The following is a 133,035-nucleotide window of genomic DNA, read 5'->3' as shown; positions in this document are numbered from 1 at the left end:
AACTTAATTAAATAAAAATATCTCAAAAACATATTTAAATTTTTTAACACGCCAAAATAATACGTCAAATATTTATTATGATTAAAATTAACTTGGGTAGGCACTGATTGGTAATTCGAAAGATTTTTTATTGATTTATTAATATATTTAAGCACTACCCGCTTGAAACTACACATCCTTTTTAGACAACTATAATTTTAAACTCCTCGAAAGATGAAATTCACAAGTACGTATTATAGAAACACATCAAATTATATAGAACCTACTTAAAATTACATTTAGATGGTAAATAATATTATGTAGGTACTTAAACTAAAATGATGAAACGCAATTAAATGACACGAAGACGCAGTGTATAGATAAAAAACAGCAATAAAAATATACATTTCCTTATTACGAATTTAAGCTATTATTTAAGTAATACATTTTAAATTTCCTAAATTTGATAATATCCAAAGTCACTTAGCATAAACGCCTTTTCGTGAAAAAGGCGTAAAAGCCATATCAAGACAATGTCATAAGTGCCATATCATAAATGTAAGTAGATGCGAATTTTTCAACTTGTTTTCTCGATCAAAAGAGAAAAACAAAAGAAAATTAACTTTAAATTAATATTACTGGTTATTAATATAATGTGTATGTGTAAGTGTAATAAATATTCTATAAATAAATTCAGGTTGATGTGGTGCCGTTGAGATGTTACAATTTACAATAATGTATAAAATGGACACCTACGAATGAAGACGATGTGACTTATTATTGAAAAAATAAATGCCATTTTGAATTGGAAGCGCTTACAAGGCGCTCCTTGATAATATTAATGCATAAAAATATTGATAGTGCACTATCTTTTTGAACTCTACACAGTTTTATCGAGTACATAAAAATGTCAAGAGGTTGCATCGCTTTGGAACCAAAGATTATTGATTTAATAAAATTTAATTTAGTTTCACAGATTAATTGTTGCGATAACTGTTAATTGACATGATTTCAGAATTAATAATTTTATACGTAACCTAAAAGGATAGCATTGATACGTTTTACTGGATTTTTAACTGGTATTATTATTTTATATGCAGCACGACAATATTCCCAGTGTTACGTCATCTTTTTCAGACAAATATTTTTCCGTTTTTCTCTCGACAAATAGCGATATTTCCAGTCACATGATTAGAGTCTAGACTCTAGTGAATATACTTTATATTTACTATAGTAGTTTTGAATTTATTCACCAATGCTATCTTTTTAGGCCTATCGTTAATGCCAAATGTTGTCTGTTTGATTTACAAAAGATGCAGGTTCTTTAGTATTATTATGTTAACCTACAGTGGAGTCCAGTTTTGTCAAAATAGGGTTTAGGTACATTCTTCAGTTCAAATTGTACAATGATAATGGTTGTAGCCTAGGCCTAGATGAGCCTTAAAATTAACAGAGTCGAATTTAATCTATCTGTAGGTACACATGTAAATAAAACACAATCTTTTAAAGTCATTTTACAAAACTGTATTATTTTTAATTAAAGTAAAAATCAAACTTAGAGAACACTAGAAAGTATTTTAAGCAATTGGGGGTTAAATGACAAGGGGTAAAATTACAGTTTTGTAAAATTCCTTTAAAAGACGTCTTACATTGTCACACGCATCGCACACATGACACAACACTAGGATTCCGCAGTCTTCAACCAAATTATCACATAGCGAAAGACACTACACTTAAATTGGCTCCAAGTGGGCTGACAGAAATAATTGATATTAATATTACTATACTGTACTATTACTGCGAAATGTAGACAAGTAGAAAATCAAATTTTTGACACACACCATGTGTTCTAAATTCAAAAACACAAATAAAAAAGATAGGGAATATAGATTGAAGATCGAACACTTGGAGCCATCACTAACACGCCGACGTTGCTATGAGCACCCACAACTGTCCACCACCATACCAGGTATAGTCCCATATATAATATTAAGGTCATGATCGAAATACAGCATGGAGATGCTGCTCATCCGTCTAGGAGCGCAGCAGGGTCCTCCGCTGCCTTGGGGGGCCGCTAGATGGACCAGGTGTGTGTGGGGATACTTCTGTAAGAAGCTGTAAGGGCATTCCCCACTGCAGTAGTTTGCGTCGTACAGCTTAGGGGCTATGATCCAGTCCCAACCAAACTCTTCGAAGTTAACCACGAGGGGATATCGGCAGCAACGCACCTCTTTTGTGTTTTCGGTGCAGTCCATGCCGATGTGCCGCCGCGTGCGCTTGTGCGAGTCATCCTTTAGACTTACTTCTATGTATGGCATCTGAAAATTTACCGTAAGTTATTAATTGACCTAAAAACTAAATTAGCGAGCTTAGAACTAAAGTGAATGATTTGATAAAAGTTTATTATCAGTTTACTTCAATGAAGTTTCTGCTATCTCAAAAAGATAAAAAAGTGAGTTGGGTCACTTTAGCTCTACCTTCACCAGCTTTATAAGGATAGTCGCCTGGGTTAAGCCACGGATACACTAGGGGACAAATAAAGCAACATGTTGCGGAACATGTTCCTCAACAACTACGTGGAATGTGCCGAGATACATGTCGCGGAACATTTTGTCAACCACACTTCTCGAGGCGGGAGCAAGCAACATGCCCCGCGTCACGTACAATGTTGTGGGTCATGTTGCGGGACACTATGCAACGTTGCAGCGTCACGTATATTTGGTGTTGCGCGTCATGTTACGGGACAAAATGTTCCCTAGTGTATCCGGGGCTTTAGAGTGCAGGACTACTATTCTATAGATCATGGGTTCGATACCAGCACAAGTTATACAAATATGCCTATGTATGTCTGTTTATATTAGTCAGAGGGTATTGTACAAGTAAGAAGATAATATTACGTACCTATTCACAAAAAAAGTTATGCATTTACGTTTATATCCATTCACTGGGGCCTAAAGTTTTGCTTATTTTTGGACTAAGTACAAAGCTGTGCAATAAGTATTGTGATACTTATTAATTTGTTTAAACTTTTAATTACTTCCCCTTGATAAATAATACTATTACCTACTATCTTAAAAACTCCAAATCTGTCTCGAACAGTCTAAATGATAAGGCATACTTAATTAATGAGCAATTATCTTGAAAACTTGATAACGAAATATTGTCACGTGATTGTAATTTTAGATTCTGATTTTCACGCGACCTCGGGGACCGATAAGTTAAAAATAGCAACCATATTATATATGAGAAAATATACAATAGATATAGCAAGTAATAACGTAGGTATAGCTACTATAAATACCTATAATATGGTAGAATACGGACGGTCCAAACAGTGAAATCTTATGTAGGTAGGTATAGTTGTTAATATTAATATGATTTTCAACAAGTTGGTTAATTCGATAGGTATTTTTAGATATTTTTAAGACGTGCCTATTAAGTTTTAAGCAATTACCAAACTTATCAAAGCTTGTAACGATAGCTTAAATAACGGATAGAACATAATTAAAATAAACTTGTGTTACCACCTAGATTCGAACCCAAGATCGTTTAGTCCGGTACGCCAAGCGAAAAGATGAACATAAAATACGAATGAAGTAAAACTTCATTTTAGTCTCTTATTAATTACCTAACCAAAAAGTCTATGAAAATGAATAAATGGTTTATACCTAAAAATGAATTTAATATCATTAATCTATTATTTATCTATCTACACATCAAACAGAGAACGGGCAGCAGCGCTCTCTGAAAACAATCAATCTTTTAAACTGCGATCTCCAACCCGCCTGCCAAGCGTAGGCATTATGGCAAAACCCGTAATGTAGGCTCATAGTCCAGCAGTGGACTGTAAAGGGCTGTTGATGATGATGATGATGATCTAAGTATTAATACTTCGACCGATTTTTAAAAGTACTTTCACTAATAGCAGATTTTATAAAGAGCAACATACAAAGCCATTTTTATCTCTAAAAATAATTGAAGTTCGACGCAAAAGCACTATCTGTGTACTTAGTTTATTGCGCACTAAGTATTTTATGACAGACCGTATTTAGTACTCCACGCGGACATAAAATGATAATGAATAATGAAAATTATACAAAAAAACTCAAAAAGCTAAAGAATTACAGGTCTAGCGAATACATATAAATCGTTTGATCCACGAAGACGCGCCCCACCATTCTTCCGCTAATGTTTGAGTGTTATCGGTACACGCTAAATTATCCATGAGTGCACACGCACACTACAATAATGATGCTCGGATTGCTCGGATCAAACTGGAACAACACCCCGCGCTTCCTTCGACCAAAAATTGGTGGGGCGCGTCTTCGTGGCCTAAGTCAGTACCTGAGTTGTAGGAGCGGCGTATGACGAGACAAAACATACAAGTCTAGTCTCACTGACGTCACAAAAACACCCTCACATACCTCACCACAGGCACTGACGCAATTAAGGTTCAACCAAACCAACGCGTGAAGCTTGCGATTACGATGGCGATCTGGGGGCAGTGTGAGTTTATATGAAACGTTTTCTATGTAAGTATATCGAGTGTGTCTAAAAAATCTATGAAGATTTTACGGAATACTTTCAAGAAAGTATCCGCTACGGACGCTGTAAAATCTGTCATACATTTAATGTAATTTTTTGACGCACTCGATATCGAATACGTTACGAATGTAAACTCACACTAAGGCTAGGCGCAGACCACCGATTTTTTGTCGGCCGATAGTTTAGTCGGGCTCTTAATCAGTATGGGCATGTATGGAAGTGCGCACATTACACCGATTTGATTTGGCCGATTCTTCATACAAATAAAAATCAGGCCCAACCCGCCCAACTATCGGCGAACTAAAAATCGATGGTCAGCGCCTAGGGTAAACCTGGATGTCATGTATGAGTTTATAGCGATGAGTTCATATCAACGCGTCATGTCATTGGTTGCGATCTATGCACGCGTGATCGCCATCGCCGACGCGAGCTGCACGCGTTGGTTTGGCCGAGCTTTATGACCAGCCGGACTAGGATGTGCAGCATGATAAAATCATATCGACGATTTTAGACGACAAATGAAAGGGCTTATCGTCCATAATCGATAAAATTTTATCAAGAGCGCCCTAGGCCTAATGTAGTAAATCAAAACTCACCAATGCATGATTAGATTCGGAGCTAGGATGCGGCACGACCAGGCTCATCCGATTCCTGGAGTCTTGTACTCTCACTACTACTGCTAAATACTCCCGGGGCAGCCTGAAGAACTCCGCCACCATGGTGGTGACGTTCACCTTCAACCACTTCCCGACTTTCAGGTCTTTTCTTGACATCTTCACTGAGTTGTCCGTGTAAGGCACGGATGCCTTGCTTCCTTGACTGTTTCTGGTTACCCTGCTCACTTGGATGTGTATCGTGAAGTGGTCTTCGCCCTCGAAGGTCGTGTTATGCCGAGGCTCTATCTCTTGAACGTGGATGTTCAGGACTGCCTCCTGAACCTCATTTTGCAGGACCTTGTTGGCGAACTTGAAGTTGATGATGCTTAGCCCCTTGAAATGGCTATGCCGACGCGTGTCTGCAAATAAATAATGTATTTATAAGAAATTTTCTCTCAATATTGCGGTATGTTTATCGAATTGCCAGTTAAATGGTTATTAAAAGATAACAAAATGTTTATAATTGAAATATTTTTATTAGTCCATTGTCTAATCAATTTTGGGGTCATTCTATCTGTAGTTTATATTTTGGTTTATTTATAGATTTGCTTTTAGTACAGTTTCTCAACGTTTCGTGGTACATACCTACATTATAATGACATACATTTCAATTCCTCCATCATCCACAGACAATTTCATACAACGTGCAAATTGTCTATGGCAATATAGAGCTCAAGAGCCGCCACTCTGGAGACCATACACCATAAACACCCTTCATCCATCCACAATCATACATTTTGAGAATGATAAAAGAATTGAAATGCATGTGGTTTAATGTTCCGGACAAGTTTTACAACATTTTTTTACACCAAATATTTACTTACCAAGGTATCTTACCTTACTATCTCAATACTACCTCACCCATTAGTTGACTGGTGGAGGACACCTAAGGGTTTAATTTTATGTGCACTAAAGAATAAATTAATTACTACATCTAGGAGTGTATAAGACTTCAGTGAATTTCTAAAAAAGGATATGAAGGGGTAGTCTTGATCACCAGTTATCGTTACAGGATCTGAAATAAAAGAAAAAATATATTTACAAAACACAATAACACGTTTCTTATTTTTAACCGACTTCAACAAAAGGACCTCCTCCTTCTCAATTCTGTTGGTATAATTTTTAAAAATACATAGGTACAAAGATCAAGTACACATTTCTTTTTAAAAATAATCTACGTTCTTTGTAAAATATCACTGGCACTTACGAAAATGTTAACAATTAAAAAAGTGAGTTTTATTATCATGTATTTAAAAAAGAACAACAAGAGCTCAAATGCACTAACGGCGTATTTAAAAAAATCACTTTGATTGTTTTAATCGGCACTTAAAACCTCGTAAGTGTATTAACCATAATGGCAAAAAACTTAGTTAAAGATAACATGCAGCACTGACTCAAAATAAATGACAAGTTCATACACAAAAGATAATGAAATTTAATGAAAAAAAAACGCTATCTATTCAATTGACGCTTTTTTTCGTTGTCTAAATTTGACCGTTATCAAGCGACCGCGGCGCGTGGATAAAAGCCACTATCTCCACTTTTTTCAATCACAAAACAAAAACTAAAATCGGTACAGATTCGCGAGTCGTCCGACCGCCGTATTAGAACTGGCGTTAGAGTACCAGCAGGTGTTAGTGAAAATGCTAAAAATAATAGTTCGTTCATCCAAAATGAGTCGGAGGTCGGAATTCGCTCACCTGAGCTATATACAGAAGCTCAATAAATCCTTTAGACACTCTGTTTGGATATCTGTCATCGACTGTTTACAATAAACCGGGCTTGTTTACTTAAAACATCTGTTTCGTATACCGTTGAAAGTTGTTGGTAAAAGTAAAATGGCGTTTATCTTTTTGACGTAATTATAAATAAATTTAATCGCCAAGCGAAATAATTTAATCGAAAAGCGCTCGAAATCGGGTCGACAGACACCCACTTGAGTCTACACATGTCGGGAAATATCTAGAATTTTCGAGTTTTATATTATTTTATTTATTTTTAGAGATACCTGGTTTATGCAGCATGCAGATTTAAAACCTGTCTAAGATCAAACGTTATAAATTATACGATTTATTAGTTAGTGGTTCACCACTCTGTACCTAAAAGTGCGGGTTCGAATTCCGGGTAGAGCAAATGTACAAGTAAATGTCAGTTAGTAGCTGGAAAAGCAGAGTTCTTCATGTCTGCTTTAATTAATTACTTTTATCGGATTTCGTGGTGCGAACTCTGCTTGGTTCGTGAGTTCTGGGTTCGATTCCCAGTTGTGACACTTAGGCTGAGTTGCACCACCTAACTTTAACCGTGACTATAACGATAACCGGTGCTTTTTGTGTGGAGTTTGACAGATTTTTGGCGTTTGTTATAGTAAAGTAAGGTCACGAGAAAAGCCTGGATGCGGGCAGCGCAGGACCGTGCATTGTGGAAAACCTTGAGGGAGGCCTTTGTCCAGCAGTGGACGTCATTTGGCTGAAAAGAACGAACTAACGAACGAAGATGGTGCAACTCAGCTAATGTTAAATCTGTTTCCAGTTAGGGCAATGCAGGGTTTAATTAATTCTAATGAAAAAGATTCCATGCATGTTAAGACGTCATTCCTACTGATCCATGTCAGACACATACGGTTAATTAAGTCTGACACTAGGGCTGTGTCTTCACTTGTTGACACCCACGCGATAAAAAGACTGCCTAAATCAGAGGTCCCCAAACTTTTAGGTCACAATGATGAGTTATTTCATTAGTAGAAAGCAAGGTTACTAGATCTTATTCTGTCCCAAGGACCTTCAATTGATATTTTTTCTTCTTTTTTGTTGTAAAAACGCTGCATAAAAGGCACCCACTGAAAATCAATGTCTTGGCAATTACATTGTCAAGATATTACTAAGTGGATGACCTTTTTTAGCAACTTTGTTAATTTTTTTTTGTGTATGTCTTTGTTGCCTGAGTTTGTTGCCAAAATAAAGTTCCTTTTTTTCTTTCTTCTTCTTTCTTTCTATATTTCAATTTCGATCGACTCCTGCCGGGCTGGAATGCGTGCCGTGATAAAATCTTATCGATGATTTTAGAAGATAAATGTATGGGCTTATCGCGTAAAATCGATAATATGGCGTGATAAACGCTTATCGCGGCGCGCATCCTAGGTCTAGGGAGGTCGATACACACCACTTTGGGCATCACTGGCCCAAATCAACGCGGGAGACGACACACGATGACGTTAGTCAACGATAAAATTACGTTAAACTCACAATTAAAGTTCCCAAAGTTATCACGGCTTATCAGAAGGAAATAATGAATGAATTGTGGAGAGGTCAGAAGCCAAAGTTGGGAGGTCTCCGCTAAAATTGATCAGATTAGGCCAGTTTAAGGAATGGACTAGTGTTGTCACTGGATATCGACAGTGAATTCTAAAAGTTCTTTGTATCCACAAGGAAATGAGTGCAACATTGACCAATATGTAATTTAAAGTTCTTTAAAAATATTTCAATGAAAAGTCGCCAAAGCCTGTTCAATGTTGATTGATTTGTTGCTATGAAACCAATAAAATAGCTGATCATGTGATTTCAAAGATGAGTAACTTTAGCTCATATAAAAAGAATGTTAATATATTATTGTTTGTGCCAATTTCGATCCTACATAGGTACTTACTACCTAACTATACTTACACCTTTACACGGTGGTGGTATTATGTATGTCTATCGATAATTTTGCCTATCTCTACCTACTTAATCGCTGTTGGTATTTATAGAGACTTTTACTGAGACATTCACGAATGCGAAGTAAAAATCAGACAAATTCGCATATTATCCTCCCACAAACTTATTAGGGTGAGTGCAGACTAGAGCATTTACTTGTAACAAAAACATACAAGTTTTATACAGAGTGAACACAAATTCAAAGAAATGTTACACACGACCTATGGCCTAATTCACGTATTTTGACGTTTAGAAGTCCTATTGAAAAACAGTTTTAAATCCGTATTCACAAGGGTCATTTCGTTAGAATGATTACTCGATTGAATCGCAACTCAGTGATTTGTTGTCGTTGAAGTTTTGTTACGTGAATAAGGCTACTGGTTGGCTACTTATTTTTTATTTTTGACGCATAACAAGGCAGGCCTTACCTAAGTATTTGACCGCAATCGCACCTGGTGCTTAAATGAGATGCAGTCTAGGATGGTACATATCTGCCTTGTAAGTGCCTATTCACTCTCACCTTGAAAAGGCTCGGATTATAAATAGTGTTAGGGAAAGACAGCACCAGGCAGCAAATTCCAGTCCCTAGCTGTTCGCATTATTAAAGAGTTACATTACATTGTGTTACTCTAGTCTACACGCACCCTAAGACTCAGACATGCCTCCACACGATTTTAGTATAGAATATACTTACATCAAAGGGAACAATGGTATCTTTAATGCTAAAATAATCAGTCTTGTTGTCTGTCATCAGACGCAGACATGACCTACACACTAATTAATTTGTATTTGAATGTTTATGTCTGTGCTGTGACGTGTTTTTTATGTACAGACTAAAGTTACTTTTTTGTTGGAAAATAGCTCTTAACACAAGTAGTTAAGGTGCATAACTTGAGGTGCTGTTCGTGCCTAAATTTCTACCTACTCTTGACTGGGTTGGACCATCTTACCTTTAACAAACGTCAAGAGTCGGTTAAACTCCATCCAAAAAACACTTCACATCACTTATATTAGTTATGATTAAAGTAAGGTGGTACAACTCAGCCTAAAAGTTTAATGTTGTGTGTAGTGAGGGTAGTTAAGAGACTAACTAGGCGCTATAACTTTTAAAGAAAAGCAAACGGTAAAAATTGGGTTTGTTCGTTTCAACCACAGGACGTCCACTGCTAGACTAATGCCCGTTTTCACCATCAATCCCTAATTTTTAAATGACCCCTATGGTAACACATAACAGGAATTTTGTTTTCAAAGGGGGTCACTTAGAAATTAGGGATTGATGGTGAAAACGGGCATAAGTCCTCCCCAAAGATTTTCACAACCAACGACCGGTCCTGCGCTGTCCACATCCAGGTGCTTCCCGCGACCTTATTAGATCGTCGATCCACCAAATTGAGTTGAAAGTTGGATAAGGGATGTTTAACAATATTATTTTATGTGTTAGTTATCGAAATTAAAAAAATATTCACCCGTATAACTTTAACCGCTGTTTTACCTTATTATAAAGAAAAATGTATAGCTCTACAATGAATTCCTTGAAGGTCTAAAACTAACAATGGACAAATGCAATCTATAAACCGAATTATTTCTCATCGCGTGATTCATGTTGCTTTGTAGTTCGATAGAACCCCGAGAATTCCTAGACTTGGTTCCTAGGCACAAAAAGCGACTAAAACTGTGGTATAATTTTCCCAAACTGATTCATGATTTCTCTCAAAAGTCGCTAATATAGCCCGACGGATTAGCAAGCTGGAGTGGAAATGGGCAGGGCATATAGTTAGTATGTACTCAGATCTGACGGCCGATGGGGTAACAAGGTTCTAGAGTGGAGGCCGCGTACCGGAAAACACAGCGTAGGACGTCCACCTACAAGGTGGACCGACGACATCATAAAGGTAGCAGGAAGGCGCTGTACGCAGGCCGCTACGAATCGATCAACATGGAAATCATTGGGGGAGGCCTACCTATAGCGGAAATGAAATCCGGTACTATAGCTGAAATGATGATGATGATGATTCATGATTTATTAAGCTCAATTGAACTAACAAGTTGAAATCACATTTTTATTCAGGTCTTTCTGAATTCTGTCAAACTTACTGCTCATTTTAATAATATTAAGTACTATTTATAAGAAAAGAAGTAAGTAATTTACAAAGTAAAAATACATTGACTGCGTGTCATTTGCTATAAGAAACCCATCATAAAATCACTTACAAAAAAAGTACTTTCATTGATTAGATTTTTTTAAATGACTCCGTGTAATCTATGCTCGCCAATGATATTATAGAACTATAGATATGTTACGTTCATAGAAATTACGATTTGAATCCGTGCCGAGCTATTCCAAATTGCACACATTGACAAATGTAACTGATAAGTGAAACAAAAGATACGAAATAGCACGCAAATGAAAGAGATAGCTATAGTTTTAACGATTTTGCACTAACTAATCTATGTCCGCAGCGCATGCATCCTTATCGCTCTAACGTCAAAACAAGATCGCTTTCTCTTTCTTAACTTGAACATGGCGCATGGCGTCTTGATTGTTTGCATAAATAATTGAAAATATAAATACTAAATAATTTTGCATAATCACATGTGGTAAGAGATCCCTTGTATTTTGTTTACTTTAGAGTCATAATTGGTACACTTTCGAAACACACACGATGGCATTTTTTATTTATTTTGGTAAGAACACAGGAACTTACGATGTGGTACGCACGCGATTGCGCACGACGCAGGCCACACGAAGACTAAACACAAGACGTCCCAATTGGGACGTATTTGAGTATTCACAGCGCGAGCGCTTATAACATATCTGCTTTTGTTTTTATATAATATCATTGATGCTCGCGTTTGGATTCGAATCCGCAACTACAGCTGACGTTAGTCTGACACGCTTACCACCAAGCCAGGTGGGCGTTGTAACGAAATGGCGAATAGATGAGTTGATAAAATATTGACGTCATCAGATTGTCTTGTCATACAAAATAGGAACAAAGTAGGAACGTCAATTACTAATAATTGATTGTAATCTATACTTCTATACTAATATTATAAATGCGAAAGTAACTCTGTCTGTCTGTCTTGCTTTCACGCCTAAACCACTGAACCGATTTTAATGTTTGGCATAGAGATAGTTTGAGTCCCGGGAAAGGACATTGGATAATTTTTATCCCAGTTTTTGAAACAGTTTTTCTGTGACAGACACAATTTTGTCTGTTATAAAAACGAAAGGTCACAGACTGACTCACTCGTCACGAAATCTCAGAAACTACAAGTGCTAGGAGTCTCAAATTTTGTATGGGGGTTCCTTTTACAACGTAGGTGCTCAATAAGACGGGATTTTACAAAATTCAACCCCTAAGGGGGTAAAACGGGATCCACGCGTACGAAGTCGCGGGCGGCTGCTAGTACCATAAAAGGCTGAGTTGTACCACCTTATTTTAACCGTGATTTTAACCATAATTGGTGTTTTTGTATGAAGTTGGACAGACTTTTGACGTTTGTTAAAGTTAAAGTAAGAGTGCAATCCACCCTTAGGCTCATTTGCACCATCTTATTTTAACCGTAACAATGACAATACTTAACTGGTGCTTTTGGTATGGAGTTTGTAAGACTTTTGACGTTTGTTAAAGTTAAAGTAAGAGTGCAATCCAGCCTTAATCTATACTAATATTATAAAGAGGAAATATTTGTACCTATTTTTGATGTTTGTATGTTTGTAATGAATAGGCTCAAAAACCACTGAACGGGTTTTGATGAAACTTTACAGTATTATTGTTCATAATCCAGAATAACATATAGGCTATAATTTATGACGATCTGTGACAAAAGAAATTTCACGCGTGCGAAGCCGCGGGCGGAAAGCTAGTCTATCATATTTTTTTAGAATGTTGCAGTTTATTCGAGAGACACGCGAATAATTAAGAACCTTCTATTTTACTCGTATAATTTTATGGAAACCTGTGGGCTGAGTGTGAGTTTATATCAAACGCGCTCACTAGTAAGCGCGTTTAAAAAATGTATGAAAATTTTAGTTTTTGAACGTTTCTCGCTATGGGCGCTGTACAATCCGTCATACATTTAATGTCATTTTTTGATGCGCTCACTAGTGAGCGCGTTTGATGAACACTCACACTAGGCCTGACTGGATATGACTTCTAGGCTATGTTGCTATGCTATTACTCTTGTAAAAGATTCTACTTTTGTATAAACCTTAGTTTGTAACAGCACATCAGACTGTAAATTTTTAAAATAACTTGAAAAAATCGAACTGCCTAAGCTGGGAATCGAACCCACGACCTTTCGCTTGCCGGGCGACTGCTCTTCCATCTGAGCTGAAGTCGTGGGTTCGATTCCCACCTTAAGCAGATCGATTTTTTCAAGTTATTTTTAAAATATTTACATGAAGAGGCGACTCTTAACGCCAGAAAATGAATAACTATAACTTTTAATGAAGAACTATAACTATATATTATGTTTTTTGTTGCGAAATCACACCTAGTTCAAGATTAAGATATCACTGTGTCAAGCTTGATGTCTGGTTTGTATAGAATTTTTAAATAATATCGTTTAGTTACTTACAAACTTTTCCACATGCAAAATGTTTTAACTCTATATTAGTAGAGATGTAATAGTATAATGTTAGAACAGATTGACACACATGCAGTAAGTATTAGTGCTTAAACTAAATAAAACTTGAAATAAGTACAGCTTGAATTAACTAAAAGCTTTTAAAAAGTGAGCAAAATGAGGCCGCTACCAACCGTGCGATGTGGAAGTCATTGGGGGAGGCCTATGTTCAGCAGTGGACGACTGGACGTCCTGTGGCTGAAATGATGATGATGAGCAAAATGTCATGGTAGAATTTTCTATAACTCTCCCATATTCTAAGTTATTCATATACCTACTTAATAATGAGTGCATTCGCCCCGTTACAGATTGCACATGTCTTAGCCAAAATCCTGTTTTCTCTACAAAAATGTGTTATTTATGCATGACTCTACAAACGCTTTAGTTATTTGTTATTTATCTTCAGAGATATTTATAATTTACTTGGAAATGCAGTCAAAACAAGACGATCTGACATTAAGGTAGGTACTTTATTATCAGTGTTTTATTATTAAATACAATAAGTATTGTAAATGCATATGAATTGTGTAATGTAAGCAAATATGTGAAGTTATTTAACCTTTTACATAAACTTCTAGTCAAAAAATATTAATTAAAATAAATCAAAATTAACAGTGACTTTCGATAAATTTCGTAATGGCTCTACAATTAATTAATATTTCATAAAAATAAATTAATAAATACTTCATACATACTTTAAAATTGATTGGTAATACTTAGTAGCGAAACTGCTGATGGAAAATACCTATTTAATTTTTGGCAATATGTCCGTTTAAGGAAAATTTTAATTTATATTAATTACAAAAAATACTAATGAGCTCTTTTTCGATAAGACTTTAGAGATAAGATTTTAATTGATAACTTATACAAATAAATTAATTTTATCAATAAAGAAAAACTTTTGAAAGTAAAAGGAATTCAAGTGACGTAAATCAAAAGAACTCAATATTTCTTTAAATAAAAAAGCAAAAATCAAAAAAGTACTAACCGCTGAAACGGAACGCGCCCAAACAAAGAAAGAAACCAACGTACAGAAAAAAAATCACAAATCACCGAAAACGAAACGACTTTTCAAACTGCTCTTCCCGGCGCAGTGCAAAATTCAAATTTTCGAATTCGCATTTCGAATTCGCGGATTGCATATTCGAAATTTCGGACGCGCGCGCTCCTTTACACCCAGTACCAAACTGATGGAGATACTCCGAGTCTGTGAAACAAACCGCGTGGGTTCACTCACAAGCAAATTGAATCATGTACTTACATTTTATTCCTTGATGCAAAATCGACTTTCACGCTACGGATTAAGATCCAAATTTTTCGGGAGTGCACCCTTATCTGTGAGTTTACCTTTTTAATTTTTCCAATTCGTTTAATTGTTATACGTATCGTGCATTGGCCAGTGCTTTTTGAAGTTTTTTTCTTAAAATGGACCTATTTGGTTATCAATATCATTTGGTGATAAGTTGACCGCAATTTTTGTAGCAACCTTGGCCTGAATTAAAAACTATTTTACAGACTCGACTGACTGAAGAACAGTTATTTGATGCGCGAAAAGTGTTGCTTTACAGAAAGACTTTCAATACAATCTCTTTTTTATTGCATTAACTAAAAACTGTATTCACTCTATCAGAATAAATTGTACCTAATGCATTTTGTTCCGATAAACTGGAGTAGTCGTTACCAAACCAGTTATATTAATAAAGACAAAGTAAAATATACTATCTTTATGTGTGCTACTGACATCGTACCTTAGAGGTTTTAATGATATTCTGATTTGTGTCGGGTGAGAATACATATGTATAGAACCATTTGGTAGAGTTTGAAGAAAAATGAAAAACTTACAAATTACTAATTTTCTCCATCAATTTTGTAGAAGCTTATCTTCAAGTTGTTGAAATTATCTTAATTAGTGATGAAAACATTGTTGAAACCCAATTATTGATGGTTTACTTTATTGATCATGCTAGAGTGAGCTTGATTTTCAGGCACATACACTGCTATGCTAATAAAAATTTTAGGAAAGCTCCCAAAAAAATACCAGGCACCTACGCACTCATTATGCAAATAAAGCATTGTCTTTGATGATGACGAATTTTATGAAAAGAAGGCTAAAAAACTGAGTTTCCTACCGTAGTTCGTCTCAACAATGATCCATATTACCTCAAAGCTAGTAGTAAGATGACGTCAAAAATATTCAAAATTCAAATTCAGAATAATTAAATTGTTTTTTTTTTTGCTGACAATAGTGACTGAGTTTCTTGCGCTGCTTCTTCTCAGCACTGGCCCATTTATTGTCCCGAAGCAGTGGTAGGGTTAATACTGGGACCATACTGGGACTTGTAAAAGTGCTTTTTAAAGCCTATTTGCAAAAATAAATGAGTTTTTGTGAGTTTTCTCTTTCACTTGTTTTACATGATTTAAATTTGGAATAGCTAAATTCTTTTTTTCTTTCACTTGTTTCAAACGAATTTTTTGACCACTGTAAATGTAACATCCCTGGGCCAATTCATCACGCATTGTATCATGGATCATTTGTGTCACACAACAGCGGGGTCATTCACTACTCTGAAGGTGCAGGACACGGCAATGACCTTTGAGATTCAGCACTAGAGATGATGATAATGATGACCGAGGGGGTTCGAGATGGGAGATATACTGTGGCAAAACTTTTGTAAGGGTTTGAGTTGATCTTACTTTCAATCTTAGGCAAGAATGTGTGATTTATGAATTATTAAATCGCACCCTTAGAATGAAAGTGACCGAATCCAAAAAATGCAATTTGTGGTAAATGAACAAGAAAGTCTTCAAAAAAGTGTAGTCTTGAATACATTTTACTATATCTCTTTCGTGTTCTGNGTAACATAGTGTATTTAAAATCGCGGCACCTATCCCACTGGGGCATGTATCCTGGAATTACCCTAATCTATACGCTTTTGCTATAATTATATTAATATGAGGTTCAAAGTATAAGAAAGATCTCTCACCTCGGTGACCCTCTTTAAGGATGTATCATAAAGTTTGTAGTCAAATTGTAGAACTTTTTTCTTCCTAGTAAAGGTTATAGTGTGACATTTGTCTACATTTAAATAAAGTCCATTACGAGAGCAATACTCACATAACCGTTTAAGATCACTTTGAAGCAATTCACAATCATTTCTAGATCTTATTGTAGAAAATATTTTCGTGTCATCCGCATAAAGTAATAACCTTGAATTTTGAAAATAATTGATTATGTCGTTAATAAAAATGTTAAAAAGCAATGGTCCGAGGGTATAGTTATAGTAAAGTAAGGTGGTAAAGGTCGCAGGAAGAGCCTGGATGCGGGCAGCACAGGACCGTGCATTGTGGAAAACCTTGAAGGAGGCCTTTGTCCAGCTGTGGACGTCATTTGTCTGAAAAGAACGAAAGAATGAACGAAGATGGTGCAACTAAGCTAGTGTTAAATCTGTTAGGGCAATGCAGAGTTTAATTATATTAATTCTAATGAAAAATATTCCATGCATGTTAAGACGTCATTCCTACTGAGCCATGTCAGACACATACGGTTAATTAAGTCTGACACTAGGGCTGTGTCTTCACTTGTTGACACCCACGCGATAAAAAGACTGCCTAAATCAATGGTCCCCAAACTTTTTGGTCACGCACTTTTTTTACCTCCTGATTAAAAGATTGAGTACTTCGTAAAAGAGAGTAAATTACACTCTCCCTGAGACTATGTATCATAAGTATTTATTTTTCGCACGGAACAAACATGGCCTTCACTGGTTGGGTTTAGATAGGCGTCAAGCTAGAAATCATGCATTAGTGGGAACGAGAGGTGGGAATAGTCGTGTAGAGAAACTACATATTACAATGTTTGTCCAAATGATGAGTAATTTCATTAGTATAAAGCAAGTCACTAGATCTCATTCTGTCCCAAGGACCTCAAATTTATTTTACATAGACCCCTATCGACTACTGGGATACCATGAAAATGAAAAAAAAATGAAAATGAAAATGTTTTATTTGATAAATAAAGTGGATTAGCAAGATATTTTGGTAACCATCCTTTTAAGTATAGGAATACCTGTAGTAGGAGGTTACCGCTCTTCCAAAAGTATTAACATACATTCTTAGTTATTGTGTTTGTGGACTTTGTGGTGTATTGAGTGAATTTGTACCATACCATAAGTTAGTTGTTCCTTCGGAATAGAGCAACAACCACGGGCTGTCAAACGAAACCAATTTTGTATGTCACTAGTGTCAGTGTCAGGATTATATCACTGTTTTATACAAAAAATCAATCACTGAACTAGACAACACGTTTCTAAAGCACTATTTTTTATAAACATCCACGATTTCAAAGACATAAAATCTGAAAATATATCAGAGTTCAAATTTTCAGCGTGCCTCTGAACTGTCAAATAGTTGCAAAAAACGGTTCTGTTTGACGTGACGGTGACGGCGTCACGCATCTCTTTATAACACACTAGCTTTCCGCCAGCGGCTTCGCCCGCGTGGACTCCGAAAAACCCAAATATTTTACGGAACCCTATTTTTTTTTTCAAAATAAAATATAGCCTATGTTACTCGTGGATAATGTAGCTATCGAATGGTGAAAGAATTTTTAAAAGCGGTCCAGTAGTTTTTGAACCTATTCATTACAACCAAACAAACAAACAAAGTTTTCCTCTTTATAATAATAGTGTAGATAGTGTTGCTACTAGTGACATCTCGCTCGCTCAGTTCTTTGTTGCTCCACTAGGTATAATAACTTTATGGGCTATACAGCGCACTTTGGGCATCACTGGCCCAAATCAACGCGGGAGACGATACACGATGACGTTAGTCAATGATAAAATTACGTTAAACTCACAATTAAAGTTCCCAAAGTTATCACGGCTTATCAGAAGGAAATAATGAATGAATTGTGGAGAGGTCAGAAGCCAAAGTTGGGAGGTCTCCGCTAAAATTGATCAGATTAGGCCAGTTTAAGGCATGGATAGTGTTGTCACTGGATATCGACAGTGAATTCCAAAAGTTCTTTGTATCCACAAGGAAATGAGTACAACATTGACCAATACGTAATTTAAAAGTTCTTTAAAAATATTTCAATGAAAAGTCGCCAAAGCCTGTTCAATGTTGATTAATAACGATATTTGTTGCTGTTAAACCAATAAAACAGCTGATCATGTAATTTCAAAGATGAGTAACTTTAGCTCATATAAAAAGAATGTCAATATATTGTTAGTGCCAATTTCAATCCTACATAGGTACTTACTACCTAACTATACACCCCTACACGGTGGTAGGTATTATGGATGTCTATCGATAATTTTGCTGCCTATCTCTACCTACTCAATCGCTGTTAGTATTTATAGAGACTTACTGAGACATTCACGAATGCGAAGTAAAAATCAGATAAATTCGCATAATATCCTCCCACAAACTTATTAGGGTACACTAGAGCATTTACTTGTAACAAAAACATACAAGTTTTATACAGAGTGAACACAAATTCAAAGAAATGTTACACACGACCTATGGCCTAATTCACGTATTTTGACGTTTAGAAGTCCTATTGAAAAACAGTTTTAAATCCGTATTCACAAGGGTCATTTCGATAGAATGATTACTCGATTGAATCGCAACTCAATGATTTGTTGTCGTTGAAGTTTTGTTACGTGAATAAGGCTACTGGTTGGCGTACTCCCTTCATTAGTTAAAACTTATTTTTTATTTTTGACGCATAACAAGGCAGGTAAGTATTTGACCGCAATCGCACCTGATGCTTAAATTAAGTGCTTATTCACTCACTCTCACCTTGAAAAGGCTCGGATTATAGTGTTCGGGAAAGATAGCACAAGGCAGCGAATTCCAGTCCCTAGCTGTTCGCATTATTAAAGAGTATCATTAGGTACATTGTGTTACTCTAGTCCAGGGTTTCCCAATTTTTTTTGCCAAGGAACCCTAATTGATTATACTTTTCCTAGCGGAACCCCCGTACTACTCCGCTCGCACGCCCTGCCCCACCCTTGTGCGTAAACAAGTCGGTGCCAGCGAACAACGTCGGTCATGAAACGTGGGATAATATTTTTTACGGAACCCTTCCGGCCTTCCACGGAACCCCAGGGTTCCGCGGACCACCATTCGGGAACCGCTGCTCTAGTCTACACGCACCCTAAGACTCAGACATGCCTCCACACGATTTTAGTATAGAATATGCTTACATCAAAAGGAACAATGGTATCTTTAATGCTAAAATAATCAGTCTTGTTGTCTGTCATCAGACGCAGACATGACCTACACACTAATTAATTTGTATTTGAATGTTTATGTCTGTGCTGTGACGTGTTTTTATGTACAGACTAAAGGTACATTTTTGTTGGAAAATAGCTCATTTATCAAGTAGTTAAGGTGCTTAACTTGAGGTGCCGTTTGTGCCTAAATTTCTACCTACTCTTGACTGGGTTGCACCATCTTACTTTAAGTTTAACAAACGTCAAAAGCGGTCAAACTCCATACAAAAACACCGGTTTATATGGTTATCGTTATGGATAAAGGAAGGTGGTGCAACTCAACCTAAAATTTTAATGTTGCGTAGAGACTAACTAGGCGCTATTAACTTTAAAAACGGAAACGGTAAAAATTTGATTTGTTCGTTTCAACCAAAGGACGTCCACTGCTAGTGTAATGGCTACTGCAAAACTAGGGATTGATGGTGAAAACGGGCTTAAGGCCTCCCCAAAGATTTCCACAACGACTGGTCCCTCGCTGCCCGCATCCAGGTGCTTCCACCAAATTGAATTGAAAGTTGGATGCCCTCATCCAACCTTCAACTCATTAGTTATCGAAATTGAAAAATTACATAGTCAACCGTGGAACTTTAAAACCGCTATTTTAACTTATTATAAAGAAAAATGTAGGTACGAGTATAGCTCGATAATTCTACATTGTCAAAGGTATATCAGAATTCCTTGGTAGGTGTCTAAAATAACAATAGACAAATGCAATCCATAATCCAAATTATTTCTCATCGCGTGATTCATGTTGCACTTTAATAGAGAATTCTTAAACCTACTTAACTCCCAGGCACAAAAAGTGGCTAAAACTGTGGTAATTTTCGCAAACTAATTCATGATTCATTAATCTCAATTGAAGTAGCAGGCTGAAATCACATTTTTATTCAGGTTTTTCTGAATTCTGTCAAACAGTAAGTTTTTTCATTTTAATAATATTACTATTAGAACAATAAGGAAAGAAGTAGGTAAAGCTTTTATTTACAAAGTAAAAAGACATTGGCTGCGTGTCATTTATTTACTATTGGAAACCTATCATAAAATCACTTACAAAAAAAAGTACTTTCATTGATTTGATTATTTTAAATGACTCCGTGCTCGCGTTTGGATTCGAATCCGCAACTCCAGCTGGCGTAAGTCTGACGCTTACCACCAAGCCAGGTGGGCGTTGTAACGAAATGGCGAATAGATGAGTTGATAAAATATTGACGTCATCAGTTTGTCTTGTCATACATCTTTGGGAAAACTATGAAAAGTAGGAACGTCAATTAATTGAATTGTAATCCTACTTCCTACTATAATATTATAAATGCGAAAGTTTGGATGTCTACATCCAGACATGTTGTTACTCTTTCACGCAAAAACTACTGAACGGATTTTGATAAAACTTTACAGTATTAATATTAATGTTTATAACCCAGATTAACATAAGTATAGGCTTTAATTTATGACGATCTGTGACAAACTAAATTTCACGCGGGTGTAGCCGCGGGCAAAAGCTAGTCTGTTATAAAAACGAAAGGTCACTGACTGACTCACTCATCACGAAATCTCAGAAACTACAAGTGTTAGGAGTCTCAAATTTTGCATGGGGGTTCCTTTTTGAACGTAGGTGCTCAATAAGACGAGATTTTACAAAATTCAACCCCTAAGGGGGTAAAACGGGATCCACGCGTGCGAAGTCGCGGGCGGCCGTTACTACCATAAAAGGCTGAGTTGCACCAAAGGTGGTGCAACTCAATAATTAAAATAAGGATTTTAACCGTGATTTTAACCATAATTGGTGTTTTTGTATGAAGTTGCACAGACTTCTGACGTTTGTTAAAGTTAAAGTAGAGTGCAATCCAGCCTTTTTTTTTTTTTTCGTCAGGAAATGCATGAAATTGCATACCCACTGGCCCGGGGGAACCAGTGGGTTATGTGAGGCTCTCCCTGCCAGATGGGCAGGGCCTACTCACTAAAACCTGACGGTGTCCTCCCGAAGTCTTGTATATGACTTCTAGGCTATGTTACTATGCCATTACTCTTGTAAAAGATTCTACTTTTACCCTTAGCTTGTAACAGAAGATCAGACTGTAAAATAACTTGAAAAAAATCGAACTGCCTAAGATGGGAATCGAACCCACGACCTTTCGCTTGCCGCGCGACTACTCTTCCATCTGAGCTGAAGTCGTGGCTTCGACTCCCCTTCGGCAATTCGACTTTCTTCAAGTTATTTTAAAAATATTTACATCAAGAGGCGACTCTTAACGCCAGAAATTTTTTATAACTATAACTATAAGTATTTTTGGTGCGAAATCACACCTAATTCAAGATTAAGATATCAGTGTCAAGCTTGATGTCTCGTTTGTATAGAATTTTTAAATAATATCGTTTAGTTTCTTACAAACTCTTCCACATGCACACACATCTTTTGACTCTATTATTAGTAGAGATGGAATAGTATAATGTTAGAACAGATTGACACACATGCAGTATTAGTATAGTATCTGAACTAAATAAAGCTTGAAATAAGTATCAGATTGAATGAACTTATCTTTAGCTTTTAAGTAGTGAGCAAAATGAGGTCGCTACCAACCGTGCGATGTGGAAGTCATTGGGGGAGGCCTATGTTCAGCAGTGGACGTCCTATGGCTGAAATGATGATGATGAGCAAAATGTCATAGTAGAATTTTCTATAACTCTCCCATATTCTAAGTTATTCATAAACCTGCCTAATAATGAGTGCATTCGCCCCGTTACAGATTGCACATGTCTTAGCCAAAATCCTGTTTTCTCTACAAAAATGTGTTATTTATGCATGACTCTACAAACGCTTTAGTTATTTGTTATTTATCTTCAGAGATATTTATAATTTACTTGGAAATGCAGTCAAAACAAGACGATCTGACATTAAGGTAGGTACTTTATTATCAGTGTTTTATTATTAAATACAATAAGTATTGTAAATGCGTGAATTGTGTAATGTAAGCAAATATGTGAAGTTAACCTTTTACATAAACAATTTAACTTCTAGTCAAAAAATATTAATTAAAATAAATCAAAATTAACAGTAACTTTCGATAAATTTCGTAATGGCTCTACAATTAATTTCGTATTTCACAAAAGTAAATGAATAAATACTTCATACATACTTTAAAATTGATTGGTAATACTTATTAGCGAAACTGGTGATGGAAAATACCTATTTTGGCAATATGTCCGTATAAGGAAAATGTTTATTTAGGATTAATTACAAAAAATACTAATGAGCTCTTTTTCGATAAGATTTTAGAGATAAGATTTTAATTGATAACTTATACATATAAATTAATATTATCAATAAAGAAAAACTATTGAAAGAAAAAGGCATTCAAGTAACGTGTGTCAAAAGCACTCCATTGTTTTTTTTAAATAAAAAAGCAAAAATCAAAAAAGTACTAACCGCTGAAACGGAGCGCGCCCAAACAAAGAAAGAAACCAACGTACAGAAAAAATATCACAAATCACCGAAAACGGAACGACTTTTCAAACTGCTCTTCCCGCCGCAGTGCAAAATTCAAATTTTCGAATTCGCATTTCGAATTCGCGGATTGCATATTCGAAATTTCGGACGCGCGCGCTCCTTTACACCCAGTACCAAACTGATGGAGATACTCCGAGTCTGTGAAACAAACCGCGTGGGTTCACTCACAAGCAAATTGAATCATGTACTTACATTTTATTCTTTGATGCAAAATCGACTTTCACGCTACGGATTAAGATCCAAATTTTTGGGGAGTGCACCCTTATCTGTGAGTTTACCTTTTTAATTTTGCCAATTCGTTTAATTGTTATACGTATCGTGCATTGGCCAGTGCTTTTTGAAGTTTTTTTCTTAAAATGGACCTATTTGGTTATCAATATCATTTGGTGATAAGTTGACCGCAATTTTTGTAGCAACCTTGGCCTGAATTAAAAACCAATTTACAGACTCGACTGACTGAAGAACAGTTATTTGATGCGTGAAAAGTGTTGCTTTACTGAAAAACTTTCAATACAATCTCTTTTTTATTGCATTAAATAAAAACTGCATTCACTCTATCAGAATAAATTGAAATGCATTTTGTTCCGATAAACTCGAGTAGTCAGTTGTACTTACTAAACCAGTTATATTAATAAAGACAAAGTAAATTATATTATCTTTATGTGTGCTACTAACATCGTACCTTTGAGGTTTTAATGAAATTCTGATTTGTGTCGGATGAAAATACAATACAAGTAAGTAACCGTTTTGGTAGAGTTAGAAGGCAAACAGTGATAACTTACAAATTACTATTTTTTGTGATCAATTTTGTAGAATCTGATAGAATAGAATCTACTTTTTAGACTTTTTAAAAATCAAATATAAAACTTCAAATTTTTGATTTACTTAATAATAGCTAGATTGTGCTTAATTTTTAGGCACATGCTATGCTAATAAAATTTTAGGAAAACTCCCGAAAAAAATACCAGGCACCTACGCACTCATGATGCAATAAAGCATTGTCCTTGATGATGACGAATTTTATGAAAAGGAGGCTAAAAAACTGAGTTTCCTACCGTAGTTCGTCTCAACATTGACCCATATTATCTCAAAGGTAAGTAGGATGACGTCAAAAATATTTAAAATTCAAATTCAGAATAATTAAATAGTTTTTTTTTTTTGCTGACAATAGTGACTGAGTTTCTTGCGCTGCTTCTTCTCAGCACTGGCCCATTTATTGTCCTGAAGCAGTGATAGGGTTAATACTGGGACTTGTAAAAGTGCTTTTTAAAACCTATTTACAAAAATAAATGAGATTTTGTGAGTTTTCTCTTTCACTTGTTTCAAACCAACTTTTTTCATGATTTAAATTTAGAATACTTATGCCCGTTTTCACCATCAATCCCTAATCTTTAAGTGACCACTATGGTAACAATTTGTTAACAAATAACAGGAATTTTGTTTACATAGGGGTCACTTAAAAATTAGGGATTGATGGTGAAAACGGGCATTAAATTCTTTTTTTCTTTCACTTGTTTCAAACGATCTTTTTGACCACCGTGAATGTAACATCCCTGGGCCAATTCATCACGCATTGTATCATGGATCATTTGTATCACACAACAGCGGGGTCATTCACTACTGAGAAGGTGCAGGACACGGCAATGACCTTTGAGATTCAGCACTAGAGATGATGTGATGATGACCGAGGGGGTTCGAGATGGGAGATATACTGTGGCAAAACTTTTGTAAGGGTTTGAGTTGATTTTACTTTCAATCTTAGGCAAGAATCTGTGATTTATGAATTATTAAATAAGCTTGCCTAAAACATACCTTGACACCTCGTAATCATGGATGGAAAAAGTATGAATTCGGATAAAATTAGGAATATAGCGTGTATGGGAGTAATATTGTGCTCATCATACCAGCACCTCACTACGAGTATGCTTGAACCAAGACTGAACTGTGGAGCAAAAAAAAGTTGCAGTTTCTCTTCAATTTTCATGCGAAATAGAAATGTATCGTAATCGTTATAATTTTGAATTTTTTTTTTTTTACTTTATTTTCATTATTTTCGGCTAGTGTCAGAATCATAAAACAAAATTTTAAATAACGCGTACCTTATTATATATTTTTTTGTTCTTCCTACTTAGTTTTATGAAGTTGCAATGCCAAATGGCCAGCTACTAAGTTGGATGAAAGGTTTAATTAACTAGTCAACCTCTTTATAATCTTTTAAAATCTGTGCCTTCGATTGATACACATTTTACTAGCATAATTTTCCTGTTAGGTACTCAACATTTGTTAGCTCTCTCAAATAAATAAACAAGTTATTTGCACAGGAACTAAACTACAAAACACCAATGTCATAGAAGGGTAAGTAGATTTACTATCAAAATTGTCCTGTTACGCAATTACTGGTCAGGGTTGGCAAAACCCATAGAAGAGACTAGAAAAAACTTAATTAATTTTATTTTTATTTTTGCAACAATTTTTCGTTTATGAAATTTTAGCGCATACTTCCGCATTTCTCCTACTTTAGGTTATTTTCCTTTACCTTTTTTACCTCTCTAAAAATTCAGTTTTTATTCATATTTTAATACCAAACTTGAGATGTGATTCCGTCATAGAAACGCATTGCTCGTGCGCACGCAAAAGTATAAAAGCTGTTCATCATACTATTAGAAGCGTCGAACGGACGCAATTAATCGACTGTAGGGGCATTTTTTCCATCAGTTCAAGTCTTAAAAAATAGGCAGAGTATTTTTTAAGTCAAAAAGTTACTATTAAGCATGAGGCAACTGGCCTCCCCAACCCTTTTGGAAATCGTGGGGAGTGTAGGTCAAATCTTCCCTTGTGAATTTGATAAATTAGAGAGAGTCCTCCTCCTCCAGTAGAGCATAGAAATATTATCAAAAAAGCCTACAAATATAATCTATTTTACCTAAGTACATGGTGGTTCACACCAAAAAGGTCTTCTAACCATTTAGATTTTTTTTAATCCACAAGAAGGTAGGTCTTGGCCTGCATCTTAGCTGATGGAAAGTATGATCAGACTGAAGGTGGAAGCGAACTTTACCCAGAAACCTCAATCATAGAGGAACTTAAAAAGTTTATTCGAATAAAACAGCTTGATATACTAACATTTTAACTTGATTTTGTTGGAAATAAGGTAAACTTCTAGTCATTGGACATGGATCTTAACCGTGTAGTTTAATACAATTAAAATAGCATTTCTATTTAAAAACTAAGAGAATGATGGAGATAAGGTTGTTAAGTTGCAATTTGCATTTGAAGTTTTATCCATTTAAGGGTTGTTTTGTCCAATGACTAGTAGCGTACCTACAATGACTGAAAGTTTACCTTATCATAAAGTAATTTCGTACTAAGAAAAAATATCATTTTATAAATCATTGTGTGAGTTTTGACAGCGCAAAATTTAACGATAGCCCTAACAAGCACCGTGATCAACATCACTCAAACCAAATTGTGTTTTGATAGAGCTTGTGGCACCTAGAGGGGCCTGTAGTAAGACGACCCTCTTCCTCCCACAACTGCGTTTCAAATATAGTTTAGAAACAATAGAACAATCTTTCTAACACACACACACTTGATTGATTCAGGCCTACTCGGAGGACCGACGATCTAGTGAAGGTCGCGGGAAGCACCTGGATGCGGGCAGCGCAGAACTTCGTCCATTCGTTTCAGCCGAAAGACGTCCACTGCTGGACAAAGGCCTCACCCAAGGATTTCCACAAAGAACTGTCATTGTGGAAATTAATGTAATTTGATTGAGTTGAAACGAACGAACGAATTCAATTTCTTCTTCATTACTAAACACTTACCCAATACTTAAAAAAAATTGATTAATCTTTGACTTTGAAGAAATTAGGGATAAAATTATTCTTTGGGATAGGACTTATGCTCCAAATAGTTCATGATTTGTTTAGGTTTAAAAACTATTATGTGGACGTTTAGGTACTTGGTGTATTCAAGGGTCACACTGAAGGTAAAATTGCACACCGTTCTTTTTCTTCATTTTCTTTTACGAATGACACCAGATTATTAATGACATAATATCCAGAAAATGATCTAGAAAGTTAGCTAAAGTATCTCCTTTTATGAATGGAGTTGAACTATTTGGTCGCAAACGAACCAAGAGCTCGATAACTGCGCGCACGCATTTGTCAAAAGAGAAATGACGTTTGGGAGTACAACGTCCCCGGTTGTGTCATTTGACCATTTGGAAGGTTTCTGACCTTTGGGGGAACTGACAATTCAATTGTTTGTTATCAAAATACTTCTCTAAGTGGTATGAAAAGTGCCTATAACTAAAGAACAAAGCAAGGAGAAATTAAATTAAAAAATAAGACGTATCTGAAGAAATAGATTAGAAAGTTTCATTTGAAAATCTTGATTTAGGCTTTGCTACAATTTTTCAGGAAGCTTTTGCTCATTTCGCATTAATCTTGGTCTGGCACAGGAAGTATTATAGCCTATGTCACTCACTAGAGTGCCATTTATTATCGATTTCGATTCGATAATTCGCATTTAGGTATCATAAGGACGAAACGAGGCGATAGGGAATTTTCTATATGACAACAACACTACAGTTACACAAATCTAATCTAACTTCTACACCAAGTCACTAAAACACATCCAAACGACCCAATAATCAGTACCTGTTTTTACCCAAAAACTTAATAGTTATTATCAACAAAGGTCATTCCCAATCACCCAATTTAAGGCAATCTTACATGTAAACCAGAAAATAGTATTTATTTCCTAAAAATCTATCAACAAAAGGTCAATCCTCTTTATAAATGTGCCCAGGGCCTCGCGTGTCCGAAACCAGATGACGCAGTACCTACTTCAAGACATCCACATGCAGCGGTGACTTTGTACTTTTCGGCACATCAACTTTAACCGCACAAAACCCAGGCCATACACACCCGAAAATCTCATCAACCTCTTCTAAAACCCGGGGAATATGGTCCAGAATTGCTTGGAAGGTCCTCCAGTGAGAGCAACAAGGAGTTGGCATATATACTGTTGTATGGCAGAATACAATATTGGATGTAATCACCTAATGTAGCCCGGTTTGGCATTCGCTGATGGGCCACTGTGAGACGCGATCTTTTTGTGCCCAAAATAAATGATTCGTACAACAAATTTAATTTTAGAGCTATATTTGGAGGCTGGCGATGGAAATAATTAAGAAGCAAGATAGAGTCAAAGAGTCGCAGACATTTCAGTTTCGGTTTTGGACCAAATGGTTTTGTAATTCACAGAGAATTAAAACATACTAATACATCCGTATTTTTTCTTTGTAAACAGCCTTTCCACACAGATTAACTAAGATTTTTTACCGCTTCAAACTTTTTTGGCGCCAATTTTGACGTGAAATAGTTTTCTTATTTTTTGAAGTTTTAGGTCGTGAACTCGTGGTCATAACACCGGCTAAAAATAATATGAGCAATAATGCTAGGCTGCATGGTTTATGATCTTAGCCTATACGACCCCAAACTTAGAATGGCGCGAAAAGATTTTTGGCGGGAAAGTGAAGTGTCGTTTGACAGCTTGGTTTTATTTTCTAAAATTGGGATTAGTCGAGTATTGAATGTAATTAAACACAAACACACTGGCTCTATGTGCAAATCACACGAAGCCACAACTGAAAAAGAAAGTGACAAGTGATGTGAAAAGATTGTTGCGCCCATTGATCCCGGAGTACTTGCATTTTTCCCAGTTCGCACTCCCAAGGTTGTTCTGCGCAGAGCGCGAAAGGGGCCATTCCCACGGGCTCCCGGATGCCGGCGTCACTACCAGCTTATCAGGGATCGTGTAGGGATGCGCCGCGCTCGAAGGATACTTTATCGATAAAGTTTTAATCACGATTTTTTTCCAACATTTAAAGTAGTTTTTTGGTGTCGATAAAATTTTATAAAGTACCTACACAATTTTTTTTAACTTTATGTTATGTTCAAAGTTATTTTCTGCGTCAGTTTAAAAGTAGCTAACGTTAATTATTTCATTTCATCTCAGAAGATTCATTGATCAAATTTTTTTAATTCTCATAAATGGCTCATTGTTGCTATTAAAGGTACTTAACTAGTTATACATATATGTAAGTAAGGTAAGGTTAGTAATTTGTGCAGTACAAAAATTACCAAATATTATTTTTAAGAAAAATGCACATTATTTTGTTCTTCAATTTAAAAAAAACACTACTTTTATATCTTATTACCTATAGTTTATCAAGCGAATGGATAAAGCCGATATCAAAACCAATTTCGCCTAGAAACAAGCCACACATTTTGCGATGCGCACGCGTCTCCAAAATGTCTGCGGTGACCGTCTGCCGATTGTCTGCGCGCTTAATATTCAACGCACGCGCTGGTTTAACAACGACATTTTGAATACGCCCCATGATTAATTTTACAGATTAATGACAGATTCAGATTGATTACTCTCATCTGCATAGCTTAGAATACAGACAGAAAAACCAGAATCCGACTTAATAATGTTATCTTCAGTACCTGATGGCTAAAAATAAAACTAAACAAGACAAAAAATTAAGGGGTGATACAGTAGAATTCAGTAGATGAAGGATAACTTAAGTAGTTATTATTTTAGTATCTTCTACTTTTTACAGCTAAACTTCTAACACCAAACGTTTAACTCTATTTATATTCACAATTTTAACCAAACATTCAATAAAACCATTAGAATTTGAAGTTTTCCATTTTAGAGAGCGATTACATTATTCATCTTAAGGAGTGTCTAGCAAAACCAACTACTTTACATTAAAAATGTGTTTAGACCTTATCTATTGTACTTTGCAGTTTGAACTAAAGGCTATCAACCTTATGACTCGTACGTAGCAGCATTATTAATAACTAGTCCACAAAAAGAAATGACATCATAGATATTTAAACTATAATTTCTAATCCAAAAATGGATCCATAAATCTTATACAGGATATTTCATTTGCATACGCCAAAACCACTTATATCGGATTGAAATTACACGCAAGGTGAATATAAATAAAACTACTGATAACATCTTAAACTCTGTCGTCAAGTGATATTAATAAATCAACGGCGTATAAACCTACCACAAAATTATAGATTTCTTCGAAAGACTGTGAACTTTAATGTCTAAAGCATAAGATCAGGCATTCATGACCTTGGCTTTGGGTGATGCTGCTCATCACATTTTAATATTATTCTTCTGCGGATACCAAACCCAAATCGCAATATTTTTTCGTTGTTAGTACATTTACAGTACGAATCTCCAGGCCAGGTTCCCAATGTCATTAGACAAAGAAGATTTTTTCAAATGCATTCTTTAAAAAAAACATATTTCGTTTATTTTAAATATTATCTGTGGTCTTACCTTCGTAATCTTATCGATACCCCGCACATCCCTACCCAAGATTAAGGTCATTCGCCCTCTCGACAAATCATTTTTAATTATGTGACCATACCAATCTTTTTGTTAGGACTAAACAATACGGTCCAGGAGCGGGAGAAGCGGGGTCATTGTCCTGGTTTCTTTCGCGGATATACAGCATGATGTCCTTAATAAATGGGTCACAAAATTTGAGTTCCCCAGCCCATATTAGGGTCAAGAAATTTGCCAAATTGATTTATATTGATGGTCTAATTTGGTCGTACGAATCGGTTCCGACTGGTGTAATCTTATTGCAATTTCTTGTGACATACTTACTTTTATTGACTGAAAATTACTTTATTCTTCATGTTACCGTACTGAAGATATTAAATATAACCATATTAGGAAGTAAGAACGGTTTTTCGAAGGAGCTTTAGTCGTCGGTTCATTGACAGGGATAAATAACTTATGAGAGAAATATTTTCAAACTTGTTACATAAACATTTGGCAACCAATAATTTCATTTATGTGACGTCCACTGCTGGGCTTTTAGGCAGGCTTTTCCTTCCCTAAAGAATAGCGATATGGCAAAGAATCTTGCAAGCAATAACTATTGTTTCAAATACTGTCTTTACACAGCCAATTTCGTCTCTACTAATTAGCAACCAACTATAGGTCTAGGTCTAGCTAGATTGCCGCTCCCATACCTCATGCGCTGACTGAGTTAAACTCTAAACGCAACTCTTATATTGGTTATTATTTCATTTCCAGATTGCACATAACTAGGGGGACGTATCCCGAAATCAATCGATAATCAAACCCCAAACAACCCAGCTGCCATGCCAACCGTCGAATACAGACCACCGTTGTCGTCAATGAATCCATAAATTTCAATAGCAACATAGAATATGCCCGCATAAGTGATCGAGCGGGGCCAAGGCTGGCGAAGGACAATGCGCTCGTCCGGTGCGCAGGAGCATGGGAGCGATCCTGGAACCGATAGAGAATGCTGATGTCATAGATAAAATAGACTAAAGGGAGCTAGAGAGTATTAATTTGTAATGACTTGGTTTTTAAAACTTATGTGAGACAGAGCATGAGGGCTATCCTGGAACCGGTAGAGATTGATGTCATAGACTGATAGATCAAAATGGACTAAAGGGTCGGGTCGGCCAGAGGTTACTAATTTGTGAATTTTGTGAAGACTTATTATAAAAAATATATATGTATATATAAGACGAGCTTTATATGTATATTATAGATTATAGATAGATAGAGCTGGGGGCGATCCTGGAACCGGTACAGATTGGGATCAAATGGATGAAAGGTAGGGTAAGCGAGTGCTAATTTCACTCTTGATAACTTATTTTAAAAAAGTAGCAAATACACAAAGATGTGCTCACATCTAAGAGAAACAGAGACCTATGTAAACGATCTTTTTTTTTAATACCTCTGCATTTTTTAATAATTGTAAGCTTAGATGTCCGTAGCGAACGAAACAAGGGCACTTTTTTGTACCTGAACTATTATTAGGACTTTTTACGTTCTCCTAACATTAGCTTTTTCCTGCAAAAATAACCTGTTAAGACAAAATAATCTTAATAAGGCTCTAATTTAAAACAACCATTACCCCCATTTAAAATGAAATGTAGAGCGTCAAATTAACCTATAAAACTGCCCTTAAATACAACTTAATAACTTTTTACTTACTTACTTTTTTTTCTTGCCAAAGTTACGAACACTTATACATAGAGTTCCACAGTCCAAGCGATTTATCGCCCACGACAACATCTCTACCGATTCCACATTACACACCAGCTGCAAGGGGCGAAGGAAGGAAGCTATTTGCGTTTTATAGAGGATGCGAGGGAAATTAGAGGTTAATGTGGGCCAGTAATATGTAGTGGGTGAGAAGTGGCACGGCAACTACAACCTACATTACTTATACAGGGTGTTCGTTAAATCTTTGGCATGATTTATGTCATCAAATGGCGACTTTCGAACCAAAGAAATGGTAACTAAAATATGATGAAAAATAGTGGTCAGTATTGGTGATTAATTTTATATTTCTAATTTTACATGAAGCGTGACTTTATTAAAATTAATTAGAAGATTACAGACATTAATTATGGTACAGTTTATTATAATTTATGCGAGTTGTAGGTACTTACTTAAATAATGATGAAAAATTAAATTCAAAATGCTTATTTGCACTTCACATTTATTCACAAACTAGCGGCCGCCCGCGACTTCGTACGCGTGGATCCCGTTTTACCCCCTTCATTTATCTTACGCGGTTTAGATTTTTTCATACAAATGTTCCCTATTTTTTTTCAAAATGAAATGTAGCCTATGTCAAATTGTAAGAATGTAGCATTCTATTGGTGAAAGAATTTTTTAAATCGGCCCAGCACTTTTTGAGCCTATTCATTACAAACATACAAAAATAGGTACAAATCTTTCCTCTTTATAATATTAAGTAGTGTAGATGTAGATAACCTGAAAGTGTTACATAGATACAGGTACATACAATGACATGTCTCTACGTGTTATGATCGAGTCAACTGGAATCGATGGATGATGATGATATGAATATGAATAAGTAGGACAATAGGTCTAAAGAGCGCTTTTGTCAGTTCACTCAGTCAGTTCCTGAGGTATGGGAGCGGCACGGGAGGGGTGGCATTGACATAATATAATATTAATATCCATAATAATATCCTTGGACATTTTACACTTCGTTTCTAGTCCCAAACTAAGCAAAGCTTGTACTATGGGTACTAGACAACGGATATAAACATACTTAAATACTTTTTTTTTGTAAATACATACTTATTATTAGAAAACACCCAGTCCAATACAAACAAATATGTTCACGCACACAAAATATGTTTGTACTGTGCGGGAATCGAACCCGCTACCTCCGGAATAGTAGTCCGTTTCGAACCACTACACCAAACGGCCGACTTAATATGACGTAACAGAGCACATAAATCGGAAAGAGATCTGAGGGCTTAGTGCGAGTTTACATCAAAGGTATAGTAAAAAAAAAATGACATTAAATGTATGACGGATTGTGCAGCGCCCCTAACGGATACTTTTAAGGACTAAAATCTTCATAGATTTTTTCACACGCTCACTAGTGACGACGTTTCATCATCATAATCATTTCAGCCATAGGACGTCCACTGCTGAACATAGGCCTCCCCTAATGCTTTTCACGTTCATCGATTGGTAGCGGCCTGCGTCCAGCGCCTCCCTGCTAGGTTTACGATGTCGTCGATCCACCTTGTAGGTGGAAAACGCAGCGTGGGACGACGTTTGATACCAAATAAATATTTTTTCTTGCTTTCCTTCCTCCTTTCTATCTTTCTTTCTAAACTCACACTAAGCCTTCTGAACTCTTGCTGACATTTGACTTTACTCCCCTACCTCGGACACTGACTGATGAGTTCAGTGCTATAGTTGTGTAGGAACAAACATTATCGCAAATTCCAGTTCATCATCATCATCAACAGCCCTTTACAGTCCACTGCTGGCTATGAGCCTCCTCCACTATAGTGGAGGGTTTTGCCATAATCTCCACGCTACACGCTAAACAGAGAATGGGCAGCAGCGCTCTCTGAAAAACATCAATCTTTTAAACTGCGATCTCCAAATTCCAGTTATGAGGGTGCAATTACAAGGTGTCCCTCAACCCACGTGGGGTCCAAATCAAGTGGGGATGTTCCCTGCGCGTACGCATGCGGGCGGGCGACCCCACACAGATTTCCGTTCGGTTTTAATAAATTAGAGGGTTTAGCAAAAATATATTAATGAAAAAAAAACAAAAAACCCGATTGCATAAAATAAACCGAAAAGATAGAAACAAGACTATAGGCTGGGTTACACCATCTTACTTTAACAAACCTCAAAAATCTGTCAAACTCTATACAAAGAGCACCGGTTAATGTTCCTGTTCCGGTTAAAATAAAGTGGTGAAACTCAGCCTTAGTGTTCACAAATGAAGTCATCTGGAGGAATCAATGACTAGTTCTTTTGTTGGTGATATGTATTTAATGCCTCCGACTGCATTTGTGAACACTAAATTGTCTTGTTTCTGGCGCAGTCGGGTAAAAAGCGTATGAATGATGATGGGTTCCTTCAGAGAATTATTTGGATTTGATAAGTTTTTGTAAGCTAATGAATATTTAGGAAATATTTGTTTGTTTATGTTTTATTTGTATATTGAATAAACTCTGAAAGTACTGGACCAATTTGAAAAATCCTTTCATCATCAGAACTCCAAATTATTTCTGATAAACCTAGGCGGTACGAAGTTCGCCGGGTCAACTAATGATTTTATAATATTACGAACGAACCCTTCCCATCCCCGGGACACTTAACCTCGTTTGATCGTTCATCCTATCAGCCAAATGGCGTCCACAGCTGGACAAAGGATTTCCACAAAGACAGGTACTGCGCTGCCCGTATCCAGCTTCCCGCGACCCTCACCAGATCATCTGTCCACTTAGTGGGACCAACTCAACCTCGATAAAAGGGTTTCTCTGCTTTCTTATTAATAAGCCTGTATGTACATTTATCGTTCAATTTCAGCATCCAATTTTACTTTATGGTTCCCGAAGCTATAAAACAAAATGTGTCCAAAACTGACAGACAGGCCATAAGTTCGGGACGCAAATAGATGCGCGCGCGCCGTGCGTCATCTCAGATGTCTGCTCACTGTCTGCTGAGAATACGTACAAAAAAAAACGGTTAACATGAAGCAATTATCGGCTAAGGGTTTAAAATGGCTTGTTCTATCGTGTGAGTTGTGATAGCTGTCGTCACAACCCTCATCGTCATCATTCACTCAGCCATATGACGTCCACTGCTGAACATAGGCCTCCCCCAATGCTTTCCATGTTGCCCGGTTGGTAGCGGCCTGGGTCCAGGGCTTAGTAGAACCTAGGCATCTTGAAAATAATCATTCTGGTGCCATCATTTAGATCAGGGTTTCCCAATTTTTTTTTGCCAAAGAACCCTAATTAATTATACTTTTCCTAGCGGAACCCCCGTACTACTCCGCCCGCACGCCCTGCCCCTCCCTTGTGCGTAAAAAAGTCGGTGCGAGCGAACAACGTCGGTCACGAAACGTGGGATAATATTTTTTACGGAACCCTTGCGGCCTTTCCACGGAACCCCAGGGTTCCGCGGACCACCATTCGGGAACCGCTGATTTAGATGATGTCGAACCAAGGCGAAAAGGTCATGTAGCCCACCCTCGTAGGACAAACCCCCTCCCGTTTCCCGAGTGAAGTTCTAGAGCGTACCTGAGGAACCGGGGCGCGGCACTAAAAAAGGTTTTCCCGAAATTGACAATTATTTTCTTTTGATGTCATCGTATATGGACCTCAAAACTAGAACTAAATAGAGTAGGTAATGTGCGTGTCACCGAAACGGTATCCACTCAGCATCATGCCGAGGTGTCGTAAGGGACACCACGACGCTGGTCTCCCGTGGATACTCGATGGGCAAGAGGCACTGCTATGACACAGTAAGACTACTTCGGTTGCAGTACAAGTAATATTATTATTATCATTTTTTGTTAACAATAAACTGTGACTGAAAAATGAAGACCCACCTAATTAATTGTAGTTTTCTCAATTTACTATTGCGAAGTTAATCTTAGCAGTTAACATCTGTAAATAAATCGTTATCTCAGTCGTTCTATTATTATTGCCAGATAAATCATCTTTGGACAGACAGACGCATGTATTTCAATCCGTATGGACAGACAGACGATAATAGTAATTAATTACAACATTTTGTGTTATTGTAATTCAATTTGTGCTTGTTCTGGTTATGATATAATAAATTGTTTTAGCGTTATTAGTATTTGTTTGTACAAAGTATGTGGGCACTTAATACAGGGTGTTAGTTTTAAAACTAAATTGGATATGACACATGCAGTAACTATATTAACGTTTTTATACTGTATCCTTAAAATTCCTTTTTAATTCATAACTATCTTTTAAAAATTATAACACCAATAAGTAAGCAAATTGTACTGATAACGGAAAGAGGGTTACAGTAACAAGAAAATTGTACTCGTAACCTAACTTCAACCGTAACTATTACGATAACCGGTGCTTTTTGTATGGAGTTTGACAGATTTTTGACGTTTGTTAAACATAAAGTAAGATATTGCAACCCAGCCTGTAGGTTAATCAAATTATAGAGGTCTGTAGAATGGGATGCAAACTTTTGATAAAGAGCTTTTTTATGTGCAAAAATGTAAATAAATATTAGCCACAGAGCTTAAGTAACAGTACTTATGTATGTACTCTTAAGTAAATAACCTTACTATACGTGCTCTTCCAATAATAATCTTGGCTGTTTACAACAGAAGTTCTAGATCTTTTTTGTGACTAAGTACATTAGCAGCCAAATGGTCGATCAATTCATTATGATTGGCCTTGCATTGAGCTGACCTACTGTCTGTTGCATTATTGCATTAAATATTAAATGGGCCAAAGTCATACACCGAAATTGGGCCACGGGATCGAATCGTGATTTCTCGATTGAGTTGGAACATCTTATGAAGGTCTATACAATACTAAAATAGATATTTACACCACTTACGAGTACATTAAGGTAGTTTTATAACACCTTTAGTCAGATTACTGTTTGGTTTATTTTATGGATTCGTGCGGATTGCACATTAAGTAAAAGTTTGTTCAATTAATCAGAATGAATGGTGTTCAATTCATGATATTTGATTTAACCTCCGCTCCAGTTGAGCTGAGTTTGAGTAAAGATACACTTTAATACTCAAACCATGAAAACTCATGCTGACTTCTTGAGAGACCTTAAAAAATGAGGTTGGACTGTCAATTTTGTTTCATTTGCATACTTACCTACACACTCAAGCATGTTCACAAACAATTCCACTAATTCGGTTAAGTTGTTTATCAAACTGAACCTGGAAGTGACATCAAGTGGTTATTTTCATAAAATTATTTCCAATAAGCATTTGACAGGTCAAAAACCATAATCCTCTTTTTGGCGCAGTCGGGTAAAAAGTATGAGAATGGATTGATAGTGTCATCGTCAACATCAACATCAACCAACATCATCAGGTCATTTACGCCCGTACCTATTCACAAACATTACTATGAGGTCTCACAGTGCGCGTAGACGCACAGGGTGACACACGAACCAATCAAGCGTTCGACTTGCTGCTTCACTTAAGTGATCTTAAAAAATAAAAATAAAAAATATAAATATCCTTGGACATTTTACACTGCGCTTCTAGTCCCAAACTAAGCAAAGCTTGTGCTATGGGTACTAGACAACGGATATAAACATACTTAAATACTTTTTTTTGTAAATACATACTTATTATACATAGAAAACAGCCAATCCAATACAAACAAATATGTTCATGCACACAAATGTTTGTACTGTGCGGGAATCGAACCCGCAACCTCCGGAATAGTAGTCCGTTTCGAACCACTACACCAAACAGCCGACAAATCTTAAGCAAGCATCGTTTGTAAATACGGCGTTAGTCCCCATTGCTGGAGCACAACCTTTTCTAAAACATAGGCAATTGATTGACATGCTTAGACACTGGGACTGGACTGGACAGACGCGTTGGTGTGTCAACTATCCTAACTCAAAGTGGTAGTAAACTAATTCGCACAACAAACCTTTTTCAGCCAAAAATAAAGACAAAAGACAACCGTCTCGAAGACATAAACGTTTTCCAGGGATACCAGTTATTCCCTGAGTAACTCACAATGAGTTACTGTTAGTGCGCCATAAACGTCACATCTGAGGTGCGCAGGCGTCGATGCGAGGCGTCACCGCTGTTGCGTCGTAAAATGGTTAAAATAAGGGTAGCTTAACATTTTATTCGTGTTTTATTGAATAAGTATAGAACTTTATAGTAGAAGCGATGTTTTGCGTTTATTATGTAAATTTTAGTCTCTCACTTGAGATAGGTTACTTATAATCGTTCGTTCGTTTCATCCAAATGACGTCCACTGCTGGACAAAGGCCTCCTCTAAGGTTTTCGACAATGCACGGTCCTGCGCTGCCCGCATCCAGGCTCTACTCGCGACCTTTACCAGATCGTCGGTCCACCTAGTAGGAGGCCTGCCCACGCTACGTCTTCCAGCCCGTAGTCGCCACTCGAGAACTTTTCTGCCCCAACGGCCATCGTCTCTCATTACGGCACATAGCTCGTAATGTAGTTACTTAGCTTTTATTCTCGCTAACTTGTGGGTTACCTATGTGGGGCTCTCCCTACGGCTCTACCATTTATTTATGTGGGGCACTAGCTACCACCAGCCTCCGGTAATTAGCTAGATTTAATTACTCGGTAAGCTAGATTTACCTACATACTTTCTATTGCCAACGCGAGCGAATCCGTTAGCGAAAGATAGTTAGGTATAAAGATTCCTAAATAGGTATAACGTCATGTTCGTCTAGACTAGACGTGAGCTGGCTGCGTAAGCGTATCTATTGAGCCCAGCTATCTATTATTTTGGTGAGGTAGGTGAGGAATCTGTTGTTTTTGTTTTTTATTTTGACAATTTACCAAATTGATCAACGCTACCGATCGCAACGCAACGCAACCGCTACCAATCGATCAATGTAGAAAGCATTGGGGGAGGCCTATGCTCAGCAGTGGACGTCCTATGGCTAAAATGATAATGATGATACCAAATTGAGTTCTGCAAGAGTTTTCATTACTACAAGAACTACCAAAAAAGCGATGAACAGTCTATCATTTATTCCCAATGAAATGGCCGTGTCACATAATAATGTAGGTACATACTTAAGGCTGAGGTGTAGCGTGAGGGCGTGTAGAGTCATGGCAACATAGTATTCATATTCATATTCATTTATTTGCTCACTAAGTGTAGGTACATAAGGTCTTATAACTAAATACAGTGCTTAAACCTTAGTAACCTAGTTGAGGTACCTAGTATACAGGGTGGAAACGTTAAGTGATCTCACTCAATTATTTCTAAACTATACAAAATATCGAAAAACTGGTTGCTGATCCTGAAAGTGCTTCACGAGCTCTTTCAAACGGTATCAATAATAGGTTACAGAGTTAACTGGATCTATCCGAAAATTAAAAGTAGCAGGAAGGAAAGATTAATGCAGGCCACTACCAACCGAGCAGTATGGAAATCGGTGGAGAAGGCCAATGTTCAGCAATGGACGCCCTGTGGCTGAAATGATGATGAGTCCGGGCTTTAAAAGGAGATTGAAACGCTTTCATACCATTTTGGGCCAAATGTAAAATGAACTGTTATTAGATATACCTACTTAGTTTAAAAAAACCAGGTCCGAATTTCGAGCTCGAAAGTCACGCGTATTGCCAAATTTAAGATGGCAACCCTACTTACCAATGTTTTACCTATTCCTCAGACCACCAAATCCTCAAGTTCATCGCTCGGCTGCACCGATGCATGCGCCGGCGCATTCCGATCACGTCACGTCTAGACGAGCATGTTGTATGCAAATGGCGATTGTCAGCGATTTTCGGCTATCCGATTTGTATTCGAGTGGGAATCGGTTAAGGGGAGGTGGTGAGATGGTTATCTGAGACCACCTAGTTATATTTAGGTGATTTATTTTATTACAATATCTTCTTCTTAGTCGGGCACTCTTGTCAGAGTGGTCATGGTTGCGCTGACGAGGTACACGGTGGGGTGTTCGGTATCATTTCCAAGGGTAGCTCTCCTGGCGATGTGCTTCCATTTCTGACGGTTAGAGGCGACGCGAGTACACTGGACCATGGTGGACTCGGTAGCCTTTTTGATGGCGTCTATCCAGCGGGTTGGCGACCACCGCATGTTCTCTTGCCTTCCACCTTTCAGTGATTTAGGAAAAGAAAACGCCCACTTTCTCAAAATCATTTAATACTTTGTAAATAAGCTTTTAAAAAACCCAACTTCGTAAAAATGAAGTAAAAAAAATAAAAACAAGACAAATTATTGTTTACAAATGCAGTCGGAGGCATCAATCAATGACTAATTCTTTTGTTGGTGATGTAATAATTTTATTTTAATCTTTTTAGTTAAATGACGTGCCGTTTTGTAAACTACTTAAAAAGCCCTTTATTTTGATAACCCACTCGATAAGTTTTGGAGAAAAATATTTTTTTAAAACATTATGGCGCCTAAAATCCTCCATTTTCATTTTTTTTTTCAACTTTAATATAGCCAGTGTCACTATCACGATTAAGACGAATCTAACGAAACCACTCCAGCTGCGTACGACGCGGGGTTCGAACCCGCGTTCCTTGGTTCTCTAATCAGCCAGTTGACCAGACGGTGTCGGAACACCGTTGGGTACAGGGTAATCGCTAAGGTAAATTTCCAATAATAAATTAAGTTTTAGAGAATTTTAGAGGTAAGGCCTTTAGCCTTCGAAAAGCAACTTCGCCTTAACATAATTATAGTCTAGGTTAGAACAATGAGGTATTCAATTGCATGCCTAATTTCAATATCCAGACAGTCTAGCCAAACCACAGACGGTCATCGTGGGACCTTGAACTGGTCAGCGCCACAAACTTCACTGACCCGGTGGCAGAAAGTGGAACTAAAAAAATTTGAGAATACAAAAAAAATACAAAATGTAGTTATTTCTCATGAGATGAGAACACATGACAGACATAGAGGATCAAGTATTTTGATCCCTTAGCACAGGGGGTGACAGGGGTCTCCAAACCACGGCCCGCGGGCCATATCCGGCCCGCCACTGCCATCAATCCGGCCCGCGACAGCTTAAGACTAAGCCTATGTTTGCATAGGTGGGCAGAAAAATTAAAATTGTTATGGCCCTTGCAACATACCGAAAAAAATATTATGGCCCCAAGGCTTCAAAGTTTGAAGACCCCTGCCTTAGCACCATAGCCCATAGGTCCTTCCTAGCTAGTATTATTTTATCTGTGGTCCTAGCGTTTAACTCATTCAGTCAGTGCCTGAGGTAAGCGAGTGGCACCCGAATCCAGTACCAGAAAAATTTGGTGTGTGTTTTACTTTTTCGGACTAAAAGAAAGATACCGTAAATAAAATAATAGACACAAATAAATACTTTTATTTTTATTGAACAGAAAATAACAACAATTTCAACTTAGCAAAGTCCTATCTTTTTCAATATGTCAATTAAAACATTAATTTAAATCACAATTTTGTTTTGTCTTGCTTAAATAAATAAAACTTAACTACCAAAGTTCACTTAGAGACATCGATAAACATTAATTAAGTAATAAGAAGTCTTAATAAAAATGATTCATTTGTAATACTTTGTAATTGCTTGTAAATCTCTTTTATTTATTTGTTTGATTATGCAGTGGACCATAACTTGTTGGTAGATGATACCTAAAACACTATTTTTATTTAAATTCAAAATTGTTCATTTTAGTATGCAGACAGGCCCTTTTCAAGGCACATATTACCTAAAGTCCCAAATAAGCTTGCATTACCTTTTGATAGGTAATTAATTTAGGTTTAATTTTGGCCTTTTTTAACCCCTTAAGATTATCTTCCTCCCCCAACCTTAAAAGCACCTTATTTTAGGCCTGAAAACCCAGTTTTCAATTGGCTAATGCCAATTTAATAACTTTGAAACCTACTTCAATATAAAAATTGGCGATTAAGTTTAATGACGTCATAACAAGCACACAAAAGTGACCTATTACCTATTTAAAGCTGTTAAAACACATGTAGAGCTAAATAAGTATGTGTGTTTACTGTTTATTGATATCAATCGATTGTATTTAATTAAGTTAGGCATAACTTTACTTTTATTAACCCTTCATTTGGCAAGACAAAAATTGTTTGATTTTTTCAATAAAATCTATTTAGACCTAATTGTTACTATCAAATAAAGTTAAGAAAAATAGTAAAAAAAATATTTGGTTGGTATTTTCGCGAAAAACGATTGTTGCTTATTTACCACATTGCCAAATAGGGGTACTTAAATACAACATTGAGATATATTAAAGAATTAATTTTTTTATATGAAAATCTTGAAAAAATCAATCTTATTTCACATTTTATGTATTAAGCTTTTTTTTTGGCCATTTTCGCAAAGTCGACAACGACCTTTTTCTCCAACATTTAATTTTGATAGATGACGTATGTCATCATACTTCACGATCAATATGCCGAGCCAAGGTTGGCTTTTTATTTTCTCTTTAGCTTCTGAAACTGGTATGTTACCGTTATCTGCTATAGTTGTTGACTTCAACGCAAGAAAAATGTGTTCATCATTTAAATCAGTTCAGTGGTATAAGTGTGAAGACAAACAACACAGAGACAGACAGCTAATTCTTCCTCTCTCCTAAAATGCTGTGCCCGACAGGGTCCATAATTGCATCAAAAGTAATTACTATACCATCTCTATAACATTATTCATGTAATACATGATTGATTTATTGTGTATTGACACTCTTTTGTATTAACAAAAAGCTAAACCTATTTTGTTAGCTGTTTGGCACTGTTGCTTCTAGGCAACATCGAGGTTCGGAAGCATGTCATGTATTAGGAAACACGGTTTCTACGCCAAATATTGCTTTATATGATTAGTTTGATTTATTATAAATTCAATTTAGACCAAACAAAAACAATTAGAGGTGATAAAATAGTACAAAATCATAAAACTTCCGTCTTTGTTATTCTCATTGCGCGTCATCTTGGCGTCTGACAGAAATATGGATATGAAATCACTCAAAACTCAGTCGACGACCGATTTACTAGTGTTTTGCTGAACTAAGCTTTGTAACAAAATCGAATGATTTGCACAAAACTTATTATTTGGTGCTGTAGAAATATTCAAAGTGGTTGTTGCTTAAAAGCATCACTGCCAAATGAAGGGTTAATGTCTCTAAATGCCTGAACATCTTAACTAAAAACTCTACAAAAACGTAGACCAATACACCACATTGAGTATGAAGAAAGAGAACGGAAAGAAGAAGCGAGAGAACCGATCGATGTATACAGCTGTCTCTCTCCCGTTGCAGAAGGTTTCGTACTGGGGTATGGAGGCTGATGTACTGGCTCTTGGGTCCACTGTGTTGGGGAATATGTGCTGGAAATAATAAAGTAAAGTCAGAATATTATCCTGGTGATATTACCTATTGAAGTGGCAATGGACAGGGCACATAGTATGCAGAACTGACGGCTTATGAGGCTTTATACTGGAAAGCGCAGCGTAGGACGTCAATCCACACGGTTGACCGATGACTTCATAAAGGTAGCAGGAAGGCGCTGGATGCAGACAGCTACCAACCGGCCATTATAGAAATCATTGGGGGAGGCCTTGTTCAGCAGAGGACGTCCTATGGCTGAAATGATGATGATGATGATGATGAATAATAAAGTAAAGTTTGAAAATTATTCAGTAGGGATGCCCAAGTATCGATAGTTTTACTTAATACTTAACTTGACCACAAAACTCAGTAATGATATCGATAAGACTATCCAGACAAACCTATCGAACACACTGCGCACCTCGTTGGACTGTGATTTCCCTCTGATTTACCCACGCACTTCCCTGCGTTCTGGTAAAGGTCGCGGGAAGAGCCTGGATGCGGCCAGCGCAGGACCGTTCATTGTGGAAAACCTTGGGGGAGGCCTTTGTCCAGCAGTGGACGTCATTTGGCTGAAACGAACGAACGAACTTCCCTGCGTTCGCCCCGTCCCGTGCCAGAGCAACGATGTGACGTCACGGTTGCCAGGTGCGCAGTTAACGGGTTGTAAGTGACAAAAATGTCCCAACTGGACGAAATACACAGTCGGAATCAGAAAAAAAATCTGCGTCGAATGATCCGGGACTTGTGTCTCTACGACGACAAAAATTTCACTTTGGCAATGAGTAAACTTATGGCAATGGCAATAGAACAACTTAATTTAACTGTCATGGTCCTGAGTATAGATTTTTGGAAGACCTGCAACCCTAAGGTTGAGCAACTCTGACAGCCGGTCAAGGCCCTTAGGCTGTTTTCCACCAGTGATGTGCGTTTACCGAGGCGACGTAAATGAAGCGATTCTATTGGTCCTACAAACACATCCCTCGCTACGCATCCTCGCACATCTCTGGTGGAAACGCGACCTTGGTTCAGATGCTAAGTACCAGCAGTTCTAACTTACTTTGAACGCGTCCAGATCCCTCGACAGGTCTTCATCGGAGTACCCCTTCATGGCCTTCGTAGCCACAGGCCCCATGTAGTTGTTGACGACCGCAAACTCGAAGAGTGAGAGAAACACGAAGACGGAGCAGGAGGACATCCACACGTCTATTGCTTTGACATAGGAAACTGGTGGTAGACTCTGCTGAGATTGCGTGTTCTGGGNGTTCTGTGTTGCTGGAGAAGAGAAAATAAGGTATTAGTTATAATAGGCGTACACCGTTGATTTTTCGTCGGCCGATAGTTTAGTCGGGCCGTTGATCAGTTTCAGTATGGGCATGTATGGGAGTGCGCACACTACGCCGATTCGATTTGGTCGATTCTTCGTACAATTTAAAATCGGGCACAACTATCGGCCAACTAAAAATCAACGGTGTGCGCCTACTCTTATAACCTACTGCTTTGTACTCTGGTTTTCCTTGTCAATATCGGTTTGTAGCAGAAAAAGTATTGAGTAAGTTAGCTTTTGGTACAATGTTTTCGAAAGTTAGGTTTTGTTTCGAAAGTTAGGTTTTCGGTAAGTTAGGTTTTGGTACAGTTAGGTTTGGGGCGGGGCACATAGCTCGAAGAGCTGATGGCCGCTGGGGCAGGAAAGTTCTTGAGTGGCGACCGCGAGCCGGAAGACGTAGCGTGGGCAGGCCTCCCACTAGATGAATCGGCGATCTGGTGAAGGTCGCGGGAGGTGCCTGGGTGCGAGCGGCGCAGGACCGGTCTTTGTGGAAATCCTTGGGGGAGGCCTTTGTCCAGCAGTGGACGTCTTTCGGCTGAAACGAACGAACGAACAGTTAGCTTTACGAATGTTAGCTAAAGTTATTTTTGTACCAGTTGTGCTTTTGAAAATTTAAGTTTTTTAAAGTTAGATTGTCGAAGATTAGATTTGGTTAACCGAAAACCTAACTTTTCGATAACCTAACTGTTCCAAAACTTGACTTTTTTATTTTCAAAAACATTTTATTCTATAGTTAGATAACTTTTATGATAAACTAGCTGACCCAGCGAACTTTGTTCCGCCTTAATGGCAATAAATAAGAAGACTTTTTTTTAATTTCGAACGGGATAAAAAGTATCCTATGTCCTTCTCCTGGCTCTAAACTACCTCCCTGACAATTTTCAGCTAAATCGGTTCAGCCGTTCTTGAGTTATAAGTGGTGTAACTAACACGACTTTCTTTTATATATACAGGGTGTTAGGTAAATGGGTATATGAGCCGACACTAGCCCATGTTATCATGGTCATATAAATGGTATGGTGAAGTCAGAAATTTGATATCATCATTTTAATTTTTTTACATTTCATACAAAATAAATTTTATTAAATCCGATTTGTATGAAAATTAAAATAATTAAAATGAAGATATCAATTTTCTAAATCCACCATACCATTTATATGACCATATTAACATGGGCTAGTGTCGGCTCATATACCCATTTACCTAACACCCTGTATAGATAACCTAATCTTTCAAAAACCCAATATCGCAAACATTTCTGAAATCTTTTAAAAATTAACATACGAAATTTAGAAGTACACTTTAAAACAATATTACCTAAAGTCAGTAACGAGGTGACGCCAAGCGTGACCCTCGCAGGGATGGCTTCGGGCTTGATCCAGAAAGAGATCCATGACATCACCACGATGAGTGCTGAGGGGATGTACGTGTGGAACAGGTGGTAGCCGAGGCGCCTGCGCAGGTTGAAGACGACCGCTAAGCAGGTGAAGTTACCTGCAAGGTGATTTTAAAGACTTACAGAACTATTCCCACCTCTCGTTCCCACCGCTTCAACTCCAGTGTAGCCAGGATCTACAGCTTGACCACCAATTAAAAACCCAACCAGTGAAGGTCAAGTTTGTCCCGAGGGAAAGTTAAACCGTCATTGGACCCGCAATGAATTTAATCAGAAGAACATAGGAGGAGTTCTATTTGAGATTTGAGATGAGATGAGACGATTTGCCTCAGATGGGAATTGAACTGACAACCTTTTGCTTTTAAGTGAACGCGTGATTAGCAAGCTGAAGTGCCAAATGAGCAGGGCACATAGCACCCAGAACTAATGGCCTGGTAGCATTGCTACCGTAGCAAGGTTCTGGAGTGGAAGCCTTGTGCGAAAAAACGCTGCGTGGGTCGTCCACCCACAAGGTGGACCGACGACCTCATAAAGGTAGCAGGACGGCGCTGGATGCAGGCCGCCATGATGATGATGAACGCGTGATCATGTAATCAGAGTCCTTTGTAAGACTGAGTTCAGGTTATAGAATTTTACGGCGGCGGCGGCGGCGCAGCAGCGGTGTTCACGCGGCGCGTATAAACAGTGTAGCGGCGCGGCGACGGCGCGGCGGCGGCGCGGTAGCGGCGTCGTGTGCAGGAGCCCTTACTTGTGTGTGTGCATGTACATGCACATTTTAACGATAGTGTAATGTCTATCAAAACTTTAGTAAAACGAAAGCTCACTCGCCTTCGTGAATTGCAACAAGCGATTTATCATAATTTATTCTTAGTGTTAGTGAAACCTGAAGTCGCCAACTTAGCCTTCACTGGTTAGATTTTTCTTGGAGGTAAATATTTAGAATTTAGATCCTGGCTACACAGGAGTGATGAAAAAAAAAGTAAAAGTCTATAGTTACCTGTAGAATATTCGATAGTGCAGTCCGAGGTGTAGTTGTTAGAAATGTCTAGTTGAGGAAGCTCAATGTCGGGATTCACCACCAGGGGGTCTGTCAGGTTCCAGATGAATACGAGGTCGTGGACCGTGTGGGACACTGGAATTTTGGAAAGATACATTTTAATTGAGTGTTTTACTTAGCATCATTAACAGTGATGAACATATAGAAATATTTTTAAGCAATATTAATGTTACTTTTTGTACTTACAGCTTTCAATCATCATGGAGCAGCTTTGTGTGTCGTGTGGATACGATTCAAACTTCATTGCGCAAGATAATACTAATGTTAACCTGAAAAAGAAAGAAGGAAAAAGTTAAGTTTGAATGGCTCTGTACTCGTATAAACCTCGAAACTGAAAATATCACTTGAAATAAACTTTATTCACTGAAAATCATTAAAGTTAACTGTAATAGGTACTTAGTTACATGCCCAATTTTGAAGCAACTGAGAGTTCCTTAACAGGACTGGTCTTTATGGAAATCTTTAGGGGAAGACATCGTCCAGCAGTCCTTTGACAGACATGATGATGAAGAATTTTTCATCATCATCTTTAAAATTACTCACTTTGACATATACAGCAAGGTCTTGTCATGGTACAGCCACAGATAATGGTTGGGGATGCTCATCTCATGAAAGGTGACCTTCTTGGCGTTCTTGAAGAAGCAGTCAGGCCTCCAGATGCTGTTCAGCCACTCCACGTCCAGGATCCGGTATTCTTCGTGCATGTTTTCTGGGAGACGGAGGCGGGGGTCTCTCCAGGATTGAGCGAGGAAGATGTCTGCTACGTAGGTCTGGAATAACGGTAAAATGGGTGATCAGATGGTAGGATAGTGAGTTTTTTTTTATAAACAATGAGGAAGCTCTTGGTCTGTATCTCACATGATAGTAAGTGACGATCAGGCCGAAGGTGGAAGCGAGCTTCACCCGGAATCCTCAACCACGGAGGAACTGGCTATCTTCAAATTACCTCTAACTGCCGGAACACAACAATGCTGTCAACATTGTTGTTATGGCGACAGGCTTAGGTAAGATGGTGGTAGCTAGCCAGGCGGACTTAGAACAAGCCCTACCACCAACCAAACCGAACAGAAAAATCTGCCCCGACTGGGAATCGAACCCGGGACCTCTGCGTCTGAAGCAGGTGGTCTTACCACTAGACCACAGAGGCGGTATTTAAAGCTAAGATGGGATCAAATTGATGTTTTGGTAAATGAATAATTTTAAACTTTCGCGTTCTTAGTATTTTAATTAATTTTACAATCACAATCTAACGGTAACTTTAATTACTTTAACCGATATTATTGGGTGGAGTTTGACAGATTTTGACGTTGGTTGAAGTTAGATGGTGCCACCCAGACTTAGTAGGAAATTTTGGATTAGGTATAGCCCTGTACTATTACTTATTCTGTGGTATAGCTTAGCTTATAGGTTAGTTTGTNTAAGGATATTTATTTATTTATTTATTATTTCTTATAATAAGCTTTCAAAAACTACGAAATTTAGAAGCCCTTCCACAGTGCAAAACAAAAGTGTGGCACTTTAAAACAATATCACCAATATTACCTAAAGTCAATAACGAGGTGACGCCAAGCGTGACCCTCGCAGGGATGGCTTCGGGCTTGATCCAGAAAGAGATCCATGACATCACCACGATGAGTGCTGAGGGGATGTACGTGTGGAACAGGTGGTAGCCGAGGCGCCTGCGCAGGTTGAAGACGACTGCTAAGCAGGTGAAGTTACCTGCAAGGTGATTTTAAAGACTTACAGAACTATTCCCACCTCTCGTTCCCACCGCTTCAACTCCAGTGTAGCCAGGATCTACAGCTTGACCACCAATTAAAAACCCAACCAGTGAAGGTCAAGTTTGTCCCGAGGGAAAGTTAAACCGTCATTGGACCCGCAATGAATTTAATCAGAAGAACATAGGAGGAGTTCTATTTGAGATTTGAGATGTGATGAGATGATTAGACCACCGACTTTTAGTTGGAGATGTAGAATCGTGTCCAACTATCGGCCAACTAAAAATCGGTGGTCTGCGCCTGGGCTAATACCTATGACAATTACATACTTCAGTTATCTTGAACGCACTGAGCTTAAGACTTTAGCCATGATACTTCTTGGTCTGAAGTCGCCAACTTAGCCTTTACTGATTGGGTTTTTCGAGAAGGAAAAGATGTGGATCCTGGCTACACAGAAGTGATTGAAAAATGATGTAAAGTCCATAGTTTCCTTGCCTGTAGAATATTCGATTGTGCAGTCCGAGGTGTAGTTGTTAGAAATGTCTAGTTGAGGAAGCTCGATGTCGGGGTTCACCACCAGGGGGTCTGTCAGGTTCCAGATGAACACCAGGTCGTGGACCGTGTGGGACACTGGAATTTTTAAAGCAAATATTATAACTGAGTGTTTTACTTAGCATCATTCATAGTGATAGACATATAAGAAATATTTTTAAGCAATATTAATATTACTTTTTGTACTTACAGCTTTCAATCATCATGGAGCAGCTTTGTGTGTCGTGTGGATACGATTCGAATTTCATTGCGCAAGATAATACTAATGTTAACCTGAAAAAGAAAGAAGGAAAAAGTTAAGTTTGCATGGCTCTGTACTCGTATAAACCTCGAAACTGAAATATCACTTGAAATAAACTTTATTCACTGAAAATCATTAAAGTTAACTGTAATAGTTACATTCCCAATTTTGAAGCAACTGAGAGTTCCTTAACAGGACCGGTCTTTATGGAAATCTTTAGGGGAAGACATCGTCCAGCAGTCCTTTGACAGACATGATGATGAAGAATTTTTCATCATCATCTTTAAAATTACTCACTTTGACATATACAGCAAGGTTTTGTCATGGTACAGCCATAGATAATGGTTGGGGATGCTCATCTCATGGAAGGTGACCTTCTTGGCGTTCTTGAAGAAGCAGTCAGGCCTCCAGATGCTGTTCAGCCATTCCACGTCCAGGATCCGGTATTCTTCGTGCATGTTCTCCGGGAGACGAAGACGGGGGTCCCGCCAGGATTGGGCGAGGAAGATGTCTGCTACGTAGGTCTGGAAAACCAGGAAAAGGTGATCAAGTAGTAGGGTTTGTTCGTAGCTAGGTACGAATAGGACGGTATTGAATACTACATCAATTTATTGACTGTGTTGGTAATAGCACAGGTAATAATTCAGGTTAGTCCAGTAATAAAAATCATTGGCCAACCGACTTTGAGAATCTTAGTATTTGAATATAGTTAGCTTAGGTATATTAGTTAGTGAATTTTATTATTATCTACAAAGATGTGAAACACTGAAACACACGTTGGGCGCCACTATGCCGTGGTAGGTTGTAAAAGGCCCGTATTCACAAACATTAATATGAGGTCTCACAGTATGCGTGGACGCACAGGGTTACACACGAACCAATCACAGAGCTCTATACGCTGTGCGTTCGATTTTCTGCTTCACTTAAGCAAGCATCGTTTGTGAATACGAGCGTAAGACACATAGTAGAAAATCACTTCTTAGTTATTAGGTAAGTACATTTGGCTAGAATATTGATTCTGTGCTTTGGAAAAGCACTGTGAGAGTTGTACCTTTGCCGTGTAAAAAAAAACCGGCCAAGTGCGAGTCGGACTCGCGCACCGAGGGTTCCGTACAAACCTGCAAGGTTTACAAAGTTCGTTCATTACGACAATCGAGTCATAACTATGGTATTTTTATTGCAAAACTAGCTGACCCGGCGAACTTCGTACCGCCTTAGCGTAGAGATTTTCTTTATATTTTTTTCCGTAAAAACCTTGTGCAGAGTATTAGAAAACTACAAAAAAAAAATCAGCCAAATCGGTCAAGCCGTTTTCATGTTATGTCGTGACAACGGAAAACGGGTTTCATTTTTATATATATAGATGAAATTCATAACATTACAATGGGGAAAGTAACTACTTAAAAGGAGAATGCCCAAAAGTGGTATCGCTCGAAATCTAATTGTACATTGAGGGTACCACATCGTAAATTCCTTTCTTCATTTGTAATGATTTGCGAAAGTAGTAAGAAATTGTAAAACCTCCGGAATAAAATCCGATTTTAATAAAAAGTATTGTATAGCCTGACCAGGAACATAAAAACCCTGGCATAGAGGCGCGTCAATTGCATTTGATAGTGCAACACTGAGTACAGTCGTACCTGTGTTAAATTAATAGGCTAAATTTATGTATCAGGATTCAGGATTACGGGCTAATTTGATATTTTCATAAATAAACGAAAAAATATTATTAAAGGTAACCTGGTTTAAATAAATTAAATGAAATCATCAATCGAGCTAGTAGGATTTATTTTATTATTCATCAATAATCANTTAATCACACGTTGGGCGCCACTATGCCGTGGTATAAGTGGTTTGAAAATGAAATTGGGATGATTCTCAGACACATAAACAATCAATTAAATATTACATTACTTCCTCCAATGGTTACATCTCATCCCAATAAATGGTGACCTCAGATCATAGAAGGAATGGTGACAAAGCTAGTCAAGCCACTTACCATACTCTCCTCATTGATGGAGTCAAGCGACAGCACGGTGACATGAAAGTAGACCACCGTCGGCTGCCCCAGCAGCTTCGGAGCCCTGTTCTTGTCGTAGTACTTCGCCTTCACTGGCAAGATGTCGCGGAGGGACAGGCTGGACTCGCCTTTCAGCTCAATCTCTTGGTAGGAGGCATTTGTTCTGTGAACATGCAGCAAGAAATAATAAAGTTTTATAAATTCCGGATCTTGAAATTGTTCTTTAATTTGCCAACCGTAGACAATGTAGATTTTTTTTAAATAATGAAATTGTTTATTTTCATACCTTTAGGGCTTATACATTACATCTGAAGTTACAATTAGAATGAGGATCATTTCGATTTTTAGCTGTGAATGCAGATTTATAGGGCTAAGAAATCCTTAATACACAGTGCAAAAATTTTTGTTCTACGACAAAAATTGACGAAGTTATGGCCAAATTACTAAAAAAGTTCTCTGACCGCCCGGCGCGGGGACGATGACGTCATTATATCCGATCCGAACGCTGCCGGCGTACTTCGTGGATAGAAAATATTTTTTTCTAGCCAAATTATCAGTTTTAGAGAAAAACTTGTAATGACATTTATTCATCAGAATAAAGTAAGCTATCGATAGGTAATTTTTAAAAATGGAAATTGTGAAAAATAACGCAAAAAATCCATACGCTCATACGATTCAATGGCACGCAGAGACGCGATTGGGGTCTCCGATCCTATGAAAATGTGGTTTTTGGACATAGCAATACTTATTTTTCACAATTTTTATTTTTAAAAATTACTGGTCGATAGGTTACTTTATTTTGAAGAATAAATGTTATTAAAAGTTTTTTTCTAAAACTGATAGTTTAGCCGGAAAAAAATATTTTCCATCCCATTAGTACGCCGGCTGCGCTCGATTCGGATATAATGACGTCACGCGGCCTTGCGTACGTTGACTTTTAGCGGCAAAAACGGCCTATGTTTATTACTTAATATCTTCGTAAGTAATGGTCCGATTTGGATAATTCAAAAAGATATATCTTTCTTATGTCTTAAAGATTAACGTAGATACTAGTTTTATTGAATTTTCTACAACAGTACTGATCCTCATTAAACATACATTATGAAGGAACAGAGAATGGTGTGACTGGAGCCTAATGTAGGGCAGCCCTGTATTTCAGGACTCCAGGTCCCACCCGTGATTTGCAATTGTTTCGCCTGATGGAACATGTAGAATAATAATGTGGTATTTTGTGTAGTAATAAAGTGCTATGCACTATAAAATATACAATATTGCGAATAGTGATAATTTAATACTTCTAGTAATACTGAAAAAATCTGAGTAGAAATACTTTTTTTAAGACTATGGGGAAAACACCTTTGACGTTATCGTCGTCGCTGCAGTCAAATGCAGTCCACTGCTGGACAAAGAACTTCCCAGAGATTTCCACATGCTTCCCACGACCTAAATCGTTGATCCACCGGGTGTGAGGTCTGCCTAATAAGTATTCGTAGTGTAAGTACACTACGTCTTTACATTTTGTACTCACAAAAAACTGACAGCGGCAGCAACTCTAGCTCCTTCACAGCTCATCATCATCACTAATTGCACAAAAGCCGTCACCATCACCATTTTGTTCATCATCTTCACTTCACTTCACTTAAGTCACTTTATTGTCTTATATTTTGAGCGGTACTTATCCTAATGCTATCTTAAAGATCGGACTGGAATCATGGTCTGCACAAATAAAATCAAAAACATATAAATCAGATTTTTTTAAACTACTATGTATTTGTATACCTACCATAGTAGTCGCTTCCTAGATCAATGTCTAGATGGGTTACGGACTATTCCTTAGACCTCTCGTTCCCACCGCTGCAACTCCTGTGTAGCCAGGATCTGCAGCTTGACCGCCAATAAAAACCCAACCAGTGAAGGTCCCAGGGGAAAGTTAAACTGTCATTGGACCCGCAACGAAATTAATCAGAAGAACATAGAATGAGTTCCAAGTTAGGGTTCGACTTCCCTCCATTGCAAAGTTCCTAAAAAGCCACCATAACTATGAAATTTTGCTAAAAGATTGCTAATACTTTTCAGCCAAGGCATGGGTATGGCCAATGGTGGTGGATTCAATGAGTTTGAAATACCACAAGTGGCTCGGAAGAACAAAACGTATAATAAATTAATAAATCATCGATTCACCTAAATCAAGCCTCCCCGGAATGGCACTGAAGCGAACGAAGGTCAATTTATTATAAAAAGTTATAATAACATGCGGTTTTATTAAATTTGAAGACTTACACGTTACAAGTTTAATCCAGTTAGGGTAGTGTGATGCAAGTGCAACGAAATGCTATTTTGCATCTTTCTGGGTTCAGTACAATATTCTGTTATAAGTATGTTGCTATTCTTTGGAGCGATATCTTGCTTAGTTTTTTGGTCAGGATAAACCATAATTTTCACCTTTTGAGTCATCAGAAAATTATGATAGGCCAAAGGTTCAACCGAAAGTAAGTGGTTGAAGAACCAAAGAGGAACTAACTATATGAATTCTGAGATACCTCTAAATATTCTAATGAAACACAACAAAGCTATAAGCATTAATAGATTAGTGACAAACTTCGTTAAGATGGTGGTAGCTAAAACTCAGGTTAGTAAGTCCATCTGACCACCTGTAAAACCCCAATGCCTACCAAACCTAAAATAAGTAAAGGGATAGCTGAAGCTGTAAGCACGAGTAGTAGATATTTATATAGAGAGTTTAATTCTTTCCATGGAAAAGAAGACCTACAATTTTTATGCATTTATGAACTCTACGGAACCGAGCGCACTGCTCTATATAACATGACAAAAATAGTATAATCCAAAGGCAGCTGCAAGTAATATACATTGTAGAGTATAGTACCTACATAGCGCTACGCGGATATGTCACTCTATGGCTTCGTTACCCAATGATTCGTTATAGCGGTAACGACAAATATAGTGTGCTATCAGAATTAAAATTCAAGCTCTAAGATGCTTTTGATAATGTTTCAACATTCGGTTTAATCATCACTACATACAGGATACAGGCCAAGAGCTTCCACGTTATGGATAAAAAAAATGTGATTAGAAATAGCCTGCTTAGTCCCTGAGAGATACTTTTAGTAAATAAAATATGGTCAAAATGGTTTCGAATGCTGCCTCGGAACTCCAAAAACCTTTTTTGACCTGTGTCTGGGACAACGACATGTTATATTGGACTAAAACCCAATGAAAACCTGGAATCTGCTTATCGCTGAGACTAGGACGTCCTGGGTACTAAACGCGACATGGCCTTCTACCTGGATCACCCTGACTGACTTAGGTGGCACTTACAAATCCCCCGAGACTTTTACTTCAGGAACACGACCTTCTTTAATTTACCAGAGGCAAATGGAGGGTTTGGCCTATTCTTCCCAGACGGTTTGAGAAAGTCTAATGTTTGTATATTTGATCCCTAGTTGTCTTTACGACATCAACGGGTAGAGCAGGGGTGATCGACTCTGCCGCAATCACAGGATTTAAAGACTCTATAGATTCCTTAACTTTCTTTTACAGTGGCTAAACGTTTAAACGCACTCCTCACAAAATAAGAGAAAGTGTTTAAAAATTTGATAATCGCGTTATTTATTGATTTTTTGAAAATACAAAAAAAAATAAAATCAATAACACCACGTTGGGCGCCAATCTATCAACATGAAAAATAATAACAAAAGATGGTGTTTTAATACTAATCACGTAATTACTTTATTGTTATTTCCAGGTCACGGTCATTTTTGTTAAAATCCACCTAAAAAGTAAATAGTTTCTTTCACTTGCACAAAATTGGACTTTATCACTGTCACAATAGAACCAATAATCGCGTGAACAGAATGTCTAATTTGTTGTATTTCGATGACATAATTGTTTGTCCTAATTATTAGTAGGAGCGACTGGCTCGCTTAGCGGACGGAGTTACTTTACACGCGGGAAGTGAGTTATACGGCTGGGGCTTGAGCGAAAGCGATGATTTGTTTACTTTATTCATAAGTTACCTATAAGAAAATCTGTATGGTAATAGCATTTTGATAAGTTACATTACCTATTATAATAGCATATTACTCAATTTAAATACAACGTACCTACTTAGTTACTCAGTAGGTAGGTAAGGTAAATCACAACATAGAATGAAATTGAAAATCGGAATCAATACTGAAATGCATAGAAATATGTATACCTACAGACAGAGTGGGAACCTCTTCTTTTTTGAAGTCGGTTAAAAATTAAATTCGCTTACATGTTGGCCACAGCTTTATGTCCGACTTATTCAGTAGAAAAATGAAGACATAAAGCACTAGAAGGAATACCTTTTGAGTAAGGTATCATCACCATAAGTACCTAACGTTCTATACAATCTACATGATATTTTTATCAATATCGGTCCAGTATTTAATCAGTGAGATTTGTTCAAATCTACTGAACCAATGAATCGAACCCAAGATGTTCTGGTTCGAGAGCGGACCAGAACGAAAAAACACTTTTGGATAATTAAGCAGTCTAATAAATTAAATTACTCTGTAAATTAATTTGCACTTATCTTGTAATGTAAGCTATAGTCATTAGGTGCTGGTTACTATTATAAGTAGTACAGCAGTCAACAAGACTAGAACCTGAGACCTCTAGAAACAGCCGTCCGATGCCTAAACCGTAGTTTTTGCTTAGCACTTAGCCTATCTCTACCAACAAACCCCCTTAGTAATAAAAAGTTATACAGTTGTTGATCACTGTTTTAAAATGTCATTTCCATACTAAACGTCACTTTAAAACACTGTTCAACGAGCGTGTAAGTTTTATTAGTAAGTGGGAAAGTATTTTGTCTGTTCCAGTAGCTATAATTCTATGCACGTCTAAAAGGATTACCCAGGGGGTGTGGTCGAGTCAAGCGAAATGCCCTTGGTTTCCAGCCTTACTGCTTGGTTCTGAGTCACTACTGAAGCTCATCTCATCCTGACCTAAGTCTGCAGTCTCTACAGTACGACTTATTAGGCCCGGTTTCGATTAAACCGGAGAAGAGAGATGTGTTTAGAATCATGAATCAGATTTTTGAACTGACGCCAAGAAGAGGAAAAGGAATTCAAATTCATTTATTTTTGCAAGTAGTCTTATAAAAAGCTTTTTATTAAAGTGCTAGGGTTAAAGTAATACCTACTGGGCACGTCCCAGTAGGTATTACTTTAACCCTAGCACTGCATCGAGGCAACAAATGGGCAAGTATTAGGATCATTATTGAGGAAGTGGAAACAACGAAACCTGATTGGTTATTCAAACACATCTAATCTCCTATCCGCTTTGGTGGAAAATAGCTTTAGTTTACGGACGGACAAAATAATGAGTGTAGATAATCGTCATCTCATATCAAAGGCACATCAAACTTTACCTTGTGTATAAATAAGTGTCAATTTACACTATGGCATTTCAGTGGTAATAAGTACGATTTTACTTTGCTGTCTGTTTAAGTAGTCAGTTATTTTTCACCTACAGTCAGCGTCAAATAGTTTGAGACACCCAAAGTGGCCAAGTTGACTTGTATGTAACAGAGACATGTTGCGAACTTTTTGACGCTGACTATAAATAAATAAATATCCTTGGACATTTTACACTGCGCTTCTAGTCCCAAACTAAGCAAAGCTTGTACTATGGGTACTAGACAACGGATATAAATATACTTAAATACTTTTTTTTTAAATACATACATATTATACATAGAAAACACCCAGTCCAATACAAACAAATATGTTCATGCACACAAATGTTTGTACTGTGCGGGAATCGAACCCGCAACCTCCGGAATAGTAGTCCGTTTCGAACCACTACACCAAACGGCCGACTAGACTGTACCTGTTGTATCGTGTTCTCTATACATACAGAATATATTCAGCCAAGAGAAATAGAAAAACATTAGGTTTCCTTCTGTACTATTTATTTCAAAAATACATCACAATTTATTAACTAACATACCTACATTGGATGAACTTATTATTTATTCTTGTAGCTAAACTCTAAATAGTCTATAACATAATTTTATCCCTTATTTACATGTTCAACCTTTAAAATCTTTAATAAATCGTTGCAAGTCTGGAGCAGATGAAGATAATTAATACAATTTTATAACCAAAAGTATCCAGTACGATTATAATAGTTAATAATATAATTACATAAGCACATGGCTTACAAAGTTTTAAAGTACAACCCTGTCTAGTAACTGCGCACTAGGCTGCCGTGACGTCACCTCGACGTTCTGGTACGGACGGGGCGAACGCGGGGAGGTGTGCGGTTTAGTGCGAGGGAGAGTCGNTGACAGACGGACGGACGGACAACAAAGTCGTAAGTGACAAAGCTAGCCATGATGTCACTCACCATGCTCTCCTCATTGATGGAGTCCAGCGACAGCACAGTGACGTGGAAGTAGACCACCGTGGGCTGCCCCAGCAGCTTCGGAGCCCTGTTCTTGTCGTAGTACTTCGCCTTCACTGGCAAGATGTCGCGGAGGGACAGGCTGGACTCGCCTTTCAGCTCGATCTCTTGGTAGGAGGCATTTGTTCTGAAAACATATTTATTTATTTCACACTACCACTGTTTCTGGATTTCTTACATATGTAACTTTAGGTAAATCGTGTAAAGTCAAGCTATTGTTGAAAAAAGAAAACGTTTGGGAATCTTTGTAGATTGAACAATGAGAATGCATTTAGCGTAAATAAAATACTTGCGACATAATTATTAGTGGTCATGCCGACTAAATAAGAAGACAGAAGTTAGAAGTAAAGGCTTTTCCTTAGACGAGGGGATTAAGTAACATCTAGCTGATGAAACCACGATGACCAAGACCTTTCATCATCATATTCATTAGGTCATTTTAGGCTATGGTCTCCTATAGGTAGGTACCTAAACACTATTAGCGGCGTCCGGTGTCCTATCGACGTCTGAACGCGGACGTCAACGTCTGGAGGAGACTACAGGACATTTCTATAGTAACTAAGTAAGCATTGTGATGCTGTACGTGGCCTACGGCGTTTGTATGAGACCAACAGTAGACATTACTGCATTACCCTCTCACCGGAGGCATGTGGGGGCGTTGTTAGAAGGCCAATTTCCCGCGTCGGAATGAATTTCAGATTCGGACAGGTTGAGGAGGTTAATACTTACAAGAAACTGACAGCGGCAGCAACTCTAGCACCTTCACAGCTCATCATCATCACTAATTGCACAAAAGCCGTCACCATCACCATTTTGTTCATCATCTTCACTTCACTTCACTTAAGTCACTTTATTGTCTTATATTTTTGAGCGGTACTTATCCTAATGCTATCTTAAAGATCGGACTGGAATCATGGTCTGCACAAATAAAATCAAAAACTTTAATCAGTTTTTTTTAAACTACCACTACTTACTACTCAGTATAGTAGTCGCTTCCTAGATCAATGTCTAGATGGGTTACGGGACTATTCCCACCTCTCGTTCCCACCGCTGCAACTCCTGTGTAGCCAGGATCTACAGCTTGACACCAATAAAAACCCAACCAGTGAAGGTCAAGTTTGTCCCGGGGGAAAGTTAAATTGTCATTGGACCCGCAACGAAATTAATGTGAAGAACATAGGAGGAGTTCGAAATTAGGGTTCGACTTCCCTCCATTGCAAAGCGGATGACAGGTGACAAACTAAACTGTCTAGAACTCTAGATGGATGGGTTCCTAAAAATCCACCATAACTATGAAATTTTGCTAGATTGCCAAAAACTTTTCAGCTAAGGAATGGGTTTAGCCAATTGTGGTGGTTTCGATGAGTTTCGATTACCACAAGGGGCTTGAAAGAAAAAAACGTATAATAAATATTAATAAATCATCGATTCACCTAAATCAAGCCTCCCCGGAATGGCACTGAAGCGAACGAAGGTCAATTTATTAATAAAAGTTATAATAACATGCGGTTTTATTAAATTTGAAGACTTACACGTTACAAGTTTAATCCAGTTAGGGTAGTGTGATGCAAGTGCAACGAAATGCTATTTTGCATCTTTCTGGGTTCAGTACAGTATTTTGCTATTTATTTGGAGTGATATACGAGTACATTATACTTGGATTAATTTTCTGGGAAGAATAAACCTAACATTTTTACCTTTTCAGTCATCAGAAAATGATGATAGGCCAAAGGTTCACCCGAAAGTAAGTGGTTGAACAATCAAAGAGGAACTGGCTATCTGAATTCTGAGGTACTACCTCTAAAGATTCTACTGGAACACAACAAAGCTGTGAGCATTAAAAAACACATTTGCTATGGTGACAAACTAGGTAAGGTGGTGGTAGCTGAAACTCAGGTTAATCCACCTGACCTTAAAACCCCACTGCTGGCCATGACCAAATCTAAAACATAACTAGCGATAGCTGAATCTGTAACCACAAGGCAAGTGGACTAGATATTTATAAAATATAGAGAGTTTTATTCTTTCAATGGAAGAGAAGACCTACAATTTTTATGCATTTATAAACTCTACGGAACCGAGCGCACTGCTCTATATAACATGGCAAAAATAGTATAATCCCAAAGGCAGCTGCAAGTAATATACATTGTAGAGTATAGTAGGTACATAGCGCTACGCGGATATGTCACTCTATGGCTTCGTTACCCAATGATTCGTTATAGGGTAACGACAAACTATCAGTGTGCTATCAGAATTAAAATTCAAGATCTAAGATGCTTTTGATGTTTCCACCTTCGGCCTGATCATCACTTACCATCAGGTGAGATACAGGCCAAGAGCTTCCACGTTATGGATAAAAAAATGTGATTAGAAGTAGCCTACTTAGTTTCTGAGATATACTTTTTTCAGTAAATATAAAATTATGGTCAAAATGGTTTCGAATGCTGCCACGAGACTACAAGACCCTTATTTGGCCTGTCCGGGACAACGACAAGTTATATTGGACTAAAACCCAATGAAAACCTGGAATCATCTTATCGCTGAGACTAGGGCGTCCTAAGTACTAGACACGACCAAGACTTCTCCCTGGAAATCACCCTGACTTAGGTGGCACTTACAAATCCCCCGAGACTTTTACATCAGGAACACGACCTTCTTTAATTTACCAGAGGCAAATGGAGAATTTATTGGCCTATTCCTATATTTGATCCCTAGTTGCCTTTTACGACTTAAAATGGAAGAGTAGGGGTGGTCTATACTCTGCCAGAATCTAGATTCTTTAACTTCCTTGAACAGTGGCAAAGCGTATAAACGCACACCTCACAGAATAAGAGATGGTGTTTACCAATCAGATTATGGAGATCTAATGATGTTTCAAACATAAAAAAATACTTTCAATAACACCACGTTGGGCGCCAATCTATCCACAACATGAAAATTAATAAAAAAAGATGAAGGTGTTTATTAATACTGATCACATAAATATCAATTACTTTATAGCTATTTCCAGGTCACGGTCATTTTTGTTAAAATCCACCTTAAACTAAATAGTTTCTTTCACTTGCACAAAATTGAACTTTATCACTGTCACAACAGAACCAATAATCGCGTGAAGAGAATATCTAATTTGTTGTATTTCGATGACATAATTGTTTGTCCTAATTATTAGTAGGAGCGACTGGCTCGCTTAGCGGACGGAGTTACTTTACACGCGGGAAGTGAAATGTACGGCTGGGGCTTGACAGAAAACGACGATCTATTTTTTTATTCATCATGAAGCTCTTGACCTGCATCTCTCTATGATGGATGAAGTGATGATTAGGCCGAAGGTAGAAGCGAGTTTCACTCGGAACAGTGGCGGAGTAGCATGGGTTGGCACCCGGGCGATAGCACGCACAGCGCCCAGGCGAATTCAGCTCGGTGTTAGTTACCTACTTAGGTTAGTTGAAAATCTCGATCGATACTGAAATTCACAGAAATAGATACAAATGAATTTAGAACCTCTTCTTTTTGAAGTCGGTTAAAAATCAAATCCGCTCTCAAGTTGGCCACAGATTCATTTATGTCCGACTTATTCAGTAGAAGAAGGAAGACATAAAACTCTAGAAGGAATAGGTACCTGTATAAAGTCATCATCACCACCTGAAACAGATGTAAGTACCTACCTACCATCAAGTCAGTATTTAATCAGACAGGTTTGTTCAAAGCTACCGAAGACAGACATTATTGCATGTGATTCAAACCCAGGATCTTCGAGTTCAAGAGCGGTGAACTCTTTAACCACTATACCACAGAGAAAGACGAAATTAATATACCTACAACACGTGGTTGGTTGTTAGGTAAGGTTTTACTACAATAAGTTAATCCAGCCGTCAACAAGAATTGAACCCGCGAACTCTAGAAACGGCCTTTCTATGCCTGAACTGTTGACCTTATTGTCCATATGCTAAGAACTGCCCAGTCAGGTTGACGTACTATCGCTAGTACGTGCCCACAAGGTTTTTGTCTGTTCTAGTAGCTATAGTTCCATGTACGTCTAAAAGGATTACCCAGGGGGTGTGGCCGAGTCAAGCGAAATGCCCTTGGTTTCCAGCCTTACTGCTTGGTTCTGAGGGTTCTGAGTCACCACTGAAGTTCATCTCATCCTGACCTAAGTTTGCAGTCTCTACAGTACGACTTTTTAGGCCCGGTTTCGACTAAAGCGGAGAAGAGAGACGTGTTTCGAATCATGGATCAGATTTTTGAACTGACGCCAAGAAGAGGAAAAGGAATTCAAATTCATTTATTTTTGCAAGTAGGCTTATAAAAAGCTCTCTTATTAAAATGCTAGGGTTAAAGTAATACCTACCTACTGGGACGTTCCCAGTGCCTGCACCACTGCATCGAGGCAACAAATGGGCAAGTATTAGGATCATTATTGAGGAAGTGGAAACAACGAAACCTGATTGGTTATTCAAACACATCTAATCTCCTATCCGCTTTGGTGGAAAATAGCTTTAGTTTACGGACGGACAAAATTATGAGTGTAGATAATCGTCATCTCATATCAAAGGCACATCAAACTTTACCTTAGTGTATAAAATAAGTGTCAATTTACACTATGGCATTTCAGTGGTAATAAGTACGATTTTACTTTGCTGTCTGTTTAAGTAGTCGGTTAATTTTCACCTACAGTCAGCGTCAAATAGTTTGAGACACCCAAAGTGGCCAAGTTGACTTGTATGTAACAGAGACATGTTGCGAACTTTTTGACGCTGACTGTACAACAGTAGGCGCGCGAGTTCATGTCCATCCTGAGGAATGCGGTAGTGCTGTTACCTAACTAATTATGCTAATGTCGATATCGATAATTATTACCAATTAAGTAGGTCAACCTTATCTATTTATTCCATATTTTTTGCAACTTATAAGTAAGTATAAGTATAAGTAAATAAGTAAGTAAGTAAGGCCCCGATGGACATGAACTCGCGCGCCTACTGTACCTGTTGTATCGTGTTCTCTATACATACAGAATATATTCAGCTAAGAGAAATAGAAAAACATTAGGTTTCCTTCTGTACTATTTATTTCAAAAATACATCACAATTTATTAACTAACATACCTACATTGGATGAACTTATTATTTATTCTTGTAGCTAAACTCTAAATAGTCTATAACATAATTTTATCCCTTATTTACATATTCAACCTTTAAAATCTTTAATAAATCGTTGCAAGTCTGGAGCAAATGAAGATAATTAATACAATTTTATAACCAAAAGTATCCAGAACGATTACAATAATAATATAATAATATAATTACATAAGCACATGGCTTACAAAGTTTTAAAGTACATAAGTACAACCCTGTCTAGTAACTGCGCACTAGGCTGCCGTGACGTCACCTCGACGTTCTGGTACGGACGGGACGAACGCGGAGGTATGCGGGTGAGTGCGAGGTAGAGTCGCATTCCAGCCAGGTGCGCAGTTAACTTGACCGGATTTTATAATGTTTGTTATGATATATCGATATAATCAAAATCCACAACGAAAAAGAAGAAGTGAAACTATTTCACTAACTTATATCTCCCTAATAATATGTCTGGAAGAGATCATTTCCTAGTGATAAGACCGACTAAAGACGGTTTTCGCGTATGAAAAATCCGCGAGGTCCAAATGCTGCATGATTGGTTATTTTTGACATGACATTGACAGATATGTCAAAATCCACCAATCACGCAGCAGTCTGACCCCACATCCACGTCCCGCCATCTAGCGGATCTTTCATACGCGAAAACCCTCAATGGCGTCGTTCCTATATTTTGTATATTAATTAGTCTGTTTTGTGTTGTGCAATAAATTTTCTATTTATAGCGCTTATTATCTTTATCTGTCTAATAATTATGTATTATTTTGATTATAAATATTTGGTATAATTATGTAAATATTATGTATTAATTAAGCACCCATATCCCAAGCTGATGACAGTTCTATATTGCTATGATGATGACAGTACTACATTACTATTCATGTTGTCTATAGAGTCAAACATGGAAAGCATTGAGGGAGGCCTATGTTCAGCAGTGGACGTCCTATGGCTGAAATGATGATGATGATAGAGTCAAATATGAAATAATGTTCCTATGGCATAAACATTGTTGTCGTAATACCGAGTAGATAAAATAAAAATTAAATAAAATTAATAAAATTCATTTATTTTTGCAAATAGGCTTTAAAAAAGCGCTTTTACACGTCCCAATATTAACCCTACCACTGCTTCGGGACAATAAATGGGCCAGTGCTGAGAAGAAGCAGCGCAAGAAACTCAGTCACTATAGAACCAAGTTACCTGTTATAGTAACAGTTTAAAATAACCACACAGACATATTGACGAAAGCGTAAGCTTTCTATGATAGCCTGGATGTATGATACTGTTAAGTGCCTTTACCTTTTTAAACCTTTTAGTGATCCGTAGTTTGGATGCGAACAGGTGACATGACCCTATCTGGAAAACGATCAGAAAGTTGGTTTTCAACCCTTATTTAATTCTACACTAGCATTGTTTTCCAGAATATACTTATTTAGATTACATCCTATTCTATTTTTTCCTCTGATGCCGCAGCTTCCATGAGTTGAATTAAGCAGGCTGGATTCGATTCCACCTTCTTCCCAGTCCCATATATCTTCTGACACAACCCATAGAATCTCCAGCTGTTCAATTCTTCAGGATTCTCCTTAATCATAGTCTTATACTCGGTCCTTATTTTCGTCATCATCTTGGAACAGGCCAACGGGCTTTTGCCCAAAATGGAAGAGGCTTCCATCCAAAGATATTTACGAACGAATTTGGGATTCTTGAACTTATCCAAATTGGCCAGATACCACACCAAAAGCTGCTCGGTTTCTTCATCTGTCCAGATAACTTCTTCACCATCTTCTAGACTTATTTTAGCCTCTGTGTCTGTCTGAGTTTTCAACATTTTTTCCTTATTAATAATTTCTTGCAACAACTCGCTAAATAAAGTTTTCTCTCCAGCAACTTCTTCAGTTTCGACATTGAAGAACTGCTTCAAATAGTTGATTTTGTTGAACAGTTTATTCACTGGTTCAGACACGAAATTGGCTAGTTCTGTCCACAGATATTTCTTTTCGAATCTAGGGTTGGAGAATTCCTCGATATGCTGCAAATAATACTGCAACGCAAGTTCCACTTTCTGTGTTGGTAATNTTGGCAACTGCACATCTTTATATGTTTTACCGACCTTGGAACTGGTTTGACTTTTCTTTGAGAACTTCGGTTTTAGTAAAAGCACTTTTTCCATGAGGTTGTGGTACAAAGATTTCCTCCTGTTAGCCTCTTCATCATCAGTCTGTTTGGTGTGGTTTGCCTTTAACCTGGCTAACATCTTTCTACAAGACAATGGCGTCTTCTCCGATAATTTCGATGCAATTTCTGTCCACATTTCTTTAGGGTTAATTTCTTTTCCTTTCCTTGATCTGATGTAATTCAAGTACAGCACTAATAGTTTCTTCTTGGATCGTTTGTTCCATTTTGTAACCCCAGGTTTAGCTTGTGGCTGTTCATCATTGGTGCCATCTTCAGAGGTCTGTTGAATGATGATTTTTGCGTTGCTGATGTCTGATAGTTCTTGACCTTCGGGCAGCACGATGATGCATTGATAGTCGTCTTCTGAAAAAGTAGTTACTGTGTGAATTTTTGTGCAGTAGAATAAGATAATCGACAGTATAACAGTTTTGTAAAGTGTTGATAGGTAAAGAAATGTTTGAGTTTAAACAGAAAATGTATCAGACAAACAAAGAGATTTCGAATGATGACATATCCCTGATTTTATTATTTAAGAACTTTTTACCACTTACCGTCTTGCGAATCGATTCTCTCTTCAACCACGTCATCCTCGTAAACCAATTCATCCACCTCCATAATCTCATCATCCACGTACTCAACTATCTCCACATCGTTCCCAATCTTGGCGAAGACATCTTCAAACATATTGTAGTATTTCCACGACACTTTGCACTCTGGATGGGTTTCTTTCATAGCTTTCAGCCTTTTGTACGACTTCTGCAGTTCCATAAACTTGATATTCACCGCTGTCTCTGATTTATTCATGATCCGTGCTAACGGTGCCCATTTAGTACTATCGCAGCTCTCTGAAAGGTCACTGAAATTGCTGGAGTAGTAATTGATAATTTGCTTAATTTCCTTCGTAGCCCATTCTTCAGTCTCTGCAGATCCAATTTTGTTGTTTTTCAGCTTGTTCTTTATGGCTCTGTAGCCAAAGACTTTTTTGCACAATGCATAGTAAGGCCATAAAATAGGCATCTCCGGTTTGTTTATTTCACGTTGAATGTACGAAATGTAGACTTGTTTCAGATTTCTGAACCTGTAAACAAAAAAAATTACAAATAAAATTCCAGACAATTAAGCCAAATACGTCCTGGACAAAGACCGCGGGACCACGAGGAAGAAAAAATCTCAAGTAGCGACAACAGATTGGAAAACGTAGTGTGGGCAGGCCTTCCATTAGGTGGACCGACGATCTGGCGAAGGTCGCGGGAAGCACCTGGATGCCGGCAGCACAGGACTGGCTGTAGTGGAAATCCTAGGGGACAGCAGTGGACAGCATCGCGACTGAATCGCTACAAAAAGTCGCAGTGGGCGAGGGCCCTTAGTTGAAACGAACATGGCGTCGTTGAAGTGACAATACCTCCTAACTACATTATTTTTTTTGTTTACAGGAGGTAAAAAAAATACGTAAACATTACTTGCGCATATAGCAGCTATTTCCAGTTTTATTGCTATCTAAAAAGAAATATCAGTTAGAAATTAATTTCGTACGGAAAAATCCACGCGGAATTAAATTTTAAGCCTATCGTATACAAAAAATCGATTTCTTAAAAAAAATTAGTTAGGAGGCATTGTCACTTCAACGACGATGGGTAAAAAATGGAAATATGCACAAACCTATGGGCGCACTTTTCCCCACTCATTCCCAGCTGTCCGGCCAACTGATCCCACAACGCTTGCTTCTTACGTTGTGAGGTTGAGAACTTCTCCTTATTTTTTTGATAGTACTCCAGTATCTGGAAAGCTTTGGAGTCACCGACTCCACGTCTAACGCGCTTGGTGAAGCCTCTTTCATCGAACTCCTCATCGTCAGATATGTCTGGTAACTCATCAGTTTTGATATTCACCCGTGCCACTGAAATTAAAATAACGCTGTTAAAAAATACTACAAATAATAATGTTAAGATTGATTGTTGATCATTTTCAACCGACTTCAAAAAAAGGAGGAGGTTCTCAATTCGACCCGTATGTTTTTTTTTTTCTATGTTTGTTACGCGATAACTCCGCCAATTATGAACCGATTTGAACAAATCTTTTTTCGGCGTATAGGTAATACCTCAAGGGTGGTCCCATTTAAATTTAATAATAAAAAAAACAACCCCCAAGGGTGGAAAATTGGGGATGAACTTTTTTATACGCAATATTTTTAATTTTTAGTTTTTTTTTGTGTTCACGCATTTGAAGTCGGTTTTATTTTTTTAAAAGTTATCGGTGAACAAAATGAAATATTTAAATCAGCATGTAAAATGATTTAAAATTATTTATGCGCTTTTGAAAATATGTAAAATCTGAAATGTAATGAAATGCATTAATAAATGTAAAATTACCTGCAAGTTTATTATCAGTTTTTGAAGTATCTTGATCCTTTTTCAAATATTTGAAATCATTCAACAAGTTTGTGTCCATACCATAATCAAATATGACGTCAAACATTTCAATGTATCTCCAATCAATTTGCATGTCCGGATTCTCTTTTTTGTCGTCTAATATAGATTTGTACAGAGTCTTCAATTCTTCCCATTTCTGTTTACAAGTCTGTATGCTTCTGTTTAATTTCTTAGACAAACACGCCCAGAAAACGTTATAACAAACTGGGTCTTTGAAAACTATCATGTTTTCATATAAGAACTCCACTAATAGGTCTATATCTTCTGTTTTCCAAACCACTACGTATGTTGTATTGTTTGCCAATTCCAATACGGTCTCCTTTGATATTATGTTGTCAAATAATATTGCAAGCGGTTTGCGCTGTCTCAGACTATAACCACCCTCAAAATACAAGTTCAAATGTTCGTCCTTTAATTCCTGATACTTCGACTTACATACCTCTGGTTTTTTATCAAGTAATCTACTAACTTCATTCCATAGGAAATTATTTGGTATAGTTTTGTCCATAAATTCATCGAAACAATCAAAGTAATACTTAACTAGAATCGTCTTTTCTGTCTCGTTCCACTCATTTACATCTACAGGCTGAACTTCTGCCTTTCTAGTACCATTTTCGAGAAACTTCCTCTGAAATTCTGGATCATCTTCAAATATCTGATCAAATAAGTGCATGTAAGGCCATTGCACACTCTCAGGTCCCTGGCTTTCTCGCTTGGCGTGTGCTCTTAAATAATGTTGCCTAAAATTCAAGAATCGTTTGTGCCAATAATCCGAGTCTTCCTCCCCTAGTTCAATGGCAATAGTTTCCCATAAACCTCTACGCCAATAATCCTTCTGGAAGTTTTTCTTGTATTTCAAGTATAAATTCAACATCGCTTCAACTTTAGCATCTCCTGTCGATTTGTTTGTGTTAATATTTTTGACAGTTATAACACCACTATTTGAGCTTTCTTCGATAGGGTTGTTCTCTACTGGTACTTTAATTTTTTTTTGTGGCTGTGATAATTGCACTCGGAGGATAAATTGGACGTATGTATCGTCATGGAATGCTTGATGGCACAGATTAAACAAGGGCCAGGTAACAGCAACGCCTTTTTGTTGGTCTATGAGCATCGAGGAGTACTTGTGCTTCAAATTACGTAGCTTAACATCACAATTGTCAGCAGTTTTGCCAACCAACATGGTCTTACAGGCAATAGCCCAGAGATGTTTCTTCTTAGCTGTGCCAGTGATAAAGGTTTCTTTATTGTCAACGTAGAATACAAGGAGTTTTTGGACTTCTTCCTCTGTCCACCTCAATTTGACAGGCTCGGCCCACACTGTAGTTAAAGGAGCTTCATCCAACTGGACCTCATATTCAACACTATTGGATTTTTCTTGCATCTGAACCAATTCAACAGATGAATTTTCTGTCTCATTTTCTGTAACAAAATAAATATTTAATTTTTTTATCCTTTAGGTTCTACTAGATGTTCAAAATAATAGAAACTAAGACGAAATAAAATTGAAGTATTGACATATTTTTATGCAAAGAAAGCAGTCCAATTCTTCCTATAAAAGGAGTTGTGTTTACAATTATAATTACGCTTCAAAATTTGCAATAAGATTTTCAAAACAGACTGGCCATACAAGGAAAGGATAGCCTATTCTTTTAAATATACTTAAAATGTGATACAAACCATCCACATAAAATAGGAGGATTTCTCCGTTAGGCTGTGCCTGCATCTCCGTTTTAACCATTACTTGTTGTTCCATTGTTTACATCTGGAAATCATTATTATTAGATCGAATAAGCTTATTTATTCATAGGCTCAAGGCAGAACTAGTACATGACCAAAAGAACAGAACTACACACTACTACAAACATTAAATAAACCAAGATTTAACACTATTGTTTTTCTTTCAGCTGATTTAGATTATATCGTTAAAAGTCACGGAAAGCATAACGTTTGGTGCATTGCACAGATTAGAGAGTATGGTGCATTGCTCTCATAATGAGATAAATTTATTCAGAAAATTACTTCTTTGCTTTGCAAACACACCTTACAAGAGCTTACAAACACAAAATTGTTCAAATTATAGTCATGGATTATAGGTTGGGTGGGGACGGGTCGACTTTTCTTTTGCAGCAAGAATTTGTTTCTTCCAATAATATTGTAATGTAATTCATTAATTCATAGGCACAAGCACAAATTTATTTCTACTTACCAAAATAAATATTTGTTTTGACATGAGATTGGCGGCGAATATTGTTAAAACTTGTTCCGAAATTTCACGAATATTCCGCAGCAATGCGGTTAGCGTAGAGATAGAGCGTTTCGATCCGCCATTTTATTTTTCATTGACGTTTAGTCAGTGACACGGGTGGGCATTTTTATTGGAAATTCTAATATAAACTCCAATTGTTATAATAACGTTCATACAATAAATCAGTTTAATTTATTATAAAAATTAATTTTACATTTACACGATACAGAAAAGTATGACATGAAAAAAATGTTTTATATTTTTTTATGGCAATCTGTGCTGCGCTACTGGTTTTTGGTCTTCCTCCCTGGCGGGAAAGTAAAGTAATAAGTTTATCAGTTTTATTTATTTCCTAATTTGTGTTTATTTTAATATTAATGTGTATTATTTAGTACCAAATAAATATTTTTCTTTCTTTCTTTCTAACAAGTGTGTGCTGCTTCACTTAAGAAAACATCGTTTGTGAATTTGGGCGTAAGTGCCTTTTCACACGTTCCGGTTGCTGGCTATCCGGCGCCGGGTACCCGGTGGTGAAGTGTATGGGCATGGTACGGAGCTTTCACATGTTCCGGCGTAATTAATCCGGCATGCCCATACATTCACGACCGGGTACCCGGCGCCGAATAGCCGGCAACCGGAACGTGTGAAAGGCACTAACAATCCTGCTACACAGGGTGTGTTTTTGAACTCTCGGGAATTATTTGGGATAAGAAAGAAAAAATCATTATACGAAAACACAACTTTAATGTCATACTCTCAAATCAATCAGTCAAAAATAATTATAATAAAATAAACTTTGTTCTGGACACAAATCACGCTGAAAATAAAATAAAACAGTTTAATTTTAATATTTAAATAACAATTATATTCGAATAAAAAAAAACATTATTATTACAAAATTATATAGAATCTATGCAAAATAAAGGTAAAATCTTCTTTATTTAAACTATGGAAAGTACTTGATTGCAGTAATTCGTTTATTAATAATAAAATAATATTTTGCTTACTTTGGTAAAACGTAATAATACTGAATAATGTGTTATCTTTGCTAATGGTTGTGGTCAGATTTTACGCATTAAAGGTAGGTATTATCCACATTATTACGTAGCGTGCGACATTTATCTACATACAGGTTGTCTTAAAATTAGTACGTCACACTGACCCTGGAGGTAGCTGAGTTTTGAGCATCATCAACATCAAGCAGAAATGCCAGCGTCAAAAATCGTATCCCAGTTTTTTAATGTTTATAAACCTCCATATCGCACGCGTACGCCGCGGCCAGACATGTAGTAATGTGGATGAGCTGCAGTCGACAGCACATTAATTACACATTTTTGTAGCGAAATAGCACATTTTTCAACTGCATAAAATGTTATATACTTTGCACAGTGTTCATATTAATGTGCTGTCGTGCTCGTGACCATCTTTACCTTTAATTGTAGAATCGGATTGTGTAAAAATAAAAGAATATTACTACATTTTGTCTTAAAAAAATATTCAATTGGTATTCGATTAATACATCTATTTGGTCTCAGACTACACTACTACAAATCTTCACAGATATGATGATGTCTCACTAAAAATTATGGATGATGATTATTTTATAAAATATTTGATTACATCTCATTGCTATTAGATTTACTAGCTTTTATTATAATATTAAGCTTAAGCCACTGTTATATTTGTAATATAAACAATAGTTAATTTAAAATTTGATAAAAACTACGTAATTATTGTACAATAAAGTCGTATAATAATTATTTTCTGTGCTGCTTTGTAATGTAATGGTTGGGACAAAATTTATTGTCAACCTTTATTACAATTTTTATAAAATGGTATTAATAGTTAAAAAAATAATTATATTAATTGTTTAAAAGTAATAAATATTAAATTAATAAATATAGAAGGAGCTTTGTAGATAATAACTAAAATAAACAAGCAAAAGATTGTAATTTTGCAGGTTTCAAATTAAGCAAAACGGATTTGGATGAAATATAAATAAATACCTACGAAATGGTAACTTTCTTTCGTAAATTCTACCTTGATTAGTATGATTTCAACTAAATTCCATAAAAGTAGAACTGTTAATTATTTTAACAATAAATGAAATCTTAAAAGCACGTGTAGGTAGTTATATTACTATTATTATATTTGTTACGTGTGTGTATAATCAATAGGTATAATAACCACAAACATTCAATAAAAATAATAAATCTTAAATTAATACATTCAACAAGTAGGTCTACGTAATACAACGTCTAATTAAATTAACTGAAACTCCGAATTTTGTAGAGCCATTAGTTTTATTATGGTTTTCTTTACTATAGTTACCAAGTTTATACAGTGAAATATAAATCGTTGGCATCATTTTAAAATAAGACTACTCATGATACATAGTACCTAATCTCTCAATATTTGGGGAATGTACTGTGTATCATGTGTAAAGTCTTATATTAAAAGGATGCCAATTATTTAAACACCCTGTATTAGTGTGAAATTGTGTTTCCATCGTTAATTCGTAGAGTTTCTGTTGTTTTAATTTTATTATTACGTTGTATCTATTATACATTATTATTATACCTAATAATATACAATCACATTAAATATAAGGACAACAACACAATAATTTTAAAATTATACAGCACACGCAAAAATGACCAGCATTTTTAAAATTTGTAAAGTATAAATTATGCTTATTTAAAATATAAATCTACTTTATTGTTGAATCCGACTTTATAAATGGCACTAAAATTTTCAAAATACATTTTCTTTTAACTTTTTCTTAAAATTAAGTACATCTAAACATTGCACACATTGCTTATTAACTAAAAAGACAATTAATTACATAAATGGTTACATTCACAGAGATTTTTTTTGTATAATTATTATTTTACTTGTTTATTACGTCTAAATATACATATTATAGTATAAATATTGTACATTTTGTTCGCACAGAAAAGCACTAGCTACGTCAATATTAAATATTATAGGATTTATTAAGCCTCTGACACACAAGTAGCGTGAGGCGTGACGTGACTGTGGCGCGACATGAGCGTGACGTTGCGTTTCCATACAATTTGTTTGAGGGGATAATGTCGCGAAGATATCGCGTCGCAATCACGCCACGCGCCCTTTACATTGCATCGTAATCACGCGACGCTCACGACATCCTGGTGACCAGGACCTGGTCTCATCCATGCTAGCTGTGTGTAGAGGCTTTATTATAGAAAACATTAACTTTTCACCATAACCACCACCGTAGATGACACCCATAAATCAGTATTTTAAATAAGTATCTGATAACAAATTATAAAGATGTGGCGTCTCACTGTTTAGAGCCTGCTGAATGAATAACTTTGTTTTTTAAATATTTAGGTAGGTATATTAAGTACTACTTATTTACAGGTGTCACCATAGCCATTTAACTAAGCTATACAGGGTGAATTTGCAATCAGGGTCCAAAAATAATTACGATAAAGTTGTATTGTTAAATTGATCTAAATAGTTTATAAAAAAATGGATAATGATGCATGGATTGCAAAGTAACCCTATTTCTCATGATGGTTCCAATATACGGATTTATTATCATAAACTTGTCCTTGCTTTACATTTGACAAGTATTGTTATTACTTACCTACATGAATAAAGTTTTGAATATTTTTTTGCAACATTGACAACTAGCGTAACTTTTAACACCTTCAAAGTCTATAAATTATATACCCGTTTTCTATATCCATTGCTAAGCTCTATTATATTCACCTATGTACATTTACATTTACCAAAAAGTTTGTTAGATTGTCAGGATCAGGACTCGTTGGTTTGAGTATTAAATGCTTTCTTGAATTTTGTTACCATTTTTTTTTTATTTGACAGTTTCAAGATTTTTTTACCACACGGGAAAAATATCTCAAATTCTTTGCTTAGCTCGTTAAGCTGACCAATTAAGTAGGCACAGTCCGCAACAATTTGGCAATCAAGTAAGACTGTTCTGTTGGGACTAGGGACATGTGTACGGGGACCGTCCCACTTTTGGCCCGGATAATGTAACGGGGAGCGGGGACGGTCCCGCTTTTGACTCGGTCTAATCTGTCCCCAAGCATTTAAATCGCGGACGCGAAAATGTTCCAAATCTGAAGTTTAAAATCATGGCCTTAAAAATTCACTATTTGGCAATCAATCGCAGTGTAACGGTCATTATAACTAATAAATTACTATCAAGTGCGTTATGCAAAGTTCGCAACTGGTTGGTGTGTATGGGTTTATTGTATTGCTCTTATAAGTCCTAATTTAGTAATTATGTCTGCTTATAACCTGAAAATATTTCAATTAATATCTTTGAAGTAATTATTGGTCAGATCAATTTGGCGCCATTTTTATCCCGCCATATTGCCCCGCAAGATTGCCAGATTCTATTCGCGAAGACTGTTTCAATGTACACGCAACAGCCAAAGCTCGTAGCGATTAACCAACTCCGTAAATCTTCTTCTATTTACCAAACCTCGCATTTCTTCTCTGGATTCATCTTGGAACCAATCGGGCAGTGGAACTCTTCAGAAAACTCCTTTAGGTTGGATATGGGCCCGATGACTCGATATTTAGCGACAGTGTGGTCGTCCTTTTCGATCTGCATCTTGTTTGATTCCTTGGTCATTGCGGAACACCATACCTGAAAAAAAAACAATAATTTAAGTTTTTTTTTTGGTCGGAACGTTTTGGCGGGAAAGTGAAATGTCATGCAGTTTTTTTTTCTTCGGTTATTTATTGGCTTTGCACGGCTTGTGCGTTACCATTTTATTTTCTAAAATCTGTGATCCACGATCATTACACATTAATAGTCTTACTAATACTTAATGATCGTGGATTCGTGAACGTGCAAATTACAGCGGGGAAGGGTATTTCGCCGAAACAGTAAATTTTCTGTGTCCAGGCTGGCGAACACATGTTTTTTTATATTTATCTGTATAAAACTATTTTTATGGGAAAGTTCATTAAAAGTTTTATTTGTTTTTGCTATTACAATAGCAGAAACTACAAATAAAACCGTAGAAAAACTTAATCAAAAGTCGTTTTTCTAATTTCCTTGTTCTGTCCATTACTGTTGTTTGCCAAAATGAAGGCACATTATAACAAATTGAAGCGTAATTTAATTCTAGTAGCACTCTCTTTATATTTGAGAAACGTTTGGCTATCGAAAAATAAAAACTTTAAATGTCAAAAACTTATAGGAAGAAAATAAAGTGAAGTTAAGTTCTTGTCCAGGTCAAAAGTATAATTTCCCTGGGTCTTCTTTTCGACCATTGTAGTAACGAAACGAAAAAACTTAGAATGTAACGCACTGCACCGTTACAACTCGGCCATTTCGTCCCAAGAGNCGTAAAGTAAAATTTTTAGTATTTCTTTATTGGAATAAGTTTTAAATTTACATTTTAAGAAATGGGTATCAGAATAGATATAGCACAACTTGTTTTTAACTCTTAACTCAATCTACTGCATTTATCTTCCTTAGTTGTGTGAAAACGTTATAATGATATAATATTCATTGGTATGTTTGCTTGCGAAGGTACACTAAAATGGGTCGAATTAAAAAAAAACAAACCACAGAAGAAAACTTAGAGAAAACAATATTTATAATAATTTCCTTGGCTACCAAAAATTCATGACCTCATAACTTTGTTTCTAAAACGAATTATGACACCCCTTTTAGATACATTGGCTTAGTTTTTGCTTCTTAATGCAATGGGAAAATAAAAATAGTTAAAAAAAAACAAAAATTTCGTGCCAAGGAAATTAGGCAAAATCGACCATTTTTGGCGAAATACCCGGAAACGAAAAATAGGGATAAAAAATTTCAAACCACAAATACTAACCTGAGCAAAAGATATAAAGAACAGCTGCCGATGGTTGTAGTTAAGGCCGGGAAGAGTGAGGTTCACTTCGGCTGTCTTGCTGTAGTCCAGGTACGCGTGGAAAGACGCCTTCAGTCCGCCATTGTCAGCGATGTTTTCACCTGTGAGTAAGAAAATTGTTTTTACTTGTGTTTTTTATAAGGATGACAGAGCGGAGGTACATAACGTAGGTAGTTCAAATCTTAGTTCAAATCATACACAGGCATGCTTAGCTATCCATGAATTATCCATTTGTGTCGCTGAATAAAATATTTCATTTTCATTTTCAATTAGGTTACACGTTAAGGGGAATGGAGGTGTCCGATGAAGTGTGATCATGTGTGACAAGGGGTGAGGGGTTTGAAATTTCGAGAAGTTAGGTTTTCGAAAAGTAAAGGTTAAGTTAAAAGTTAGGTATAGAAAAGTTATTTATCAAGCAAGAAGTTAGGTTTTCAAATGTTCTCTCAGCATTTGACGTAAAACATCTCTACTCTCATATGGGCTATGCCCTGCTACTATAGATCGTAATAATATTAGTAAATGTATTGTACTATGTTTCACTCACCCAAAGTCTGTTTTCCGTTCAGATGCTGCCCGTCCATTCTGTACCCAGAGTACTGTTTCTGGATGCATTCAGCTCGCTTCTTGAAGCGCGCAATCGTAGCGTTGTTCCACCATTGGTGCAGGTTTCCAAATCTGAGGATAAAAAAGATTGGCATGAAAAAGTTGCTTCGTTGTAGCTCAGGTCGTAACTAGACAAGTGGTATGAAATAGACACGAACTAAAGTCGCTGATGTCAGCGTTCTTTCCATCTATAATTAGCAAGCTGAAGTGCAAAACTGAGGGCCGATAGGGCAGCAAGGTTCTGGAGTGGAGGTCACGTAGTACCGGAAAGCGCAGCGTAAGACCTCCACCCACAAGGTGGATGAACGACCTCATAAAGGCAGCAGGAAAGCGCTGGATGCAGGCCGCTCCCAACCGGCTAGTATAGAAATCATTGGGCGAGGCCTATATTCAGTAGTGGACGTCCTATGGCTGAAAATTAAATTAGGATGATGATGATGAGAAGTTGCAGCACTTGCAGCGGTAGCAATTATTATGTTGTACTTGTAATTCTGGATTCTTCTCTAATCCTGGACCCATAAAACTGAATTTAGGCCCAAGTTCAAGCTAGCTATATTCCAGTGTTTTAACCATTTCAGGCCTGGCTCACTCCGCGCGGTGCATCCGATAATTACCTACAGTCAATCGTCTTGGGGAGTAAACCTTCTGTATACTATTACTTATTCTGTGACCATTTGCAATTTTGCAGAGTTGTATGTAATCTGGAATATGGATGGACAGTACTACTGGAGTGACGTCTTATTAAGACCTACAATACAATTTGAAAATAGTCGAACGATGAAGGTGTCGGACGGCCGATTCGTGATCCAAGCCAGAAACATGGGTTGCCGTCGTTTGACTATTGTGTTTTGTACACAAGCATATTTAGCTTATCACGAGGGAGATTCGTCGTCGTTCTTTATTACAGCCAAACGATGTCCACTGCTGAACAAAGGCCTCCGCAAGGATTTCCACAATGACCGGTAATGCGCCGCCCGCATCCAGGCACCTCCCGCGACTTCCATCAGATCGTCGGTCCACCTAGTGGGGGGCCTGCCACCACACCACATAACGGGATTATTAGTAGGTAATATTTACTCACCTATCATACTCCCGTCCCTGGTCATCAAAGGCGTGCGTGAGCTCATGTCCCATCACCACTCCCATAGCCCCATAGTTCACACTCTTGGGATTGTCTCCATCGTAGAAAGGCAGCTGCAGGATGCCAGCAGGGAACACGATTTGATTCTTGGTTGGCGTGTAGTAGGCGTTGACAGTTGATGGAGTCATACCTGATGGATAGCAGATGTTAAAAGTTAGCAAAACACCAATATTAAGTTGACCTATGAACACCTATGAAAAACCCCCTTTTCTTTGGGTTTACTAAAAGAGGAAGCTTCTGTCAAAATGTCAATGGAATATGACTCGAAGTGCTCTGTACCATAGATTTTCTCGTGTAAAACCCTGAAAGCTAGTGCTACGTTGGCATTTTGAAGACTTCTGTTTTGCACATAAGTAGCCTAATTTTGTCTGATATAGGTAAAGACAGGTTATTCGTAATCAAAATAACCTCACAACAACAACTACTCAAAAGACTTCACTATGGCAGACAAAAATCAGAAGTTCACTATCGTAGGGTTCACGTTTGCATCCAAAGAATTCTCCTATTATCATTTTACACAGACCCCTCGGAACTAGGGTTCCTCGCACGCGATTTTCGTCTCAATATACCTATCACCATTTTAGGGGATATTCTAAGCAATAAACGTATTGAGTATCTAAACCAGTCTTTCCCAAAGTGGGCGATAACGCCCCCTTGTGGGCGCTGCAGGCTTAAAGGGGCGGTAAGAGACCCCGGAAAAAATCGGGGCATTGTGTAGAGGCTTGGGAGGCGATTTCATCTACTAGGAGGACTCTTAGACACCGACTGAGCACTCGACTCTTGACTACAAAAATGGGGGCGCTAAAAAAGAATTTATTCTCAAAGTGGGCAGTAGACAAAATAAGTTTGGAAACCGCTGATCTAAACCTACCCCATTTAGTCTTGTTAACCGGCTGATCCAGCTTCTTCAGGTCGTTCTTCAAACTAAACACGTTGAACGCGATGTTGTTATCGAAGTACTCATTCGGGTGCACCTCCAGACCCTCGTACTGCTTATCCAACTCATCTTTGTGGAGAATGTAGTCCGGGAACCCTGTGGATATAAAAGGATGAGTATTTTGAAACTAAGAATGATGTTATACTATGATTCACTTTAGTTTGTTTATGGATCTCCTCATTTCTGATTCGATCTCGTAAAGAAACACCGAGCATAGCTCTTTCCATAGCACGCTGTGCAATTTTGAGCTTCTTTATGAGATAGTGAGAGGCCACGCTTCCCAGCCGTATGTCATAACTGGTAACACACACCGAAGCGGAAAGGCGTTGGATGCAGGCCGCTTCCAAGCGTGCGATGTGGAAGTCATTGGGGGAGGCCTATGTTCAGCAGTGGATATCCTGTGGCTGAAATGATGATGATGACATCATTCACTGGTTGGATCTATTGGTGGTGGTAGATCCTGGCTATACAGGAGTTGCAGCAGTGAGTAGCCTCATAATTATGTACGCAAGTTCAATAACTGATGTCCAGGGACGATCAACACGAGTTGAAATCGGAATTAGGTGAGAGAAATCTAGTAGAATTATTATATGATACTAGCTGACCCGGCGAACTTCGTACCGCCTTAGCGTAGAGATTTTCTTAATATTTTTTTCCGTAAGAACCATCCTTGGACTTCCACAAACATTTAAAAAAAAGAATTATCGAAATCGGTTCAGCCGTTCACACGTGATGCCGTGACAACGCGAAACGGGTTTCATTTTTATATATATAGAAGATAAGCCACTTTATTGATGTCACTTTTGCAGAGGCTTAGCTCTGCTTTTTTGTTGCCTTGATGATCCAAGTAAGACGTTATAAACGCTTTTTATAGAGTCTGACACTGACTATAGTAGTGACTCAAAAGATAGGGATATACTGATACTACAAGCTCAATCATTAAACATAGCAAGTCCTTTCAGTTCCAAAAGTGGAATATGGACATTCTTCTTCCTATAAATCACCAGTAAACGCTACAATGTTTAGTGCATTAACTGTTTTTCAATCAGACTCAATTCAATAGCAGTAATTTCTTACCAATCATATCAGTAATCGCATCGGCCTTAGTTTCAGCAGCTTCTCTGGTCTCCACGTCCATCCAGTCCAGGTTCTTCAGGTTCTCCTTGAAGGCTGTTTTGATGTTGTTTATCATGCCCTCCCCTTGGGTCTTCGCCTCGCCTTTGAATACTTCGCGGACAAACATCGCTCCTACTGCGAAACCTGAAAAAAAATGTTTTCTACTGTAGTAAGTATGTCGACATATTAATTTAAAGAAAGTGACATTATAAAGACTATTTTTCCACATTTACCTATGGACTAATGCTTATTTTTTAGGTTAAGTAAGTTAGTTTTCCAAAACCTAAACCTTCCGAAAACCTAACTAAGTATAGCAGAAATTCTAAATGAAGAATGTAATTGTAGAACCAATTTGCATGCCATTGGGTCTCAATCAACGCACAAAAGACAATGCCGGAAATTGGCGTCTTTTTTTTTCGCGCGGCCATCGACCAAACCTTGTTTTTTGATTACAAAATAGTGTAATAAACCAAACTTACTATGACATGTAAACCTTTAAACTCAGTCTGAACTGAGTTACGAGTNCTATGAAAGGCTATTTTTCTTTAGGTTTATTAAAAGAGGAAGTTTGTGTCAAAATGTCATGGAATATGAGTCGAAGTATTCTGTGCTATAGATTTTCTCGTGCAAAACCTTGCAAGTTTGTGCTACGTTGGCATTTTGAAGACTTCTGTTGTGCTTCTGTTTTGTACATAACTTACTTATGTACAAAACAGAAGCACAACAGATAATTATTTGATAATTTTGTCTGATATAAGGTAGGTAAAGACAGGTATTACTTCGATAGTGAGTGTAGTCGCTCCCTCCGGTCACGCCGGCCGCGGGCAATATCCGTGAGTAGACAACATCCGTAATCAAAATAACCTCACAACAAAACTACTCAAAAGACTTCACTATGGCAGTCAAAAATCAGAAGTTCAATATCGTAGGGTTTACGATTGCATCCAAAGAATTATCTTATTTTCACTTTACATAATATGCCCATTTTCACCATCAATCCCTAATTTTTAAGTGAACCCTATGGTAACAAATAACAGGAGTTTAATATTTTCATAGGGGGTCACTTAAAAAGTTGGGATTGATGGTGAAAACGGGCAATAGACCCCTCGGAACTAGGGTTCCTAGCAATCTACCTTCGTCTCAATACATATACCTATCATCATTTTTGGGGATATTCTGAAACATCTAAACCCACCCCATTTAGTCTTGTTAACCGGCTGATCCAGCTTCTTCAGGTCGTTCTTCAGACTGAACACGTTGAACGCAATATTGTTATCGAAGTACTCATTCGGGTGCACCTCCAGACCCTCGTATTGCTTGTCCAGCTCGTCTTTGTGGAGAATGTAGTCCGGGAACCCTGTGGATATAAAAGGATGAGTATTTTGAAACTAAGAATGATGTTGTACTATGATTCACTTTAGTTTGTTTATGGATCTTTTCATTTCTGATTCGATCTCGTAAAGAAACACCGAGCATAGCTCTTTCCATAGCACGCTGTGCAATTTTGAGCTTCTTTATGAGATAGTGAGAGGCCACGCTTCCCAGCCGTATGTCATAACTGGTAACACACATCGAAGCGGAAGGCGCTGGATGCAGGCCGCTACCAACCGTGTGCTGTGGAAGTCATTGGAAGAGGCCTAATGTTCAGCAGTGGACGTCCTGTGGCTGAAATGATGATGATGACGTCATTCACTGGTTGGATCTGTTGGCGGTGGTAGATCCTGGCTATACAGGAGTTGCAGCAGTGAGAAGCCTCATAATTATGTACGCAAGTTCAATAACTGATGTCCAGGGAAGATCAACACTCATTGTTACATAATATTAGCCACTTTATTGATGTCACTTTTGCAGAGGCTTAGCTCTGCTTTGTTGTTGCCTTTATGATCCAAGTAAGACGTCTTCTAAACGCTTTTTATAAAGTCTGACACTGACTGTAGTAGTGACTCAAAAGATAGGGACATACTGATACTAAAGCCTGGTCTGCGAGCACGTAGAATTTTGTCCATTGACCCCAAGCTACCCATCCTTATCGCTCGCACGTAATTATATTGCTGTCACGACTGTGCGACGGGCGGTCGGAGTGAGTGTGCAGACTATACACTAAAAATAGCAAGTCCTTTCAGTTCCAAAAGTGGAATAGGGAAATTCTTACTTGCTATAAGTATCACCAGTAAACGCTACAATGTTTAGTGCCTTAACTGTTCTTCAACCATGCTCAATTCAATAGCAGTAATTTCTTACCAATCATATCAGTAATCGCATCAGCCTTAGTTTCAGCAGCTTCTCTGGTCTCCACGTCCATCCAGTCCAGGTTCTTCAGGTTTTCCTTGAAGGCCGTTTTGATGTTGTTTATCATGCCCTCCCCTTGGGTCTTCGCCTCGCCTTTGAATACTTCGCGGACAAACATCGCTCCTACTGCGAAACCTGAAAAAAAATGTTTTCTACTGTAGTAAGTATGTCGACATATTAATTTAAAGAAAGTGACATTATAAAGACTATTTTTCCACATTTACCTATGGACTAATGCTTATTTTTTAGGTTAAGTACTTAAGTTAGTTTTCCAAAACCTAAACCTTCCGAAAACCTAACTAAGTATAGCAGAAATTCTAAATGAAGAATGTAATTGTAGAACCAATTTGCATGCCATTGGGTCTCAATCAACGCACAAAAGACAATGCCGGAAATTGGCGTCTTTTTTTTTCGCGCGGCCATCGACCAAACCTTGTTTTTTGATTACAAAATAGTGTAATAAACCAAACTTACTATGACATGTAAACCTTTAAACTCAGTCTGAACTGAGTTACGAGTATTAGAAGTTTGATGATTTTACATACTAGGTTTGCTTTTTGCGCGCAAGTTTTGTAAGAAATTGCAACAAAATAGTGACATTGTATGTGTAAACAAACAATACCATCCATTGAAGGCTCCAGACATCAGTATGAAGTAGAATCAGCGCAATAAAAAATAGCGCAATATTTTGTTGCAATTTCTTACAAAACTTGCGCGCAAAAAGCAAATCTAGTACCTATGTAAAATCATCAAACTTCTAATGCTCGTAACTCAGTTCAGACTGAGTTTAGAGGTATACATGCCTTACTAAGTTTGGTTTATTGCACTATTTTGTAATCAAAAAACAAAGTTTGGTCGATGGCCGCGCGAAAAAAAAGACGCCACCTTCCATACAAAATCCGGCATTGCCATTTGTACAGAAAATCATTAGGGATACCTTAGAGAACCAGGGCAAGACGTTTGATAAAACAACTCTTATTTAATGCTTTCCAATGTAATAAATTAGCTAAAGTAAATCTGAGTTATTATTTTTATTGTTTCATGAGACCTTAAACCCAACAATTTAGTAACATTGATTTCTGTTTAGTACTAAACGGTAGTGGTTGTAATTTACGCGGAGTTGCGCAAGGCTCTCACATAGGCCCAGCATGTTATTTTCCTATAATAATTTAATCAATAATGTTAAAACTAAGACGAATTAAACACAAAGACATACCTATAGCATTGTTAGTATCAGTGACGCAGTATCTCCAAGATTCCTCCGTCCCCTCTGACCCAAACAGAGCCTTTCTCAATATCTTCGTCGCATCTCGGAAAGACTTCGACAAATACGTGGAGAGTGACCTCGACACTTGCCACATCATGTAACTAGTCAACGTCCTGAAATATAATAACTTAAATATAGTAAATATTAGTTTAGTGGTATGGTTCCGGTAGAGTAAAATAGGACCATAACTATTCCTGCGGATGTCGTAAGAGCGATTAGAGGTCGTCGCACATTCATTAACCCGAAAAGGGATCGTAACCGTATCAACTCGAGGTAGTCAGTATTCTTTGTATGAAACTCCATACTGCAACGTACACTTATCCGCGCCGTAACGTAAATGCCTCGCCTCGCAATTGACAGGTGCGAAAGGTGATACGGTGTTGATCCCTTTCCGAGTTGATAAGTCTGCTATGAACTTTAAGGAAAAATATGCGAAAATCGGGTCTACCCAACCCTTCTGGCCAGCATGAGGAGTGTCTTAGACCAAATTCTCTATTTAGTAAATTAGAAAAGCTAAACTAAATAGCCTGATGACAACGTTGATAATAATGATGGAATATTTTTACTTACTTCTGGTCATGGTCTGTCCGGTTGTATTTCTCTATAACTTTCGAGAGATTCCTGAAATAATCAGGAGCGTAGACAACTATTCTTTCATCGTCAGATATCTGCAAAAAAACATTTAATTTGATACCATTTTCATTTAATCTTTCGAAGTACAGTCTCGACAATAGGTATACAGACTACACTTATGGCGAAATAGCATCTATGGCACAAGTGACCACATTAATCCTTCAAGGCCCGCGAATCTAGACACAATAGATAATCAATTGTTATGACATTAATTAATGCCGTCTGGGACTCAAGCGGTTAAGTATTAAACCCATCAAACCCAAAGCGGTGGCATAAGACCGCGTACCTACAAATGATTTCTATTGTGTCTCGAATACCAGGGTTTGAAGGGTTAAGTTTGATATGCTGTCGTCATCGTCAACTTACATTTCTATCAACCAGCTTAAAAGCATCATTGAAGAACATGGTCCAGTTCAAAAATGGAGCCTCCTTTTGCCATTGCTTTATCGTAAATGGATTATACAGGCCCTCCTCATCTCTCCTGTCTTCAGAAGGAGTTGTGATATTGGCCAGGTCTGTCTCAAACTGGATGACCCTGCTCATCTGGATTCTGGCTTCAGTTTTGTTAGCTCCAAGGAGAATGCATATCCGGGTCATGTAGTCCAGGTAAGCATCGAGGACTTTCTTGTGGGCTGTTTTGTTGAGGTAGTTGTCGCGGGTTGGCAGATTCAGACCACCTTGGTCCAGCTGGAAGAAGGTTAAGTTTCATCAGTGATATGACAAAACGATTAATTTATAATCGATTGTTTGGCTTAGAAATAGAATTATAAATAACTTGAAAAAATTGAACTGCCTAAGGCGGGAATTGAACCCTCGACCTTTCGCTTGCCGGCGACTGCTCTTCCAACTGAGTTACTTAGACTAGTTTAAATAGTTTGAGTAGTTTAAGTAGTTTAAATAATTATCAATAGAAATCGATAACAAATATTTTCAAAATAGTTAACCTTGGGTGTAAGTTAGAAAGTTTTAAAAAGAAGTGAGAGAAAGGAAAACTTACAACTATGACGTGCTTCGAAGAATTCCGATCGTCTTCTGTTACTGCCCAGTTGAAAAGACCGCCCAAGTTGTAACTGGAAATTATTAAAATCATAAAATAATTAAGTTACTTTTTAATCACTACTTAGTAACTCATAAAGATTAAAGTTTGAATCTCTGGAAAAAACAGCATAGTTTTTATCCAGATTTTTAAGGGGAACACGTGCGCGATTAAGACTTTTTGTGATAGCCCGAAATTCAGACGGACAAAGCCATAGGAACAAACTATATTAGTTCTAGCGCTTTACTCAGTCAGTGCCTGAGGTAAGGGAGAGGCACGGGAGGGGTGACATTGACATATTATGACGTAACAAAGGATACAACTCTGAAGTCTCACTGACCTTGGACGTCTCAAAAATACCCTCCCGTGCCTCTTCCATACCTCAGGCACTAAACCTAACAAATCTATGGGAGAACCGGGTTTGACAGCTCAAAAAAAGTATGCCAAATTGACTGGAGATCTCAATAGGCTAGTTTCCTAAAAAAATTTTTTTAGTCCGTCAATTTTAATTAAAAAAAAATTGGACACGTAGGTACCTAATCAAACAAATACCTAATCACAAAGTTATAGTGCGTTGAAGTTCCGCGCGACATCACCAAGTGCTGCACTTTTACGGACGTCGTTACTTACTGACGTCACGGGCCTTTTCTTTAGAACTTTGGCACGCTTTATCTCTTTACATTTTCATTAGTTTTAAAAAGTGAAAAATACGTATCGAGTAATTTTTGATAGGCTAACTGACGGACTAATTAAAACTCTTACTTTTATACCCAGGAAACATCCCTGTGGACAAAAGCCTCCCCCAAGGATTTCCATAATGACCGGTCCTACGCCTTAAAAAGATTAATAGACTTACGTATTCTGAACGTCCTGCAGCAGCGTTTGCAGATCCCACTTGTGCTGCTTCACCATGGTGTTTGGGAGGATATGCCATCCCCCCAATTTCTTGATGACGTTCACCAAAGGCTTCTCTGCCAGCTTCTCGATTGTCTCGTTGGTGTCGATGCAGGCGTCGTAGTAGATCCTGGCTTTAGCTTCTGCACCTCCGTCAGATGTGTTGACCTTTTCTGGAATAATAAAATGGCTTCATCATCATCAGGTCGTTTAGTTTCTTCTACTGCAGGAGTACGGCCCTCTCTAATTTACCAGAGGCATACCGACGACCTCATAAAGGTAGCAGGAAGGCGCTGGATGCAGGCTGCTACCAACCGGGCGATGTGGAAATCACTGGAGGAGTCGTATGTTCAGCAATGGACGTCCTGTGACTGAAATGATGATGATGATGAAATGGATTTGACCTACACTCTTCATGCTGTCCAGACAGCGAATTGCGCATTAGACACTAGCCTCATTGCATCTGTGTATCACAGGCTGCTTATTAGTTTTAATAAACAACGTTAATTTTGCTAATTTACTGATGAGCATTTCAACTGAACTTGAAACAAAATATTTTACATCGAATAACGTCTTTAATTTCAGGAAAAACCAGCTGAATCTAACAAAACAATAACGTAGTTTCAGTATTTGCATTTCGTATAAAATGTGTACAAACAATAATGGCCAAAAGAGGGTGTCTAACCAAACGGCATATTTGCACGCACAACGATGACTTGTGAATTCGCAATGGGACTCTAATTTGATATACCTACCTAATGCTTGCGAAGCGAATATTATACAGACCCAAAAAAGTGATAACAATAGGTAGGGTCAGCATAAAATAATATTTAAAACTGGTTCCACTTTTCGAAAAAGAAACTAGCACATTTAGTACCACAAGGTGGACCGACGACATCATAAAGGTAGCAGAAAAGTGCTGGACGCAGGCCGCTACCAACCGGGTAGCATGGAAAACATTGGGGGAGGCCTATGTTCAGCAGTGGACGTCCTATGGCTGAGATGATGATGATGATGAAGAAAGGACCATGTCAAAGGAACCTATAAAGCTTCCATTATAAGAGATTGCTTTTGGCAACATACTGAAATGAATAAACATAAAGTAGGTACAGAAACAGTTTAATTTGTCATCCCCATTATTGATAGAATCCCAAGAACTCTGTGTGCGTGAGGTCTCAGTAAAGTATCACATACTGAATCTCAAGAGAAGCGATCCCCGCTATATCATCTCCTACTTAAGAATGCATCAATATCGTTAGAAAATACTAAGGAAAAAGAAAAATAAGGTAATTAACTTTGACACGTACTGGCCATAATTATGAAGAAACCGCCCATAGCNGCGTTACACGCGCACCTACAACCAAAAAATAAAAAAAATAAAAAGTAAATTAATTCCAGCAGTATTGGTCGTCTAAACATATAATTTAATTTCAATTAGTGTCAAATATATAGTTATGATGTCATTAGAAATAAAATAATAATCATGAAACAAGTATTTAATATGGTGTTATAATGGTGTTACAAATAGTATGTCCGGAGAGAAAAAAATTCAATTTTCAAGTAGTGATGTCAGGCTACAGCAGTCTCGATCGTCTTGCCCACTTCCGTGCTTGATCGTCTGAAACCTTTAGGTAAGCATACAAGTAACCTACTCCAGTATTTGTTCGTTAAAAATGTGTTCCCGGTATTTCTTTTTAAAAGTGTACAATTTACATCGAATAACGTCTTTAATTTCAGGAAAAACCAGCTGAATCTAACAAAACAATAACGTAGTTTCAGTATTTGCATTTCGTATAAAATGTGTACAAACAATAATGTCCAAAAGAGGGGATCTAACCAAACGGCATATTTGCACGCACAACGATGACTTGTGAATTCGCAATGGGACTCTAATTTGATATAATGCTTGCGAAGCGAATATTATACAGACCCGAAAAAGTGATAACAATAGGTAGGGTCAGCTAAAAAAATATTTTAAAACTGGTTCCACTTCACGAAAAAGAAACTAGCACATTTAGCTGTACATAAGGAAAGACCATGTCAAAAGGAACCTAAGAAGCTTCCATAGAAGAGATTGCTCTTGGCAACATACTGAAATGAATAAAGTATGTACAATAAAGTATGCATAATAAAGTATGTACAATAATAAAATAGGTACAGAAACAGTAATTTGTCATCCCCATTATTGATAGAATCCCAAGAACTCTGCGTGCGTAAGGTCTCAGTAAAGTATCACAAAGTACATACTGAATCTCACGAGAAGCGATCCCCGCTACATCATCTCCTACTTTACAATGCATCAAATATCTTTAGAAAATACCAGGAAAAAGAAAAATAAGGTAATTTCACTGTACTTTGACACGTACTGGCCTTATGAAGAAACCGCCCAAAGCAAAAAAAAAGAGAAAAGAAGATAAATATTACATTTTTGACGACAGTACATCTCAATAATAGTTTTAGAGTACATGTAAATAGCTAACCTCTTTATAAGGTATGATAGGCGTTCACGTATGTTTGCTTATATTTTTTGAGAGGCGATAATTTCTGCAACAGTTCCTATTGGCCAGTATTTAGGAGGAAAACGCGAAAGACTGTTTCAACTCGCTAAACAAAATGCAATAAATAAAAAGGCAAGTAACAACAGCAATCAATGTCTTTTGTTTTTGCTACAAGTCGTAGCTGTCATTTTTCAATGAATAAAATTAAATAATAAAAAACTCTTTATATCCTTGGAGTTACACATTCGTAAAGATAAACAAATAATAGTAGGTACCTAGTAAATAATAGTTGAAGAACTACGCTACATCTCATCATAAATAACTAAACACAGTATAAGAAGAAAAGACTAGAATCTAGCTAGATCACTACGAATTGAATAAGGTATATCCCATTGAAGACAAACAAGGAATTTACATATGAAATAGGTGCATAGAACACCGTTGGAGACATAAAATAAATTTGCATAAAAATGCATGTACTAGTTTGATTGTTACACAAATCATCTTACAGAGGTTAGTAACAAAACTGTTAGTAATTGGAATAGTTCCCAACAACTGCCGATTCATGGTCAAGTTCAGATTGACCTTGACCCGAGAGGCTTGTAGTACGCAGGTCAATATATCGATCAGACCTGTCTCCATAAAGCAGGTAGAGAACAGTAAGGTCAGTATTATCAAATGATACTCGAGTATCAATCTTTATTCAGGGCTGATTCAAAGTAACTATACTGGAATGCTGAAATTTAATGAGCTCGAATCTTGAGTTCAGGTTTGAATCGATACAAACGAGAACCAAAAATTGCTTTATCTCTCCGGTAGTTGGCATTGAAACACTTTTCCAGGGTAATAATCAAGTTAAATCTTACCTTCCACCATAGATGTTTATATAGGAAAAACTAAAGTTTTCCTTCATAAAGTAAGTGCGCAAACGAAAAAGGATTTTCTAACAGTTACAGAGTGCTGTTTTTCTAACAAAGAAAAGCTACTACAAAGAAGTACACACTGTGACCAGAATCGAGACGCCTCGTGGAGAAAGTTCAACGAGGAAATTAATGTGGCAGAAAATGAGGAAAACTCGATGGAGAGAAATAATTTGAATCTCTATGCAAAGGTAGTAAAGTCTTGTCAAGGTTGTGTTCACGTTACCATATCACATCAGTCATTGGCAGTTTCATTCTAGAGTTAAGTCTACAATGAGCATGACTATGGACGATAGAATTGGTCCATCGAGCAAAGGACGCCTTAGGCCCAGAACAGATGGTGAAACGCAACTGCAACTAAACTGCAACTGCTAGTTACTTTTGAGTTGCATCTAAGTTTCTGCCATATAGTCCGTTGAGAAACCACACATGACGCGACCAGTTTGAAACTTTCAGTTTCAGTTTCATTCAATCATCAGAAAGTTGCAGTTTCGTTGCAGTTGCGTTTCACCATCTGTTCTGGGCCCTACAGAACATTTTCTGAGACGTGATCTTCATTTGAGAAATCGTTTACTAAAACTTTCATGAGTTCTGCGATATCGCCGGCGCACTTTTGCTTGCTACATTAATTTGGTCATCTCCCGTAAGCTCCAATCGGCCAGAAATATTGTTTTACCAAACCTATCAATATTTGAGTTATAAATGAAGTAGGTTTAGTGATATTCCCATTCCCGTTTGAGCGTGTACATACATCTACTAAAATATTATTCGGAAACCGGGCCTTTACTACTAGCATAGTAGAATAGGTACCTACTCACCAAGAGCATATCGTATGATCAGCTGATTCTGCAGCTCAATCTTGCTGAAGATCCCCCAACTGGACTTCCCCTCAGGGATGGGGTTGTTCCTGATCCAGCCTCCACACGCGAACTCATAGAAGTCGTTGCAAGGATCCTTACTGGTGTCCAGCGCCCTGATGACCTCGCTGGCGGTGTAGATGCAAGAACTGGACAGGCAGACTGGTGATTCTGGAAGATAGAGAATACCCTTTATTGTACACTACTCCATAGTTTACGTACACTCCGCTTTGCACTGGAGAGAAGTCGAACCTTCTTCTAACTCCTATGTTCTTCTGATTAATTTCGTTGCAGATTATTTTGCAGATCAGTTTTTTATGTTGTTTAACTTTGCTAACAAAAGATAATTTCATCATTCAAAATTCAAATCATTCTGTAGTTTCTTCATTGGTTTTGATAAAAAATATATACCAATAACATGCATTTAATCATTACTTAGTTAAATATCTCAACAATGGAAAATAACAAAACCTTGAAAGGAGAAACCTGATTAATTACTTTTTCCTACTCTAACAAAGACTGATTTCTTTCCATACTAATTGAGTATTGTAGACATTTATAATAAACTAGCGGCCGCCCGCGACTTCTTCCGCGTGGATCCCGTAATTACCCCCTTAGGGGTTGAATTTTGAAAAATCCCGTCTTAGTCATCACCTACGTACTAGAAGGAACCCCCATGAGACTCGCACTTGTACTCATGAGTAAGTGAGTCAATCAGTGACCTTTCGCTTTTATAGATATCGGTAATTATGTATACCATCTTCAGTCAGTCCATCTGTACGAGTATCAATCATCTGTATAAGACACATTTTACTACATTTTATGGGTATTCTTATGGCGCAGACATCTACATTTTATGGGTATTCTTATGGCGCACTGAGACTGAGAGCAAGTTTAATATTCACAACATACCTAATACTTACTACGGTATTTAAGATAAACGCGATATTATTTTAATCTTAAAGAAAATCCTCGAGTTTTGACCTTCAGGTTTAAATGGAATGACTTCGCACAAGAGATTCGCTATATTTTCCGCATAATTGTTATGGATGTCACATACTGTCTGAAACCACTTACGTAGATATTATGAGCTTTTCCTCGACTGGTAATCTAAAAAAACCCAATGAGGAAGGATATTTCCACTCATACTTACAGTTGAGTTTATAATTAAAATCCATCCAGTGTCTAACCTCCTGGGGCCTGGCGTCATATATTTATTACATAAAACAAAAAAATATAAATCAACGCTATCTGTTGAAATTTACCAGAACTTTTACGTTAGTTAGTTAGATGGTGCATCTGTCCATCATTCTTAGCTGTGATTGGCTAGTGAAGTGACATTTAAATTTTTTTATCTTTAATAGCTGACCCGGCGAACTTCGTACCGCCTTAGCGTAGAGATTTTCTTTATATTTTTTTCCGTAAGAACCATCCTTGGACTTCCACAAACATTTTAAAAAAAAAATTATCGAAATCGGTTCAGCCGTTCACACGTGATGCCGTGACAACGCGAAACGGGTTTCATTTTTATATATATAGATTGAACTAGCGACGGCGCCGCGACCGGGAACAAGTGGTTAGTAATAATGAATTTTTTACTAAAATATAAACTATTTCTATAAGCCTTTGTTATTATTCGTTTTGGGATTTGAACTGTTTTATTATCTGAGTATCACTGATTGTGGAAATACGTATGAAAACTACGAAAACCATGGTGAAATCTGAATGTCATACAGGTATTACATGAGGTCCCAATTACTAGTGTAAACTGACAGAGCCCAGTGTAATACCTGTATGACATTATACATTTTCTATTAAATAGCATACAATCTGATATAATTTTCTTATTTGTTTCNGCTAGATCACTACGAATTGAATAAGATATATCCCATTGAAGACAAACAAGGAATTTACATATGAAATAGGTGTATAGAACACCGTTGGAGACATAAAATAAATTTGCATAAAAATGCATGTACTAGTTTGATTGTTACACAAATCATCTTACAGAGGTTAGTAACAAAACTGTTAGTAATTGGAATAGTTCCTAACAACAGCCGATTCAGGGTCAAGTTCAGTTTGACCTTGACCCGAGAGGCTTGTAGTACGCAGGTCAATATATCGATCAGACCTGTCTCCATAAAGCAGGTAGAGCACAGTAAGGTCAGTATTATCAAATGATACTCGAGTATCAATCTTCATTCAGGACTGATTCAAAGTATAACTGGTAATACTGAAATTTAGTCAAATGGAATCTTGAGCTCAAGTTTGTATCAAGTTTTGAGATTTTAGTCTTGATTGAATTAGTACATAAAAGCGATCCAAAAATTGACAAATCTCTCCTGTTAGTCGGCATTGAAACTCTTTTTTAATGTAGTAAACAGGTTAAATCTTACCTTCCACTATAGATTTTATAGGAAAAACTACAGGTTTCCTCCATAAAATGCACTAACGAAAAAAGATGTTCTAACAGTTACTGAGAGCTGTTTTTTCAACAAAGAAGAGCTACTACAAAGAAGTTTACATTGTGTCCAGAACAGAGACGCCTCGTGGAGAAAATTCAACGAGGAAATTAATGTGGCAGAAAATGTGGAAAACTCGATGGAGAGAAATAATTTGAATCTCTATGCAATGGTCATATCACATCAGTCATTGGCAGTTTAGTATCTTAGCATCGGTCTACCGAACAAAGGACGCCCTACAGATTTTTTTCTGAGACGTGATCTTAATTTGAGAACCCGTTTATTCCAACTTTCATGGGTTCTGCGATAGATATAGCCGAAGCACTTTTGCTTGCTACATTAATTTGGTCATCTTCCGTAAGCTCCAGTCGGCCAGAAATGTTATTTTAACCAAACCTACCTAAATTTAAAGTTATAAATGAAGTAGGTTTAGTGATATTCCCATTACCGTTTGAGCNTGCAACGTACACTTATCCGCGACGTAACGTAAATGCCTCGCCTCGCAATTGACAGGTGCGAAAGGTGATACGGTGTTGATCCCTTTCCGAGTTGATAAGTCTGCTATGAACTTTAAGGAAAAATATGCGAAAATCGGGTCTACCCAACCCTTCTGGCCAGCATGAGGAGTGTAGACCAAATTCTCTATTTAGTAAATTAGAAAAGCTAAATTAAATAGCCTGATGACAACGTTGATAATAATGATGGAATATTTTTACTTACTTCTGGTCATGGTCTGTCCGGTTGTATTTCTCTATAACTTTCGAGAGATTCCTGAAATAATCAGGAGCGTAGACAACTATTCTTTCATCGTCAGATATCTGCAAAAAAACATTTAATTTGATACCATTTTCATTTAATCTTTCGAAGTACAGTCTCGACAATAGGTATACAGACTACACTTATGGCGAAATAGCATCTATGGCACAAGTGACCACATTAATCCTTCAAGGCCCGCGAATCTAGACACAATAGATAAAATCAATTGTTATGACATTAATTAATGCCGTCTGGGACTCAAGCGGTTAAGTATTAAACCCATCAAACCCAAAGCGGTGGCATAAGACCGCGTACCTACAAATGATTTCTATTGTGTCTCGAATACCAGGGTTTGAAGGGTTAAGTTTGATATGCTGTCGTCATCGTCAACTTACATTTCTATCAACCAGCTTAAAAGCGTCATTGAAGAACATGGTCCAGTTCAAAAAAGGAGCCTCCTTTTGCCATTGCTTTATCGTAAATGGATTATACAGCCCCTCCTCATCCCTTCTGTCTTCAGAAGGAGTGGTGATATTGGCCAGGTCTGTCTCAAACTGGATGACCCTGCTCATCTGGATCCTGGCTTCAGTTTTGTTAGCTCCCAGGAGAATGCATATCCGGGTCATGTAGTCCAGGTAAGCATCGAGAACTTTCTTGTGAGCTGTTTTGTTGAGGTAGTTGTCGCGGGTTGGCAGATTCAGACCACCTTGGTCCAGCTGGAAGTAGATAAAACGTATTTATCTAATGATTAATTACTTTATTCATCTAATGATTAGATTCTAATCGATAAAAAAATACTATTATAGGTGTAAAGTTTCAAAATGTAGTGAAAGAAAGGAAAACTTACAACTATGACGTGCTTCGAAGAATTCCGATCGTCTTCTGTTACTGCCCAGTTGAAAAGACCGCCCAAATTGTAACTGGAAATTATTAAAATCATAAAATAATTAAGTTACTTTTTAATCACTTACGTAGGAACTCATATAGATTTAAGCTCGAGACTCTGGAAAAAACACAGCATAGCTTTTATCCTGGTTTTTGAAGAGGAACACGTGCGCGATAAAGACTTTTTGTGATAGCCCGAAATTCAGACGGGAAAAGCCATAGGAACAAACTATAGTACTAGAGTTTAACTCAGTCAGTGCCTGAGGTACGGGAGCGACACGGGAGGGGTGACATTGACATATTATGACGTGACAGAGTTTACAATAAATCTGAAGCATAATCTGAAGTCTCACTGACCTTGGACGTCTCAAAAATACCCTCTCGTGCCTCTTCCATACCTCAGGCACTAAACCTAACAAATCTATGGGAGAACCGGGTTTGACAAAGTATGTCAATTGATTAGTGGTGTCAATTAGATCTTCGTTAGTTTCAGCCAAATGACGTCCACCGCTGGACAAAGGCCTCCCCCAAGCATTTCCAAAACGATCGGTCCTGCACCTTGCGTACGATATTCGCCCTGACGCATTCCGCGCGATGCCATAAAGCAGCGTAAACATGGTGTTGCAATTATTTTGCTTCGTTGGCAGCATTTAAGATTAATGGGCTTACGTGTTCTGGACGTCCTGCAGCAGCGTTTGTAGATCCCACTTATGCTGCTTCACCATGGTGTTTGGGAGGATATGCCATCCTCCCAGTTTCTTGATGACGTTCACCAAAGGCTTCTCTGCCAACTTTTCGATTGTCTCGTTGGTGTCGATGCAGGCGTCGTAGTAGATCCTGGCTTTAGCTTCTGCACCTCCGTCAGATGTGTTGACCTTTTCTGGAATGATAAAATGGCTTCATCATCATCGGATATTTTAGTTTCTACTGCAGGAGCAGTCCTGGATCTGTCAATAGGCCGTATAGGCAGCGGCCTAGGGGCGGCAGCGTCCTAGGGGCGGCAGATTTCAGATGACGCTTACTCGATTTCAGAAGATAAAAGTTAAATAAAGATCCAACCCCACCCTAGACTACGGGCGGCAAAACTGTAAATCCGCCACTGTGCAGGAGCATGGCCCTCTCTAATTTCGTTTGTTTCAACCGAATGACGTCCACTGCTGGACAAAGGCCTCCCATCACCTTTTGCTTTTCTCACTCACTCTTGCTGTCTTGCTTGATCCTTCCTTGTGATTCGTTTGTGTTTTAGCTTTAATTTTCGGAACTTTATTAAACAAACTTGGCTATTCAAACGGACTCTGATTGATTGCAATAACGACATACTCAGGCTCCAAGGATTATTATCACAACGACGGGTCCTGCGCTTTCTGCATCCTGGCACTTCCCTCTCTAATTTACCAGAGGCAAATAGTTTTGGCTTACACTCCTCATGCTGGTTAGACAATCTGGTATTGCAAATTACATAGATAATATGAACCTCCTTTCATCTGTGTTAGTTAATGCTTTTTTTTTACTTATAATTTAAATTAATTAAAATTCTCACCATTATTTACATCCTTTTCAGTAAGAAAAGTCATCAGCCAATCTAGTTATTCAATCGTTAGTGATTTTAGCGAAACTAAATTAAATCGTACCGTTTAAGTCTGCAGACATAACTACGTGTTTTAATTACTTATAATTTACTAGCTTTCCGCCCGCGGCTTCGCCCGCGTGGAATTTTGTCTGTCACAGAAAAACTTTATCGCGCGCGTCCCTGTTTCAAAAACCGGGATAAAAACTATCCTATGTTCTTTCCCGGGACTCAAACTATCTCTATGCCAAACAAAATCGGTTGCGAGGTTTAAGCGGGAAAGCGTAACAGACAGACAGACAGACAGAGTTACTTTCGCATTTATAATATTAGTTGGGATAGTAAAGACATAACTTTTACCTACATTCACGCAGAGTCACAAACTAAACTTGAAACAAAATAATTTAGAAAGAAAGAAAGNTCTGATTCGATCTCGCAAAGAAACACCAAGCATAGCCCTCTCCGTGCGTGTACATACATCTACTAAAATATTATTCAGAAACCGGGCCTTTACTACTAGCATAGTAGAATAGGTACATACTCACCAAGAGCATATCGTATGATCAGCTGATTCTGCAGCTCAATCTTGCTGAAGATGCCCCAGCTGGACTTCCCCTCAGGGATGGGGTTGTTCCTGATCCAGCCTCCACAGGCGAACTCGTAGAAGTCGTTGCAAGGATCCTTACTGGTGTCCAGCGCCCTGATGACCTCGCTGGCGGTGTAGATGCAAGAACTGGACAGGCAGACTGGTGATTCTGGAAGATAGAAAATAAACTTTATTGTACACTGCGCTTTGCACTGGAGAGAAGTCGAACCTTCTTCGAATTCCTATTTTCTTCTGATTAATTTCGTTGCAGATTATTTTGCAGATCAGTTTTTTATGCTGTTTATCTTTGCGAGGACAAAAGATAATTTTGTCAAAATTCAAGTCATTCTGTAATTTCTTCATTGGCTTTGATAAATTGGTATTTTAATTTAACTTTAAAATAGGTACATTCCATTAACGAGTTAATCATTGCTTAGTTAAATATCTTTACAATGGAAAATAACAAAACCTTGAAAGGAAACCTGATATTAATTATACTTTTTCCTACTCTACCAGACATTTGTCTGGAAATGGATAATAAACTAGCGGCCGCCCGCGACTTCGTACGCGTGGATCCCGTATTACCCCCTTAGGGGTTGAATTTTGCAAAATCCCGTCTTAGTGAGCACCTACGTACTAAAAGGAACCCCCATGAGACTCATAGCACTTGTAGCCCGTGATGAGTAAGTGAGTCAATCAGTGACCTTTCGCTTTTATAGATAAAGATAGACATAGGTAGGTAATTATGTATGCCATCTTCAGTCAGTCCATCCAGATGTGTACGAGTATCAATCATCTGTATAAGACACATTACCTACATTTTATGGGTATTCTTATGGCGCGGACATCTCGCTCGTAATCACAAACATTATTACTATGAAGTCTCACAGTGCGTGTGGACGCACAGGGTGACACACGAACCAATCACAGAGCTCTATTCAACGCTGTGCGTTCGATTTGCTGCTTCACTTAAGCAAGCATCGTTTGTGAATACGGGCGTATCATTTGAGACTGAGAACAAGTTTAATATTCACGTAATGTAATATTATAGAATTTAAGATAAACGCGATATTATTTTAATCTTAAAGAAAATCCTCGAGTTTTGACCTTCAGATTTAAATGGAATGACTTCGCACAAGAGATTCGCTATATTTTCCGCATAATGAAGAATGTTCACTAATTTTGTTTTTTAGCTTTCTGTATTCTCTGTTAAAAATAAAAAAATACACGTGAAAGAATTATTTCGATACGTCAATTAGTTTCCAAGGTATTGAATTTTAAAAGTGCGGGCGGCGGCCGGCCCGCCATTTTATGCGCGTGACGTCATAGTACAGTTACTGGCTCATAAATAGTATGGGTGGAATCTTGCAAGCTGAATTAAGACCCACTTCCGGACAACCAATTAAGCTGAAATTTCGCATACACATGTGATTTAGATGACCATGCAATATTATGATGACATGGAGCTGATCTGATGATGGGGCTGGAAGAAGGCCATAGGAACTCTATAATAAAACTACTTAAATCCATCGAGTTTGGGCTCGTTCGTTTTGTATTGATGAGTACTTCAATTCTATACAGTAGTCAGGGTCTGATGATGGAGCTGGAAGGTAATTCGCAATAAAAAGACATAATCGCATCAAGTTTGGGTTTGGTTAAATTTTAATTTCTGTGATGGGTCTGGATGTTAATATGTATAATAAGTACGTATTTACAAAAAAAAATGTATTTAAGTACGTTTATATCCGTTGTCTAGTGAGCGGACACTGTGAATGTACGTCACGCGGGGTCACGTGACCGTTTGCGGGACTCGATATTTAAGCGAACTTTGAATGCCTATAAAATCATAACTACTTGGTATTTTTGAATGAAATAAAAACCAATGTATTTGTATATGCAAAAGCTTAACTGTAACATAGGTTTCAAGTGATTTTGCATACCTAGTAACATTCTCAATTGTTATGGATGTCACATACTGTCTGAAACCACTTACGTAGATATTATGAGCTTTTCCTCGAATGGTAATCTAAAAAGACCTAATGAGGAAGGATATTTCCACTCATACTTACAGTTGAGTTTATAATTAAAATCCATCCAGTGTCTAAATAGGTCAGTTAGAAGAGCAGCGGAAGGTCGTGGGTTCGAGTCCCGCCTTAGGCAGTTCGATTTTTTCAAGTTATTTATTTAAAATATAACAAAAATATTTATTCAGTAGATATGTAGGCCCTTTCTAGGGCACTTATACACGTCCCAAATAGCTTGCCCTACATGGGCTGATGCTAAGAAGAAGCCACCAGCTTCTAACAAAGCAGCGATTTGATTGACACAAACATTGGTGACCAACTCACATCCACGAGCCAATATTTGATTACAGGACTAGGCCATGGGTGTGTCATGGCAATAACTTTCCTTGCAGGGACAATAGCCTTTACACCCATGACTATAAAGACAAGCCAACAATAAACGTCTAATTAAGAATCTTATCACTCGTCATAGTAAATAATTCCATAGTGGTATTTACGCTACAATCGGAACTAATTCAGTTGATATTGTTAAGTATATTAAAGGAAATCGTTGATACTGAGTTATATGAAATTATTTGAGATACAGAATGCAGATTTGTAATTCAGTAAACAGTTGTAGTAAATTCTTTGAAACTAAATCCACAGGAATCACCTTGATTCTCAAAAATAACACATGTGCTTCGATCTAATTGTTGCCAAACATTCGACTCTACTCGACTGAGCTTCTAAAAATTTATATCTGACATAATAACTAGATTACCAGCAGAGAATCCATAATTTGCTTTATTCCAAGATAATCCCTATGCACGAGAATCGATGGAGCCATAATCCGAAGCCTAAAGCCGCTTAAAACTTAGCTCATGGTAAGCCTTCACAAAAGAAGTACCTAGCAAACAAGTCTCAAGTCTGTTATAGCAAGATATTTTCCCGCTCACTAGATTTTGTAAATAAGTGTACATAAAAACTACCGTAATCGTGTCATCATCATCATCATCTCAGCCATAGGACGTCCACTGCTGAACATAGGCCTCCCCCAACGATTTGCATGTTGCCCGGTTGGTAGCGGCCTGCGTCCAGCACCTTCCTGCTCCCTTTATGATGTCGTCGGTCCACCGGTAATCGCATGTCTAGGCATCTAACGTTATCTCCCAATTTTGCCCATATATGTACATGCTCGGACACACTGCCCATTTCTCGCAAAATTACAAGGATTTAAGCTTCTAATTAAGATATGCCATGTCAAGGGTTTAGGGGTGCGATAAGTATCATAGCTCATGAGTTGGCACTAATTTATTATCAACTATCATCTTCAAATTAGTAGCTCAACATTTTGTGGGGCCGTGCCTATTGTATACGAAGAAATTATGTGGTAGTATTTCGATTTCGTTGTAAAAATACAATACCCCCGTGTAACTTTCACCAGATCAAAGGCCGAGCTTTGTGTTCATAAAATATAACAAAAGAAGAACGTTCTTAGTCTTCCACCAAGAAAAGCTTGCAATTACCTTTAGGTTCTGGTTGGTAGCACGGAGGCACTGGGAGGTAAGACGGTCCTCGCGTGGTGATGAGCATGGTAGCCGTTAGTAGTATGGCGACGAAGCAGACAGCTGTAATCACCATGAGCACCCGCTCTAGTCTCGTTCGCTGGTGCCATCCTATGAACGATACGCCCTGGAACAAAAAAAAATAGTGTAAATATGTATTAAGCGAAATACTAATATACACCTCTAACCGTCAGAAATGGAAGCACATCGCCAGGAGAGCTACCCTCGGAGATGACATCACCCCACGTACCTCGTCAGCGCAACCACGACCACTCTGACAAGAGTGCCCGACTAAGAAAAAGATGAGCGAAATATCACTCACTGATTAATCACGAAATCTCANAAATATCAGAAACTATAACACCTACAAACTCGGAATTTGGCATGTAGGTACCTTATAGGGTGTAGAAATTCCCTAAAAACGTATTTTACGAAACTTCACCACTAAGGGGGTAAAACGGGTCAGCAAAGTCGCGGGCAGCAGCTAATGGGTTACTAAATAAAGATTTTTCAGGTGTGAATCGAATAGCGGTCGTTCGCTAAATCTTGGCCCTTTGTTCGTACTTCAGGCATGAATCAACCATCAGGTAATCATATCCAAACAGAAATATGATTCCCATGACGTACTATGTACACGTGTTATAATTAATATTATTTACTCGTATTATTTAAAACGTGGCAGTTCAATTAAACTATTATCAGCAGTGATTTGATAGTTTATAACATTAGCACAATAATAATACTAGAGAATGTAGGTAACAAAGGAAACATTCTCTCTAGCTTAAAAAGACTTTCAAATTATTAGATGTTTATTAGAATACTAGCTGCCCGCGACTTCGTACGCGTGGATCCCGTTTTACCCTCTTAGGGGTGGAGTTTCGTAAAATCCGTTCTTAGTGAGCAACTACGTTCTAATAGGAACCCCGATGCAAAAAATTTGAGACTCCTAGCACTTGTAGTTTCTGAGGTTTCGTGATGATTGAGTGAATCAGTCAGTGACCTTTCGCTTTTATAGAAATAAAAGCTTTATATAATATAGATAGATAACAATCTGATAGTTCAGTCAGAAATAACATTTTCTCTTCTCATCTTAGTTCAGACAGAATTCAGAAAACACTCGAATGAGTATTATTTGTGTTGTGAAAGTTAAAAAAAGCCCCATCTTTTATGCAAGCAATTATATTATGAAAACTGCACGGAAAAACCCGTGTTATTTCACAAACAAAACAACGTGTACTTTGAAGCATCGACCTGAATGTATTTAAAACTCTAAATATACCGCTAAGTAAACAAATAATTCGCAAAGTACACGGTTACTGAAATAGCGTCACGGTTCCAATAACACGTTTGGATATGCACTTTGGAAATTGCTCGTAAACTTACTAGTTCAATTTTGTCAACATTTCGCAGAAAACTGACAACAAAATGGGCTGACTAAAGATAACACGGGAAAAGGGGGGTACGAATTATTAGTAAAATATTCAAATTCAATAATTTATTTATTGATAAGGTATCAATGAGACGTTTTCTGCCCGCGCGGATTTTCATCTGCGTCAAAGAATTTTCGGCACGTAACGAAATTTCTTATCAGAATAGCTAACCAATAAATTATCAGGCAGACAAAATTACTTTTGTTATACAATATTGCCTAATGTAAAAGTAGAACTCATTTTTACGAGTACAAATAGGGGTTCTAAATTGGAATCTTGGAATACTAGTTGCCCTTCTGGGTTGCGTATGTTGCGATACAACATTAACTGATTGGTTTCAGTAAACGTCTTCATAAAAATCTTCACCTAAATAAACTTATCAACTAACAGTTTATTGAAGTACCTACTTAGTTGTTATAACACACATGGATAAGACACAAATCGATTAAGTTACTGATTCTGAGTCGCTCCTAAAAATTTGGCAACTGCTTGCAAAATATCCCTGTATGATTGTTGGTAATCACCATCACTCACGTACCTAATCAAATATTGTACCTATTCTTTCGCCCAGTTGTGTAACCTACTCAGGGTGGTAGTTTCTCGTAAGCTCACATAGTTGCTCGTAAGCTTCTCAAAAGTTTTTTAATATCCGTTCTTCCTACGAGCGGAATTCAATACCTCGCCTTCGCACTTCAATAGACAAAGGTAGGGAATGGGATTCTTCCTTTTATGGTGGTCACAGAAACAATAGCCAGTATCTCTGAAACTTTCCAATAGTTTTCCAGATTTTTCCACTCTTCCAGTGCAAGCCAAAAGCTTATTTTTTCCACTTTCAAACTAGGAGTCTAACTAGCAATTTTCTGTCTATTTCGTAAACTGATGGTGTTATGAAAATAGGTAAAAACTGAATCACTTTATAGTATCAATTAGTTTCCCAACTCTACCTTGTTAACGTAGCGCTTAATTAGTTAGGTTACTACAATCACACATTCAATTTCAACCAGAGGCTTATGAAACAGAAGTATAATTTCACAATTCTTTATTAATTAGTTAATAATTAATAAAGAATTGTGTAAAATTGTGTTTAGTACACCAACTACCTACCAACCAATACTAGGTACTCTTTCTTGATAGTTGCGTAGTATCGACTAATTAATATTAATTGATTGATAGCGACATAATTGATTGGGCTCAAAGTATAATCAATTTCCTTCAATTTCAAGTTCAGGTCAACTCTCTGAGACAAAAGTGCTTTGCAGGACGTATTTCTCCTCCCCTCAGCTGAAAATAAGTCCACTGCAGTATAAAGGCAAGGCACTTTCATCATCCCGCATATTTCATCATAGTCTACCAAGTGGGAGAGGTCTGCCATGATTGATTGCCACTCTAGTGGCAGTTACACTATGCGCGAAATTGATCGAATCAGTTAGTGTAATTGACATGGCCCGCAGAATCGCTAAAATCAAGTAGCAGTGTGGGCGTGGCACATAGCTCGCAGAGCTGATGGCAGCTGGGGCAGAGAAGTACTCAAGTGGCGACCTCGAGCCGGAAGACGTAGTGTGGGCAAGCCTCCCACTAGGTGGACCGACGATTTAGTGAAGGTCTTGGGAGGTGCCTGCAGGACCGGTCTTTGTGGAAAACCTTTGTTCCGCAGTGGACGTCATTCGGCTGAAACGAACGAACGAAGTTAGCGTAAACTGTAAACAGTTCTTCGTTTGGCCATGCGTCCATACTTCAGGCGCGTATTCGCGCTAGTGTTCGATCAATTTCGTGTAGTGTAACTGCGCCTCTATAGAACTTTTCTACTATAACACCGTCCGTTAAAAGTCCCTCCCACTGTCACTTGCGACTTTGCGAGACATCACTAATAATTACAATAACTGACCTGTCGACTTGTCTCTGGTACCTTTTCCGTATCACTTTTTTTAATAGTAGGGTTGATATCAATAGAGTACAAAGAGGAACGTCTGTCCTTTTCCATGGCTGTGAATGACTGCCGAACTATCCCAGCCCATTGCGTGTGGCCAAGTACCCATTATTTAGGGGTGAGAATATTTAGGGGCCAGAATATAGCAAAATTTTCAAAGAGGGTCAAGGCAACATCATTATTTTGCTTACAAGATGGTTTGCGACATGCGAACATCTCTACATCAGGCCTCCCGAACACATGGCCATTGTGAAGAGTGTAGGTTTAATTTTCTATTTACCTCATTAAAAAATAAAGAGGGTCATCCTACTGCAGTCATCACTAAATCACCTGATGATGATGGTGATGATGATGCACTCGAACCGCTTGCGCCTTTGTATTGAACTGAATCAAGCAAAAAATATACTTTCCGGCTACCCCGAAAAACTCATGAAATTGTAAATAAAAACCGTCAAACACCGAAATCCAAACGGGCCAAACTGTAGTCAGAAGTTAAAATAAGCCAAGTGACAACTGGAATGTAATTTAACGATCTCCAATTAAAACTTTGTCGTTATTAGTTTTAACGTTTTGGGGGCTTGAATGAGGCCTTTCAAGGGCCAAAATTGGCCCTTAGACTAGAATATTGGCCCGCGGTTCTTATTTGGCAACCCTTGTTTTACTATCACCATTCATTCATTATAGCCTGACCAGGAACATAAAAACCCTGGCATAGAGGCGCGTCAATTGCATTTGATAGTGCAACACTGAGTACAGTCGTACCTGTGTTAAATTAATAGGCTAACTTTATGTATCAGGATTCTGGATTACGGGCTAATTTGATATTTTCATAAATTAACGAAAAAATATTATTATAGGTAACCTGGTTTAAATAAATTAAATGAAACCATCAATCGAGTTAGTAGGATTTATTTTATTATTCGTAAATAATCAAATTCAGAACTTGAATATTCAACTGCAATGCCTGCTCATGAACGCTTCAAACTCGGTACTTCTTTCCCAATTCCATAAAATTCAACACTTAGAAAGTGACAAAAAACTTTAAAATAGGCAGTTGAAACTAACCACAGCTAATTTTCATAGTGGACTGTACTATACGATAAACATGTCAGTCAATTTGACAACCTTTGTCGGAAACATTATTCAATGAAAATATTGTCCAAACCCTTAGTATTTCTCTTCGACAAATACTTTAACACATTGTGAACCACTTTTCTTTCACGACTATAAAAATATTTTAGCAATTTAATTCACAAAATCAATTGCGCACATTTAAAATAAAGTTTGTTTACACTTTGACAGCAATTGACTGACATGCAAGGTGACATATCAATGAAGTTTTCAGTTACTGTTGCCATTAAAAGAAATTAGTAGGTACCATTAGTTTTCCGCAACATGGCGAGGGTTTTTATGTTCCTGGTCAGGCTATACATTACTTACTTAAATTAACGCTTTATTAATCTAGCTGTGCCCGTGACTTCGTACGCGTGAAAATAGTTTGAATAATATTTCCCGTATTTGCAACATTTTTCTTTACTGCTCCGCCCGTATTAGCTGTAGAGTGATATAATATGGCCTAAAGCCTTCCTCGATAAATGGGCTATTCAGAACAAAAGTAATTTTTCAAATCGGACCACTTCTTGAGAATTAGCGTGTTCAAACAAACAGTTTTATAATATTAGTACGTATAGATTTCACTAATGGCCTCAAGAGAGAGCCAAACCCACGGACAGTTAATTTTGTAGTATTTGACCTTCATACTTGATTAATTTTGACACCCAAATTCTTAAAATCTTGTGGCAAGTTAATAATGGTGTGACAATTGAAAAATAATACTAAAACAAGGTAGGTATCTACTATCAAAGCTAGACCTAAAAACAATCTAGATTCGGGACTTTCCGATGAAGTTCTAGAGAAGTAAATCTATTTTGGTAGCAATGTGTTGCCGATCGTAACTACATCGTTTCATTAGAAACCTTACAGCTTTCGATTACGTTGGACTGTGGATTAATGTGGCTATACGTATTTATAACTAATATGTACGAGTGTCTCATAAGAAAATCCTGCCAACGGTGTCTGTGACAGGAGGACCTGCATTAACAGACTCGTATCATCCTTAACGTCATCATCATTCAGCCTTTATGAATCCACTGCTGGAACGGGACTATTCACACCTCTCGTTCCCACCGCTGCAACTCCTGTGTGGCCAGGATCTACAGCTTGACCGCCAATAAAAACCCAACCAGTGAAGGCAGACTGCTGGACGAAAGACTCCCCAAAATAAAGCACGATCTCCCGCATTTATCCTCCTATTCTGCCAAACATAATCCAGAGATCATCAGGCCATCAAGTAGGTGATACTTTTACCGACTCGTTTAGGCTAAATTTGCCGATAAGCGAACTTAAATTTATTCCACTTTTCTCATTAAATATTCCTACATACATATGTGTATGTATTACGTACGAGTAGGTATATGTAGATTACTAGACACAAGTAACCAACATACTAATTATAAACAGATGTCTCGGACCAGATTGAAACCGATAAGACATAAATGTATTTACGAGTAATGTAGCAGATATCACTGAAAGGCATCTATTGACTTGATTAGTTCACACGATCAACATGTGGTAGGAATTAAGTACCCTACATGTTCTCAATATAGGTACAGTCAGCGTCAAATAGTTCGTGACACAAAGTGGACAAAAAAGTTGACAACACAACCTTATTCCAACTGTAACTTATTTGTAACAAAGACGTGATGCGAACTTATCTTATTTGACGCTGACTATACGTTCTTTATAAGTAATCAGCTTTTGGTTTGAGCGTGCTCATTAATCCTTGATCAAATTCATTCTTGAGTCGAAAATTGGCAAGCCTTACTGAATTCTCAATTCAGAAACCGAGACTTAGGTAAGTACTCGCAGTTCGTTTCACCAAAGGACGTCAAACTGGACGCTGGACAAAGGCCTCCCCCAAGTATTTCCACAACGACCGGTCTTGCGCTCAGTCAGGCGCGTCCAACGAGTGGGAGGTATCTACTTAGTTATGTAAAAATAGTAAAACCAAGTACAGTGACTGTACTTACCTCTAGGGATGTTGCGGATCCACTTTTTTCCACATCCGCGGATGCGGATGCGGATTTTAAGAGGCTCACATCCGCGGATGCGGATGCGGATGCGGATCTGTACAAAAAACTTAAGTGTTGGCTTAGTAGAGAAAGAAACACAGCCTTATTTATCATTTTTTATTTAATAATAAAGTAGAGAATGAATTACTTTTAGTAATTATTATATAACTTAATAATTAAATTTGAAAAACTGTCTTAAACTACACTTTTAGCTAAATTTTAGTACATATGACAATTAATCTAAGATTTTGGATTCAAAATTCAGTTTTACGCAACTCGTAGGAACGGCCCTTATTAAAGAAATTACAAGTTTTTAAATAGCTACCTATATAATTACCCAAAACTACTATAATATCATAAGGATAAATCAGCGATGTCAGACAATAATAAACGCCCGACTTAACAAAAAAGAATTGCATAAAATATAACTTACCGGCATCATTTTTTATTTTCTGTAGCTTTTCGTTATTTGCTTTTTCAAACAAAGCAAACTCCTTAGCGTGCATTGATTTCAAATGATTTATTAATGACGATGTTGTTCGGCCCTTTCGCGAATATGTTTTGTTACATATTTTACATTGCGATTTCTCATGGTCGTTGTCCACAGATTTGAAATACGTCCAAATTTCACTTTGCGTAGGTGGTGGCATAGTTCACTTATCCAAATAGTAAATAAAACTTTACTTAAGGTACGTAATACGAATGAAGGTATTACGTATTATGTTGAACAATACAGTTAGTTCAGTTCTTAACAAAAACCACAATAAAATCAAACGTACGCTTCAGTTCTTGTCACTTGTCACAACTACTCACTAGTAATTACAACAAAACAATAGCAAGACGCGCCACCGTCACCGATTCACTGAGGTCCAAAAACAAAAATCATTGCTTTCCTATTGGTCAATTAACACATTCGGTTGACGCGCGCCACTCGCCGGGACTGCCCCTTTCTTTCTTGTCGCGACCTGCTACAAATCCGCATCCACATCAGATCCTCGTCGATTTATGCGGATGCGGATGCGGATGCGAATGTCAAAATCAATGCGAATGTTCCGCATATGCGGATGCGGATGCGAATATTCGCAACATCCCTACTACCGACAAAAGGATTTCTTTCTCCACAACTAGGAAGTTCTTGGCCTGAATCTCACCTGATGGAAAGAGGTGATCAGGCCGAAGCTGCGAAGGTGGAAGCGAGCATCACTCGGAATCCTCAACCACAGAGGAACTGGCTTACTTTCAACTGCCGAAACACAACAATGCTGTTAACATTGTTGTTAATAAATATTTGTATCTTAAAATAAGATTTTTGGCATAGTTTTCCCAAAGGATCTCATCTTATTCCAATTACTAAGCCTCCGCTGTCACTCTGTTGGTTTTTCATTAACGTAGTATATTATTATTCTGTGGTATTAAATGGAAAGTTGAAAATTTCGCAGAAGGGAGATATATAGAAGGTATCAACCTTTTAAAAGGTCTACAATCCATAGAACCGTTCCTGAACAAATTTAATGAACACATAAAAACCGAGCCTAACATTAAAAGCTTTTCTAAAGCCCTGAGACAATATTTAATGCTTACATAAATGTTTCTACTCAATTAACGAATATTTAACAAGCGACCAACGAAAATAGGAAAATGTCTAGACACTTATTGTAACTGCTTGTTTTGTTTATCTCTAGTATTAAGTATAACAATATATATTACATAATATGTAATATAGCCACCTACCCTGTTGCAATACCTCCTAGGTCACTTATGCCCGTTTTCACCATAAATCCCTAATTTTTAAGTAACCACTTTAAAAAAAAATCCTGTTATGTGTTACCATAGGGGTCACTTAAAAATTAGGGATTGATGGTGAAAATGGGCATTAGTCTTAAGCCCATGTCCATGTAATTTACAAATTGTCACTTAGTAGGTATGCAATAAAGATTTTGAATTTGAATATTTGTCCGACCTGCCTGATTTTTAGATTCCATAATTACATTATGTTCATTGTGTCTATTATTACCCTAGAAATTGCGTACTTTGATTTTAATCTATTTTTTTTTAGTGATTTAAATTGAACACTTTTGAACTCTCTAAAAATATATATATTTACCAACGTCCTTATTTCTTACCCCTGATTTTGCGTTTGCATAATCAAATCGTCCTTTCCCCTATCCTCCTTTCTATCCTCCCACTCGACAATTTTCTAACGCCGCATATTTCGAGTGATGCTCAAATAGACTTGCAAGAACAAGGGCCTTATTCATGAGCCGTAAGTGGTAGCAGATGGAACTATCTAGTTATACTGAAAACAGACAATAAAGAACAGCTATAGAAAACTAGGCTTATTTTGTTACAAATGATTTTTAAGCAGTTCAAAGCAGATTACCTAAGTATTTGACTGCAGTGACCTGTGGGCTGAGTGTGAGTTTACATCAAAACGCACTCACTATGAAAATTGTAGTTCTTGAAAGTTTCCGTTAGGGGTGCTAATTAATTGATGTAAATTAATTAATGTAAAATTAATTGATGTAAACTCATACTCCGCCCTCTGGGGGCGTAGTGTGAGTTTACGTCAAACGCATTCGATTTCGACAGTGTAAAGAAGTGACATTAAATATATGAACTTAGATTAATAAAACCTAGATGGATAGTCTTCATACAAACGCTTCGTCAAGAGTGAGGCAAAAATCTTATGTCATTAGTGTCAATTTTGTTGGGGAGTGTAGACAGTGAAGGCGATTTTCCCGAAAGTAGGGAAATTTTTAATACGTTTTTAATTATTTTATAATTAACAAAAACAAAACGCATCATGTACTTACTTATTTATTGAATTCAAAGTACCTACCTAATAACAATAAGATAAATCGACAGAAAGATCGATGGAAAGAAAGTGTATTTGTACGGCGAACAATTGGGAAATAAATTTTCTTGTTACTGGTATCATTGCCGTATTTAATTTTTGAAAGCCAAATTCAAGCAAAATACGCATCGAATTGTAATACTTACTTATGAAATGTAACACTGGTCACTTTCTTTCGTTTTTCTGATGTATTTTAGACACCCTTTCACAGCACAAACCGTTTTAATTAATTAAAATTCGTCGGACGTGTTTACCAATTTTTCACTTTGACAGTTCATGTGACGTTTACGGGTGAGCCGTGCCGGCTCCCTAAAAACTGCCTCACCTTTCGTGTACTGACTATCTATCTAGGTTTTATTAATCTAAGTATATGAAGGATTGTACAGCGCTTGATGAACGTTTGATGTGAACTCACACTAAAGCATTTAATTTGCATTAAGCTCGCCTGTTGTACCACTGTATTTTTATGTGTGCAATAAAGATTTTAAATAAATAAATAAAGCCCTCTGATGTCAAAGAAGAAATGCAGTCCACAATTCCCATTATTTCCCTTGGAAATTCTATAGGTAATCCACCGTTCTGGTGGATTTAAAAATGGACCAGAATGGATAAATTTAATAAAAAGACAATGCTTTTACTTATTACCTAGAGCAGCGGTTCCCGAATGGTGGTCCGCGGAACCGTGGGGTTCCGTGGAAAGGCCGCAAGGGTTCCGTAAAAAATATTATCCCACGTTTCGTGACCGACGTTGTTCGCTCGCACCGACTTGGTTACGCACAAGGGAGGGGCAGGGCGTGCGGGCGGAGTAGTTAGTAGTAGGGCGGGTTCCGCTAGGAAAAGTATAATCAAATAGGGTTCCTTGGCAAAAAAAAATTGGGAAACCCTGACCTAGAGAATCATAAAAGACAAATGCCCGTTCGAATGCACAGCGTTGAATAGAGCTCTGTGATTGGTTCGTGTGTGAACCTATGTGTCCACGCGCACTGAGAGACCTCATAGTAATGTTTGTGAAAATGTTTTAAAAGCCCTATCCGGCAATCGAGCCCATTCTCGATTCTCCGAGTCAAGAGTGCAACAATCTAACCACTAAATTAGAGTTCAGGCACGTGTCAACTACTTTATATTCATTCGTGCAATTATTTACGACTCAAATCAAGTACTTATATCCATAAATTCGTTACAATATTGCTACTATGACTAATTCATGACTCTACCTACTCCCTACATGGTTAGGGCTGCCATTCGTAAGTTTCTCCGATTTTCTCCTATTTTAGTAAAATAATGCCCGTTTTCACCATCAATCCCTGATTTTTAAGTGACCCCTATCAAAACAAAATTCCTGTTATACATAAAATATGTTTCCATAGCAGGGGTCACTTTAAAAATTAATAATTGACGGTGAAAACGGGCATAAATCTTAATTAATTCGACAGACGATGACAACAGGAAGTGACAGTATGTAAGTACGTACTTTAAATGTAATTTCACCAGATTATAATCCGTAAAAAACCGTCATAGATAAAAACTAAAAGGTCTTCTTCGATTCTATTTCCCAATTTTATGAATGGCAAGTGGCAACCCTGTCCACACTTAATTAATAGCATAATGTCACGTGCATTATAATGCATTAGCTGCATGGACTATGGACCGAACATTGAAGATAAATTAATCAGTTTAGATCAACTATGAAACCATAATTAGTTCTGCATTCACATACACAGTTAAAATAGTAATACACTCACATACACAGATTGGAATTTTACAAACTCTGGAAGTGGTTTTAGTCTATTCTCCAAAAAAAGTTATTAATTGTTGAATTATGGATTAAAAAATTAAAACAGACTAAAAATCCACTAGGGACAGGAATTCGCTACCTGCACTGTCTTTCCTGAACACTGTAATCCGGGCCTTTTCAAGGCGAGAGTGAATGGGCACTTACAGGGCAGATAATGTACCATCCTAAACTAGATCACATCTCATTTATGAGCAGATGCGATTGCGATCATATTATCTATCTTTTTCTGCATAAAAAATACATTTGTTGAACACTATCTGGACCAAAAATGATGATTTCTCTTTTACACTCCTCCCAATCCCAAGGCAGCATTTTACGCCCATCTTTATTCCTCGCGCACAAACTGCGTAAGTATAAAATTCTCAATTGCTGCCGTTAATCCAACGTTTACGAGTACATCTTTATTTTATTACGTCGTTATCTGGGGGCACGGCAGTGCCCCCACCAAGTCGAGCAAAAAAGCGGCACGGCCGTACCATCCTTTTCTCGAAGCAATTCAGGCCATTTTCGACCGCCTGTAACTTCGTTGTGGATAAAACTAGAANTGGAATAGATATTGATTGAAATTATGTAACCTTATGTTCACATTGTATATTAATTTGCAGTTACCGTAAATATTTTAATTAATTGTTATAAGCATAAAACTATTATGTAACCTTATGTTCACATTGTATATTAAGTTGCAGTTACCGTAAATATTTTAATTAATTATTATAAACATAAGACTAACTAAAAATATACCCAGTAATAAGTATTGTTGGTATTGTACTGAATTTTTAAGTAATAATAAATGTAACCTGTTAAGACTATCAAAGTCTTATTACCTACATGTTATGTATTTAAGGTGGAGGTGTTATGTAGGTACTTTATAATTAATAATATTGCGATACGAGGGTATGCCTAAATGCTTTTGACAAGCCTGTATTTGTAAGGAGAAGCCAGTCACCAAATATACGCCGTTGAGTTAACCTGAGTTTCATTCCGATATACAACAACCATAAATCCCTAATTTTTAAGTAACCACTTTGAAAACAAAATTCCTGTTATGTGTTACCATAGGGGTCACTTAAAAATTAAGGATTGATGGTGAAAATGGGCATTAGTCTTAAGCCCATGTCTATGTAATTTACAAATTGTCACTTAGTAGGTACGCAATAAAGATTTTGAATTTGATATTGAATATTTGTCCGACCTGCCTGATTTTTATATTCCATGTGTTCTTTGTGTCTTTTATTACCCTATAAATTGCGCACTTTGATTTTAATCTATTTAGTGATTTAAATTGAACACTTTTGAACTCTCTGAAAAAAATATATTTACCAACATCCTTATTTCTTACCCCTGATTTTGCGTTTGCATAATCAAATCGTCCTTTCCCCTAGCCTCCTTTCTATCCTCCCACTCGACAATTTTCTAACGCCGCATATTTCGAGTGATGCTCAAATAGAATTGCAAGAACAAGGGCCTTATTCATGAGCCGTAAGTGGTAGCAGATGGAACTATCTAGTTATACTGAAAACAGACAATAAAGAACAGCTATAGAAAACTAGGCTTATTTTGTTACAAATTTTAATGATTTTTTTATGCAGCAAAAAGCAGATTACCTAAGTATTTGACTGCAGTGACCTGCAGGTGCAGGCTGAGTGTGAGTTTACATCAAAAGTCCTCACTAGGGAGCTCGTTAAAAAAATGTATGAAAATTTTAGTTCAACGTTTCCACTAGGGGCGCTGTACAATCCGTCATACATTTAATGTCACTTTTTAAGGCGGTCGACATCGAATGCATTTGACGTAAGTAAACTCACACTAGGCCCCCTGCGGCCCTGGGGGCGTAATGTATGATGGATTGTACAGCGCCCCTAGCGGATACATTTAAGAACTAAAATCTTCATATATTTTTTTAACGCGCTCGCTAGTCTTGACGTTTGATGAAAAATTTTAAACTCACACTAAGCCCTCTGATGTCAAAAGAGAAATGCAGTCCACGATTCCCGTTATTTCCCTTGAAAATTCTAAAATTCACCGTTCAGGTGCATTTAAAAATGTACCTACCGATTCGCGATATTTCGATTATTAAGAATTTAACAAAAATACAATGTTTTTACTTCATCATCATCATCATTTCATCCATAGGACGTCCACTGTTGAACATAGGGCTCTCCCAATGATTTCCACAATGGCCGGTTTGTAGCGGCCTGCATCCAGCGCCTTCCCGCTACCTTTATGTTAAATATAAAAGACAAAAATTTAATGTAAGCCCTATCCGGCAATCGAGCCCACTCTCCGAGTCAAGAGTGCAACAATCTAACCACTAAGTCAGAGTTCAGGCACGTGTCAACTAAGTACTTTATAATTCATTCATGCAATTAAATATTTACAATTCAAATCAAGTACTTATATCCATAAATTCGTTACAATATTGCTAGTATGACTAACTCATGAGTTAGTAGTCATGGCTCTACTTATTCCCTACGTGGTCAGGGTTGTCATTCGTAACACAGTCATGGTCAGGATTGCCATTCGTGAGAGTTTCTTCGAATTTCACTTTAATTTTACCAGCCCGAATTCAAAATGGTCAATTTAAAACGCGGGAGCTTTAAGGACATAACTTTAAATGTAATTTCACCAGATTATTTATATTATAATCCGTAAAAAACCGTCATAGATAAAAACTAAAAGGTCTTCTTCGATTCTATTTCTCAATTTTATGAATGGCAAGTGGCAACCCTGTCCACACTTAATTAATAGCATAATGTCACGTGCATTATAATGCATTAGCTGGCTGGACTATGGACCGAACATTGAAGATAAATTAATCGGTTTAGATCAACTATGAAACCATAATTAGTTCTGCATTCACATACACAGTTAAAATAGTACATACACTCACATACACAGACTGGAATTGCACACCTTTGATACACTCTGGAAGTGGGTTGGTCTATTCTCCAAACAAAAGTTATTAATCGTTGACTCTTATTATGGATTAAAAAATTAAAACAAAATAAAAATTCCAATAGGGACTGGAATTCGCTGCCTGCTGCTGTCTTTACCGAACATTATAATCCAGGCATTTTCAAGGCGAGAGTGAATAGACACTTACAGGGCAGATAATGTACTACCATCCTAGCCTAGACTACATCTTATTTATCATCAGATGCGATTTCGATCGAACTATCTGGCTTGTTCTGCATAAAAAATACATTTGTTGAACACTATGTGGACCAAAAATGATGATTTCTCTTTTACACTCCCCCCAAGGCAGCATTCTACGCCCATCTTTATTCCTCGCGCACAAACTGCGTAAGTATAAAATTCTCAATTGCTGCCGTTAATCCAACGTTTACGAGTACATCTTTATTTTATTACGTCGTTATCTACTTTACGATTGGAACCAGGAAACAGGGTACCTACGACAGGACACGCCAATCGGGGATCAATTGAAATTAAGAAAGACATTGTATGCTCTACAATACCCGTGCAGGCAATTTACATACTTTAAGTACTGACTGTGCAGTGAATAGTAGTCAGGGCCCCCGATTGCGTTAAAATTTTCCAACTGCGACGCGATTGGAAGACGAACGAAAATCAGCTTATGGACAAATCCGTATCGCGGTATCGTTTTGACAGCTAGTTCAAACGACACTGAAACGTAAACGGAGTGCAACTGCGCTTTAAGGTAAAAGCTGACAGAAAGCTACTTTATTACAAACGCAATTCAAACGCTTCACGAACATTTGCTGTGTTGTAGTAATTTTAATTAAAAAAATAAGGTGTTCAGGCTTTTAATAGAAAGGGCATAAATCTGTTGTTTCGTCTTTGTTAGCGCGTGAACTTTACCGTGATACCGAATTACACATCAGCTGGAATGGAAATGAAGTGCTAGTCGCGCGAGACTGGAGATGAAACGCAATTGAATTGGAGACATTACAAATTAGTGCAATCGGTGCCCAGACTACACATTTTATAGCAAAATGACACCTACTACAACGATAATAAGATGCTACAGCTTTTAGCTCGATGTGCTCTCGTCTGTACAGTCAGCTTCAAATAGTTCGTGACACCCAAAGTAGCCAAAAAGTTCGCAACACGTCGTAATGAGGGTTTTCGCGAATGAAAAATCCGCCAGATGGCAATACGTAGACGCGAGGTCCAAATGCTGCATGATTGGTTATTTTTGACATGACATTGACAGATATTTCAAAATCCACCAATCACGTAGCAGTCACACCCCACATCCACGTCCCGCCATCTAGCGGATCTTTCATTCGCGAAAACCCTCATTGGGATAAGATTGTGTTGTCAATTTTTTTGTCACTTTTGGTGTTACGAACTATTTAACGGTGACTGTACTATGGATGGGTACTATAATTCATTTAATGAACATCCTTGAATACTTTTTCTCGATATTAGGATTAGGTACAAAGTAAACATTTGGATCAAAATTAAATGTAGAGCCGACATGTTTGTTTATGCCCACAAATATTTGTGTTTCACGGGAATGGAACCTCAATATCTTGCGTAGTAGCCGAGTATTTAAGTTGTTTACAGTTGAAGATTAAATTATTTAATAAATTACCACAAACTGTTGTAAAACTACCCATTCATAAATTCAAAGCACATATTAAAAGTATTAATGAAAAAACTGAAAGATAAAAATGTTTGGGATGCGTAACAGCCTAGCTCGCATAAATATCTATAACTAAGTATGTATTTTGAAAACCTGTAAACCTTTGAAAAAGAGGCTGACAATAGTGTCTGAGTTTCTTGCGCTGCTTCTTCTCAGCACTGGCCCATTTATTGTCCTGAAGCTGTGGTAGGGTTAATACTGGGACGTGCTTTTTTAAAGCCTACTTACAGAAATAAATGAGTTTTACTGAGTTTTAGATCTACGGGTATTTTTTAGAATTTTAAGTCATTTGCTAGAATTCATAATTCTGGCTCCAAAAGTAACAAAAGGAAGTTTTTACGTAAAACACTAAAGGCATATTCTGAGCTCGTATAAGCAGATAGTGTCATTAGGTTTACTTCGAACAAGTCTAGTGTTGCACAAATGANTCGCATGAAAACACGAATAAATTAAATTATTATTTAGTGCGATGGCCAAGTCAATAATTTATGTAAAACGTTAAAGATTTCCTGGGTTGCGAGACTTGGTTTTTTTGACAAGTATTGTTTTTGATGGGATCTACTTTACGATTGGAACCAGGAAACAGGGTACCTACGACAGGACACGCCAATCGGGGATCAATTGAAATTAAGAAAGACATTGTATGCTCTACAATACGCGTGCAGGCAGTTTACATACTTTAGGTACAGACGTGCAGTGAACAGACGCTCAGATTATACGTTTTTGTTGCAAAATGACACATACTACAACGATAATAAGATGCTACAGCTTTTGGCTTGATTGGTGCTCTAGTCTTACAGTCAGCGTCAAATAGTTCGTGTCGTGACACCCAAAGTAGCCAAAAAGTTCGCAACACGTCTTTGTAATTGGAATACGATTGTGTAGTCAACTTTTTGGCCACTTTGGGTGTTACCACAGAATAATAATAAGTATGGTGTTACGAACTATGTGACGGTAATGAGGGCTATCGTTTTTATACTTACCAGTTGGCACCCCTGGCGATTGACAGGACCTTACTCTACAGTGGCGCCATCTTGATGAGTGCAAATGCGATAGTCCTCCTACCACTTTAGCGCTCACCAGTTGGTGCCACTGTCTTCGCTACTAGCAAGTGACAGGACCTTACTCTACAGTGGCGCTAACTGGTGAGCGCTAAAACGATAGCCCTCATTGGAATACGATTGTGTTGTCAACTTTTTGGCCACTTTGGGTGTTATGAACTATTTGACGCTGCTGCACTATGGATGGGCTTGCCATATTTTTTAATTAACATCCTTGGAATACTTTTTCTCTATACATATAGGTTATAAAATAAGCATTTGGATCAATGTGTAGAGACGACCTGTTTATGCCCACAAATGTTTGTGATGTGCGGGAATTGAACCCTCAATCTCTTGCGTAGTAGCCGAGTAAAAAGTTGTTTTCAATCGAAGATCTACGGGTATTTTTTAGAATTTTTAGTCATTAATTAGAATATGAAATTCTGGCTCAAAACGTAACAAAAGGAAGTTTTTACTTAATAAAGGCATATTCTGAGCTCGTACAAGCAGAAAGTGTCATTAGGATTAGGTTTACTTCGAACAAGTCTAGTGTTGCAAATGGACCTGGATGCGGATAGCGCAGGACCGGTCATAATGGAAATGTTTAGAGGAAGCCTTTGTCCTGGCTGAAACGAACGAACCAAGTAAGCAAATATTTGATTTAATTCGCTTTTAGAATAAAATTGTTGACATAAAGTTTTACCACAAAATATTACTAGATAAGGACTTGCGAATTATGTTTGTTAGAACCGATACTACGTATGAAATAGTAGATAGGAAATAGTTTTTATATGATTTGTGTTCACTTATACGATTGCTTGGAAGAATCCCCAAAAAAATCGATTAAGGCCCGATTCGACCAAACTTTTATCCGAGAATAACTCTCGGTGTAACTGGCACATTGACAGTTTTAGTATATGGGAAATATGTCAAAACTGACGATTTGTTCTGAGATTAATATTTTTACTCTCGTTTGGTCGAATCCACCCTAAGGAAAAAAAATATGCGAACACCAGGCCTCCACAAACTAGACCCATCAGAAAATGTGGGGATTGTAGACGAAATCTTCCATTTGCCTCTGGTTTATCGTAAATGGGATAGGGTCGAGCTCCTGCAATGGAGACTAAATGGCCTGATGATAAAACAAACCATATATTTCGACGTATTTAAACCAAACGGCAGTCGTACTCATTAACTTTAAGTGCTCTTCGTTCTTACCGATATGTAAATGTTGATCTTTAAAAAAAAACTAAAACCCAACTAGGTACGACAAAAAACGACGCTGAAAAAGTATAAAACAAGATTTTCAGAATTGCTAATGTTGAGATGAGAGTTGCATAGTAATTTTCATGTTTGGAAAACCGCAGTCACACGTTGACAAAGTGCTACGGTAGGTAGGTATATGTAACGTGTGACTACGCCTTCGGCGGCCGGCCGTCGGCGCGGCATACAGCGGCACGACATCCACGCTCGGCATACGCGATACCTAAAGCTTACAGAGCACCTATATTTCAATGGAGCGTTCCTGATTGGCCCCAATCAACCTTTCCGACAAGTCAGAAAACTGCCTAACGATCGTAGAAATCTCTCGATGACTTCGATTAATCGCCTCAGAGATCAAGTGCGTCACATGTCCTGTATATACGGTTTATCATCACATCTGCGGAACGTAATCCTTGACCGAAATAAACACGACCCGATGTTCCGCCCGGATCGATTTCATCGATAGCGATTGTACGAACAGCATAGGTCACATCAATAAGGGCTCACTGAATATTTAAAGGTACATACATAATTACAAATGACAGTATAGCAGAATACTACATTGTATACTTTTGTTGTAGAATAACACCTTTTGCAACATTTGCAACGATGAGGCGGCCACAGAGTCTACGAACCAAGTTAGGTGAGCTGAAAGCTGAAAGCTCTCCCAGCTGCAAGTTCGTAGATATTAAATATTAAAGGTTTTTTTTATGCATAAAAAGGCAGGTATTTTTTGACCACAATTGTTAAGTGGTAGATATGCAGTGTAGGATGGTCCAAATCTGCCCTGTAAGTGCCTATTCACTCTCACCTTGAAAAATAGAAAAGTGGTGGTTTATTGTTCACCAAGCAAGACTTTGGGAAACTTAGAGATGTTTTCAAGTGTAGGTATCTAACGACGCATTGAAATGAAGAAGAAATCCTAATGAATACGTAGTTATAAATACATGGTAACTTTAACATATTTATTAATTTATCTTCCATGGTGTACGTTGTGAACTTGCGACTACCGAGTTCACTAATATGCCCTACTACTTCTGAAGACCTATAAAACATTGTCAATTTACGCGCACTTTGTTGTCGTGCATTGAACTTTTTTTAGGTAACTGGCACACGCGCGTTGTGACAAATATCTTGTTCTACCCAGATCTTATATTATAGGTACTTATAAGTAGGTATTTAATTATAGACTCAGAAGTAAATCAACAACCCTGAAACACTCACACCCGTATTCACAAACGATGCTTGCTTAAGTGAAGCAGCAAATCGAACGCACAGCGTTGAATAGAGCTCTCTGATTGGTTCGTGTGTCACCCTGTGCGTCCACGCGCACTGTCAGACCTCATAGTAATGTTTGTGAACACGGGCGTCACTCTACACAACTCCACAAGATCACAATCACCATCATTGAGAAAATCTACGGTAAAGGAGTTACGGGCAAAGACTATTCTATAAATACCTTCTTCATACATAGTATAATACATACTTTAATTTTGGCATCAAATCAGCTGATCTATTTGTATTCAGCCGATTCAATGACGTCACAAATGACGTTGATAACAGGCGCCACGCTCTTACGCCATATTATTATACGTTATGTTAACTATGTATTGTTTGTTTCATATTGATAATTGAGATGTTACACGAATAATCTCTAGGAGGTTAAATCTATTTTTAACCACGATGGCGCGAAAGGTGAATGCGTATTTATTTATTTATTTATTTAGAACACGGTATGTAGTTTGTTTATAGTTCATCCAGATATCCAAAACTAAACCAGGCCTATTAAGTTTTGTATCTCACCATTTACGCCCGTATTCCAAACATTACTATGAGGTCTCACAGTGCGCGTGGACGCACAGGGTGACACATGAACCAATCACAAAGCTCTAGTCGCTGTGCGTTCGATTTGCTGCTTCACTTAAGCAACCATCGTTTGTGAATACGGGCGTAAGTAGGTACCTTCTCTAAACAACGCCTACCACTCTACTATTTGCTTCTTTGCTTTTGCTCTACCTATTCATTGTCAGGAAGAAATCGTCTCTAGCAATAAGTACATCCTTCTTTGACGCTGTTATAATTATAAATTATCTCATTGTGTCCAATAAACATCTATTTATCTGGGGAAAAACAACTAGAGTTTCAAGTAGTTTCAATGGAATGTTTCTTGTAAACACGAAACTAAACTACGGGACTATTCCCACCTCTGCAACTCCTGTGTAGCCAGGATAGGACAGCTACAGTTAAAGATCTAGAGAGTAAAAACGAAACTGTAACAACTCCTTAAATCATTAAACGAATTGGTGTAATGGTTGAAAACTTCGATATCTGGCCAGCCCAGCAGTTGCGAGTTTGATCCCGTCCGGCAAAAAGAAATTAAAATTGAATTGAATCATGCTCGTACTTACATCAAAGCACAGCCAATAGCCAAACGATAGACCAAAGGTTAACTGGCAGATAATACCTTATGGTTTGTTGAATGAAGATACACTGGTTTTTGCAAATTTTTGACTAAAGCGATTTAAATAATAGGTTTATCAATACATAACTACGTATACGAGTAAATACCTTAACAAATCCTCTGTTTTCTCCCTCAGGTTTCGGAGCGGTCTCAAACAGGTTCAACCTGGAATTCTGGAAGAAGTCGCTGCTGGAATTCTCTCTCGAAAACAGTTCGGCTGTCGAGCTCTCTCTTGTAAGAGAGGGGCGCGGTTTCACGAAGGGATTTGCTCTCCTGTTCTGGGCTGCTCTAGCTTTGAGCCAGTTGAACTTATTCGTGGATGAAGTGGCTGGAGAAGGTGTATCCTCAGGAGTGCCAGGCGTAACCTCAGGAGTAGAAGCATCCCCTTCCTGTTTATTGTCCTGTTCATTGCTTTGATTCATTGTTAAATTTGGTCTTTTATTGAACTCTAAATTAAGATTTTTTTTTTTTACTAAAACACGTCACTTCACTGAAAGTTTGAGTGCAAGTAGATTTATTTACCACACATTGTAATATTTACAATGATTATTCGATATGTTAATGTATGTAAATGCTAGGATTTATTTGGATGTGCGCAGGAGTGCGCGTTTCGGTGCGCGTCGCGAGACTGACTGCGCGTGCGTTTTGAGAGCGCGTGTCTGGATTCGTATGAGATCAACGAAAATAGAGTAATTATTATGATTGTTTTTTGCATTGTTTACACACGCGGACGGTTTATCTTTCATTTACGAGTAATAGTTCGTACCGTACACCGATTTAAATAACTTACATACAACTACAAATTTAAAACAAGACTTTCTGAGAAATGTTTTCTTCAGGATTCATATTATACTTACTTACCTAATAAAATATCTAACACACAAATTATTGCTTAATGTTGGAATTATCATACCTAACTGGGATGTACAATGGCTTGTCATTTCGTTGTAGTTTTTGTGTAAATTCGCGACATGCAGTAGAAATGCTCTACGGATATTGGAATTTTCATAGATTTTTAAATAATGAAGACAATGTTTTGCTGTTAACAGCTGAAACATTAAATTCAATGTTAATTCCAATGCCAAGCTAAGTAAGATAATACCTAGTATGTTAAGATCCTGACTATCCACATGTGTTCTCTAACAGTCCCGTTTTGCGGGATCCTACATTACTGAATCCCGCAATATTGGATTTCCGTGGGAAAGGGCCCTTAATAAAGTCGTCTGTCCACTTCCAAAACTGAATCTTTGAATTCAACATTTAGACTGGGAACAAAAGATTGAGAAGTTTTGAGCGTATTTAACCATTATAAGGTCATGTTTGATGAGGGAAGTCAGCAGTGGAAGTCCTACGCTAAAAATTATGATGATGATTATGTGCAAACAGTTTTATTTATACGGTACCATACAACGTGTTACAGAGCTTGATCCTCGTGACAAAACTTATGCAAGATTATGTCACACATTGTAAAACTACTTGTCTTTAAGACAATAGGTGATAGCATAACGTGTAATGTTTGCTGTTATTTAGTAGTACACTGTACATCTGTGTACATTGATGTCATGCTTGCAGGGTAAATAAAGCCATAAGAAATTCAAAGCATGCACAAATTAAAATAATTGATATTTTACTGAAGGTAAAAGTGAATTTAAAAATATTATTTGCATTTTTATGAAAATTTTCAACGTTGCCCGTTTATTTTTTTGAAATCTAATAAAGACGTGCACTTTTATATGTTTTCTTACATGGAGTAAAATACCCTATTGTAACAAAAACGTGTTGTGAATTTTTCGGCTACTTTGGGTGTCACCAACTATTTCACCCTGACTGTACGTACTTACTGTAATTTTAATAATACACAACAAGCAATGGCATACTTTTATTAATCCACAACGTGGAAGCTCTTGGCCTGCCTCTCCTGATGATGTGATGATTAGGCCGAAGGTGGAAGTGAACTTCACCCGGAATCGTCAACCAGCAAAGAACTGGCTATCTTACGCATACAAGACTTAAGAAAAGAGGTTACTTAAACCTTTGTTTGTGACCTGTCAACCGCTTTGCAATGGAGGGAAGTCGAACGTCGAACCTTAACTTCAAACTCCTCCTATGTTCTTCTGATTAATTTCGTTGCGGGTCCAATGACAATTTAACTTTCTCCCGGGACAAACTTGACTTTCACTGGTTGGGTTTTTATTGGCGGTCAAGCTGTAGATCCTGGCTACACAGGATTTGCAGCGGTGGGAACGAGAGGTGGGAATAGTCCCGTGAAAATACAAAACAAGTGACAATGAATGCACGTTTCCACATTACTAAGTACTATAGGAAATCAATTGTTTACAATCATCAAGGCAATAAAGAATAAACTCTTCATCTTGCAATAACATCGCTCTGCTGTCGATCATCATTCCACTGACAGTAATGATCGCAATCAATCTTATCTGTCAAACTGACATTCTCAGCAACAACATAATTTAGATCTAGGGTCTATAGATCTAGCTCTTATCTGAGTCAGTGTAAGGCCCTTTTCACATGTCCCGGTTGCCGGCTAACCGGCGCCGGGTACCCGGTGGTGAAGTGTATGGGCATGGTACGTAGCTTTCACATGTACCGGCGTAATTAATCCGGCATGCCCATACACTTCACCACCGGGTACCCAGCGCCGGTTAGCCGGCAACCGGGACCACAGATATGGATTAGAGTAGATACAGCAAGTTGATCGTCAAAGCGTGCCATTCCGATATGTCCAAATGGACATACATGGTCGAGTGATGTTCATGTAATCCGATTACAACAATCGGTTACGATGATTTTACGAGGACAGTAGTACGAACACGGTAGAAAGAAGAAATTATTTACGGATTGAGAATTGTAATTAACATCACAAGTAACAAATAATTAGAATAAAGTAGCAGTAGAAGAAGTATAAAGTAGCATTGTTTTTAATACATATCCTGCGATGTACTCTTAAGAGTTAAAACCATGGTCCCTGTATGTGGTGCACTCATACCGATCCCAAGGAACTGTACTTACTCATAACAATAAGACACACACTGATCCATGTATTCATGCACTTGACAAATTTATGTCTTAAAACGCTGGTAGAGTAAAAAAAATAACGAGATTTGACGATTTGTAAGAATTAATTTATTTTAAAAAGGTATATAAAGATGTTTTTGGTTTTGTATTTAACAAATTATCAGTTTTACCGGAATTAATTAATTTTCGAATCGAGTCACACGATATCATTCGATGACTTTGCAAATGCAGTACGATGATACGATTACTTTTACGTTGCGGCAATCACTAAAATTCGCTAAAATGACACTAATGACGTTTAAAAAGTGGCACGCTCGGCTTCATACAATTTTTGACACATGCTGCATCTATCCATATCTGTGGTTAGAGGTATGGGAGCGGCACGGAAGGATTTTTTTGAGAGTCAAACGTCATCGAGACTTCAGATTTGTATGCTCTGTCATGTCATAATAATATGTCAATGTCACCCCTCCTGTGACGCTTCCGTGCTTAGACACTGACTGAGTTAAACGGTAGAGCTATAGCTCTAGCTATTTGTGGAAACAAAGGCTAGAATGATGGCCTTCCTATTCCGCTATTGTATTCAAATGCAAGTTAGTATAATATAGTATTACTGTCACAAACACTCGCCACGATGCAAGTGATGAGCTGATTGTTAATTACTTTAATTAAATAGTTTAATAAAACAACTAAGTACGATATACAGGCTCTATTAGCCAAAGTGCAAACATTTTAACTATTTTCAACCGACTTCAAAAAAAGGAGAAGGTTCTCAATTCGACCCGTATGTTTTATTTTTTCTATGTTTGTTACGCGATAACTCCGCCAATTATGAACCGATTTGAACAAATCTTTTTTCGGCGTATAGGTAATACCTCAAGGGTGGTCCCATTTAAATTTAATAATAAAAAAAACAACCCCCAAGGGTGGAAAATTGGGGATGAACTTTTTTATACGCAATATCTCCGCCGATTATGAACCAATTTGAACGATTATTTTTTTGTTGAATAGGTATTATTTGTGTTCACGCATTTGAAGTCGTTTTTATTTTTTTTTAAAAGTTATCTTTATTAGACTTTCGTTCGGTGGCAATTATTATTTTTAACTACTTGTCCAAAATAAAGTAATATTAATTTTTTTAGTACCTATTTCAATAATGCAAACATCACCTCCCCAACCCGTACCTATGGCAAGCAATCGTGGGGGTTGGCCAATGCTCTGTTTTCCTCCGTCAAATTAGAGTGTCGTGCTCCTTCAATGGAGACAAAAATTACCTGCTGAGTGAAAACATCAGACATACCTCCCCAACCCTAAAAGAAAGTGTGGGAGTGGAAGCCAATGCTCTTTTCCTCTGTAAATTAGAAGGATCGTCCTTCAATGGAGACTAAAAATGACCTGCTGAGTGATGATATAGGATGTCCACCTCAAACTTTACATTTTTGCTGCAAAATACTGTTAAGCTTGGTCTGCCGTAGTCTGTCAAGCTCTCCTCACTTGCACCACCAGTTATCTAGCGCGTATTATGTTCGGTGACGTCACTAATTCGCAGTTGCCGAGCTATCGTATCGTTAATTGATATGGCTTCATCATTTGTATGATTACCCTCATTATGGCCCTTTTCATACGAAGTTATCTCGTGTAGCCAATTAATTTGTCTCAATAAAAGAATCTCCAATCAATAAGACAAGAGAACAAGACGTTCAAGATAGAAAATGGCGGCGCTTGATTGGGAAAGCCGACCTCGCGTAAAGGGATAATGCGAGGCAGAAGAGGAATAAAGATTAAGAAAATATTTTAAATTTAATAAAAGTAAAATTTTAAGTTAAGGTGGACCGACGACCTTATAAAGGTAGCGGGAAGGCGCACTGGATGCAGGCCGCCACCAACCGACCATTGTGGAAATCATTGGGGGAGGATTAGTCCTTAGGTTCAGCAGTGGACGTCCTATGGCTGAAATGATGATGATGGTCCATATTTTCAATTGAAAAATGAATGAAAGAATAAAAGAATCTCCGATATCTGCGATAAAATAGGATGGAAATGATTCAGGTAGGTAACACGTCTACCTTTCTTTAGTCATCTGTCATCCGCTTTGCACAGGAGGGAAGTCGAACTTTAACTTCGAACTCCTTCGAATATCGAATATGGAAGGAGAATACAGAGTATAAAAAGTACGAGAATTTGTAAACATTTATGGAGTAGGTACCTACAGTCGACAAGTATCGCAAAATAGCTACTACAAGTTAAACCAAAACTGCTATGATATCATAGTTTTCTACATAAATGTGTCATCATTCGTATTCTGTGACTTGGTGGTTAGAGAAAGAAGTATTAGAGAAACATCCCAACCAACAAAACTTTTTAAACTGAGAGCTTTTCCGATTCTCCGTTCGTTTCTTAATTCAGACCGTATGCAGTTAATCTAATGTCCTCACATTTTCACCAGAACAAATATTTAGTTAAAACTGTTGTTAGTGATACGTATAATGTAATTTTATTATCGTCAACTTCATTATTCGAAGAAACCCTTATAAGTCGATAACACCAAAATCCTATTAAACAACCGAGTGGAAATATACCAAAGACAATATCGTTTTGTTCCTAAGATATTGGGCAAATATCGTATCGCTAATAACACGACTACCGTCTGTCCGTCGGGTTATGAATACAACAAATATGTAAGTTTGGATTTGTTATTTTATATGCAAATACTTGCATTGTTACGTTATTGATTGTGAGCCTTTGATGTCGGTTTTTGGTGTGAGAATATTTATGAAGGAACGTGTACAGTGGGTACCTAGATATGAAATATGTAGGTAGATAGAGTTTGTAATAAGGGTAATTACTTTCTGGCGCAGTCGGATAAAAACAACTACATTCAAACTAAACACTGGGGCATCTTAAATGGAACCGCCTAGGCGTCTCTTTTTTTTACCCAGTAAAATGGCCTTCCCATAACGTTGGGGGACGACAGGTTATTTGGGGCTTGAACCCACTAAAAACCTGGAGTGTTCCCTCTGCCGCATAGTGGTCGGCGCCTTGGGTACTAGAAACGACCAAGGCGCCTTCCGCGGACGTCCCGCCCTATATTTAAAGCGCCTCTGTGGTCTCGTGGTAAGACCACTTTTTCTGGGTTCGATTCCGTGCGCCTGACTACAGTCTAATTTTTTAGAAATCAGCAGAAATGTCATCAAACATGGCCAACTGACATAAAAATATTTTTGGTCTGTGAACTAGTGATGAGACAAAACCTCTCGTTAATCGCGAAGTGAAATTATTGTAGTACTAGCGTATCATCGCCGGGTGATCGGTCAAAATACTAAAAATATGCAACAAAGTCGCAACATTGAATGTGAACTGATTATGAAATTTTCGAGAACAGGAAACAAACTGTATGCACAGATGTAATCAAAAAACACACTGGACAGTAAAACAATCTGAAAAGTAAAGTAAAGTTATTAAACTTCAAATAGTTGCAAAAAGTNTACCTAGGGAGTTGCTGTAATCAATCCCAATCCAAATCCGTCCTTCAACTGTCAAATTTCAATCTGTTTTCGATCGAATATCCATAATTTTCGATGCTTTTACACTTTCATATTGATTAAATACTTAGTCTTATAAACAAAATATGAAAAACTAGGACAGATATTTTGACATGAAAATATTTTTTCAAAAAGAAGCAAGTTCTCATTAATTTTCATATCAAGTTTCAAGTACCTACCTACTAATAGTATTAATTTTCTAACTTTGTATCGTATTTAAGTATTTTACTGCTTAAATTCTTTTATGCAAATATTCTATGCCATAAGTTTTAAACTTCCCTAGCCTGTGGAAACTTTCCGAAAAATTCCTATAAATTGAAACTGTCGTGCAAACTTTGGTTCGTGTCCCAAAGTTTGGTTAAGAAATTACCTTCCAATATTAAAACTTCGTAATGGAGTTCTTGAAATGCTAACCAAACTATATTTTTCTGCCGCAAAAAGTTTATTTCTACCTATACAGAAATAACAATAACTGTAAACAAAAATATTGAACAATCTGTGGAAAAGTTACGTTTCAAAACACTGAAGTATTGAATAAATAAATAAGGATACAAACAACGAAAATCAAAAGCTTTGGTTAGGTACTAAAATACCAAAGCTATGGGTAAGTTTCAACTCAACTGAAAAATATTGTTTTTATCATTTAGTTTATTTACTTTTGATTTAGTTGGAGCTAGGACGTTTCATAATACCTACCAACCACGATAACTAAAGCTGGATTTTACCATCGTCGGATAACTTTTAACTGAAGAATAAACTTGTCATTTTGACATATTTCCCATACTAAAACTGTCAATGTTCCAGTTATACCAAGAGTTATTCTCGGATTTTGGATAAAAGTTTGGTCGAATCGCCTAAAGGCCTAAAAGACTTTACTTTAACCACCTTTAACCTACAAGTTTCTCTCTCTGGTATGTTATGTATCAGTAAAGAAATAAGCACGTAATACAGTTCATAGGATTTAAAAAACTCTGAAAATCGTTATGTGTACCTACCTACGTATTTATTAGTTTAAATAATAAAGTAACCCTGACGTCTGTTTTCACACCTTAAACTTGCGAGAACGGTTGACCAAAACTTGACTGGGTAACTGTATTACTCCATCAAATTCCCACAAGTTATTATTAAGTTTAAAAACACTAACTAGCATTAAGGGTGTTTATCCGCCATAATCTAATATTATACTCAGTAAACAAGAAAATTGAATTAATTGGTCAGACGAATCTATTAGAGATTTAATGAATCCCTAAAGTTATTTACTTAACTTTAATTTAATTGACTGTTTATACAAGTTCACAATTTACTCAATTGTCATGAAAATAGTCACGTCACCATTAAGGCTGAGTTGCACCATGACCAAAATTTAACTGGCTGGTTAAGGGTTAACAAACGTCAAACGTCTATCAAACTCTACAAAAAACACCGGTTATCGTTAAAGTTACGGTTAAAGTTAGAGCCAAAGTAAATATTTCACTAAAGCTAAATGAGTAGAGGATTTCTGTACCTACTCTGTGACCAAAGTAAATAATTTAATTTAAAGAAAGCTAACCAACTTAAGTATACTTGTATGTGCTTGTATTATAACATGGTTTACGTCAATTTACGACAATATCAAACGTTATTTACCACAACAAAATATCTCCGCATCCAACAATAACATTTTTATGGTTCAATAACGCCTACAAAAGTTAATAGCAACAATTCGCTTCCGCGCAGAATGTCTACCGATATAGCCAGGCGCCACGTCGACTTGAGCTTAGTCGCATAATATGAAATAATGGCCGTGTGTGCTTTGTTGAAAATCTACACGCTTTTGTAGTTCAACAATAAGGCTTTTGTTTTCTTGCGTTCACTGGAAACCACTCAAAATAGCTCTGTTTAACTTTATCAGGTCACTAGTTTTTTCACGCGACTTCGTCCGCTCAAAGCGGCCTAAAATCACGCTGCCCGCATTAGGAAAAACATTTGTATGAAATAATTAAATGCGGGCAGTCCGCATGCGGATTAATTCTAGGCGCAGACCACCGATTTTTAATTGGCTGATAGTTACTTAGGCCCCCTAATTTGTATGAAGAATCAGCTGATATAGAATCGGTGTAATGTGCGCACTTTCATTCATCTCCAACTATCGGCCAACTAAAAGTCGGTGGTCTGCGCCTAGGCTAAATCCGCATGCGTGTCAAAATCCGCATCACAGGAAAAAAGGCACTTATGGCCCTTTTCACCATCAATCTCTAATTTTTAGTGACCCCTAAAACAAAATTCCTGTTATTACCATAGGGGTCACTTAAATATTTGATTAATGGGTAAAACGGGCATTAATTTTTCTGAAAACAAGAACTACACTTACCATGTGGTAGCGAATATGAGTCCCTCCAGACCTGACTCCCTCGTTCAGCTGGATGGAGCTGACACTCCCTGCGTCGTCGTCCATAAAACCAGTTTTCTTATAGCGTGCCATCTGAAACAAATATATTTTGCTCAAAAATTAACCATGCATGTGTAGGTAGAACTAAATACATTTTGTGTTCATTATTACATAATGTCTTTCAAACTAGACTGCGCTCTGGCTTATTTTGTGTCTCTGGTGAGATAAGCTGCACGCACTGTATTTATGTAATAGTTATCTACCTATGTATTACCTTGTTTTGGTGATTAAATAATCTTAATCTTTCCAATTTAATTATCTGCCACTAATATCTGTGAGATCTTTTAGAATTTTAGATAACCACTTATCACAATAATTTAATGCAAAATCAAATGCAAGGCACATTTTGTAGTGCATTTTTTTCTAGGCGTAAGTATCTAACTCAAGTGGCATGATCCGCAATGAAAGAATAAAAATTAATTAAGGTTTTTGTTAGAAATATAATAATATTCTCAAGAAATCTAGAAGTAAACTAACTAGGCTATGTAATTTATCTTCAGTTGTCTTCGTAGCATCGTCACACTTCTAAATGATAGTAAAAACGTTAATGTTGTTATTTTCTTATATCCCATGTCTAAAGTTTATCGTGTCTGTCTTAAGAAACTTTATTCGTATACTTAGTTTTCTTAAGTACTTAACGATGATCATGATCACTATCGGTGATCAATGTGATCATTAAAATTCAATAAAACGTTATTTTCATCGACTCTATTTTCAGCTCCCGATTTTATCGATCCCATCATCGTTACCATCGACTCAGCGCAAACAAACAAATCATTCAAATCGTTAGGGTTGCCTCATAACAATATAACAAGTAGTAGTTACCCAACTTATTGCGTATCTTTTCTACCATTTAGGACTTTACATGATCGTTATACTTCTAGATAATCTTTAACAACTTTCTGCGGCAGTTTTGTGACTGTAAAATTGTAAAATCTGGTCGTATTACAGACAGTCACTAATAATGGTGTTGATGTTCTTAAGTGAGGTTGTTCTCCTATAAAGTTACATTGGCAGATGCGAACGTTCTATTTGTAGAAGCCTGAGAGTCTGTATTACAAAACCCCCTGAAAAATAAACCTACATACGCCAATGGTCATAGACTGATATTGTCCTGTGATTGGTCTGAATATGAAATTGAACCAATTAAAAACCTCATACTATGCTGGAAATGTTATTAAAGAACCTTTGTTCTGTAATAAACTCCTTTTGACAACCCTACGTGCGTATGCGCAATAAACACGCTACGTAGTTAAATGCTTTATTCGTGCGCTTTCGTAGCCATCTGGCGAGCGAAGTGCGAACTTATGGCCTTATGGTTATTGAGAAATGTCTTAACACGAGTTTGGCAAATGTAGAAAATCTTTCGTCCGTAGCTGGAGGCAGGAGAACCTCAGGACTCAATTAAAAGCTTTTTTGTGTGCTTTCATCTGGCTGCAAACTTGTAGGTTATTAAAAGATGCATTTGAAGTAAGTACAATAACAGGATCTGGCATTATTATAGATAATAGGTTGTCCACAGCTGCTGGAAGGAGGAGGACCTCAGGAAAACCTTAGGATCGCAAGTTGAAATGACTCAACAATGGATGGAAAACTCTACCTTTAATGGGGGAGAATTTAAAAGTAATTGTAGATCTCTAATCTACATATAACTATCAGCCTTTGGGAGGTTCGTCTTCGAACATAGGCCTCCTCTTCAACCTTCCACTGACTTCTGTTCCTGGCCACTTGCATCCAGTTTACTCCAGCTTGTTGCCGGATGTCATCTGTCCAACGTTTAGGCGATCTTCCTCTGCCGCGGGTGTTATTGCGGGGTCTCCACTCCACGGTACTTGAAGATCTAAATCTTTTAATTAAAGTAGGTCTATGATTACAGTCTGTCTAGGGATTAGTGTACATAAGCCCAAGCAAACATCAGACCTTTTAGATGAGGTCACCCTTTTGCGTTGTAATAGCATTAACCATCTTTCCACGTGTCACCTACGTAGGAAGATAAAATATAGAAAAAGACATTAAATATGAAATTACTTTGTGTCAGTTCTGGATTTTGTTTCTCGTTAAAATAATAAAAGAAACAGAATTCCCGGGGGAAATCCAAAATCCAGACTGAGCTCAACTTGATAGCTATCATCCCACTCTTATGTGGGAAAAATGTTTTAAGCAACAATTATTTTCTTTTCACATAATGTCGTCCCTGTTTCAAAAACCGGGATAAAAACTATCCTATGTCCTTTCCCGTGACCCAAACTATCTCTTTCTCTATGCCAAATTTCATCAAAATCGGTTCTGTGATTTAGGCGTGAAAACAAGACAGACAGACAGACAGAGTTACTTTCGCAATTTATAATATTAACTTAGCATAAAAGTATAAGTATTAGTATAGATTATACCGATTGGTTGTACTCGTATACTTAATCCTCATTTATAAATATAGTACCTACCACTATAACTAAGAAACGTTTGGCAACGCACGTAAATTCACGTAATGTCAGCTCAGATAATACATACTACCTATATCAGATTCATGTCAGATAACGTCAGACATGAATCTTGACAAGTAAAAAGCTAGACATGTGTAGCACTGGTAGCTTGGTACTATTACTTATTCTGTGGCACTGGTAGCATTATCATGGGATTAGTCCCACCTCTGTAACTCCTGTTGTTCGGTTTCTTCTGCAACTCCTGGACCAGGACCTATCCTACCGTGCTACCGCTATGTAGTACCGGAAAAAGTCCGTAACGAAGTAAATATCCTGCCCTTCATCACACCGGCATGCCTGTTTGATAACATTGCACAAAGTACGTTACATAGAGCTTGATAAACAAAACTTTTATCAGTTTAGCTGGTGATAGATAAATCATAGAGTGGTCTTTATCAAGTACATCGAGTATTGATTCATTGTATACCTACTCCTATAGAAAGTTCATTTTATTGGCAAAAGCTTTCTGTCTAAATTGAATACCGAATGCTGAGTAATAAATGAAAATGGGATACAGCAATAATTCAGTAAAGCTAAAGATATTAAACCTATGTATACAGGGTGTTTCTTGTAAGGTGTCAAGCCGAAGGCA

At 37.5% G+C, this 133,035-nt stretch overlaps 4 protein-coding genes across 5 annotated transcripts; all 4 read right to left on the bottom strand.

Moving 5' to 3' along the window:
- Positions 1-1,044: 1,044 nt before the first annotated feature.
- myo (growth/differentiation factor myoglianin) lies at positions 1,045-5,546 on the bottom strand (the record flags this gene model as incomplete). The annotated part of the gene is made up of 2 exons (XM_028307569.1): positions 1,045-2,297; positions 5,121-5,546. Coding segments are annotated over 2 exons (810 nt in total), but the record flags the coding sequence as incomplete, so codon positions are not given.
- A 38,007-nt stretch (positions 5,547-43,553) lies between these two features.
- Positions 43,554-53,684, bottom strand: LOC114354944 (Histamine-gated chloride channel subunit 1). The gene is made up of 12 exons (XM_028307568.1): positions 53,597-53,684; positions 52,048-52,231; positions 50,346-50,572; positions 49,998-50,080; positions 49,751-49,885; positions 49,063-49,256; positions 48,081-48,307; positions 47,724-47,806; positions 47,478-47,612; positions 46,402-46,578; positions 44,818-45,032; positions 43,554-43,756 (listed from the first exon to the last, which is right to left on the bottom strand). Exons 1-12 carry the CDS (start codon positions 53,677-53,679, stop codon positions 43,583-43,585), a joined length of 1,917 nt encoding a protein of 638 aa, XP_028163369.1. The 5' UTR covers positions 53,680-53,684; the 3' UTR covers positions 43,554-43,582.
- Positions 53,685-65,055: 11,371 nt separating this feature from the next.
- On the bottom strand, positions 65,056-70,595 carry LOC114354940 (uncharacterized). Of its 2 annotated transcripts, none has more exons than XM_028307550.1 (6): positions 70,467-70,595; positions 69,938-70,022; positions 68,198-69,679; positions 67,488-67,725; positions 66,380-66,906; positions 65,056-66,191 (listed from the first exon to the last, which is right to left on the bottom strand). In XM_028307550.1, the coding sequence occupies exons 2-6, from the start codon at positions 70,011-70,013 to the stop codon at positions 65,095-65,097; spliced, it is 3,420 nt and encodes a 1,139-aa protein (XP_028163351.1). In that variant the 5' UTR covers positions 70,014-70,022; positions 70,467-70,595; the 3' UTR covers positions 65,056-65,094. The 2 variants fall into 2 exon arrangements, with proteins under 2 accessions (XP_028163351.1, XP_028163352.1); XM_028307551.1 differs by lacking the exon at positions 70,467-70,595 and adding an exon at positions 70,301-70,419.
- A 961-nt stretch (positions 70,596-71,556) lies between these two features.
- Positions 71,557-121,601, bottom strand: Nep3 (M13 family metallopeptidase neprilysin 3). The gene is made up of 14 exons (XM_028307539.1): positions 121,065-121,601; positions 100,388-100,553; positions 96,818-97,027; positions 95,375-95,585; positions 94,668-94,740; positions 94,216-94,536; positions 93,785-93,882; positions 83,714-83,877; positions 82,450-82,632; positions 81,404-81,565; positions 78,096-78,285; positions 76,956-77,086; positions 76,373-76,512; positions 71,557-75,171 (listed from the first exon to the last, which is right to left on the bottom strand). The coding sequence occupies exons 1-14, from the start codon at positions 121,377-121,379 to the stop codon at positions 74,995-74,997; spliced, it is 2,541 nt and encodes an 846-aa protein (XP_028163340.1). The 5' UTR covers positions 121,380-121,601; the 3' UTR covers positions 71,557-74,994.
- Between the last annotated feature and the right edge of the window lie 11,434 nt (positions 121,602-133,035).

Source organism: Ostrinia furnacalis, unplaced genomic scaffold (genome assembly GCF_004193835.3).
Source record: "Ostrinia furnacalis isolate ACB-3 unplaced genomic scaffold, ASM419383v2 OfSCF2279, whole genome shotgun sequence".
Classification (NCBI taxonomy): Eukaryota; Metazoa; Arthropoda; class Insecta; order Lepidoptera; family Crambidae; genus Ostrinia; species Ostrinia furnacalis.
The sequence above is the reverse complement of the archived record's forward strand: the minus strand, read 5'-3'. Positions and strand labels throughout refer to the sequence as shown.

Coding starts and splice junctions, on each gene's coding strand:
- Nep3 (XM_028307539.1), bottom strand. CDS start 121,379: ATGAATCAAAGCAATGAACAGGACAATAAACAGGAAGGGGATGCTTCT. Junction 97,028..100,387: donor CTACCAACCAGAACCTAAAG/GTAATTGCAAGC, acceptor TCTATCTTCCAG/AATCACCAGTCTGCCTGTCC. Junction 77,087..78,095: donor CAGGGACGGGAGTATGATAG/GTGAGTAAATAT, acceptor TTTTATCCTCAG/ATTTGGAAACCTGCACCAAT.